This window comes from Carcharodon carcharias, chromosome 8 (assembly GCF_017639515.1).
Source record: "Carcharodon carcharias isolate sCarCar2 chromosome 8, sCarCar2.pri, whole genome shotgun sequence".
Classification (NCBI taxonomy): Eukaryota; Metazoa; Chordata; class Chondrichthyes; order Lamniformes; family Lamnidae; genus Carcharodon; species Carcharodon carcharias.
In genome coordinates, this window is record NC_054474.1 from 126,547,596 (window position 1) to 126,691,774 (window position 144,179).

The 144,179-nt window shown below is 44.6% G+C and overlaps 1 protein-coding gene across 3 annotated transcripts; it reads left to right on the forward strand.

Annotated features, from left to right (window-relative positions):
* The first annotated feature begins 33,957 nt into the window (after positions 1-33,957).
* nsmfb (NMDA receptor synaptonuclear signaling and neuronal migration factor b) lies at positions 33,958-98,060 on the forward strand. 3 transcript variants are annotated; one of them, XM_041194533.1, is made up of 16 exons: positions 33,958-34,168; positions 35,570-35,637; positions 47,574-48,035; positions 51,983-52,058; positions 61,914-61,919; positions 62,030-62,098; positions 63,102-63,154; positions 69,463-69,552; positions 71,245-71,369; positions 73,208-73,291; positions 75,088-75,121; positions 80,188-80,258; positions 81,040-81,119; positions 83,874-83,976; positions 94,412-94,487; positions 97,523-98,060. In XM_041194533.1, the coding sequence occupies exons 1-16, from the start codon at positions 34,098-34,100 to the stop codon at positions 97,618-97,620; spliced, it is 1,566 nt and encodes a 521-aa protein (XP_041050467.1). In that variant the 5' UTR covers positions 33,958-34,097; the 3' UTR covers positions 97,621-98,060. The 3 variants fall into 3 exon arrangements, with proteins under 3 accessions (XP_041050467.1, XP_041050468.1, XP_041050470.1); XM_041194534.1 differs by having other exon boundaries at positions 33,958-34,163; XM_041194536.1 differs by lacking the exon at positions 35,570-35,637.
* Positions 98,061-144,179: the final 46,119 nt, after the last annotated feature.

Genomic DNA, 144,179 nt, shown 5'->3' on the forward strand with positions numbered 1-144,179 from the left:
AATGAGTTGAAGATTTAAACTATCATATTTCAAGAAGGAATCGACTAGTGTGGTATAACTAAGTAAAATAACTAAGCAGTTGATTAAAACACGTAAGTATGGCAGGACAGGTGATGTGCCATGGCTGTAGCATGTGGGAGCTCGTGGATACCAGTGTTATCCGGGGCAAACACGCCTGCAGTAAGTATCTGCAGCTCGAGGAGCTTCGGCTCAGAGTCATTGAGCTGGAGGCTGAGCTGCAGACTCTGCAACACATCAGGGATGGGGAAAGTTCCCTGGATGCTTCGTACCAGAAGGTAGTCACACCTATTAGAATAGGGACTTCAGATTTGGAAGGTGGTCAAGGACAGGAGTGTGTCCCTGTAGCTGAGGCAGTTAAGGGGACCCAGAGGGCAGAAGTGCAGGAGGGTCAGCTTCTGCAATTGTCTAACAGGTTTGAGATTCTTTCAGCTTGTTTGGATGAGAGTGGGGGCTGCAGGGTGACTGAGCTGACTGACCATGGCACTGTGGTACAGGAAGACATTTAAGTCAGGAGAGCACAAAGGAATGTAGTGATAGCAGGGCACAGTATAGTGAGGGGGATTGACACTGTTCTCTGTAGCAAGGAGCGAGAGTCCAGACGACTACATTGCTTACCCAGTGCCAGGGTTTGGGACATCTGCTCAGGGATGGAGAGGATCTTGCAGGTAGAAGGGAAAGATCCAGTGGTCATGGTCCATGTAGGTACCAATGACTTAGGCAGGATGAGGATCTAGGCACCAAATTAAGAAGCAGAACCTCAAAGGTAATAATTTCTGGATTATTGCATGAGCCACATGCAAATTGGCAAAAGAATAGAGAAATTAATCTGTGGCTCAAAGACTGGTGAGGGAGAAGTGGGTTCTGGTTTGCGGGGCACTGGCACCAGTATTGGGAAAAGTGGGATCTGTACCATTGGGATGGTCTACACCTGAACTGTGCTGGGCTGGTGTCCTCGCAAGCTGCCTAACTAGGGAAGTAGAGAGTGTTTTAAACTGAATAGTAGGGCAGGGAATCAAATTTGGGATCAAATAAACCAAAGAGTAGAGACCAAGCAAGAGAGAAAGGTACTAATATGGGAAATGATAAACAGACTGTGGCAAGAAGGGACACAGAGTACAAACCTAAGTGCAAATCAGCAAATAAGATTAGATACTACAAAAGTAATAAAACAACAAAACTAAAGGCTCTGTACCTAAATTCATATAGCATTCAAAACAAAACAGATGAACTGATAGCGCAAATAGAAATAAATAAATATGATCTGATAGCCATTACAGAGACATGGCTACAAGATGACATAGATTAGGACCTGAATATTGAAGTGTATGTGACAATTACGAAGGAAAGAAAGTTAGGAAAAGGTGGAGGGGTGGCTCTGTTAATTAATGATGGTATGACACATTAGAGAGGGATGACCTAAGTTCAGGAAACTAGGATGTAGAAGCAGTTTGGGTTGAGATAAGGAATGATAAAGGGAAGAAGTCACTTGTGGGAGTGGTGTACAGGTCCTCTAACAGTAACTACATAGTAGGACACAGTATAAAAGAAGAGATAATGGGAGCTTGTCAGAAAGGTGCAACAATAAACATGGGGGATTTTAATTGACATATAAGTCAGGATTTTACGTCCCACGGGTGGGCATACACCCGACCCAATCGGGTATAAAATAACGCGTGATGATGTTAGGCAGGCGTCCCGATGTCCTCGTGCACTCACGCGATTTTTTGCTCAGTGGGCGCGAGCAGGTGCCAGGACCACATCCGCCATTAATTATCAAGCCACTTAAGGCCATTGACAGACCAACTGACAGGGATTTTTCATTGCCTGTGCTCATTGCATGGGTAAAATGGGTAGGCAGCCAGCCGACGTTTTCAAAAACCTCATCCAAGGGTAGGATAAAAAGGGTCAGCAGCATTACCAGTGGGAGTAGTGAGGAGTTTGGTAGATAGTTTGCTGCTGGTGAATTATTGGTACTTGTCAACTTCATTTCTATTTGGGGCTTCATTCTTAGCATTTCCAGGCTTCATTTCAGGACTCATTGGTATCTGCAAGGCCCCCAGATGATTCAATCTGTGTGGACCCTTCCAAGTATCAGACAGCCTTCTGTTACCCTTGTATTGGGGATTATGGTCTCCGCTGGTGGCACCTCCTCTGCTGAGGAGGAAGGGAGGGCCAGAAGGGAGTGGGGGCCAGGTGTCTCAATGCAGCTTTCAGGGGAGGGCTCTGTTGGAGGAGAGGCGCAGGCACAAGGGTTGCAGGGCCAGCAGGTAGTTAAAGGTGGAAAGGGACACAGAAGATGCCACTATCCTGTTTCCAGGGTTTACAGGCGATGCAGCTACCTCAATAACTCAAAGGTGCAATGACAAAGGAGGCTCTGCCTCTCAAGGAAGACCGTGGCCTCCATTTGTCAGATGATTGGGCCTGAGATCAGCTCCAACTGTGTGGGTGAACACCCCATGCCAGAGACTCTGAATGTCACAGTGGCCCTCAACTTCCATGCCTCTGACTCTTTCTGGGGTTCAGTGGGGGATCTTTGTGGAATCGCCCAATCAGCTGTCCACAGTTGTGTCAAGCTGGTGACAGAAGCTCTGTTCAGGTGGGTACTGACCTTTATTCTTTACCATATGGACGAGGCCAGCCAGGCTGAGTGAGCCAGAGGATTTGCAGCGATTGCTGAGTTTCCCCGTGTCCAGGGTGCCACCTACTGCACACATGTGGACGTCAAGGTGCCAGAGGGTGAGCCAGGTGCCTTGGTCAACAGGAAGGGATTTCACTCCATGAACGTGCAGATAGTGTGTGATCACGATGCAAATTCTGCAAGTCTGTGCAAGGAACCCAGGCAGCTCCCATGACGCTTACATCCTGAGACATTCCTAGATGCCGAAGCTCTTCAGTCCTCCAGACCAACTGGATGGATGTCTCCTGGGTGACAAGGGCTATCCGTTGAAGAGGTGGCTCATGGCGCCTCTCCATCGCCCAAGAACAGAGGCAGAGAAGTGTTACAATTTAAGACATGTCTCCACAAAGGTGGTGATAGAGAGGACAATTTGTCTTCTCAAGGTGTGCTTCCGATACCTGGATTGTTCATAGGGTGCACTATAATTCCCTCCAGAGCAGGTGTCACTGATAGTGGTTGCATGCTGCGCTCTCCACAATCTGGCACTGACAAGGGGGGGGACCCACTGGAGGAAGAGGATCTTGACACAGCTGCACAGGCCACAGATGATGAGTCCATTAGTGAGTCAGAAGATGAGCACAGTGAGGAGAACATTGCGGCTGTGCAGCCAGACCTCGGTAACCTCCAGGGAGGCAGGGACACCAGGGAAGATTTGATCCAACCCTCCTTCAGCTAGGCTGCTAAAGATCAGCTTCAACCACATGCCAGGGTTGCCGCTTCCATCCTGGATGTCTGAAAGGACCCTTTTATTTGAACACAAAGAACACTCAGTACCTATACAATAAAGTTCAGAGCCACATACGTCCAGCATTACATGTTGGCATACCCTGCGCCAATGAAATAAAAAGGTGAAACATACTCAGGCCATGATGACAAAAACAAAATTTATCTCATTTTGACAATTCCAAACTTCTTACATAAACTTCTCTGGTCTTTATTCCCAGACCAGTATAGATAAAGTAACCATAAATGAACATATAATCACTTGTGACTTGTCGCTCTTGTGCTCATGGTGCCTTTAACTTACATTTGTGAGTGCTAAGTCTTGGTGCTCCCCCCTCACTAGCACCAGCATTGGAGATAGCCTGCTGACCCTGCTGTCTTGTTGGCCTTGATGACTTTGGCGGTCGTCCTATGGCCAGTGAAACCTGTGCTGGCCCCCCCTGAGAGGGAGTGGCCAGTGCCACAGCTGGCATCTCCCCAGCAATCACAGCCTGAACAAATACCATGGTCACTGGCAGAGGGGCAGAGGAGCTGGTGCCGTCATCCAGAGTGCCCTGAGAGGAGCCTGCAGAGAGCAGCTCGTGCACCAATGTGAGGTCGCTCTGGACCTCCCTGCTCACCAGTGGTGGATGGGCACCAAGCTGGGATACTAGGTGCCTCATCCATCTCCCACACTGACAATGACCACCTGAGGTCAGTGCCTGCGTGAGGGCTCGCCGGTCCGAATGCAACCTCAGGAACCGCTCATTCTCGTGGAGCAGCCTCTCCATGAGAGTTGCCATTCTCTCAATAGAGGAGACAATGCCCTCAGTCATGAGGGTCAATGTAGTGCTCATTCTCCACATGGACTCCTCCATAACAGAGGCCACAGCACACAGGCCCTCATGGATCTCCACAAGATCCTCCTGCACATCTCACTGGACATCCAGCATCTGCCGCCTAATGGATGACTCCAGAGGCTCATCACCAGCCCTCGATTGAGCATCATCCTGGTCCCCAGCAGTCCTCGGACTGCCTGCGCGCAGGGCACTCTCTGTCTCTGCCTGCTCCTTAAGCGAATGTGAAGTGCCCTCACTATTGTGCACCAAGATACTAGCTGCTGAACTAATGCCCACCAACGTGCTGGTATCTGCGCTGGTGCCTACTTCAGAGAGCAGGTGTGACGCGGGTGCAATAGAAGTACGGTGGTCCTCCGATGTCAGGGGTGGCCTGTTGGGGTCCACAGAGCGAACACCTGCTGGTGGATTTAAAAGGGAGAACAAGGACATGTCATTAGTTGAAGTCATCACACTATCACTGTGCATGCCAGGCACTCTGGTGAGGCAATGGAGATTTGCATCACGGTACCATCGTCTTCCAATGATCAATGGGCATTATAGGCATGCGGCTCACATCAATGAAGAGACCAAATTAGAATGGTTGCACAATCCAAAACTTTCACCTCTGTGCTCTGCACTCTCACCTTCATCTAGCACCCTCGCCTGTCCATGCCCCATTGCTCAGGGAGTATGCCGGCTCTCCAGCTCAAGGGCATCCTGCTCAAACCTGCTGTGCAGCAACAGGTTGGTGGTCCTCCACCTGTACATGCCCTCTCTGCCTGGCTATGGCTCATCTTCTCCTGAAAGAAGAGAGGAGCATTGATTAGTCCACTCTCTACCTGCAACGCCATTGCAGCCTTATCAACCCCACCTGAGGAACACCACGCAGGGCACATCTGAATTATGGCCTTTGAGCTGCATGGCACCACCCCCTTGGCCAGCTCTGGCATCATTGACAGTTGGCACTCAGGCTCTAGCGCCCCGAGGTCCATGGGGGAACAGCTACACCTTAACACTTCTGCACACTGACACATACCAACACAGTGCTCACCCTTCCTAAGTGCAGCAGGTCATTGATACACTTCCAGCACTGCACCCATGTGCACGGCACCATATCATGGCTGCTCACCATTGCTGCCACCTCCTCCCATGCCATCTTGCTGAAGTGCAGTGGCCTCCTCCTCCCATTTCTGGGGACAAGGGTGTCCCTCCTGGCAGCCACCTCCTTCAGGAGATGGTGAAGCACTCGTCGGAAAAGCTGGGTGGCCGAATACTCACCCGACTTGCCCTCCCACCTGCCATGTACAGCCACACTGGACTCCATTGGGAATGCTGAACACACATCCTTCCGTGGCAGCTTTCCAGGGGCAGCCTGGGCCACTTTTAAACCATCCACTGGGTCACCATTTGACCCTGCGGTCGACAGGCCCTGCCCCTTCCCAGCCAGTGCAAAGCTGCTTTTCACACTGGGAGGGCCTTGATTGGCCCATCAGCATGAAATCGCAGTCAGGGCTGATCACCGGGGGTGGGGGGGCAGACCGTTTCCTGGCCGCTCTGGGGCCTGCCCACCACACATGCCCTCAAAATCCTGCCTGGAGATACAGAGGCACACACAGAGACACAGAGACACAGAGACAGGGACAGAGACCTAGAGACAGACCCAGAGACATGGAGGCAGAGTTAGGGACACAGACATGGGGACATATATACAGACACAGAGGCAGAGAGGCAGAGAGACACAGAGATAGAGAGACAGAGACAGAGATAGTGAAACAGAGACATAGAGGCACAGACACAGCGTAGTAATTATGGTTTTATTTAGTGTGTAATATACCTCTAAGAATAATGCTTGTCAAGGAAGATCACATGATCTTCAGTACCCAACAGGAGAGTAGTGAGGGCTATCTCAGCAGTTAGTAGTGCAGAGATAGAGTTTGAGTTGAAAGCACTCATGTAGTTGCAGCTGAGTACCTGATAAATAAATTTTAAGTTTCCACCCAAAAAGTGTCTGCTGATGATCTCTATCAATAGTACCAACTTGGCCACCACTCACAGCAAACTGGCAATGAGGATAAAATAAGTTTAACATAGGAATTCAAGTGAAAAGAAATGGGCACTGTACCTCGCCCAGCGATTGTAAGTAGAAAGCATTCATTCGAATTCAAGAAGATATTCCTTCTCAAAATGCTGCAATTCAGAAGAATTGATCCTTTCAATCCAGCCATAGATGATTGGTCTCATTACATAGTACACCTTATGTTCTTTTTTCAAGCCAGCGAGATTACAGGGGAAGAGAAGAGGCAAGCATTTTTCTTAGATACATGTGGGAGTATGGTTTGATTCAAAGTTTGATGGCACCAGTGCCCCAGATTCAAAAAATTTTGATGAATTGGTGGACCTTTTGAATGGTCATTGTAAACCAAAGCCCTCAGTAATGGTGCAAATGTTCAAGTTTAATTCGACAAATAGAACCCTGAGTGAGACAGTTGCATGCTATGTGGTAAATTTGAAGCAGTTAACAGAACATTGTGAGTTTGGTACATTGCTAAGCAATATGCTCAGAGATCCTTTAGTGTGTGGTGTGAATGAAGACACTATTCAGAAGAGATTATTGTCTGAAACGAATTTTGATTTCAAGAAGGCACTGGAGATAGCGCTGGCCATGGAAAGTGCAGTAAGAGATTCAAAAGCCATACAGGGCATGCAAAATGGCACCGTCCTCCACATTGAGCAGGAGACTTCAGCTGAAAAGGGTGCGAAAATGCAAGACTCTGCCAAGAAGTGGGAACCAGCCCCCGCTAGCCAAAGATTAAAAATAAATAACTTAGCAGCAAAATCAAAGAATAATTTCAATAGATTTGGAAACAAGCAGTCTTTTAACAATTAGCAGTTTAAAAAAATTGAACGCTATTATTGTCACAGAAATGGACATATAATGAGACAGTGCAAGGAAAGATACCAGCAGGCTTTTAAACAAAAGAAAAAAACCTGTGAAATCTACAACATAGAAGAGCCTGAAACAACAAATTCAGACACTTACCCATTCTTTAATCCGAAAGTTGGAAAGACAGAGCCAATATTCGTCCCAGTGAAAGTAAATGGCAAACCTGTTAGAATGGAATTGGACACAAGAGTTTCAACTACAGTAATTGGGGAACATACCTTCAGATATCTGAATAATAGTGAACATCAATTAAAGTTAGAAGAAACTGCTGCCAAACTAAAAACATACATTGATGAAGATATTCAAATCAAAGGCATAAGCAGAGTAACTGTTCATTATGGAAGCCAATCGGTAAAACTACCCGTGTTGTTATTGAGATGCAGAGGACCCAGCCTTCTAGAGTGAAATTGGCTGAGGAAAATCAACCTTGATTGGCCACTGAGGTTCCAAAAGGAAGCTAGAATCGTTCCTGTTTTGAAAAAGGAGTGTGTAAGGACTCAACAACCTGAAGAAATGCAGACTGTCTTAAACCAAAACCTGAGAGAACAGCAGAAGAAATATGAAGAGACCCTGCTTGATAACAGAGTTCGAGACGAGATGAGCAACCTTCGCAGGGAAAAAGAAAACCTATTGAAAGACCTTCACACTCTACAAGATTATCTCAGGTCAAAGCTTGTACCACTGGAAAAGTATGAAGAGAAACAGAAAGAATTCAGCACTGCTCTGAACAAACCAGGAGGCAGCAAGCAAATACAAAAAAGAGACAGAAGAGCTGAAGAATCAGCTAAATGAAGTCAAAGAGGCTTTGGAAGTGAAAGTCGCAGAATTTTCCAAGAAGCAGGCAGATAATGAAATTTTGAGAGACTCAACCACTGAGCTCAGACAAGTTGAGCTCGCATCTGAAAGACGTCTGGCCAATATTGAAATTGAAAAGAAGGCTGAGATTAAAGTCTGTGCTAGAAAAAAGAGGCCACTTAGAAAGAAGATACAGAAATACTAACAGGACCTTAATTCTGGCAGCATTGAATACACTTTCGTAAATAGGCCTGGCAATCAAATCGCAAACGCCGATGCCCTTAGTCGTTTGCCTTTACAAGAAAATGGTGAGCATGTCCCAGTTCCACAGGAGCTTGTTTTACTATTAAATTTTAGGTTCCTTGCTGGTATGTGCCCAAGATATCAGAGAATGGATAAGTCCAGACCCAGTCCTATCTCAAGCTTGGTTGGCCACAAGAGCCCGTATCTAATGAAATGAAACGGTACTTCAACAGAAATCATGAAATAACCAGTCAGGATGGCATCATATTGTGGTGAACACAAGTGATAGTTCCTCCAAAGGGAAGGGGGCCACTTTTAATTGAACTACACAGTGCACACCCAGGAATTTCCCAAATGAAGACCATAGCACACAGCTACCTATGGTGGCCTGGGATGGATGGCATAGACACAGGCAGAGACAGGGACATAGACAGAGACACTGGGTTGAATTTTACACCGGTAGGATTTTACAGTCCCATCGAGGTCAATGGACTTTTGAATGGCTCACCATATTTTACCGCCCTGCCCCTGTTGCGATGGGACTGTAATGTTCCACCCCCAGAGATAGAGACACCCAGTAATACCTGTAGAAAATTGGGCATTTTACTTTTAAAAACAGAAAGGAAATGGACGATTGATTTTGAAACAAGATGAAGTCAGAGGTCAGACCCTTTCTCTCTTTATGTCTGCCAAATACACATACAAATAACCAAGGCTGACATTTAGACTGCTTGTCTGGCCAGGACCGTAAAATGTAAATGACAGTTTCAGGACATTTAGTTGAGATGATATTAAAAGGCAACAGATCTTTCCTGTGGAATTAGCAGCTGCTATTGTCCAAATACCCATAGAAACTTGTGCACAATACGCCCACAGACTTAGTGGCTGCAGAATGAAATTCCGCAGAATAGGTTTGAGGAGAACCCATTCTATCACAAGGAGATGCAATTGGTTGAAATTCAAACCCCATTGTGTGTCAATGCTCACATTTTTGGGGCCATTTGTATGGACAATAGGAATGCTGATTGTTATGATCCTAGACCCCAAGTTTTTGTTAAGGGACCAATAATGTTTTTTTTAAAGTAGACAAAGTTTGAGATTCAAGACTATTATTAAGTGAATAAAGCCAAAAGATTCTATGGGTTTTGAACAAACAAAAATACATATTATTATACAAGGTCAGAAAGATAAAACCATTTACAATATCTATCTTATACTCTAATATTCAGGGTAAATATGAGGTACATGTGAATTAACAGGCAAACTGTGGTCAAGCATACCACACTGTACAATAAATGGCAGATGCAACCAAGAGAGAGTCCATGGATTTCTCAACCAGATGTCAGTAAATACTGTGAGTCAACCAACCTCCCTGAAACTCTATTTCTTTCACAAGGGATTCCAGTCTTTGCCTCCAAGGGTCTATCCTGGGAATTTTCTCCAAAAGTCACTCCAACTCGAACAGCATCAACAATGATCCACCTCGCAGGGTTTCAATCTCGTCCCCTGAGATTCCCTGGATACCCGAGCATACACTCAAACACCAACTCACAAGCACAATTCCAGATCTTCGGCTATGCCGAGCAGAACACTGCTGCTTCAAAGGGGCCCCTTTGTCCTAATGGCCTGCAGCATGGAGTCACCAACATTCAGCTGCCTTCCTGGATCTTCAGGGCCTCTCCTGAGCCCTCTTCAATTACCAGGGTTTCTATTGAGCTCTCTTCGCTTGAAGTCTACTCCCCGTTGCCCTTTTCGTATATGGAGCCTTTTTTCTCTGCTCCTCTCTTTCTAAATGAACTGGGATCCCTGTCCCCTCTCTGGGACTCTTCTTTTGGGACCTTTCCCTGTCCCCTCTCCCTTTGGGACCTCTCCCTATCACCTCTCCCTTGACTCTTGCCTGGGACACTTATTTTCGATGGCACACTGCTCCTGGTCACCTGACTTGGGTTTTCACACTTTTTTTTCTTTTCGTTTCTCTCTTTATGCACAGATGTGCTGGGCCTATCCTGGGCCTGAAGAACTTAAAGATCCAAAGCTTCTGAATTGCATTTATGCAGCCAGCTCCCAGTCTGTGCATGCATGGGAGGTATGAGGTTTGTTGGGACTTGGAGTTCCTGACCTCCGCGCTCAGCATTAAGGTAAGTTTGGGTTTCAATACTATGGTCACCTGACAGAAACCAGCTTATGATAAGAAACTTGTATTGACATTTTTTTGAGAGCAGTTTCAATTATCAGTCTGGGAGACAAGGAGACTTGGAACAATTGTCATAACCTATATTTTTAGGTGAAATTTTTGAGATGCAGCTTTAAATTCAGGAATCAGACCATCAGTCCTTGAGAGGTTTTTATATCAAACTACATGAGATATTTATTAATGTATATAAGTTAAATATATACACATGGCTACAAATTACTATTATCATAACTTTTAACAAATTCTCAGACTAATCTCCACTAAGACAACAGCAATCCATATACTTAACCAGACACCAGGCAAAGCATTTTCACCTTACAAATTCAAAATGAGGTTCCTTTGCAGACACAGTAGTAGGCTTACAGGCTTTGATCTTACATTGCTTCTGCCCTGCACACACAAAATTGCTATCTGTTATACCTAGCACATCTCATTGAATGTAAGTTCTCATTGTATCACCAGCCCCTTTGAACTCCACTTCTTCTAACAATAAAACCCCTTTCATTGTACCAATTTTATTAGTAATATAAACATTACTTGGTTTCTGTTAGCTAGGTGCCAGATTTCATTCCCCTTCTTGAATGCTCTATTCAACAAAATGCAAATACACTCTACCTCTCTTACATTTCAATACTAATATACATCAAAACACCTAGGGCTAGCTGGCTTTAATCCAATTAAGACATGCACACAGATTAAACCTCTATTTTAAAAAAAAATTTCCAACATTATATACTTTAATAGCTTCATGACAAGAGTAATAGTGACTTTGGGACTTTTAAAAAAAAAAACTAAATGCATGCTACCTCTTTCATAATTACCTTCTTTTGTGTGCGTGTCTTGTGTGTATGAGTGAGTAGGTACTGTTGCAAATACATTTGGGTGTTGAAAAATAAATATTTATTCTTTCTTTTTCCAAACTTACAAGAAAGTTTGTCTTGTCTCAGTTCTTGAGAGTGACAGCACCCAAGGGGTCAAAATATTTCTTCTTTAAAGCACAGCTTGTTGTGGTCAGTAGAGGGGTGGAAAAGGGGGGAAATCATCCTACCATCTCTGCCCTGTCTGGAACAAGACACAGACACAGTTAGAAACATAGATATAGACACCGACACAGATGGAGACACAGACACGGAGACAGGTAGAGACCCAGGCATGGAGACACAGACATAGGCACGGATAAACACTGATAGAGACACAGACACAAATACAGATAGAAGCACACACACATACTGATACAGAGACTCAAATGCAGATAGAGACACAGACACAGAGATGGATAGAAACATTGATACAGATACAGAAACTCAGACATAGATAGAGACACAGACACGGAGACAGACACAGAGACACAGGCACAGATACAGACAGAGATACAGAAACAGAGATTCAGGCACAGTGACAACAGGAATGTCTTCAAGGCCTCCATGCTCCGCTGGTGTAACTTCAGAGGAAGTGCCATGGAAACCCAAGGAGATTCTCCAAATAATGCACTTCCACAAGGTATAACATTGAGCGATCCTGAGTGAATCCCTGTCAATATGGAAACTTCCGCATTGATACATGCCCTCAGAGAGACCAAGTGAGAGGGATACAGACACATACCCCCACATGCACAGATACACAGACAAAGACACACCTACACAAATAAATGCAAAGAGAGACATCTTACACTGAGGGACAGAGTGCGCCTGTACACATTTTGAACAGACAGGAGAGCAGAAAGAGAGACACAGAAGTAAAGTCAAAGTGAGGGAGACATGCAGAGACAATGAGGGAGAATTTTGCATAGGCTATACAATGAAGCTGATTGTAGAGGAATGAATGAGTATAGGTTTGGGGAGCTGACATTTTTGATTTAACCTGTCTTAAAGATCTCCCCCAGGCTTCACTGGCATTACGTCAACCCAATAATTACATAATGTAATAAACCTTTATCAAGCACTCACTCTTTAACAAGCTGAGGTCATGAGGTGCTCACTACCTGCAGCACTGTTAACAGCACCATACTTGCACATCAAAGCAAATATTGGGGGCCACTTTACTTGCTATGTGAATACAGTTCACGATTCAATAAATAAATAGACTGTAGCCTGATGTCATGTAGCAAAACAAAGCAGACCCTATCACAGAGTGTCAGCCCAGGAATAAATGGCTTTAGCCTGTCAGGCTAGGTATACAGGAAAGCCTTCACTTCTCTACATTTAGAGGCTACTTGGAATTTAGCAACTGTTCATTACTGTCTGAGCTTTTATGATTACAAAGATTCCTGTAAAGGGTAACATTCTCAAGCTCACCTTTCAGGGTGGGATTCACAAGATCATAACATTAACACATGGACTAATCTACCATCTGGAATAACATACTTGCATTCTCCATTATGCCAATTTAATATCAAATTAGGTAAAGGAAAGAAATAAAGAGAAAGGGAAAGAAAGGTTACATTAAGAGCGAGAGAAAAGAGACAGAAAGGAAAAGTAAAAAAATGTTGTTTAAATCTCAAATAACAATCAAAACCTGAAGGAATGAGCTTCCACACTTGCAATAGTTAATTTTCAGTGCCAAAGCAGCAGTTTGGTAGCAAGTAATACTCATCATATCACTAAGTGGAGTACTCAGACTGAAGTGGACAAGAATTAACTATCTGCGGGGAGTTTAGTAAGTTTCTACCAGTCAAATACAGCAAGTTCAAATCATCCAATGCATTTCAATAGCGAATCATAGCTGATGAATCCCAACAGAGAGAGTCAACAGAGCAGCAGAACCCAGATACAATCAAGCCCATGCTAATACCTGAATTACTGTAGGTGCAAATCAGAGAGAAGCAACTATTTCATAGTTTGGGCCACTTGGGTCCTGATTTACTTTACAGTCCAGACAAAGTCTCAAAGATCATCATCGTCCACTATAGTTGTGCTGTGCAGAGAGGAGTGCGAGGTTATCAGGAGGCCCATAATTATGAGGCCCAGGAAGAAAGTTGAGGAAGATGGGGACAGCAATAGGGATGAGGTTTTGGAAGATTGCAGTGGGGCTCTTTTATCATGAACTACTGCTAGTAATAGAGTCCTCCTACCACTGACCAGGTCTAACTGGAACGATCTCCTGAAATCTCTCAGATCTTGGTTGACAGAGCTGGATCAATCATGAGCTGCATGAGGGTCTGCCTGTAGAGTACCAAGATCTCAATGGCATCAGTCACACTGTTCTTCACTTGTTCCCTCATTAATCCAGGACTCTGCTGTAAATAGCCATGAATATGCCACTCATTCCTTAATGGCTTGAATTTGAGTAATTCACTCATGCATGGCTCATGATATCAAGCTTGCTACTCCGGCATCATCTCTCTTTGAAAGCAGCCCCAAAAGGACACCAAGCTCTTGCCCTTACAGTTATAATGGCAATTTTGTATGTAAACAGCTGTCAGTCACAGGCTTCTTGCCACTAGGTAGTGTGATAGTGCATCTCCTGGTCCCATTGCAGGGCATCTGGGAAAATAGCAGGGTAATAGCAAAGAACAAAGAAAAGTACAGCAAAGGAACAGGCCCTTCGGCCCTCCAAGCCTGTGCCGATCATATTGCCCGTCAACTAAAACATTCCGGGTCTGTATCCTTCTATTCCCATCCTATTCATGTATTTGTCAAGCTGCCTCTTAAACACCACTATCGTATTTGCTTCCACCACCTCCTCTGACAGCGAATTCCAGACACTCACTACCCTCTGCATAAAAAACTTGCCCCGCACACCTCCTCTATAGTTTTCTCCTCTCACCTTAAATCTATGGCCCCTAGTAATTGACTCTTCCACCCTGGGAAAAAGCTTCTGACAATCTATTCTATCCATGTCACTCATAATTTTGTAAAATTCTATCAAGTGGCCCCTCAATCTCTGTCGCTCTAGTGAGAACAATCTGAGTTTCTCCAACCACTCCTCATAGCTAATAACCTTCAGACCAGGCAGCATCCTGGTAAACATCCTCTGCACCCTCTCCAATGCCTCCATATCCTTCTGGTAATGTGGTGACCAGAATTGCATGCAGTATTCCAAGTGTGGCCTAACCAAGGTTCTATACAGCTGCAGCATGACTTCCCAGCTTTTATACTCAGTACCCCTGCCAATGAAAGCAAGCATGCCATATGCCTTCCTGATTACCTTATCCACCTGCGTTGCCACTTTCAGTGACCTGTGGACCACCCAGATCCCTCTGCCCTTCAATGCACTTAAGGGTTCTGCCATTTACTGTATAATTCCTGCCTTTATTAGACCTTCCAAAATGCATTACCTCGCATTTGTCCAGATTAAACTCCATCTGCCATTTCTCCGCCCAAGTCTCCAACCGATCTATATCTTGTTGTATCCTTTGACAATCCTCTTCACTATCTGCAACTCCTCCAACCTTAGTGTCGACTGCAAACTTACTAATTAGCCCAATTACATTTTCCTCCAAATCGTTAATGTATACTGCAAACAGCAAAGATCCCAGCACTGATCCCTGCGGCACTCCACTAGTCACAGCTTTCCATTCAGAAAAGCACCCTTCCACAGCTACCCTCTGTCTTCTATGACCAAGCCAATTCTGTATCCATCTTGCCAGCTCACCTCTGATCCCATGTGACTTTACCTTCTGTACCAGTCTGCCATGAGGGACCTTGTCAAAGGCCTTACTGAAATCCATGTATATAACATCCACTGCCCTTCCATCATCGATCATCATTGTCACTTCCTCGAAAAACTCGATCAAGCTAGTGAGACACGACCTCCCCTTCACAAAACCGTGCTGCCTCTCACTAATATGCCCATTTGCTTCCAAATGGTAGTAAATCCTGTCACGAAGAATCTTCTCCAATAATTTCCCTACCACTGATGTAAGGCTCACTGGCCTGTAATTTCCTGGATTATCCCTGCTATCCTTCTTATACAATGGAACAACATTGGCCATTCTCCAGACCTCTGGGACCTCACCCACAGCCAGTAAGGATACAAAGATTTCTGTCAAGGCCCCTGCAATCTCCTCCCTTACCTCCCTCAGTACTCTGGGGTAGATCCCATCTGGCCCTGGGGACTTATCCACCTTAATATTCTTCAAGACGCCTAACACCTCCTCTTTTTTGATCTCAACATGATCCAGGCTATCTACACACTCTTCCCTAGACAAATTGACCGCTAAGTCCTTCTCTTTGGTGAATACTGATGAGAAGTATTCGTTTAGTATCTCTCCCATTCCTTCTGGCTCCACACACAGATTCCCACCTCTTTCCCTGGCTACCCTCTTGCTTTTTACATATGTATAAACGGCCTTGTGATTTTACTTAATCCTGGCTGCCAGTGACTTTTCATGACCACTTTTAGCCCTCCTGACTCCTTGCTTAAGTTTCTTCCTACTTTCTTTATATTCTCCACGGGCTTCATCTGTTTCCAGCATTCTAGCCCTTACGAATGCTTCCCTTTTCTTTTTGACTAATCTCACAATATCCTTCGTTATCCAATGTTCCTGAAACCTGCCATGCTTATCCTTCATCCTAGCAGGAACATGCCGGTCCTGAATTCTTATCAACTGACGTTTGAAAGCCCCTCACATGTCAGTTGTTGATTTGCCCTCAAACATCTGCCTCCGGTCTAGATTCCTCAGTTCTGGCCTAATATTGTTATAATTAGCCTTCCTAATGACTGAATCTTGTGAAGATACGGCTAATGTAGTGAACACGGGAATGCCCATGGATGTTTATATGGACTTCCAGAAAGTATTTGAAAAAGTCCCTCATAAGAGATTATGAACTAAAGTTGAAGCCCATGGAATTGAAGGCAAGTTATTGAGCTGGTTAGGAAATTGGCTGAGCAGCAGGAGTAAGGATAATGGACAGGTACTCTAATTGGCGGGATGTGACTGCGGTATCCCTCAAGGATCTATGTTAGGTCCTCAATTATTCACTATATTTAAAAACAGAAAGCCATATATCCAAGTTAGCTATTGAAACAGATAGAAGATAAGAAATGGGAGCAGGAGTAGACCACAAGGCCCAGTGAGCCTGCTCTGTCTTTCAACATGATCATGGCTGATCTTTGGCTTCAACTCCACTTTCCCACCTACTCCCCATATTCCTTAATTCCCAAAAAGACCAAAAATCTGTTCTATCTCAGCCTTAAATATATTCAATGATGGAGCATCCACTATCTTCTGGGATAGGGAATTCCAAAGGGAACCTTTGAAACCCTAAAACCATGTACAAAACCAAAACCCTGTACAATTGCAGCATGACTTCTCCATTCTTGTACTCCAATCCCTTGCAATAAAAGCTAACATGCCATTTGCCTTCCCAATTGCTTGCCGGACCTGCATGCTAACTTCTTGTGTTTTTTCAACAAGTACACCCATGATAGACAGCACTGTAAACTATACAGATGGAAGCAAAATATTCCAAAGTGATATTAGTAGAGTAAATGAATGGGCAAAATTGGATTTTAACATAAGCAAGTGTGAGGTCATCCACTTCGAGCCTGAAAAGGATAGAACAAGGCATATTCTAGACAGTGAATAGCTAGAATCTGTGAAGGCCTAAAGAAACTTAGGGGTCCAGGTATGTAGATCATCAAAATGTCATGAACAGGTAGAGGACATCATGGTGAAGCCTCCACTGCATCCAAAAGGATGGATGCGTCATTGAACGGGGGGGTTGCTGCAGTCCCCTTGCCTTTTGGGGCCATGTCTTCCTCACAGCAGTCCTGAGCTGGAAGCACTGAGAGGTGTTCATGCAGCTGCATTTTAAATATGGCGCCCAGCATGACGAAGAGGCAAGGTGATGTCATGAGGGTGAATGCGAGCCCACCCACCATCAAACTGGTGTGTTTCCTGGAAATGCATAATTAATGTGATGGGTGAGAAGTCACCATTGCGGCCGCCGGGTAAAACATTGTTTTACCTGCCCACTGCCTCACTTAGTGCAAATTCGGGACGATTTCATCCCTCGACTCTAAGGGTTACGTTACAAAGAGAGATTACACAAAATATGATGTATTCCTTGGAATTTAGACTTTAAGCAGTGATTTATTCAAGCTTTCAAGATATTGTAGGCAACAGAAAGGATTGATAGATGGAAACTATTTTGGCTGATTGGGGAATCTAGGGCTAGGGGACAAAAGGTTAGAACCAGGCCTTTCAGGAGCGAAATTAAGAAACACTTCCACACATGGAGTGGTAGAAGTTTGGAACTTTATCAGCAAATGGCAATTGATGTTTGATCAATGGTTAATTTTAAATCTGAGATGAATGGATTTTTGTTTACCAAATATAATAAGGGATATGGGATAAAGATGGGTATACTGAGGTAGGCTGCAGATCAGCCATTGTCTCTCTGAATGACGGAACAGACTTGAGAAGCTAAATGGACTACCACAGTTTCTATGTTCCTGTGAGTGTGACTCATTGGACAACTATTTCAAGGGCTGGCATATGATGGACCGATTGGATCTCACAGAATCACAGAATCACAGAGTACAGAAGAGGCCCTTTGGCTCATCGAGTCTGCACCAACACGTGAGAAACACCTGACCTACCTAATCCCATTTACCAGCACTTGGCCCATAGCCTTGAATGTTATGATGTGCCAAGTGCTCATCCAGGTACTTTTCAAAGGATGTGAGGCAACCTACCTCCACCTCCCAGGCAGCACATTCCAGACAGTCACCACCTTCTGGGTAAAAATGTTTTGCCTCACATCCCCCCTAAACCTCCTGCCCCTCACCTTGAACTTAAGTCCCCTCATGACTGACCCTTCAACTAAGGGGAACAGCTGCTCCCTATCCACCCTGTCCATGCCCTCATAAACTTGTACACCTCGATCAGGTCGCCCTTCAGTCTTCTCTACTCCAATGAAAACAATCCAAGTCTATCCAATCTCTCTTCATAACTTAAGTGTTTCATCCCAGGAAACATCCTGGTGAATCTCCTCTGCACCTCCTCCAGTGCAATCACATCCTTCCTATAATGTGGCAACCAGAACTGCACACAATACTCTAGCTGTGGCCTCACCAAGGTTCTATACAACTCCAACATGACCTCCCTACCTTTGTAATCTATGCCTCGATTGATAAAGGCAAGTGTCCCATTTGCCTTTTCCACCACCCCACTAACATGCCCCTCCGCCTTCAGAGATGTATGGACACACATGCCAAGGTCCCTTTTTTCCTCAGAACTTCCTAGTGTCATGCCGTTCATTGAATACTCCCTTGTCAATACTCCATCTGCTATAAAAGATATTATGGCCTGAATTTCATGCTTGACTGCAGTCACATGGCAAATGCGATTTCACGTTGGATGTCTAATTGAGGTCTATCCAGCGTGAAACACGTCTTCTCAATGGTCGGAAAGGGCCAGGCAGGGGCTGGGAGCCTGTCAGGTGCCAGGTCCAATGGCGATCCAACAGGTGCTTTAAAACCAGCAGAGGCAGCTCCCTGAAGGCTGCCAGAGGAGAATCTTTGGAATCTGACCAGGAAACCATTTCATTCAAACAATGGCCTCACCAGCGGCTGGAGATGTCAGGAGGGAGGGCAAGTTGGGTGGGCACTCACTCCCTGCCTCTTGGACGAGTGCCTCGTGGTCCTTGTGGAGGAGGCCAGTGTCAGGCGGGACGCTCTAGTACCCAGGGATGGCAGGAGGAGACCACCGCACCTGACTAAAAAAAGTCTGGGAGGACGTAGCAGTCGAGGTCAGTGGCCACATAGTTGTGCAGTGCACATTGGTGCAGTGCCGTAAAAGGTTCAATGATCTGCTGCACTTGGCAAGGGCAAGTACCGAGTTGGCATGGATTACTGTGGAGAAGTATTAAGTGTTGGCCATCCCCCCGGGAGCTCAGAGGTGTTAGAATTTGAGTGCCAACCTTCACTGACACTGGCGCTGGTCAAAGAGGGTGAGCCCTGGCTGCTTAGCCTGAGTGCCTTGCAGGTCGAGGGCCATGACTCGGAAGTGCCCTGCAAAGTGTCCCAGAGGGGATGGTTGGCCAGGCTGCAATGGCGCTGCAGGTAGAGAGTGGACTAATCAATGATCCTCTGTCACTTCAGGAGAAGAGAAGCCATAACACCAACGGAAGAACTAAGACAGGCAGAGGCCACCACAAATCTCCTAATTTTGAAGAGATGGATGCCTTGAAGCTGGAGAGCCGCCACCCAACTTGGTCAGCCAGCCATGGAGAGGCAGGGATCTCTGACGAAGGTAAAAGTGCAGTGCACAGAGATGAGAGTGTCGGATTGTGCAAACATTCTCGTGTAGTCTCATCATTAATGGGAGCCCCAAACCACTGATCGTTGAAAGACGATGGCACCATGGTGCAGATCTCCGTTGTCTCACCAGGGTGCCTGGTATGCACAGTGACAGTGTGATGACTTAAACTGAGGACATGTCATTGTTCTCCCCTAGAATCTCCAGCTCACCCACAGGAGCCTGAAGAGCCACCCTTGATGCCAGAGGACCACTGGGCTTTAGATGCACCTTCGCCACATCCTCTCACTCCAGGAGGGGATGTACGTATACCAACATCTTGGTGGGCATTAGATTGTTGGCTAGAATGTCAGTGCGTAACAGTGAGGGAAATTCACACATGCTTGAGGTGCAGGCGGAGGCAGAGAGTGCCCAGGGTGCTGGCTGTTGGAGGACTGCTGGGGACCAGGACAATGCTGAGTCGAAGGCAGATGATGAGCCTCTGGAGCCGTCCATTAGGCAGCAGCTTCTGGATGTTGAGCGAGATGTGCGGGAGGATCTGGCAGAGATCCATGAGGGTATGTGTGCCATGGTCTCTGTTGTGGCAGAATCCATGTGGAGCATGAACACTGCGTTGACCCAGATCGCCAAGTGCATTGTTTCCTCCATTGGGAAAATGGCAACTCTCATGGAGAGGCAACTCCAGGGACAGAACCTGGTGTTCCTGGGGTTGTGCTTGGACTTGCAAGCCCTCACACAGGCAATGACCTCAGGAGGTCAGTGCCAGTGTGGGAGATGGATGAGGCACCCAGTATCCCAGCTTGGTGCCCATCTATCAGTGGTGAGCAGGGAGGTCCAGAGTGACCTCATGTTAGCACACGAGCTGCTTGTCATCCCTGCAGCTCCTCTCAGGGTGCTCTGGATGATGGCAGAAGCTCCTCCACCCCATGCCAATGACAGTGGCATTTGATAAGGCTGCGATGACTGGGGTGATGCCAGCAATGGCACTGGCCGCTCCCTCCTAGCTGGGGCCAGCACAGGCTCCACTGGCCAGAGGATGACCGCTAAGGTCTTGAATGCCAACAGGATGACACAGTCAGCAGGCTGCCTCCAATGCCGCTGCCAGCGAGGTGGGGAGCAACAAGACGCAGCACTCGCAAACGTAAATTTAAGGCACCGCGAGCACAAGAAGGACTGTTCATGGGTGATCTTCTGTTCTGCCATGTTCTATTAATAGGTTTACAGGTGTGGCCATTAACACCATGTATAGTTCTGTTCATTCGATCTGAGTGCCGACATGATATATATATGTTGCTTTTGTCTTAATGGCCTGAGCTTGCTTCACATGTTTTGTAGGTGCAGGGCATGCCAATGTGTAATGCTGGACGTGAGTGGCTATAAGCTTTATTGCACAGGCACTGAGTGGATTTTGTGTTCAAAGGAAAGGGTCATTTCAAATTCCTGGGATGGAGGCAGCAGCCCTGGTATGAGGTGGAATCAGACCTTTGGCAGTCTAGCTGAAGGAGCATTGAATCAAGACCTCCCTGATGTCCCTGCCTCCCTGAAGGTTTCAGAGTCTGCCTTCATATCCTCACCGTGTTCTTCCCCGGGCTCATCTTCTGATCCACCACTGGAGTCATCACCTGTAGCCTATGGAGCTGTGTCAAGATCCTCTTCCTCCAGTGGGTCCCCCCTTGCCAGTGCCAGATTGTGGAGAGTGCAGCATGCAACCACTATCAGCAACACTCGCTCTGGGGGATATTGTAGTGTTACCCCTGAACGGTCCACGCATCTTCAGAAGACCTATGGTCCTCTCTGTCATCGCCCTTGTGGAGGCATGACGCTCCTTTGCCTCTGTTCTTGGGTGCTGGAGAGGTGTCATAAGCCACCTTTTCAATGGATAGTCCTTGTCACTCAGCAGCCATCCATCCAGTCGATCTGGAACACTGAACAGCCCTGGCACCTGGAAGTTTCTCGGGATATACGCATCACTGGAGTTGCCAGGGTACATTGCACAGACTTGCAGAATCTGCGTCTTGTGGTCACAAACTATCTGGACATTCATCGGATGGAATCTCTTCTTACTGACAAAGGCACCTGGCTGACCCGCTGGCGCCTTGATGGCCATCTGTGCAGTCGATGGCACCCTGAAAGCGGGGAAACCCAGCAATCGCTGCAAAGCCTCTGGCTCACTCAGCCTGGCTGGCCTCATCCCTACAGAAATAAATAAATGTCATTATCCACCTGAACAGAGCATCAGTCACCAGCTTTACGCAACTGTGTACAGCTGATTGTGAGACTCCACAAAGATCCCCCACTAACCCCTGGAAAGAGCCAGAGGCATAGAAGTTGAGGGCCACTGTGACCTTCAGTGCCACTGGCATGGGGTATCCACCCACACAGTCGGAAATGATCTTAGGCCCAATCATCTGACAAATGAAGGTCACGGTCTCCCTTGAGAGGCGAAGCCTCCTTCGGCATTGCACCTCGGACATATTGAGGTAGCTGCATTGTTGCCTGTATAGACTGGCAGCAGGATAGTGGCGTCTTCTGCAGCCCCTAACGCCTAGGACTTCCAGCTGGCCCTGCCCCCCTTGTGACTGTGCCTCTCCTCCCACAGGTCGCTCCCCTGGCAGCTGCATTGGGACACGTGGCTTCCTCTCCGTCCTGCAACTTCTTCCTCCACGGAGGAGATGCCACCAGTGGAGACCACAATCCCTATTACCAGGGTAACAGCCTGGAAGGGTCCACGCGGTCAAAATCCTCCGGGGGCCGTAGAGACACCAATGAGTCCTGAAATGAAGCCTGGAAATGCTAAGACTGAAGCTCAGAACAGAGATGGATCTGTTAAGTTCAAATAAGCAACGAGCAGCAAATTATCTCCTAAACTCCTCACTACTCACAACAGCAATGCTGCTGACCCTTTTTATCCCGCCCTTGGATGAGGTTTCATTAAAAGCCTGCCCATTTTGCCCATGCGACAAGCGCAAAATCACATGGACACCATAAAATCGCGAACAATTGTCTTTTTAATGGCCCTTTATTTGTTGGTGGGCACGACTGCGACACACCCGCGCTGACCTGAAGATCGCTCACATGCGAGATGACATTGGGATGCTCGCCTGACATCATCTTGTGCTATTTCAGGTCTGTTCAGTTCAGGCGCATGCCCACCCACGAGATGTAACATTATGACCCATGACTTGATAGATGGATAGCAGGCAGAGAGTAATGATGAGTGGATCTTTATCTGGCCGGACAGAAGTACGCAGTGTGGTCCTCAATTACTGCCCCATCAGTCTTAATCATCAGCATACTGATGGAAGATGTCATTGACAGTGCTCTAAAAGTAGCACTTACTCACCATTAAACTGCTCACAGTTGTTCAGCTTTCCATCAGGAACGCCCAGGTCCTGTAATCATTGGTGCAAAAATGATCAAAAGAACTAAATGCCAAAAGATGAGAGTGACATTAAGGTAGCACTTGACAGACTGTCACTAAGGAGCTGTTATGGTACAGCTGATGGTTAATGCTGAGCTGCTCAAATCCCAAAGGGAAACTCAAAACAACCGCTGCAACTGATTTGCAATTTAGATATATTTTGAGATGTGTGCTTTGAATGCAGTAGTAATAAGACCAGCGAGTCTTATAGGTTTCTTACAAAACTAAATTAAACCTTATTAAATAGGAAAAAAATGAAAAAATGATTTTAAGCACATACATAAGTTTACAAATTACTACTGTGGTAACTCCTAGCTCACCTAGTTAATCTAACTGTTAGTTACACCTTCATTAAGGCAGCAGTAAAACAACATAAGCCAGAGTTTTTACTTTGTTGGGCGGGCTGGGCAGGGGCGGGCAGGAGCGGTAGGGAGCAGTCAGGAAGTTGACTGCCACCCGTAATCGGGGCCAGACAAATATTTCACGATGGTGGGCCAATTAAGGCCACCCAGCGTGAAACATGCACGGCAGCACTCAGCGCTGCCTGTGTGGTGGGGCTGGGGGGGTGTGGGGAGGAGCGTAAGTGCACAGAGCTGTCTCAGGAAACTGAAGATATAAAAAATGAAAATTAAAGAATTGTAAAATGGTAAAAAAACACGTCCCCTTGTGTGACTCTGTCACAAGAGCAGGGACATGTTCTTAATGAAATGTTAAAATTTTTATTTTACTTTTATTTGCTGTTGGAAACTTCATCCCGCCCGTGGATAAGATTTCCTAAAAAGTGCAAAGGCCGCTTGGCCTTTTCGCCTACGCACCAGCCGTAATGTTGGACAGGCAGTGAAAATAATATTCAATTGGGACTTTAATGGCCTTAATAGGCCTTTTCATTGTCTGCTGGCGTGCAGCCGACTCCCATGCACTGACCAAAATATCACTTGAGCGTGCAATGACGTCGGGGCGCTTGTCCGACATCATCATACATCATTTTATGCTCGTTCGGTCGGGTGCACACTCACCTGACGAGCATAATATTCTGGCCATAGCTTTAAAAGACTCAGGCAAAGTAATACAATACACCAAACAGTCAAATTCAAAGTGAGTTTTCTTAACTTCAGTTCCTTGTAGACAGCAGATTGAGGCTTAGATGCTGAAGGCTTTTCACGCTTATGTTAGTTCTTAAAAATGCCTTCCCTTACACACAGCCTTCTCTCCTCTATACATATTTTCCTTTTGAATGCAAATTCTCATTGTTTCGCTATGTCTTTAGGCTTTACCTCTCTAATAATAACATCTATCATAGCGCCAATTTTACCAGTAATATTTGGGAAAAATAAACACACCGTTTCTGAACTTCTCCTCGCTAGGTAAAACATTTCACCCCCTCTTTTGAATTCAAGCTAGTCACACCTCATTCTAAAACTCCTCCCATGTTTACCTACTAACATTTCAAACCTAGCTTATCTTCTGATACATCAAAGCCTTCAGTCCAGCTGTCTATAGTTCAATTAAGTTCCACACACACACACACACACACACACACACACACACACACACACACACACACACACACACGTATATACAGACCCATAGACACAGACCCCACTATTACTGAACAATAAATTCCAATAACATTATGAAAATTATTATATCTTCCAGGAGCCCTAGCAAAACTGAAGTCAACTGACCTACCCTGCTTCTCTGGGCCCGCCCTGATCATCCATCCCCTCTGACCCTCTGTGAACTTCCCCCTCTCTCTGATCCCTAATCCCTATCTTCCCCTACCTTCCTGGCCCTTCCTAGCCTGCAGTGCTGGGTCTAGCCCCTCTGAGCTGCCCCTCTCTGGCTTGCCACTCCCTATTTACCCCTATCATTCTATCATCTCCTCTCCCTCTTTATCTATCCTCCCTCTCTATTTACCCCATCTCTATATTTGCCCCTCTCTCTCTGCCCCTTTCCCTCAATCTTCTCTATCTGACCCCTCTTTTATTTTGTCTCTCTCTCTTTCTTTCTGCTCTCTATCTTTCCACCTCTTTCCATCTAAACCTCTCTATCTACATTCTCCCTGTCTCTATGTGCTCTGTCTCTTTATCTGCCCCCTCTATCTATCTTCCCCTCACATTCTCTCCATTGCCCACACTCTCTATCTGTCCCCTGCACCCTCTATCTCCCTCACAATCTGTCCCTCAGACAATCTGCCTTTCTATCTGCCGCTTTCTTTCTATCTGCCCCTCTCTATCTTCCCAATCTATGTAGCTTCCCTTCTCTCCCTCTACTGCCCTCTCTCTCTATCTGCCCCCTCTCTCTGTTCTACCCCTCCATCTGCCCCATCTCCATTTGACCCTCCCTCTTTATCTGCCCCTCTATCTGCGCACCCCTCTCTCTATCTGGCCCTCTCTCCATCTGCCCTTCTCTCTTTACCTGGTTCCCTATCTACCCCTTGGTCTCTCTATTTGCCCCTCTCTATGACTCTATAAAGAGAGGGGCACAGAGAGAGAGGGAGGGATAGATAGACAGAGGGTGGGGTAGATAGAGAGGCAGATAGAGTGGAGAGGGGAAGATAGAGAGGGGGAGGTGCAGATACAGAGGGGGAGGGACAGATAGAGAACGGGATGCTTAGAGGGAGGGATAGATAGAAGGTGGGACATGTAGAGAGAGGGGCATATAGAGAGAAGGGCAGACAGTGAGGGTATGGGTAAATAGAGAGGGGGAAGATAGATGTGACAAATAGAGAGAGGAGGTAGATAGGGAGAGGGTCATATGGGGAGAAAGAGAGGCAAATGGAAAGAATGGCAGATAGAGTGGGTCAGATAGAGAGATGGAGGGGCCAAGAGAGTGAGAGGTGCAGATAGAGAGTGGGAAGGGCAAATAGCTAATGGGGGGCAGATAGTAAGAGAGAGAGGGGCATATTATGAGACAGGGGCAGATAGAGAGGGGGAGGAGCAGATAATGAGAGGGGCAGATAAAGAATAGAGATAGGGAGGGGAAGGGGCAGATAGAGAGAGGGGTAGAATGAGAGAGTGGCAAATGGAGAGAGAGGGGTAGATAGAGAGGGGGTAGCTACTGAGAGAGGGGCAGCTAGAGATAGGGAGAGGCAGATAGAGAAAGGGACTGATAAAGAACGGGCAGATGGAGGAGCTGATGAAGGGCAGATTCCCCCTCTCTACTTACCCATACCCTCACTATCTGCCCTTCTCTCTATATGCCCGTCTCTCTATATGTCCCGTCTTCTATCTATCCCTCCCTCTAAGCATCCCATTCTCTATCTGCCCCTCCCCCTCTGTATCTGCACCTCCCCCTCTCTATCTGCCCCTCTCCACTCTATCTGCCTCTCTATCTACCCCACCCTCTGTCTATCTACCCCTCCCTCTCTCTCTGTGCCCCTCTCTTTATAGAGTCATAGAGATATACAGCACAGAAACATGCTCTTCGACCCATTGTATCTGTGCAGGCCATCAAGCACCTATCTATTCTAATCTCATTTTCCGCACATGGCCTGTAGCCTTGTATGCTATGGGCCAAGTCTTTATCTGCCCCTCTAACTGCCTCTCTCTACTTGCCCTTCCCCTATCTCTCTGCTCCTCCCTCTCACTCTCTGTCCCTCCCTCTATCTGTCCAACTCTCTCACTATCTGCCCCCTCTCTTCTATCTACCCCTCCTCCTCCCTATCTGCCCCTCACTCCTCCTATCTGCCCCTCCCTCTCTCCATCTGCCCCTCCCCATCTGCCTCTCTCCTTCTCCATCTGCTCCTCCCTCTCTTTCTGCCCCTCTCTCCCTATCTGCCCCTCTCTTTGTCTGCCCCCTCTTTCTCTATCCACCCCTCACTCTTTCTGTCTGCTCCCCTCCATCTACCTCTCTCTCTATCTGCCCCTCTCTCTCTATCCACCCCACCCTCTCTCTATCTGCCCCTTCCACTCTCTATCCACCCCTCTCTCTCCCTCTGCCACTCCCACTCTCTCTGACCCTTTTTCACTTATCTGATCTTCCCTCTCTGTCTTTTGGCCCTCTCTCTCTATCTGGCACCACCCCCCCCCTCCCAACCAACTCTCTCTCTCTATCTATATCTCCCCCTCACTATCTTCCCTTTCTCTCTCTCTCTGCCTGTGCTCTTGCTATCTGCTCTCTCTCCATCTACCCCTCGCCAGCTCTGTCTGCCCCCTCTCTCTCTATATGCCCATTTCTTTCTCTATCTGCCCTTTCTCACTTCTGCTGCCCCCTCTCTATCTGCCTCCCTTTCTGTGTCTTCCCCCTCTCTATCTACATCTCTCTCTCTCTCTGCCCTCTCTCTCTATTTGCCCCCTCTTTCTCGATCTGCTCCCCTTCTCTGTCTGCTCCTCCCTCTCTCCATCTGCCTCCTCTCTCCATCTGCCTCTCTCTTTCCATCTGTTCCCTTTCTATGTCTGACCTTCCTTGTCTCTATCTGCCCCCTCTATCCATCTCCCCCTCTCTCTATCTGCCCCTTCTCTATCTTCTCCCTCTCTACTGCCCCCATCCCTGCACCATTTCTCCATCTGCCCCCACTCTCCCTCTGCCCCCACTTCATCTGCCCCTCCCTCTCTATTTGGCCCCTCTCTCTATCTGCTCCTTTCTCTCTCCATCTGCCCCCTCTTTATATCGGTCTCTCCTTCTCTCTCCCTGCTCCTCTCTCTCTATCTGCCTCTTTTAATCGGCCTCTATCTCTCCATTGCCCCTCTCTCTCCATCTGCCCTCCGTGGCTATCTGCCTATCTTTCTATCTTCCCCTTCCCTCTCTATCTTCCACCACCACTCTATCAACCTCCCTCTCTCTATCTGTCCCTCCCTCTTTCCAGTTGCCCCCCTATCTGCCCTTTTCTCTCTAATTGATCCTCCTCTCTCTATCTACACTTCTCTCCAACTGCTCCTCCCTCTCTCTATCTGCCTGCACTCTCTATTTGCCCCATTTTCACTTTTTGCCCCCTTCTCTCCCTATCTACCACTCCCTCTATCTTTCTGCTGCCTTTCTCTCTATCTGCCTATCTCACTTTCTTCCCCTTCTCTCTCCATCTGCCTCCCTCTCTCCATCTGCCCCTCCCTCTCTTTATCTGCCCCCTCTCTTTATCTTCCCCTCTCTCTTTATCTTCCCCTGTCTCTTTATCTGCCCCTTTCTCTTCATCTGCCTGTTTCTCTCCATCGCCCCTCTCTCCATCTGCCCTCCCTCGCTATCTGCCTATTTTTCTATTTTCCCCTTCCCTCTCTATCTTCCACCACCACTCTATCAACCTCCATCTCTCCATCTGCCCCTCCCTCTCTTTATCTGCCCCCTCTCTTTATCTTCCCCTCTCTCTTTATCTGCCCCTTTCTCTTCATCTGCCTCTTTCTCTACATCGGCCTCTCTCTCTCCATCTGCCTCTCCCTCTCGCCATCTGCCTCTCTGTCAATCTATCCCCTCTGTCTATCCGCCTTCCCTTTATCTGCCCCTTCCTTCCATTATCTGCCCCTCTCTATTTGCCCCTCTCTATCTGCCCCTCTTTCTATCTGCCCCCTCCCTCGCTCCAGTTGACCCCTCTTTCTTTCTGCCCTTTTCTCTCTATCTATCCCCTCTGTCTATCTACCCCTCTCTAACTGCCCCTCCCTCTCTCTATCTGCCCGGTCTCTATCTTTATCATTCTCAATATCTGCTCTCTCTCTCCCTATCTACCACTCCCTCTATCTTTCTGCCGCCTTTCTCTTTATCTGCCTATCTCACTATCTTCCCCTTCTCTCTCCATCTACCACTACCACTCCATCTGCCTCCCTCTCTCCATCCGCCCCTCCCTCTCTTTATCTGCCCCCTCTCTTTATCTTCTCCTCTCTCTTTATCTGCCCCTCTCTCTTCGTCTGCCTCTTTCTCTCCATCAGCCTCTCTCTCTCCATCTGCCCCTTTCTCGATCTACTTCCTCTCTTTATCTTCCCCTCTCTCTTCATCTGCCTCTTTCTTTCCATCGGCCTTTCTCTCTCCATCTGCCCCTCCCTCTCTCCATCTCCCTCTCTCTCGATCTACCCCCTCTGTCAATCCGCCCCTCCTTTTATCTGCTCCTTCCTTCTGTTATCCGCCCTCTCTGTTTGCCCCTCTCTATCTGCCCTTCTTTCTATCTACCCCCTCCCTTTCTCCAGTTGACCCCTCTCTTTCTGCCCCTTTCTCTCTATCTATCCCCTCTGTCTATCTACTCCTTTCTCTAACTGCCCCTCCCTCTTTCTATCTGCCCACTCTATCTGCATCATTTTCACTATCTGCTCTCTCTCTCCCTATCTACCACTCCCTCTATCTTTCTGCCGCCTTTCCCTCTATCTGCCTATCTCACTATCTTCCCCTTCTCTCTCTATCTGCCACTACCACTCTATCTGCCTCCCTCTCTCTATCCACCCCTCCCTCTCTCTATCTGCTTCCCTCTCTTTATCTGCCCCATTTCTTTATCCGTCCCTCTCCTAATTTGCCCCTTCTCTATTTGTCCCTCCCTCTCTATCTGAGCCCACCTCTCTATCTGCCCTTGTCTCTCTATCTGGCCACCTCTCTCTATCTACTCCTCCCTCTCTCTATCTGTCCCCTGTCACTATCTGCCCCTCGCCTTATGTGTCCCTCCCACTCTCTATCTGCCCCTCTCTCCATTCACCCCTGCTTCTCTCTATCTACCCCTCCCTCTATATCTTTCCTTTTTCTCTCTCTATCTGCCCCCTCTCTATCTACCCCTCCCTCTCACTATCTGCCCCATGCTCCCTCTCACTATCTGCCTCTCTCTCTCTACCTGCCTGCCTCTCTCTATCTGCAGCCCCCATCTACCCCTCCCCTCTTTCTGTGCCCTCTCTCTCTTTGCCCACCTCTCTCTCTCTCTATCTCTATCTGCCCTCCTCTCTATCTTTTCCTCCTCTCTCTATATTGCCCCCTCTCAATATATCTGCCCCCTCTCTATATCTACACCCCTCTCTATCTGCGCCTCTCTCCCTCTCTCTCTATCTGTCCTCTCTCTATCTACCCCCCGTCTATCTGCCCCTTTTCCTCTATCTGCCCCCCTCTCTCTACTTGACCACCCCAGTCTTTATCTGCTTCTCCCCCTCTAACTGCCCTCTCTCTCTATCTGCCCCTCCTTTCTCTCCAACCCGTCCCTCTCTAACTGCCTTTCTCTCCCTACCTACTCCTTTCTCTATCTATCACTCCCTCTATCTGCCCCCTCTCTCTCTACCCCTCTCTCTATCTGCCCGTCCCTCATTCTGCCCCTTCTCTCTCTCCATCTGCCCCCTCCCTCTCTCTATCTGCCTCTCTCTATCTGCCCAACCCTCTTTATCTGTCTCTCTCACTTTATCTGAACCCCGTCTTTATCTGCCCGTGAGTCTCTTTATCTCACCCTCCTTCACTCTATCTGCCCTTCACTCTCTATCTGACCCCCCCTCTCTCTAGATTTGGCCCTCTCTCAACCTGCCCCTTCTCTCTATCTGCATTATCTCTCTAACCACTGCCATCTCTCTCTTTTTGCCCATCTCTTTCTATCTGCCTCTTCTCTGTCTAATTATCTTTATCTCTCTCTCTGCCCCTCTCTCTCTCTACCCGTGCCCCCTCTCTCTAGCTATCCTCTCTTTTCTCTATCTGTCCTTGTCTCCCTATTTGCCCCTCTCCGACCTATCTCTTTCTCTTTACCTGCCCCTCTCTCTATCTGCCCGCTCTGTCTCTTTATCTGCCCCCCATCTGCCCCCTCACTATCTGCCCCATCTCTCTATCTATCTGCCCCCTCTCTCTATTTGCCCCTCTCCCCCTCTATTTTCCCCTCTCTCTCAATCTGCCCCTTCTTTTCTCTATTTGCCCATCTCAGCACCCTCTCTCTCTCCATCTGCCCCATTTCTCTATCTGCTCCCCCCTCTGTCCATCTCTCCATCCACTCCTCCCTCTCTCTATTTGCCTCTCCCTCTATATCTGCCCCTCTCTCTCTATCTGCCCCTCTCTATCTGTCCCCCTCTTTATCTGTCCCCCTTTCTCTATATCTACCCCATGCCTCTGTCTATCTGCCCCTCTCTATCTACCCCCTCTATCTGCCCCTCCCTCTCTATCTGCCCCCTTTCTATCTGTCCCCTCACTCTATTTATCTGACCCTTCTCTGTCTCTATTGGCCCCCTTCTCTCTCTATCTGCCCCCCTCTCTCCCTATCTGTCCCTCTCTCACTATCTGCTCCTCACCTTATCTGGCCCTCTCTCTCAATCTGCTCCCCCTCTCTCTATCTATCCTTCCCTCATTCTGTGTCCTCTCTCTGTATCTGGCCATCTCTCTCTCTGTATCTGCCCCTCTCTCTAGATCTACACCCCTTCTATCTGCCCCTCTCTCTCTCTCGCTATCTGCCCTCTCTATCTGACCACTCCACCCTTTATCTGCCTCTCCCTCTGTAACTGCTCTCTCTCTCTATCTGCCCCTCCTCTCCCTCTAGTAGCCCTCCGTCTCTAACTGCCTATCTCTCGCTACCTACCCCTTTCTCTCTCTATCTATTGCCCCCTCTCTATCTGCCCTTCCCTCGACTTGCCCCCTCTACCTCCCCATCTGCCGCTTCCCTCTCTCCATCTGCTCCTCTCTGTCTACCTGCCACTCTCGCTCTATCTGACCCCTCTCTCCATCCACTCATCTCTCTTTATCTGCCCTCTCTCACTTAATCTGAAGCCCCCTCTCTATCTGCCTGTGTGTGTCTCTCTATCTACCCCACCCTCTCACTATCTGCCCCTATCTCTCTACCTGCCCTTCCCCCTCTATCTGCCCTTTGGTCTACCTGCCCCTCCCTCTATGTACCCCTCTCCTTCCCTCTCTACCCCCTCTCTATCTGTCCTCTTTCTCTCAATCTGCCCCACTCCCTCTATCTGCCCCGCTCCCTCTTTATTGGCTGCTGTGGCTCTCTTTCTCACTATCTACCCTTCTCTCACTCTCTATCTGCCCTCTCTCCCTATCTGCTATTGTCCGCCTCTATTTGCCCCTCTCTCCCAATCTGCCCCTCCTTTTCTCTATCCACCCCATCTCTGCACCCTTCCTCTCTCCATCTGTCCCATCTCTCTATCTGCTCCCCCCTCTGCCGCTCTCTACATCCCGCTCCCTCTATATCTATCCCTCTCCCTGTATTTGTCCCTCTCCCTCTATCTGCCCCTCTCCCTCTATCTGCCCCCTCCCTCTCTATCTGCCCTTCTCTCCATCTGTTCCTCTCTCTCCATCTGTCCCTCTCTCTATCTGCCCCTCTCTCTACCTACACCTCCCTTTCTCTATCTGGCCCTCTCTCTACCTACCCCACCCTCTTTCTCTCTCTATCTTCCCCCCACTCTATCTGGCTCTTTCCTATCTCTCTTGCTATTTGCCCCTCTCTCCATCTCCTCCCTCTCTCCATATGCTCCTCCCTCTCTTTATCTGCCCCTCCCTCTATATCTTCCCCTCTCTCTCTATCTGCCCTCTCTTTCAGTTCCCCTCTCTCTATCTGTCCCCTCTCTCTATCTGCACCTTCCATCTCTCCATCTGTCCCTCCCTCTCTTTATCTGCACCCTCTCTCTATCAGCATCTCTTTCAATGTACCCCCGTCTATCTGCCCCTCTCTATCTGCCCTCTCTCTCTATCCACAACCCATGTCTTTTTATCTGCCCCTTCTCTCTATCTATCTGCCCTTCTCTCTCTGTTTTGCCCTCTCTCTCTCAATCTGCCTCCTTCTCTCTCTATCGGCTCCCCGCTATCTGCCCCTCTACCTCTATTTGTCTCTATTCATCTGCCCCCCTCTCTATTTACCTGTCTCTATCTGCCCACCCCCTTTCCTTCTGCACATCTCTATGTACACTTTCCCCTCTCTCACTATCTGCCCCACACTCTTTTGGCCCCTTTCTATCTATCCCCCCCCCCTCTCTCTATCTGCCCCTCTATCTTTCCCCTCTCTATCTTCCTCCTCTCTATCTGCCCACTTTCTATCTGCCCCCTATCTCTCTCACTCTTTCTCTCTCTATCTGTCCTCTCTATATCTGCCCCTTCTCTCTATCTCTCTATCTGCCCTCCCTCTCTATCTGCTCTCTCTATCTGCTCCTCTCTCTGCCCGCGCTCTCTCTTTCCCTATCTTCCCTCTCTCTCTATCTGCCCCCTCTCTCTCTGCCCTCTCTCTATCTGCCCTCTCTCTCTATCTGCACCCCCCCCCCTTTCTCTCTATCTGCCTAGGCACTCTCACTCTCCATCTGCCCTCTCTCTCTATCTTTCCTCTCTCTGTCTGCCCCCTCTCTCCATTTGCCCTCTCTCTCTCTCTTTGCCTCTCTCTCTCTATCTGCCCTCTCTTTATCTGCTCCTCTCTCTAACTGCCCACACACTCTCTCTCTCTCCCCATCTGCCCTCTCTCTCTATCTGCCCCCACCTCTTTCTCTCTATCTGTCCAGGTGCTCTCTCTATTTCTATCTGCCCTCTCTCTCTATCTTTCCTCTCTCTATCTGCACCCTCTCCGTCTATCTGCCCCCCCCTCTATCTTTCCTCTCTCTATCTACCCTCTCTCTCTCCACTTGCCCTCTCTCTATCTGCCCTCTTTCTTTATATCTGCCCCCTCTCTCCCTATCTACCCTCTCTCTTTATCTGCCCCCCTGTCTCTCTCTCTATCTCCCCACTCCCTCTCTCTCTCTCTCTCACTGCCCTCTCTCTCTATCTGCCCCTTCTCTCTCTATCTGCCTTCTCTCTCTATCTGCCCCCCTCTCTCTCTATCTGCCCTCTCTATCTGCCCCCCTCTTCTCTCTATCTGCCCCCCTCTCTCTCTATCTGCCCCCCCCCCCCCCCCCCCCCCCCGTCTCTCTCTGCCCTCTCTGCTGCTGTCACCTCCCCTGCTGTCTCTCTGTCAGTGCGTCAGTGACTCTCTCCCCTCCCCTGCCCATATTCGGTTCTTTCTGCCCACACTCTCCACCAGGTGACACGGGAGATCCAGGCGGAGCCGCAGAGTCCGGCAGCAGCCGAGCAGAGTATGGGAGGTGGCTGGGAGCTGCAGGCGGTACACAGCTCCCTGACACTGGCACTGCCTGGCATGGGCCAGGGGTTCACCCCGGCCGCCCTGTGACTGCGATGTCTCCCATTCCCCAGCTTTCCATCCAGGATGGGAAGCGCTGTTTCCAAACGCAAAACCCCGCGGAGCAATGCCATCTGCTCGGCTGATTCCAAGGTTAGGTAAGTGGCAGCTGGGTCCGGAGCTGGGCACGGTAGTCTCACGCCCAGTCTGCAGATTATATATCTATTAATGTGCACTGTTGCTGCCGATTCTACTGCAATGCTATTGCCAAGTTACATCTTGTTTCTAAGTTCCCTTTAAGCGGCTCCTTGATTTGCTGCTGGGGTCTATTAATGCGACTAATGTCCCTTACTTGCGAAAGTTGATGCTATGAAAGTTTGCTCGCTTCTGTTCGGAACAAAAATAAATTCCATTCACTTGGTGCCAGAGCCCTTGCCCTGGGAAGCGATGCTGCAGTGGGTGACTGCCCATTCATTCAGTTTATTGTAAGCTCTGTGCGGTTCATTGTGAAGATGTAAGGCTGATTGCCTCTCAAGAGCTTATCCCAGCTCCGACTGGTTCCACCGGGATCCTTCAGTTCTTGTGACTGTCTCTCGGCTTGTCTCTCTGTCTCTCCCCCAGTGTTTGTATTGCATCTTTTTCCCGTTACCGTTTTCTCACTATCTACATCTCCATATTTACATGAAGAGTGGCTCCTTGCCGTTTCCCTTAATGTATTCTGTGTGTTCTGTATTTATTCATATTTTTGCTTTGTATTGTCTCCGTGTAGTTTCTCCGGTCTCTCTCTCTCGTCCTTCTGGCTTCCTCTTCCTCTATAAATCTCTTTTATCTCCTCTGTCTCTCTCATCTGTTTCTCTCTATCTAAATGCCAAAGCACACTGTCACTATGCCTGCTCCTCTCTCCACCCCTATACAATTTGCACTATTAGCCAGCAAGTACATAAGGGCTTGTACAACATTCCTGTATCCACGGTTTTAATGGAGTTGTTAGTCTATTTAAAATTACAGGGGCGTGTGCTCTATACTGTGCTAAGCATTTGTCCCCTAATATCATAGTTCTTTCAAGCTTTCTGCTTTTTTTTCTTTATCCTACTATTCTGCTCTGGTTACGTTGCCTTTCTGCATTGGCTCTTTCTGCCCCTTGTCCCTCTCTGTTCCTCTGTCTTGTCTCTTTGACACACATCACACTGTTAGGTTTACCCTACCCAGCAAGTGAGGAGGCCTTTATCTATCACTTTCTGGATTGCTTCTGTGTTTTTTTTTAATGGAACACTTCATGATTCAGCTGTTGGAAATATCAAAATATTGAATGTGCTTTACTGCCTGCTCTGTGATGGGCTGTTGAATTTTATTGGATCATATTTACAATGCTGGTTGTACTGGAACTGTTTCTGAAACATTCATTCACTTGTAGCTGCAGGGCAAGGCGTACCTCCTTGTACTTCAATGTCAGTTCATCATCCCACCCCTTTGGTGTAGTTTTGTGAGGTTTGCATCCCTCTGACATTCTTTTCCTTCTCTCCCTGCCCTGTTGCTGCGTTGTGGATTCAAACATGAAGAGCAGCACGAGCTTTTGGAGAGTGCCTGTCGCAGAGTGAGAATAGCACCAACAGTACCAAGGAGCCAGGTAAGAGAGCAGCTCTCATTTACTGTGTATCAGGGAGACACTCCCACCCCTCTCACCTTGCTCTTCCCAAACTCCACGGGCTCCCTTGTGTAAGGTAATAATAGGTGTAAGGGTGGCTTAGACGACAACCTGGCGATATATTTTCTGCTTGGTGTGGTTTGTCTTGAAGGTGCTGATACTCTCTCTCTCTTGGGAAGCTCCCTGGCTCTTACGTTCAGACTGCTGTTGATCTCCCAGAGGTTCCTGTCATGCACAGGACTCATGGACATTTTTGGAGTGGGATGCATCTCCGTGAAGTTCTGTGCGTGTGCTTGAGTGTGCCTGAGAGATACAGGAAGATAAGAACAGGGGTAGGCCATTTAGCCTCTCACTTCTGTTCTGCCATTCCATTCAATGGCCTATCTGTGTCTCAACTCTATTGATCTGCCTTATTTCCATACCCCTTAACACCCTTACTCAGTAATCTGTGTTTCTCAGTTTTAAAATTTTGAATTGACTGTTTCTTGAGGGAGAGAGGTTCTGATTTCCAGCAACTTTTGTGCCAACAAGTGCTTTCTGATGTCACCCTGAAAAGGTCTAGCTCTAATATAAAGATTATGCCTCCTTGTTCTGGACTCCCTCACAAGAGGAAACAGTTTCTCTCTATCTACTTTTATCTATCTTTACCCTTCGTAAACACCACAATTATATCGTCCCTTCATCTTCTACACTCAAGTGAATGCAATCTTACATAGAATTTAATCATTTTAACCCTGGCACAATTCTAGTGAATCTGCATTGTATCTGCCTTCAAGGTCAATATATCCTTCCTAAGGTGTGGTGCCCAGGACATAGCGCTCCAGATGAGGTGTAAATGGAGCTTTATATAGCTATAGCATAAATTCTACCCCTTTAAGTTCCATCCTTCTTGAGATAAAGACTAACAGTCCATCAGCCTTTTAAATTAATTTTTGTGCTTGCCCACCAGCTTTTAGTGCTTTTTGTACATGGGCCCCTAAATCTCCCTGCTCCTCAAGACTGAATAGGATTGTAGATCTGAGAGATTGTATTGTGTGTGTGAGATAGAGGGAGATCATAGAATCATAAGAATTTACAGCATGAAATGTGGCCATTTGGCCCATTGTTCCTGTCTTGTTTCCTTGAAAGAACAGCACACTCCCACTTTTTGTCTGTAAGTCTATAAATTCCTTATTTTCATGTACCTGTCCAACTTGCTTTTAAAATTGTGTTTTAGATCCTAAAAACTCTGAGTGAACACATTTCTCCTCATCTCCCTTCTGATATGAACTGTATGTCAGCCAGATTGTATGAGTGTGTGTGTGATTGTGACTGTGTGTGCATGATGGTACGTGATGGTGTGTGTGAGACTGTATGTGTGGCTGTGTTTGTGTGTGCATGACTGTGTGTGTGACTGGGACTCTGTGTATGTATATATGTATGTGTGTGCGTGTGTGAGACTGTGTGTGTGTGTGTGTGTATGAGAGATACTGTAACTGTGTGTGTTTGTGTGTGTGAGAGAGAGACTGTGACTGTGTGTGTGACTGTGTGTGTGAGACTGTTTGTGTGTGTGTGTGCATGCGTGTGACTGTGACTTGATGACTGTGTGTGTGTGTGTGTGTGTGTGTGTGTGTGTGTGTGGGTGGGTGTGTTTTGTGTGTGTGACAGATTGAGTAGAATTGTATGTCTATGAGATTGTGTGTGAAAGAAGTATTTGGGACTGTATGCTTGAAAGTTTCTCTGTAGGAATGGTTGGTTATAGCCCCTGAATTCTGTTATCCATGACACAATGTTGATTTCTTTAGGTATTTTTACGTTAAGTGTGTATCCGAGATTAAATTGTGGGTCTTCTTGAGTCAGCTGCACTTTGCGGTATATACGCCCCAACATTCAAAGTCCCAATGATAGCAAAAGCACATGGTTATGTAGCTGTTGGATTCAATTTTCTGGATCCATAGACACAGAACCAGCTCCGTGCACAACAACTGGCTCTCTTCATTATTCCTCAAAGTTTGGATCAGCAAGAATCTGGCTGGCGAGTGGAAGTGGGAGAATAATGCACAACTGTGTTAATTTGTGAACAGGAGCAGAGCGAGACAGTCAGACAAAGCTTCAATCCTTTACAAGAGAGGAATTTACCCATGTCATCTTATACTTTTGTAGTGCTGACAAGCAAAAGAAATAAATATGTGCATTTATATAGCGCTTTCCATGACATTAGGATGTCCCAAAGTGCTCCCACAAAGAACATCACAATAATGAGCGGATAATCTGGTTTTTATTGATGTTGGTTGAGGGATAAATATGGGCCAGGACATTGGAAGGCCTCTCCTGATTGTCTTTAAAATGGTGTCATGGGATCTTAACATCCACCTTAAGAGGACAGAGGTGGCCTCAGTTTGTCTTATCCAATGGACAGCATCTTTGATGGTGCAGCACTCCCTCAGTACTGCAGGATTATTTGCTTGAGTTGCTGGAGGAGGATTCGAACCAGCAGTCTTCTATCTCATGTTGGGAGCACCACCACTGAGCCACTGGCAGACGCCAGCCTGAATCCAGGCACTTTTTTGGGATTGTCATAGTAGCTGGTTACACAGCAGTGAGAAAGATTGGGGAACCAGTCACCTCTCAATCTGAACATTCAGAACTTGGAGAAAATACAACCTTACTGACAGCCCCTGAAAACTCGGTTTGTGTTGAGCTCAGCTCATGATTGTTCTGCCCAATTTAGTCTTTCCTCAAGAGATGCAGCAGGGGCAAATTATTTAGCTAGATGTAAATGACAGATAAATGCTACACACCTATAATGAGCTTAGCCATCAGAAGCAATCCAGCGAATGTCCTTAAGTATAATCTGTTACCCTTCCGTCAAGCACTTAGCTTAATGAAAAGTGACCTTAGTATCTGAACATTGCTGTGTGGAAATCACACAGCCTGGAACTGTAGATGGAGACAGAGACAGATAGAGAGAAACAGATAGAGAGAGAGAGAGAGACAACCAGAGGCAGAGAGGGGGGAATGAGAGGGAGAGAGGGAAAAAGAGAAGGAAAGGAAGTGAGAGAAAGAAAATCAGTGAGACAAGGATTTTAGGAAGAGATAGAAATAGAGCGAGAAAGAGGTGGAGCATGAAAGAAAGACCAAGTGAATGAGAGGTATAAAAAAAGAGAGATAGAGATACAGCTGTGTTGAGCTCTGGTATATCTTCAATGCTACCTCCTCCCTTGAGGAGAGTGCCCAATCAAAATAAATGAGAGCAGAAAAAAATCAGGAGGGCCATACCCACACATCTCACCGTATTGTTTTTTTAATATATAAAATCCAAAGTGAGCAGGATTTCTCGTGAGAGTACAGCCAGTAATAGGTATGTGCACACTTGCCCACTGTCCCAGTTTTAATCAGAATTTCCCAACATTAATCAATCTCACTAGGACAAGCACAATGTCCCCAGAATCAGCTGATTTGCTGTTTTCATAGAACACTGCATCTCTCAACATATAACCCCTTCCCCAACACCACTAGATTCCACTGATTCAGCAAACGGCATGTCAGGTAATGTGGGATTGTGTGTTAACAGGTATTTGTTGAAGGGATGTAGACATCACTGGCTAGGCCAGCATTTATTTCCCATCGCTGATTGCCCTTGAGAAGGTGGTGGTGAGCTACCTTCTTGAATCGCTGCAGTCCATGTGGTGAGTGCTGTTAGGGAGAGAGCTCCAGGATTTTGACCCAGCGATAATGAAGCAATGGCGATATAGTTCTAAGTTAGGATGGTGTGTGACTTGGAGGGGAACTTGCAAGTGCTGCCGTTCCCATGTATCTGCTGCCCTTTGTCTTTTAAGTGGTAGAGGTGGTGGGTTTGGAAGGTGCTGTCAAGGGAGCCTTGGTGGGTGCTTGCAGTGTATCTTGTACACAGTGCATCATTGGTGGAAGGAGTGAATGTTTAAGGTGATGAATGGGGTGACAATCAAGCAGGCTGTTTTGTCCTGGGTGGTGTCACACTCTATGAGCGTAGTTACAGTTGCACTCATCCAATGAATTGGAGAATATACCATCACACTCCTGACTTGAGCCTCAGAGATGGTGGACAAGCTTTGGGGAGTCAGGAGGTGAATTACTCATCGCAGAATTCCCCGCCTCTGACCTGCTGTTGTAGCAACAATTTATTTAGCTGGTACAGTTAAGTTCCTGGTCAATGTTAACCCCCAGGATGTTGATAGTGGGGGATTCAGTGATGATAATGCTGTTGAATGTCCAAGGGCGAAGATTCGATTCTATCTTATTGGAAATGGTCATTGCCTGGCACTTGTATGGTGTGAAATTTACTTGCCGCTTACTGGCCCAGGCTTAAATATTGTCAAGGTCTTGATGCACTGCTTCATTACTTGAGGAGTTGTGAGTGGAGCTGAATGTTGTGCAATCATCAGCGAACATCCTCACTTCTGACTTTATGATGGAGGGAAGGTCACTGATGAAGCAGCTGAAGATGGTTGGACCTAGGACATTGCCCTGAGGAACTCCTGCAACGATGTCCTGGGACTGAGATGATTGACCTCCAATAACACAACCATCTTCCTTTGTGCTAGGTATGACTCCAACCAGTGGAGAGACTTCTTGCTGATTCCCATTGAGCCCAGTTTTGCTAGGGCTCCTTGATGCCACGCTTGGTCAAATGCTGCCTTGATGTCAACAGCAGTCACTCTCACCTCACCTTGAGTTCAGCTCTTTTGTCCATGTTTGGACCAAGGCTATAGTGAAATCTGGAGCTGAGTGGCCTGAGCGGAACCAAACTGAGCGTCAGTGAGCAGCTTATTGCTGAGTATTTGGCTCTTGATAGCGCTGTCGATGACATTTTCCATCACTTTGCTTATGATTGAGAGTAGACTGATGAGGTGGCAATTGACCCAGTTGGATTTGTTCTGGTTTTTGTGGACAGGACAGATCTGAGCAATTTTCTTTTTGTCGGGTAGCTGCCAGCATTGTAGGTGTATTGAAGCAGCTTGACTAAGAGTGTGGATAGTTCTGGTGCACAAGTCTTCAGTGCTATTGTCAGAATATTGTCAGGGCTTGTAGCCTTTGCAGTATCCAGTGCCTTCAGCTGTTTCTTGATATCACATAGAGTGAATCCAGTTGGCTGAAGATTGGCACCTATGATGCTGGGGACCTCAGGAGGAGGCCAAGATGGATCATCCACTCAGCACTTCTGGCTGAAGATGGTTGCAAATGCATCAGCCTTGTCTTTTGCTCTGATGTACTGGGCTCTACCATCGTTAAGGATGTGGATATTTGTGGAGCCTTCTCCTCCATTTAGAGATTTTATTGTCCACCACTGTTCACTACTGGTTGTGGTAGGGCTGTAGAAGCTTGACTTCATCTGTTATTTGTGGGATCGCTTACATGGTGTTTCCACTATTTAGCAAGCAAATAGTCCTGCATTGCAGCTTCACCAGATTGACACCGTGTTTTTATCAGGGCTAGCTCCTCTGGCTTGATGATAATGTCAGAGTGAGGGACGTGATGGATCCTGAGTTTACAGATTACAATTCTGCTGCTGCTGATGGCCCACAGTGCCTCATGTGTGCCCAGTTTTGAATTACTAGATCTATTCTAAATCCACCTCAATAGCAAGGTGGTGGTGCCACACTGCACGATGGAGGGTGTTCTCAATATGAAGATGGGACTTAGTCTCCACAAGGTCCACATGATGATTCCTCTTACCAATACTGTCATTGACAGATGCATCAGCGACAGGTAGGTTGGTGAGGTTGCAATCAAGTAGGTTTATTCACCACTTGCTGCGGTCCCGGACATGCAAATATGTCCTTTAAGACTCAGCCAGCTCGGTCAGTAGCAGTGCTCCTGAGCCACTCTTGGTGATAGACATTGAAGCTCCCCACCCAGAGTACATTGTGTGTCCATGCAACTGTCGGTGCTTCCTCTGAGTAGTGTTCAATATGGAAGAGTATTGATTCATAAGCTGAAGTGGGGTGGAAGAGGGGTGCAGTGGTGTGGGGCGTGGTAGGTGGTAACCATCAGGAGGTTTCCTTGCCCATCTTTGACTTAATGCCATGAGACTTCATGGGGTCCAGAGTCGATGTTGAGAACTTCCAGGCCAATTCCCTCCCAACTGTATACCACTGTGCCACCACCTCTGCCGGGTCTGTCTTGGTGGTGGGACAGGACATACCCAGGGATGGTGATGGAGCTGTCTGAGACATATACTGTAAGGTACATTTCAGTGAGTATGACAGTGTCAGGCTGTTTGACTAGTCTGTGGCACAGCTGTCCCAATTTTGGTACAAATCCCCAGATGTTCTTGTGGCGGATCGACTGGGCTGGGTGTGCCTTTGCTGTGTCCAGTGTTTACGTCAATGCCAAGTGGTTTGACGTTTTACTGTTATTCGACTTTTTTGTAGCGGTTTGATACAACTGAGTGGCTTAGTAGGCCATTTCAGAGGGCAGTTAAGAGTCAACCACAATACATGTAGGCCAGACCAGGTAAGGTTGGCAGATTTCCTTCCCTGAAGGACATTCGTGAATCAGTAATTTTATGCCCACCTTTATTGAGACTAGCCTTTTATTCCAGGTTTCTACAATTAATTGAATTTAAATTGCCTTACTGCTATGGTGGGATTCAAATTCATGTTTCTGAAGCATTTGTCTGAACCTCTGGGTTACTAGTCCAGGAACATAACGGCTGTGTTACTGTTGCCTGAGGAATGCGATTTTTTGTGATGATATGTGTATGGGAATTGTGTGTCAATATTTAGGTTCTGGGATATACCCGCCTCAAACCTTGCCTCTCTTTCACATACTCCTTTTTTCCTATTCTGCTGTACTGTGTTTTGCATGTAGTGCACTGTAGCTTTGTGTAAGAACCAGGCAAAGCTCTTAACATATTGAAATCTAGAGGAAAAATGCTGGTTACAGGCAGGAGATTGAATAAGTTATGAAAGGTGAAAGTAGGTTAATATTTTTGATTCTGACCCTTGATTGCCACCCGAACAAACTTAATGAACCTTCCTGCATTCAGAATTTAACTGACGTTCCCTATCATCTCCTGATTTCCAGCATTTTTGATTTTTCTTAATTGTTTGTTTCCCTGAATCTATCTGTCTTGTCCCTCATAGCTTCAGTCATTTTTAATTCACTCGTAGGATGTGGGCATCGCTGGCTAGGCCAGTATTTATTGCCCATCCCCAATTGACCTTGAGAAAGTAGTGGTGAGCTGCCTTTTTGAACTGTTGCAGTCCATGTGACATAGGTTATTTTGACTCAGTGACAGTGAAGGAATGGCAATATAGTTCCAAGTCAGGATGGTGTGTGGCTTGGAGGGGAACTTGTAGGTGGCGGTGTGCCCAAATATCTGCAACACCTGTCCTTCTAGGTGGTAGAGGCCGCAAGTTTGGAAGGTGTTGCCTAAGGAGCCTTGGTGATTTGATGCAGTGCATCTTGTAGATGGTACACACTGCTACCATGGTGCATTAGTAGTGGAGGGAATGAATGCTTAAATTGATGGATGGTGTGCCAATCAAGTGGGCTGCTTTGTCCTGGATGGTCTTGAACTTCTTGAGTGTTGTTGGATCTGCACTCATGCAGGCAAGTGGGGAGGATTCCATCACACTCCTGACTTGTGCCTTGTAGATGGCGGACAAGCTTTGGGGAGTCAGGAGGTGAGTTATTCTCTACAGGGTTCCTAGCCTCTGACCTGCTCATAGTAGCCATATTATTTGTATGGCTGGTCCAGTTCAGTTTCTGGTCAATGGTAAACCCCAGATTTTGATATTGGGGGATTCAGCAATGGTAATGCCATTGAATGTCAAAGGGAGATAATGCAGATTCTCTCTGGTTGGAGGTGGTCATTGCCTGGCAATTGTGTGGTGCAAATGTTACTTGTCACTTATCATTCCAAGTCTAAATGTTGTCCAGGTCTTGTTGCATATGGGCACTGACTGCTTCAGTATCTGAAGAGTCACAAATGGTGCTGAACATTGTGCAATCATTAGAGAACATCCCCACTTCTGACCTTATGATGGAAGAAAGGTCATTGATGAAGCAGCTGAAGATGGTTGTGCCTTGGACAGTAGCCTGAGGAACTCCTGCAGTGATGTCCTGGAGCTGAGATGATTGACCGCCAACAACCACATGCGTCTTCATTCGTGTTAGGTATGACTCCAACCAGGGTAGTGTTTCCTCCCGATTCTGGTGACGAGAGTTGAATATGAGCTGATGCTCTCTGAGGCTGGCCTGGAACTACCCTGTAATGTATCCTAGGAAAAGCCTGTGTCTGTCCTGATTCCTTGAGCCCTGTAGGACCAACCCCCTTTCTGTAACCACACAGAAACCTATGCTAGATTGACACACAGTACATTTTAAGTACTTGACAAGTCCCTGAGCTAAAGCCTGGCCACTTTTGCTTCTCATCTTTAACCTATTGTTTTTCTGTGAGCACTGTGTGCATTGAAAAGGATATTTTGCAATGGAGGGTGATGTGCTGATGCTTGTGAATTATTCTGTATCTCAGCCACTTGCTCTGTTTCACTGTCTGAGTGTGTATTGTGTAAGGGCTGGAGGGAGGGGTCAGGGGAGCAGAAGATTAATACAGTTTTATATATGCTGTAGGCAAAGAAGGGTTATATGCATCCATTTCTGAATTCAATACTATCCCAGCAGATTTTTTTACAGCCAATGATTAATTGTAATTACAATGAAGCAACTAATTGCTGCTGTTAACCTGGAGTGAGTTGGCCCAGAGCCTAGTGTCTGCAGTCACACAGCTTGTGTGTCCTGATTCAATCCAAGTCAAAAACAAACTTCAGCCACTTGTGCCTGTAGGTCTTTCTCGGTGTTTGTGTAGATACATTTCTGTAATTCTCCCTGTGTTTGTGCCTATCTGTGGTTGTGAATCTGTATTTTGCCTATTGTCGGTGTGCATCTGTCAGAATATATATGTGACTGACTATCAGTCTATGTGTTTATGGATTTATATCTCTGGACTTGTATATGTGCTTGGTAGTGTATATATTTGCATCTGTGTTCATGTGCTTTAACATAATTATGGAGAATACTTGTTTGCATGTATTTTCGTGTGTACAGGTATGTAGCATATGGGTGTATATATGTGTATATTTGTATATATGTTTGTTCATATATTGTGTTTGTTTAGATGTGTTTCTTTGTGCATGTTTGTATGTGTGCATGTGCACACATTTGTGTGTAGAAATATGTGTGCATGTTTACGTGTTTGAGGGTGTGCGTGTTTACGTGTTTGAGTGTGCATGTGTTTGCATGTTTGTATTTCTGTGTTTATGTGTGTCTGTGCCTCATTGCTGTGTACCTCTACATGTTTGTATATGCGTGTGTGCATGCACGCTTATTTGTGTGCACATACATACCTGTGTTTGCGTGTGTTTATGTTTGTGTGTGTGTTTGTGTCTTTGTGTGCATGTTTATGTCTATGAACCTGTGCGCTCACCATTCTTCATCTCTACCTGTGTATATTTTTGTTCATTGCACCTAGAAGAGTGTTATCACTCAACCTCTGGGACTGTCAATCAAACCTCACTGAAAATTGCACATGCCTTTGTATTAATGACTCTTCCTGGGCAGCTCCCATTTCATTCACAGTATAGGAAATAGTTCTCATTAGTTAATGGACAACACTAACATCCAGTGAAGCCAGGAATAGGGAGGAGGGGGGTGGGTGGGGGGCAACAACAGTGAGGAGGGCTTAGCGGAGAAAGGGTTAATGATGAGTTCTCGCTTTGAAATGCATCTTTATATTTTCTCCTGTAGCACGAACCATGGCTTCAACTGATTATTGGCCCCAAAGACTGCCAGTGAATCAGTTGCTTGCCAGAGTGTGTGAATATTGAAAAATGGCAGTGATGTGTTTCCAGGTTTTACTGGTGTTCACATTGACATCGGGGGGATTAGTGGGGGCTGGAGCCATTGACTTGTAGCAGAAATAGTTTGTGGGTGGGGTTGGGAGGGGGCAGTAGTGGTAGAGATGCTTTGGATGATTAAAATAGGTCTCAGTTGTTAACAAAGGATTTTTTGAAGCATTTCCAGTGTACAGATATTTGATATTTTAGGTCATTGTTCTTCTCAATTTGTTTCTCCTGAGTTGTTAGCTTACCTCTGAGTTAAAAGTTCATGTGTTCAAGACCCACTTCAAAGATTCAAGCACAAAATCTTGGCTGGCATTTTAATGTGGTACCAAGGGAGTGCTGCATTGCTGGAGATACTGCCTTGCAGGTGTGACTTTAAACTAAGACCTCATTTGCTCTTTCAGGTGGCTGTAAAAGATCCTATAACACTATGTTGAAGGCGAATTCTCCTTGATGCCCTGCCCATCAGAGAAATACTGAGATCACAAAGACTGTTAGCTAATACACTGTTCAGTGCATCAGCTCCGTACTGAACAAGTGCACTGGTGCAAGTTAGTGGGACCATTTGATGAGCAACCTGTCAGGATTATACAGTGAACAGATTTAAGTTTATTAGGATTATACACTGAGCAGGTAAATGATACCAGACATACACTGAATAGCTACAAGTAATTAGGTTGATACACTGAGCTGGTCAGTATTATCAGCAGTGTACACTGAATAGATGAGATTATCTGCTTAGGTATTTATGTATTTAAACAGATTCAGATTTCCCTCTGTCATTTGCTTTACTGACTCCAGAAAAGGAAAGATTTGTTCTTGCTGTGCGTTATGTAATGTAAAGATAACTGAGGATCTGTTGCTGCCATTAGTTATGAGAGCTGCTAGCCCTGTGTCAGTGACAGTGTGACAGAATCGTGCATTGGGTGAGTGCTGGCATGATATTCCATGTGACGTGAGTCTCCCACCCAGCTGGAATCAATGCTCTCTGACCAGCTGAGGGATGAAAGAGCAAGAAATCTTTCAGCTTCGTTCCATCCTCTCTGAATTGGGATTTGTTATTATGAAAAAAACAAAGGAAATTTAGATCAAAGTGGGATAGTGACTATCAGGATTGAGTTATAGCTTTAAATCTATTTTATAATTCTGTCTGTTGAAATTATTGATGAGCAGAACTTGTTGGACCAGAGATGTATCGATGGGTGTTGTATAAACTCAGGAAACTGACTGTCACCATCCAGAACCTTAATTTACAAGCTCACTGGACACCAGCAGTGTGTTCACATCTAAAATCATGTCCTGGATTTCTGAACTGAGCTGCTCGCCACAGTTCACGTTGCCCTGTGCACTGCAAACATTGACTACTTCAAACAAGCAGATTAAACACCGTCCCCTCCTCCCTTGTCGCACTGAACTCCGGCTGGGACTTCCACATAAGGGAGGCAGATGTCCCCATCACCCAAGTGGCCCATTCTTTGTGTGGGAGCCTGGATGCCATTGCGGCCAAGTCTTGTTCTTGGTCTCTGCCAATATAGACACAGATGCCATCCATCGGAGATCAGTGAACTGTGATGAACAGGACATCCCAAAGTGTTTCACAGCCTATGGTGTACTCATTGTGGTAACAGAGGAAGCACAGCAGCTAATCTCTCCCACAATCAGCAATGAGATAAAAGATAGATAATCTGTTTCACTGATGTTAGTTATGGGATAAGTATTGGTCAGAACACCAGGGAAATTTTCTTTTTGTTCTTCAAAATAATGCCATGGGATCTTTTACCAAGGGCAGACCTTGGTTTAACATCTCAGCTGAAAGACTGCACCTATAACAGTGCGACACTCCCTCAGTAATGGAGTGTGAGCCTCGATTTTTGTGTTCCAGATTTCGAAGTGAGGCTTGAACCTACAGCCTTCTGATTCAGAGATGCCAACAACTGAGCCACGGCTGAGGTAGTTCACAGAAAGTTAGGCAAGAGGATAGCAGGGGAGAACTTTGCAAAAGAGAAGTTCTGGCAGCCAGAGGTAAAAACTGCCCCTCTCCTTGCCTTACAGATCACCTGGTGGCTGAGACATTGATGGGCCCGGAGGAGCCCTCCCAGACCCAGCAGCCCACACAGAACAAGCGACGGCTGTCCATGATCTCTCAGGGGAGGTTCGACCGGAGCTTCTCCGAAGAAGGGGCGGAGAAGCCGGCCGAGGGCCAGAAGTCTCGAGTGTACACCATCTCCGGCGAGGGCCAGCTGTTGTCCGAGAGGGAGAACGGGGGCGGGACGCTGATGCCGGCCAAGGGCACGCGGCCCGCCAAGGCGGGAGCAGCGGCGGCGGCTGCGCACGGCCCCGGCGCGCGCTGCAGGAGCTGGGCGGGCAGCCGGCAGAGCTCCAAGGAATGCCCGAGCTGCGCCAAGGCCCCCGTCTCCTCACAGTCGTCCGTCGACATGGAGCACGTGCAGTCCCGCGAGGCCGCTCGCCATCGCAAGAAGCTGGAGCGGATGTACAGTGTCGACAGAGTGTCTGGTGAGTCGCTGTACGAGCGGGTCGGGGGGGGAGGGGGGAGGAGGGAAAACAGGTAGTTGACATTTTGAGACGTTTGTCATGAAATTTGAAGATGGACCCTTCTCTGCGTCGTTAAATTGGCCCCGGTGCTGATTCCGGGGAACCACTGAAAAAAAAGAGAATTGACATGTCGGCAGCCCATGTGGATCTGGTGCCCAGAAACTGGTACCTGCGGCAACTCTAAAACGGGCGAAAATGTACTAACCTCAACCCCACTGGGAGAGAGGCAGAGAGAGTTTGTTTTAGTTCCGGTCACATTGTACTTACAGCACAAGACAGGCCATTGGGCCCAACCAGTCTATGCTCCACACAAGCCTCCTCTCACCCTCCTTCATTGAACCTCCATCTCCGTCTCTCTCTGTCCGTCCTGCTATTCCCTTCTCCCTCACGTGCTTATCTAAACACACTTATAATACTAAATGGAAGCAAGTTTCACATTCCCGCCACTCTGAGTAAAGACGTTTCTCCTGAATGTTCTATTAGATTTGTTAGTGACTAGTTACCATTTCTGGTCCTTCGTTTTGAACTGTGTCACAAGCGCATAAAAATGACAGATTTTACTACAATAGGGGAAAAAAGGAGATTGATGTTTTGAGACGGTGGTGAACGCATGGGAAGAACTGTCTTGAGGAGATAGTGGGGCAGCCCATGTTGGCAAAGCCAAGAAGGGATTGGACAGACAACATCTGAGAGATATTGGAGCTGATTTTTAAACCCCACCCACACCCCCTACCCTCGTCAAGGCAGGAACAGGGATGAAGCATGTTGAAAATGGCTGCTTAATAGTTATTGCCCCATTCCTGTTGACATTTAAGTCTCCACCATAATAGGTGTTGTAAAATGGCTGAACTAAGCCCTCAGCGATAAGAGGCTAGTATTTCATCAGTTCAGGTACGTTAGCTCGTGAGACACCAGTAGGACCATGGAGAAATTTCCTAAGCACCCATTGATGGTCAGTTGACACAACCTCCGAGTGACTCTCCAAATAATTGAGAATAAAAGTCTTTGGAACAGTTCTTTGGGACATTACCCCCTTTTAAAGTTTTATGGTCCTTCTTCACCATGTTACAGCGAGTGATCAACACCTTATCATTTCCCTGGCCACCATGCCGGGCTCTGTTTTGGTGGAAGGAGACCTTGTCAGGACCTGTCTGCTCCATGCCTCATAGGTTTGATTGGGGGAAGGGTAGGTGAAAGGCCTGCCCTGGACCTGCCTCTGTTGGCAAACCCATTCTGGAGGCAAATTCCAGCCCTAGGTATTCAGAGGCAATTGTAACTCCTCCCCACATCCAAATCAAGTTCAAAACAATTGCATTACCATTCTGGCATGAAAACTGCAATCCTATTGAGAAATAATTTTCAGTTGGTTGCTAGGAAACTGCTGTCTGCATATACGATGTAGTAACATACTCTGGGTTACTGGGTTACAATATTCCTGTATAAAAACAACAAAATGATTATACTTGCTATGCTAAATGACCTGAGTGGGCAATGCAGATATGACCTGATATTCTTCAACCTTGGGTAGTTGTGAATAGAATCAACTATTAACCATGATGGAATTTTCTACCAGTTCTGCCCTCCTGAAACAAATAGGGATGTGGGCGTCACTGGCAGGGCCAGTGTTTGTTGTGAATCCCTAATTGCCCTAGAACTAAATGGCTTGCTAGGTCATTTCAGAGGGCAGTTAAGAGTCAGCCACATTGCTCTGGGTCTGGAATCTGGAAGGGCAGCATATTTCCTCTCCAGAAGGACATGTTTTTACAACAATCAGTGATAGTTTTATGGTTACCATTACTGAGACTAGGTTTCAATTCCAGATTTTATTAATTAAATTCAAATTCCACCAGCTGCCATGGTGGGATTTGAACCCATCTCCCCAGAGCATTGGCCTGATGAGCATATGGATTACTAGTCCAGTGACATTACCACTACATCACTGTCTCCTACTAAAGCTGTTGTTCAGTCTGCCTGTTAATAGAGATGGAGAATTGCAAGCTGTTGCTTTGCAGTGGAATCTACTGACTGGAAACCACCTATATCTATCTGATGACAGATCTGACTGGATTATGACCAGGTGTTTTACAATCCAGAAATAAAGCCTGAGAGTTTCTGGAGACAAGACTGCTGGAATCTGGAAACCTCTCTTTGGAATCAAGGCACATGAAATCTGGGAACAGGCTCTGAGGATCTGGCCATGGGTCTCCCAGAGTAGTGATATCCAACCTGAGACCCAAGGACCATGTGCAGCTCCTGAGCCCTGGTAATCTGGCCCTCAGACCTCGAGCAGCTGTGGATGCTGCTACCTCATTGATGGGTTAATCAAGTTTCCCATCTCCCCCAGAACCGGCCCCAATGTCCTAGGAATCTAAATCCCTCCCTCTTATACCTGCTGTCCAGCCACACATTCATTTGCTGAATCTGTTTCTATACTCACTAGTGTGTGGCAATGGGAGTAATGCAGAAGACACAAACTTGGAAGTGTTATGAACTGTGAAGAGGATATTGATAGACTTCAAGAGGACATAAACAGACTGATGGAATGGGCAAACACGTGGCAGATGAAATTTAATGCAGAGAAATGTGAAATGATACATTTTGATAGGAAGAACAAAGAGACGCAATATAAAATAAAAGTACAATCCTAAAGTGGATGCAGGAGCAGACAGATCTGAGGGTATATGTGCAAAAATCATTGAAGGTGACAGGACAGGGTTAAATGTTTAAAAAGGCATACAGGATCCTGGGCTTTATAGATAGGGGCATAGAGTACAAAGGCAGGAAATTATGTCAAACCTGTATAAAGCACTGGTTCACCCACAACTATAGCATTGCATCCAGTTCTGCGCACCGCACGTGGGGAAAGATGTGAAGACATTGGAGAAGGTGCAGAAAAGATTTACCAGAATGGTTCCAGGAACGAGGGACTTCAGTCACGAGGATAGATTGGAGAAGTTGGGGCTGTTGTCTTTAGAGAAGAGAAGGTTGAGAAGAGGGTGTTCAAAAATTATGAAGGGCCTAGACAGAGTAAATAGAGAAAAACTGTTGGTGGAGGGATCGAGAACCAGAGGACATCGACTTAAGGTGATTGGCAAGAGAACCAGAGGCAACACGAGAAAAATCTTTCTCTCACAGCGAGTGGTTAGGATCTGGAATGCAGTGCCTGAGAGTGTGGTGGAGGCGGATTCTATCGAGGTCTTCCAAAGAGAATTGGATAATCATCTGTATTGAAAATATTTGCAGGGCTACAGGGAAAAGGCAGGAGACTGTGACTAATGAGTAACTCTTACAGAGAACGGGCATAGACACGATGCACCAAATGGCCAGCTTCTGCTTCCGCTTTAGTTGTGTCAGCATCATGGACTAACATCCATATTACACCAACATTTATATGGTTAGCGCTAGCTTCTGTGCTGAAATCATTCTATGCTTCTAAATTCTGTTACATTCAACAGCTTGGGATGTATGTAAATCAATGGGACTGTGGCCAATGAGCTTGCATTGTACGTATTTGGGTAGCCCACAAGCTTGGCCACTTTTAAGCAGTAGGAAGAGGCCACTGAGGTAAAAGTGCCTCTGTATATTTGCTACTTCTCTAGTTTGGGACATGGGATACACATTGCTGCCTGTGTTCACATATAAAACCTGTTCCCTTATCCTGGATCTGGGGAAGAAAGCTAGGTTGTTGATCTGGATAATTTCCAAGCGTCCTCACCCACTGACCTGGCTATTGGACTCTGGCCTCTTTGCGTCATCAGGTCCAACATTGGCTCCTGTAGTTGCCACATTTGGTGTCCAAGCAGCAGTGGTAGCTGCAGTTCACAGATGTCCATTTTAGAGTGACCTTTACTGAATGACTCTTCGAATCCCTCTCTGGATGATCTTGAGTGAAATGCATTTTTTTCCAGATGATGTTCCAATTCGGACTTGGTTCCCAAAGGAAAACCTCTTCAACTTCCAGACGGCAACCACCACAATGCAGGCGTGAGTATGATAACACATTTTCGTTGTTTCATATTAATCTGCTGCATTCATGTGGGAAAGCATACAGCATGTTTGGTAATTGTTGGACCAGTGTCATTAAGAAAAAAAAGTCACGCCTGCTTTTAAATATGACACTATTCAACTGATCAAAAAAGGATTGTAGCTTAATCTGTATACAAGTTTTTAGCAAGACATGTGTTTATTGGTTGTGGCACTGTTGGATCTTCTATCTTTTAAATAATCTGTCCTTTCAGATGGGAAAAAAGATCCCATAGCACTGTTTCGAAGAAGAACAGGCATGTTCTCTTCAGTGTCTTGGCCAATATTTGCCCCTTAGCTCAGAAAGACATTTATCTGCTTGCTGTTTGTGGGAACTTGCTGTGCACCTATTGGCTGCCACATGCCTGCGTAACAACAGTGACTCAACTTCAAAGAGTAATTAATTAGCTCTGAAGTGCTTTGGGAAGTCACGAACATATGAAATGTGCAATATAAATGCTAATTATTTGTTTAATTGAGCACCATTGGTTGGAAGGTCCAATAATTTAGACTGTGCTGAAAGTCTCCTTTGGTTCAGTAACGTTGTTCGATGATTGTGTGGCAGTCTCACAAGAGTCTTAACAAGCTAAAAATTCCCTGCCGTGGGAATTTCGCACAAACGCATCTGCCTTTCAGAGCTAAGCTTTTCTGACTCAAAGTGGAGATAATGTTCCCAGGTTTGAAATTCAAACACAAGAGAGACGCATCAGTTGTATTGCACCAGGCAGCATTGATTCTCTTTTCACTACTGTGCACTGTATTAATATTAATACACAAACACGTGAGATGTGGAACTCCTGCAAAGCTGCTTGGCATGTTTTACTACAAAAGGTGCTAAATATATATAATATATATGTGCAAGTTGTTGTATAGTAATGAATGGGAGTGAGGTGTCCCCTTTTCAAACTGTTTTTGCGCAGGAGTTGACACCAAGACATAAACAAGCTGTACAGTATCACAATAGGAATGAATCATTGCCTTTAAAAATCCACAGTCTATTTGGTGGACCTGACACTAAGACTGTACAATACCTTTTTTTTATTCATTCACGGGATGTGGGCTTCGTTGGCTAGATCAGCATTTATTGCCCATCTCTAGTTGCCCTTGAGAAGGTAGTGGTGAGCTGACTTCTTTTAACTGCTGCAGTACATGTGGTGTAGTTATACTCACAGTGCTGTTCGTGGGGGGAGTTCTTGGATTTTGACCCAGCGACAGTGAAGGAATGGTGATATAGTTCCAAGGCAGGATGGTGTGTGGCTTGGAGGGGAACTTCCAGATGGTGGTGTTCCCATCTATCTGCTGCCCTTGTCCTTCTACATGGTAGTGGTCATGGGTTTGGATGGTGCTGTCGAAGGAGCCTAGGTGAATTCCTGAAGTGCATCTTGTAGATGGTACACACTGCTGCTACTGTGCGTCAGTGGTGGAGGGAGTGAATGTTTGTGGATGTGGTGCCAATCAAGAGGACTCCTTTGTCCTGGATGGTGTCAAGTTTCTTGAGTGTTGTGGGGGTTGCACTCATTCAGGCAAGTTGGGAGTATTCCACCACACTCCTGACTTGTGCCTTGTAGATGGTGGACAGGCATTGGGGAGTCAGGAGGTGAGTTACCCGTCGCACGATTCCTAGCCTCTGACCTGCTCTTGTAGCTACAGTATTTATATGGCTAGTCCAGTTTAGTTTCTGGTCATTAGTAACCCCCAGGATGTTGCAAGTGGGGGATTCAATGATGGTAATGCCATTGAACATAAAGAGGCAATGGTTAGATTCTCTTTTGTTGGAGATGTCATTGCCTGGCACTTTTCTGGCACAAATGTTACTTGCCATTTGTGAGCCCAAGCCTGGATATTGTCCAAGTCTTGCTGCATTTGGACATGGACTGCTTCAGTATCTGAGGAGTCATGAACGGTGCTGAACAGTGTGCAATCATCGGCGAACATTCCCACTTCTGACCTTATGATGGATGGAAGGTCATTGATGAAGTAGCTGAAGATGGTTAGGCCGAGGACGCTACCCTGAGGAACTCCTGCAGTGATGGCCTGGAGCTGAGATGACTGATCTCCCACAACCACAACCATCTTCCTTTGTGCTAGGTATGACTCCAACCAGTGGAGCATTTTCCCCCTGATTCCCATTGACCCATTTACTGGGGCTCCTTGATGCCACACTCAGTCAAATGTGGCCTTGTTGTCAAGGGCAGTGACTCTCACCTCATCTCGGGAATTCAGCTCTTTTATCCATGTTTGAACCAAGGCTGCAATGAGGTCAGGAGCTGAGTGGCCCATACAGAACCCAAGCTGTGCATCAGTGAGCAGGATCACTAAGCAAGTGCCACAGGATAGCACTGTTGATGACCCCTTCATTATTTTACTGATGATCGAGAGTAGATTGCTGGGGCGGTAATTAGCCAGGATGGATTTGTACTGTTTTTTTGTGTACAGGACATACCTGGGCAATTTTCCACATAGCTGGGTAGATGCTAGCTTTGTAGCTGTACTGGAACAGTTTGGCTAGGGGTGTGGCAAGTTCTGAAGCACAAGTCTTCAGTACTATTTACTGAATATTGTCATGTCCCATAGCCTTTGCAGTATCCAGTACCTTCAGCTGTTTCTTGATATCACGTGGGATGAATCGAATTGGCTGGAGACTGGCATCTATGATGCAGGGAACTGTCGGCGGAGGCCGAGATGGATCATCCACTCAGCACTTCTGGATGAAGATTGCAGCAAGCCTTATCTTTTGCACCAATGTTCTGGGCTCCCCCATCACTGAGGATGGGGATATTTGTGGAGCCTCCCCCTCCAGCGAGTTGTTTAATTGTCCACCACCATTCACAACTGGATTTGGTAGGACCGCAGAGTTTAGATCTGATCTGTTGGTTGTGGGATTGCTTAGCTCTGTCTGTCACTTGCTGCTTATGAAGTTTGGCATGCAAGTAGTGATGTGTTACAGCTTCACCAGGTTGACACCTCATTTTTAAATATGCCTGCTGCTGCTCCTGGTATGCCCTCCTGCACTCTTCATTGAACCAGGGTTGACCCCCTGGCCTGATGGTAATGTAGAGTGGGGGATATGCTGGGCCATGAGGTTACAAATTGTGTTGGAGTACAATTCTGCTGCTGCTGATAGCCCACAGTGCCTCATGAATGCCCAGCCTTGAGTTGTTAGATCTGTTTGAAATCTATCCCATTTAGCGGTAGTGTCACACAGCACCATAGAGGGTATACTCAATGTGAAGGCAGAACTTGGTCTCCACAATGACTGTGCGGTGGTCCCTCCTGCCCATACTGTCCTGGATAGATGCATCTGCGGTAGGCAGGTTGGTGAGGATGAGGTCAAGTATGTTTTTCCCTCTTGTTGGTTCCCTCACCACCCACTGCAGACCCAGTCTAGCAGCTATGTCCTCGACCAGCTCAGTCAGTAGTGGTGCTACTGAGCCACTCTTGGTGATGGATATTGAAGTACCCCAACCCAGAGTACATTCTGTGTCCTTGCCACCCTCGGTGTTTCCTCCAAATGATGTTCAACTGGAGGAGCGATAATTCATCAGCTGAGGGACAGCGGTGCATGGGAATCAGCAGGTTTCCTTCCCATGTTTGACTTGATGCCATGAGACTTCATGGGGTCCAGAGTCAATGTTAAGGACTCCCAGGGCAACTCCCTCCTGACTCTACACCACTGTGCCACCCCTTCTGCTGGGTCTGTCCTGCCGTTGGGATAGGACATAGCCAGGGATGGTGATGGTGGCTTCTCGGTATGATTCTGTGAAGATGGCTATGAGCTCATCTAATTTTGGCACTAGTTACTCAGGAGGACTTTGCAGGATCGACAGGGCTGAGTTTGCCGTTGTCATTTTCAGTTCCTAGGTCGATGCCGGGTGGCCCATCTGCTTTCATTCCTTTTTTGAAACTTAGTACCGGATTGATATAACTGAATGGCTTGCTAGGCCGTTTGAGCTATTGCTGTGGGTCTGGAGTCACATATAGGCCAGATTAGATAAGGACGGCAGATTTCCTTCCCTTAGTGAACTACATGGATTTTTTTTTACAACAATTGACAATGATTTCATGGTCATCAGTAGATTTTTAATTCCAGATTTTTATTAAATTCAGATTCCACCATCTGCTGTGGCTGGATTCAAACCCAGGTCCCCAGAGCATGACCCTGGGTCTCTGGATTACAAGTCCAGTGGCAATACCACTACACCATCTCCCTTTCACCTGAGGGTGTAGATCAGGCTCTTTGGCCCTATATATACTGTATATGAATACAGATGACACAGACATACACAAAGCCACACAGCACCAGCACCAACAGCCTGCATTGATATAACCAGTGTTAAAAAATCCCAATGCACTTCACAGTAGCGTAATCTGATAAAAATTGACATCAAGACTGAAAAGATTGAACAAAAGCTTAATCAAAGCGATTAGTTTTAAGGAGCATCTTAAAAGAGGAGATAATATTAAAACACAAGAAGTAGGAGCAAGAGTGGACCATATGGCCCATCGAGCCTGCTCTGATATTGAGTATGATCATGGCTGATCTTGGGCTTCAACTCCATTTTTCCCACCTGCTCCCCATATCCCTTGGTTCCCTAAGAGAGCAAAGGTCTGTCTATACCAACCTTAAATATAGTCAGCAGTGGGGCATCCATAATCCTTTGCGTTTGAGAATTCCAAAGATTGACAACCCTTTGAGTGAAGAAATTTCTCCTCATTTTAGTCCTAAATGGGGCTCTCCTTATCGTGAGATTGTGCCCCTGTGTTTTAGATTCCCTGACCAGCGGAATTGATCTCTCAGCATCCATCCTATCAAACCCCTTCAGAATTTTGCAGGCTTCAATGAGATTACCTCTCATTCTTCTAAACTCCAGAGAATATATGTCCAAGTTACTCAGCCCCTCATCATAGGACAACCCCTTCATCCCACATACCAATTTAGTAAGTGGAGAGATTTAGAGAGGGAATTTCAGAACTTAGGGCAAAGATGGCGCATTGTCAGTGATGGGGTGAAGGAAGTGGGGGATGCATAAGAGGCTGGATTGAAGAGTGCAGATATCTTGTAAGGTTGTAGGGCTGGAGGAGGTTAGGAAGATAGGGAAAGTCGAGACCATGGAGAGTTTGAGCATGAGCAAAATTTTAAAATCGAGGCGTTCAGGGTCCGAGAGCCATGTAGGTAGTAGGCACAGGTGAAGGGTGAACGAGACTTGGTGAGAGTTATGATATGGGAAACAAAAAATGAATGATTCCCTGTATACATATACAGGAGCTAACACTGAGACGTGCATAAGCTGTAAAGTACCAGATGGAATGTACCTTTTTCTTCTTTCTGTAAAGCTAATGTACAGAAGCTGATAGGGAGCCACGCACGAGTTGCACACTTTCTCATGTGAGGATTTGTTCTTTTTTATCCAGTGTGTACAGTACATGAAAGGAAACTGCACCTGAATTCAGTAATAACAGAAACAGTGTGTACTTATTGGGGCTTAAGCATTGGTCCTCATACTTCCTAGACCCTAAATAGCATTCCAGTAATTTGGAACTAATTGGGTGTCACCCAACATTGAAGCCTTTGCTGAAGCACTTCTGACCTATTATTCCTATCAGTGGTTTTTTGTTGAACGTGTGAGATATGCCAGCGCTTGAGAGTTCAGTTTGGTGTTTAATGAGCTTACGCTGAATATTGAATAGCAGTAGGTTCAGACAGCTAGCATGTACAGCGAGCGCTCTATTTGTGAATTTACAACTGAATATAAATTTAATGTACCAGCTGTGCTCCATGCATTATGTAATAACTGCAGGCTTTCAACCCATTGCTTTCTTGATGATAATCTGCCATGGCAGTGAACAGATTAAGTAATGAAAGGGATCCATGATTACTCTGATCTTGAATCCAGAGAGGTTTCAAAGCCCTGATATCATCACTTGTATTTCACGTGCCCCAGAATTTCTCATTCCTCTGTGTTACCTAGGCGATGGGTTAAACAAAAAAAAATCTCATCCTTACCGCCATCTTCACAACCAATTGGGAGATGCTGTTGACATTATCTCGAGTTTAATGATGACAGTCACTCCTTTATGGACTCTGATGTCTTGAGTATTGCTGAAAAAAGACATTTTGTCAAGCTTTTTGTCTTGCATTCATCAGGACAATTCGCAAGAACACCTATGTAAGGGGAAGCAACAACTTTATGCTGTATGAGAAGAGAGTGTTGATTGATTGGCAAGTGGACTCTGATTGGTAGAGGCATTGCCATGTCAAATGCACCAGTTAATGGAAATGCTTGGCTATTAACTGTCAGTCACCAAAAACTCAAGCTTGTACAAAGGAAAAAACTCATAAGGTGTTCCATTTCCTGTTAGCCTCAGAAACCTGGACAATAAATAAAGATCAGGGGCGGGGCGGGGAGAGAGAGAGAAGAGGCCTTTGAAATGTGAGTCCTAAGACGTGTGCTGAAAATTCCACATATAGACCATAAGACCAATAAGAGGCACTTGAAATTACAAGAACAAAAAGAATTCTAAAAAGTCATATTCAGAAAAGAAAATATCAGTATTTCGATCATTTGATCAGTGCTGAAAAACTACAGAGATCTCTTCTGGAGGACAAAGTGGAGGGCAGCAGAAATTGGGTGTTGACCTAGGCATGGCTGATGACAGACGTGGTTGCAGACAAGCTACAGTGGATGTGTGAGGATGTTGCAAGACAGACGAGTGTGACGTACCATGAGAGCAGATCACCTGGCAGAAGTAGCTACAAGCGGCGGCAGTAGCAAATATAAAACCAATTTTGTATACAGCAAGATCTCACAAATGGCGAATGAGATACACGGCCAATTAATCTGTCTTGGTGGTATTGGCAGAGGGAAGAATAGAAAGAAAGAATCAAAGAAAGCTTTGAAGGCCTTAAGACATCCCAGAAGACTGTACAACCATTTAGATACTTCTGAAATGTAGTCACTATAGGAAACACGGCAGCCAATTTGCATTCAGCAAGATTCCACAAACAGTGAAGTAGATGAATGACCAGTTAATCTGTTTTGCTGGTATTAGCAGAGGAAGAGAAATCACATTTTTATAGTAACTTTCAATAACCTCCGATTACCCCAAAATGCCAGTGAAGTACTCTTGAAGTGTCATCACTGTCAGAGTGTAGGAAACAGGACAGCAATCTTCACCGGAAACTCCTACAAATTGTGAATGGGGTAAAAGTCCAGTTATTCTGTTCATCTGGTTTAGGGAGAGGCTGGAATGGAAAGAGAGAAAGATAGACGTATTTGGGCAACTGAAATCCCACTCTATAGTATAAGCATGCTATGTGTTTAAACAAACATGTGTTTGAGGTGTTGCATGATGAATTGATATTGGCCAGGAAACATCCTCGGTTTAACGTCCTATCTGAAAGATGGCACCTCTGACCATGCAGCACTCAAAAGTCAGTCCAAGATATGTACTCAAGTCCTGAATCCACAATCTCCTGACAGAGGCGAGAGGGCAAATGCTCTGGAATCACTAAAGGGAATGTTAAATGAGCTAAGCCAGCCAGAGTGGCCTTTGCCTCGATGATGTGGGCCAGTTGTTGCTGATGGGGAAGGGATAGTTTGTTTTGTGAGACTTTAATTCACTTAGGAACTGAGTGGACGGGTTGGAGATTAAATCACCTTTTTTTATTCATTCATGGGATGTGGACATCGCTGGCTAGGCCAGCATTTATTGCCCATCTCTAATTGCCCTTGTGGTGAGCTGCCTCCTTGAACTGTTGCAGTCCATGTGCTGTAGGTGCACCCACAGTGCTGTTAAGGAGGGAATTCCACTTGGGGTACAGGGGCCATTGTGTTCACTGTCTGTTTAAAGACTTGATGATGGCCCTTTGTTTCCCGTCAGTCTCCCAGGGATATTTGCACAGCTGCACTGATGTTGGCCATTTCACACTGCAGCCTGCGCTAACCCTACACTAGGATTTGTGCAAGAGGGGTTAATTTCATGACCCATTTAAGGGTTATAGTCTGGCCTGTGAAATTAAGCTGTGTTATAGGAATGTATCAATTTGCCAAGTGAGGGATGTCATCTAAACAGTTTAACACTTTGTATTCTGATATTTCACAGTGGGGCTCAGTTGCCCATATACATCAGTGGCTGTTGTCTATTGTTCTATATGCAAACTGGATGTAAAAATTCCACGGCACTGTTCAAAGAAGAATGGGGGAGTTCTCCCAGTGTCCTGGTCAACACTTAGCCCTCAACCAGCACCAGAAAACAGATTATCTGGTTATCTGGTGGTTCCTTACTGTGTACAGTTGGCTGTTGCATTTCCTACATTACAGCGTGACTACACTTCAAAAGTGCTTCATTGGCCATGAAGCACTTTGAGATTCTATAAGGTTGTGAATGGTGCTATATAAAGGCAATTTCTCTTTCGTTAATAACTACCAGTCAGTCCCTCCTTGGTGTGGAACATGGGGAGTCAGAACCAGACTAGGCTTTCAAATTGAGAAGGGAAATGATTTGACCCAGGCAGGGAGGAGGAATGGAGAAGAGTGGGAAGTAGAGGGAATGACATGGAGGAGATAAGACAAGGAGATGGAAAGGGTTGCCTTAGGGTTTGCCATTTCACTTTAGGATATAGACAGTTCACTTTGTTGCAGAATTGCTTTCAAACATTCTATAATACAATTAGGGTGGAAGAGTCAATATCACATGGGTTACCGGGGCTTTTTCTCGCAAACTGATAGACAGATGCCATGATTCCTGTCAGCGCTGGTCTATCTGCTTGTGCCAAAGTACTTGCTAAACATGTAATGGGAAAAATATAAATTATCAAAGACTCATTCATTAAAGGAACACCATTGCACACAGGACCAGGGACCCGCCTCTTACGTAGTACCCATTCAGACACAACAAATGTCAATAAGTTGCCTCTGAATCACCTCACTGATGTACAGGACGCAGCCAAGACCCTACCTGATATGGAGCCCCATTATTCCCTGGATACAATAGCTCACATCTTCTGTATGTAGACAGCAATCAGATTAAATAAAATCATTGAAAGTGCAGCACATGTTCAGGTGGTTCTGCTGCTCTCAAGCTGGGCTCTGTAAACAAAGACTTTCATTTGCAATCCAACTACAGAGCTACAGTGGCACAATGTGCAATATAAGTGACAAGCATTCAACCAGTTTTATAACCTTGGAGAATTAAGCTTTTGAGCAAGCTTTCCCAGTTAACCTTTTAACCTGATTAAGGTATCAGCTTACATAGTTCACGAAGAAATTATATCTGAATGTGTTAAAATATTCCCATTATGTCTTAGGGTAGGAAATCTTCCATCCTTATCTAGTCTGTTGCATATGTGACTCCAATCCCCCACCACGTGGCTGTTATTTACCTGTTCTCTGAAATGCCAGCAAGTACTCCGTTCTATCAAAATGCAATCAATGGTTCAAGAGGAAATCTTACTGCCACATTCACTAGGCAACTTGGCATGGCCAATAAATGCCAACCTGGCACATCCCTAGAATGAACATTTGACACCATAATGCAAGGCATCATTTCAGTTCTAATGTCTCTTCAACCTCCTAGTAAAGGAGGAGGTTATAAAACAGGGCCAAATTGAAATGCATTCTCTAACATTACTTGAGAAATGAAGACTTATTGTCTGGGTTGTGTAGGGGGTGGTGGGCTAGTGGGTAGCATGGATTTGTTGGTTTCTTTGTTGAGGTATTTGACAGTCTCTCTGTGTGTTACTGGATATCTGACTCAGAATCATTAATAATATCTTTTCTTTCTCTCTTACTGCCAATCAACCTTTCTGTCATAAAGGATATCGTGAGTACTTCTATTTTCCTATTTCCATAGCAACTCTTTTCTCTTTGTCTAGCAAACCAGTACTTGATTTTCAATATACAACTCAGCTAGAGGTGAATGTTTTCCCTCAGGGCATTCCGAGGCTGCATGGAAAGGAAGAGGAGAAAGCGGGAGAATGAGTGTGCCACTGTGATCCAGAGGTATGTGGCTTTTTGCACTGTTAAACCCCTCTGGCTCCTCTTATCGAAGACTTGACAGGCTGTCACATAACCCAAAAGATGTCTTGCCATGTGACTGGTTTTGCTGTGGTTTACACAATGTCCCACTGCCTTAGCCCAAGGTGATTGTCTCCTCTCTCCACTATAAGGGTCCTATTGGAACATGCTTGGGTCACTCTCAGTCCAACTCTCTGTGGCTGTGGACTAGCAGCACAAAATGACCCCTAGCTCAGCACTAATTGACACACAAAGGAGTAAATATTCCACACTCACACCGGTGGGAGCATGAACGGTGAATTTGCAGACTTCTGGCTGTTAATTATACTGGATGGAAAGCCGACTGCAGGTGGACACTCACTCCACACACCAGGACAACGGAGCTAGGATCTTAACCCCCTCAGTGAGGACTGTAGAAGTGTCAGATTGGTGTAGTGATAGGCACCATTCCTGAGCTGATGCTGAGGAACAATGTGGCAGCAGAGCAAAGGAATGTGCACTCTGTGTCTGGCTGTGCTTGCAACTGAAAGTGAGTGACTGAATGAGAGTGTGTTCCATTCACAGATATTGACATCTCTTTGTCTGTGGAAAACTGTGATGTAATTGTGATGTTCCCATGTGAGGCGCTGTCATTGGGTGAAGGGTGACCAGGTGATGCATTGCCAGACCTCCATTGGCAACTGGAAAACACCATCTGGTGTGGGGGAAAGGAGGTTGACAACAAATTCTCCCACCCTTTACAAAGGTTTGTGGGCCAATGTGTTGCAATGGGGACTTCAAAATATGCGGTACTACATGCGCTTAGACACAACCCATTTGCAGTGCAGTCTGTTTGCTGCTCCAGTACATTGTGGTTGTGCATGGCTATTATTTTCACTGTAGTAAATAGATATAAATGGAGTCACAGTGGCAACATTACCCAGTTGTGCTCCTTAAGGTGCTCATATTAATTATCGATGATTTTAATTATCCTGTTATTTGCCTGCAGAAATTTCCGTAAACATCTTCGAATGGTTGGGAGTCGAAGAATCAGAGTTCAAAGTAAGTCGGGAGTGGTCCGACTGTCACTCTGCCTTGCCAGCCTATCAGTCCATCTGTCTCATTCTGCCCGTCTTTCTTCTTGCTTGTGTGCTAAGCTGTCCGCCATTGTGCCTGTTTCTGCGCCAGGCTGTCATTTTTCCTGTTTCTGTGTCAGTCTGCCTGTCTTCCAGTTTGTGTATCAGGCCTAATATGAAAGATGCCCATTTCAGTTTTTCAAAGGGCCGGGGGCTTTCCTGGTGTCCTGGGCAACATTTCTTCCTCAAGGCAACATCACCAAAACAGATTAACGAATTATTCATCCCATTGCTTTTGTGGGAATTCACTGTGTGCAACTTGTCTGCTACATGGGCCTCCAGAATAATTAACGTCAGTGAAGCACTTTATGGTGACATGAGGATAGGAGAGGTTTTATGTAAATGCAAATCTTTCTTACTTGGTATCTAGCCCGTGCTGTTCCTGACTGGGCTGGATTAACAGTGCAGAGGGAGCATTTCTGTTTGATGAGTTAAGAAGAAACATCTTAAGGAGATTCCATTGTGTAAATCAGTGGCAGTGATTGGCCTCTGCCATGTTGGACAGTGTTTTTAACCAAGCTGTTTGAAAGTATTCCCATGATCCTCCTCCAGTGTTCGCTATTGATCAGTTCCGTGATCATGCTACAGTCTAAGCTGCAGGAGTGAGAGGCGTGCTTTATTGAGAAGATAATTCCCACTGCAGTGGAGCAGGAACCTGAGCTTGTCCGAGCTGTGTTGTTGACAGCGTGTCAGTTCTCCCTTTCACATTTGGATTCTTCCTGCTATCTGCTGGTTTAAGTGCTGTGTGGAAGCAAGTGGATTGATTTTGCCTGTTTGCACTCTCAGTTTGTCTCCTGCCTCTGACTGTATCAGTGGTGTTTGGCTGTGTTTGGTGAAGTTTTTAAGGCAGAGTGAATGCCTCAAGCTCATGTAATGCTCCCAACCAAGACGATGATAACTTAACTAGCGGCAATTTGATTAGGAGAGAGTAACGATCGGTCGACAGATGCAGTGCCACTCAGTGGTGAAGCCAGCCTGCTGAGTGACGTTATTCACTAACTCAGTGTTAGGGCACACAATCACAAGGACAATCCTGAGAAACATGGTGTTGGGACACCAGGCGGTGTTGCACCTACAATACCCACTCAGAGCTCCAGATTACAAATTGGGCACCAATTGCCCAAATGGTGTCCTGTGACAAGGAGGAGGAAGCTTAATTAAATCCCAAGAATGGTCATGGTACTGGACTAATTCAAGGGCCTGGACTAATAAACCAGAGAAAATTAGTTCAAACCCCACCATGGCATTTTGAGAATTTATATCCCAGATTTAAATAAAAACTGAAATTAATAAACTGGCATTAGTGTGTCAGAAAATCCCTATGAAAGAACTAATGTCCTTTAGGGAAGGAAGCCCTCCATCCTTACCCAGTATAGTCTATATCTGACTCCAGTCCCATGGCAATGTAGTTGTCTTTGAACTACTCCCTGATGTGGCCTAGCAAACCACTAGGAATACCTTCATCACATTGACTGCAGCGGTTCAAGAAGTAACCCTTCTGACATCTTCTAAGGGTAACTATAGGGGTGGACAATAAATGCTGCCCTTAGCTGCAACATCCAAGACTGAAGGAAACAAAAAAAATTGGCACTTATATTGAAACGACAAATTCCATAGTTTTGATTGGGCTCTTCCACTTCCCTTAAGGATGCTGCGATTGTATCACCTTCCAAAAGCATTCCCTTGATTCGCTTCCTTTCATTGGACGATATGAGCAAGATCGAGAGCAGTGTGTCAGTCTGACAACATCCCACCTCTAGGAGGCCAGTGATTGGTGAGTCAACACGCATTTACTTTTAGCTCAGATCTCAGGACAGCAATGGGAAACTGCTCTGTATGCACTGGTGTGCCATCTTCTGATTATTTTTGAGTGACTGTAAAATGGGAAACTCGCTACTTCCTGAATCCACACTGGGGTTTCCTGCAACTGACAGCAGGTGAGCTATGCAATGACCATCAGCTGGTGCCATGCATCCTGTGTTATAATGTCCATCTTAATCACATTGTAACAAGTGCCAGCTATCAGGGCTGTTCATACTCGCAATGGTGCAAAAGTTGCACATTTGCAGTTGACAAGGGTTGCCAAAGAATAGAAGAAAGATTGGATTCAGATAACACCCATTCTCGATCTCCAGACATCGTAAAGCACTTTACAGCCCATGAAATGCTTCTCGAGTGAAGTCACTCTTGTAATGTAGGAAATGTGGCAGCCAATTTGTGCGCAGCAAGCTCCCAAAAAGAGCAGTGAGATAAATGAACAGATAATCTGTTTTAGTGACGCTAGCTAAGGGATTGGGCAGGACGTTCAGTGGAACTCCCCAGCTTTTATTTGAAATAGTGCCATGGGATCATTCGCATTCACCTGAAAGGGCAGACAAGACCTCAGTTTAATGCCTTATTTGACAGTTGGCACCACTGGCAGTGCAGGACTTCCTCAGTACTGAACTGGAGTGTCAGCTTAGACTTCAACCCATGACCTATTGATTCATGGGCATGAGTGGTACCAACTGAGCCAAGTCTGACACGCCACACTGGAACCTGCTGGAGTGGGGCATATTATCGTGTATGCCATTAGAGAGAACTTTCCAACACTGTCCAACTTGAAAAATATTTATCTGCTGGGAGTGGGAGTACTGCAAGGCCAATAGAGCATCTGGGACTTTAGTGAAGGATGAGATCAAATGTCTATCTCCTTAGCAATGAGAGTTAAGGTTTAGGAAAGAAACAGAATCAACAGAGAAAGAACCAGGATGACTTAGAGTCAAATGAGGTAAAGAAATAGAAATAAAGGCCCAAAACTTCCAATCAGAGTAGGAACCCCTGTTTCCGACACTACTCAGACAGAAAACCCACCACTTACCTGGATACATTGGAAAGGTTCTGACTTCTGATCCATGATACAGAAGAACTCCCTCAGTACAGGAATCCTCACAGTGAGCAGTGAAGAGAATCAGCGCAGAAAACACACCCTCCTTTTTACAGCACTAGCTGCCTGAAGGTAAGTTTAAATGCCCAGTGTGAATGTTAGTGAATGAGTGAATTGGTAGGGTGGGTGACGTAAGTGGGTAGGTGGGTGAGGTGGCAGGATGGCAGGTGGGTAGAGTTCCAGGTGAGTGAGGTGGTAGGTCAGGGGGTAGTTGGGTCTGGTCGGGAGGTTTACTCAGGTCGGGGAGTAGTCGGGGGCTCGGGGAGGAGTCAGGCGTTGGAGGCGAGAGTTGGGTGGTGGGGGCTGGTCAGGTTGAATCAGGGGGTGGGGGATTTGGGTGGTGAAAGCTAGTCAGGTAGGGTCAGGGTTGGAGGAGTCGGATGGTGGGGACTAGCCAGGGCAGGTCGGGGGTGTGGTAGTAAGGGTCTCAGGGGGTTCAGGAGGTTGTTGGGGGCTTCAGTGTGAGTGATTGGGAGATCAGCTATGTAGTTACCCAAAGTTAGACTAGGATTTTTCTGCCTAACATTTCCTGGGCAACTGTCTAGGTAAGTACTGCGGAACTGTCCAAAATCTCTGACTCTAACTCATAGTTGGAGACTTTTGGAGGGCCCCAGGGAGCAGGGGAATTGCCCATCCGGAGCTCAAATGGAGAATCACGGAGAGGCTACAGGTGAGTTGCTGTTTATTTGAAGCAAGAGGTGCATAAAGTCTGGAGATTTGCGACTAACAGCGTATCTCTGAATTCCCTGAAGTTGCTGGATGATTTGCACAATAATAACGGCTTGTGTTGTTAAGATGCCATAATTTATCCAGCGAGGTCCAGTTCAATGTTCATGGTGTATAACAACAGGATCTGTACAGAATGATTCAATACAGAGACATTCTTGAGAGAGAAAGTGCTGCATAAATGCAAGTTCTTTCTTCAGTTTGGGAAGCCATCCCAGGCTAGAGAGGGGACATTGTTCACAGTTTCTAGTTAGGGTCTTATCCCAGAACCTGCATGTGTTGGGTGTGGATGGGATGACACCACCCCATAGTGTAATAGTGCTGCTCCCAGTGAAAAATAGCCACTACAACACAAGGACAACTGGCACCTGCAAAATCCAAGAGGAGGTGCCAAATTCAGGAAAGGAAGCAGCTGAGAGAAGGGGACTAAAAATAGCCTCTGAGTTATGATAGAGGACAGGCCAGCAGTTCCCATTCCAGGGTATGTGTATAATTGTTTATTAAATTCTCCAGTAGATTCATCACCCATTCCCAGCTTAGTCCTTTCATGCATTATTTAATGGTGATCTGCACTTTAAGTACCTTATTGCCTTGCTTATGTTAAAGACTAATTAAAGACACCCCCTCAGGTGCCAGTGTCAGAATTGCTTAAGAGCACTGAGCAGCTTACTCATGATGAGACTCAACACTAATGACAGCCAGCACACAAGGGAAATTAATAAGATGGACCTGGGTGGTGAGCGGTCAGCTGTGCGATTAGATTCTAGAGCTTCCTGATGCTGGCAGAGTGTTGCTGTGTCTCAGGAGCATAAGGAGTGCGCATGCTGACCCCTCCACTTGGCATGCTGACCCTTCCCCTCCCCACATTAACCCCTCCCTTCACCATGCTGACCCCACCCAACACTGACCCCTCCTCACGCTGACCCCTCCTCACGCTGACCCCTCCTCATGCTGACCTTTCCTTATGCTGACCTTTCCTCACGCTGGCCCTTCCTCACACACTGACCCCTCCCCTCCCCATGCCCACCCCTCCCCTCCCTATGCTGACCCCTCCCCTTGGCATGCTGTGTCCTATCCAAGTGTATCGAACTGTGTAGGTGACTCGGAAAGGGCACTGTGTGAGTTCAATGCTAGTGAGCATGAGGAATGCCATTGCTTCTGTGATTGATTCCTGTGGGGGAGGGTGGTTTACAGAAAGCCTCATGTTTCACACCCTTCTTTTGGTCAGGCAGTAGGACTCACAATTACATCGCAGATATCCCATTGGGATCCTCATGGATTTGGACAGAGGGCACGTTTACTTCTTCCATTGTTGCTGGTAAGCAGCAATCAGCTCCTTCCTGGTTCACTTACTCGGCCTAAGAACAAACTTTCACCTCAACATCAGCAATGACCTGAATTTATATAGCACCTTTAACATAGGGAAACATCCCAAGACGCTTCACAGGCTCATAATCAGATAAAAGTTGATGCTAAACCAAAACAGGAAACATGAGGCCTGGTGAACAAATGCTTGGTCAAGGAGGTAAATTTTAAAGAGCGTTTTAAAGGAGAAGAGAGAGGTGAACAGCGAATCAGAAAACTGACCTATAACTCAATCTAAATAATAGCAGGAGAAACTATTATTTGGGTTTTAAGCATGATACATGTGTGTTATACGTGTTTACGCTGCATATTGGTTATATACATGGGTTAGATCTTGCATACATGTGCACCAGACATGTTATTTACTTTTCTATTTGCGTATAAACATTAGATATGTTTATATGTTCTGTAAATTATCTCTATGCTATATATACATATACATTGTATACATGTTTAGATATGTGTTTATTTATGTATTGTATATGTTTATGTCACCTGTAGAAAATACATAAATACATTTAAATTGTACATACATTGTATAGGTTATTTATATTCACATATACACTGTTATATACAGTATACCCATGTGTGTGTGTGTATATATATATCAGACACGTGTGGAACATGTATGACTATGTATAGATATGTACAGTATAATGTTATATGCACATACTATCTTTCCTTCCTTCCTCTTTCAGCTTTTCCCGTATTACACTGGGTCGCCAGAATGCTGGTTGATCACCTTTATATCAACCAATATTTTGGGTTTGGCAAGTGGTTTTACAGCCAGATGCCCTTCCTGCCACTGACCCTCCCCATGTATCTGGCATTAATGCATGTGGGCTTGTTACATGTATGTACTATGTTTACATTATATAAAATGAAAGGATGAGAAAATTGGGGGCAGTGCATTCACAATTTCACAACATGCTTTCCAAGCAAATGACACTCTACACCAGGACTGCATAGTTTTATATATATTTTTGTGTGTGTCTGTGTGTGTACCTTTGTGTATACACAGTCATTATAGGTGTTTGTTTTGTACATGAGATCTGTTTGTTTGTGTGTGCGCGCTTTTGTGTCTGTGCATGTTTGTTTCTCTTTGTGTGTGTGAGAGAATGTGTGTTTGTGTTTCTGTGTGTGTGTCCTTGTGTGTTACAATGTATGTGGTGTGTGTGTGTACATGTTTGCATATTTAATTTTTTTCCAATTTTCAGGTCTTTCTGAGCGACAAGAAAAGAGTTTCGGTCGCTCCTGGAGTGACCCCACGCCAGTGAAGTCTGACTTGATGTGCGACCCTCGAGACAGTAAGTTCATTTATTAATTTGCATGTCATTTTATTTGCCTCACCTTTCACTCAGTAGGTCGTGGGTTCAAGCCACAACTGGGGCTTGAGCACAGAATTCAGGCTGGCAGCATTGAGGGCTTGCTGCATTGTTGGCGATGCTGTCTTTAGGTGAGGCTTAAACTGAGCAGCCACCTGTCTGTTCATGGGATGGGGCCTTCGCTGGTTAGGCCAGCATTTGTTGTCCATCCCTAATTGCCCTTGAGAACTGAGTGACTTGTTAGGCCATTTCAGGAGGTATTTAATAGTCAGCTACATTGCTATGGACTCACATGTAGGCCAGACCAGGTAAGGACAGCAGATTTCCTTTGCTAAAGAAATATTGTTTTTACAACAATTGGCAATGGCTTCATGGCCATCGTTAGACTTGTAATCCCAGATTTTTTAAAAATTAAATTCAAATTTCACCATTTTCCATGGTGGGATTTGAACCTAGTTCCCCAGAGCATCAACCTAGGTCTCTGGATTACAATACCACTACGCCACCACCTCCCTATACCACACATTCAAGAACGCAGCTTACCACCACCTTCTCAAGGGCAATTAGGGATGGACAATAAATGCTGGCCTAGCTAGTGCCACCCACACCCCATGAAAGAATAAATTTTTAAAAAACAGCAACCAAAGCACAGTCTAAAGGAATCACTAGGGAAGAGTATTTAGGGGAATTGAAATGTTGGCTTCAAAGCTCTTGGAAGAGTCCTGAAACATAGATGAAACAGTTTAAATGGAATTTAACCCATGTTTTGCCAGATCTTAGTGCTTGATGGGACAGTGTAAATTAAATCTACCCTTTATCAAGCATATGCTGGGACTGACCTAGGTCAGAGTGTGTATTAAGACACTGAAAATGAGCCTACCCTATGTCTAGCCCATAATCATAGCTGACCTCGGAGTGAGTGACATGACACTACACGTGAAACCCTCACTATATCTAGCCCAAGTTCTATGTAACCTGGAAGCATGATAGGACAATGTAAAGGAAACCTCTCCTATATACAAGCTGTGCTCTACTTGATTAGGAAGTATTTGATGATGTCATAACTGAAAGATATTCTGTATTTCTACAGACTGATGAGTGAAAGGATACTGTGTTGTCTGTGTGTTAGTTACTAATGTGGAAAATGGCTGAGGCTTCACTTAGACTGGGGCTAGCTGAAATATAAAACAACTAAACTGAATCATCCAAACTGGACCAAAATCGAGTTCAACTCCGCTTTATTTAAACATGTTCCAAATTCTGGCTCTTGAGTTTGCCCCTGTTTTATAGCAAGATGTTGAATCACCATTGGCTTTCAGTGACTGAAAAGAATCATGAAGGTGGGATAGTTGTGTTGTGTTTTATTGTGTGCATAGTGTGATCTGTGCTTTTTGATTGTCAGTCCCTGAAGTGATATGATAACCCACATCCCATTTATTTCACTGGCCCTGCTATCCTAGTTCCCAGGAGTGACTGTAACCACCTCTCCTTGTGAGAGATGCTCATTGCCTTGCATAATAAAGCCACACAACATTGAAGCAACAGATGGGGCACCTTCCCAGCCCAGCCCCGATTGTTTCTTTATGAAACAGTTATTCAAAAGACGGCACAGCCATAACCAAGCCCATATCTCCATGGTAACCCTTGTCGGATCTCCTTTTTGCTTCACATCAGGTCAGGAGTTGGAGACCTCATGTGGTGCTTTAGATGATGACTTTGACGATCTCAGCTGGGAGGCAGAGAAGGAGTTGGAGCTGCTGTCATGTGACGGTGAAGACTTTGTCCCACCCAAGATTATGGTAAGATTTTCACTGTAAAGTTCTGGGTTCAAAGTGCAAATCTTTCAACTTAAAACATTTCTGAGGTCACTGAACAAGCCAAGTGAACTGATTCATAGCTAGCACTCCTGTTCTCCAGCAGTAGTCCAATAATGGCCAGATTCAGTTGTCAGAAATGTTTCTGTAGGTGCGATGTAAGAGGAATAAGGGTGCTTTGAATTGAACGATCACATCAAGTTTGGCTCACCCATCTTCCCTGTGCTTGCTAACCTACATTGGCTCTCACCTTTCAATGCTTCAAGTTCAACATTTTTATCCCGGGGAGAATTTTCATGTCATTGTGCATGGGTGGGCCCCGCACGCCAGCGCGTAAAATGATGTGTGGTGATGTCGGGCATGCGTCCCAATATGACCGTGCGTCATTCCGATCTTTCGTTCGGTGGGTGCGCACCAGAGGCGAAAAGTCCAAGTGGCCTTCGCGTTTTTCATGAAACCTCATCCCGCCCGTGGATTTTATTAAATTAATAAATATTTTTCAAACATTTCATAAACGCATCCCAGCTCATGTGACACTGTCACATGAGGGGACATGTCTAAATAATTTTAATCTGTCTTTATTTTAAACTTTCAATTCGAACTTAATTTCCACCCCCCCCGCCACACACACACACACACACACACACACACACACACACAGACAGGTAGCGCTGAGTGCTACCAGACGCCTGTCACGCTGGGTGGGCCTTAATTGGCCCGCCCACGTAAACTGGCTGTGCACAGCCATTTGTGGGTGGCGATCGGCTCTACGCCTGCTCCCAACTGGCCCAGCCGACAGACAGAAGATTTTTCTCCTAGTGTTCAAATCCCTTCATGGCCTCACCACTTTCCTTAACTTTGCAACCTCCACCAGTCCCACAAGCACCTGAGATCTCTGCATTCCTCCAGTTCTGGCCTCTTGCCCTCTCTTGATGGCGCTGCCTTCAGCTGTCTGGGCCCCAAGCTCTGGAATTCCCTCCCTAAATTTTCTGCACCCCTCTCTCTCTCCTCCTTTAAGATGTTCCTTGAAACCTAATTCTTTGATCAAACTCTTGGAATAGATTGTTACGTGACTTGCTGCTAAACTGTGTCTGATAGTACACCAGTGGAATGCCTTGGGATGTTTTCCTACGTTAAAGGTGCTATACAAATTTAACTTGTTGAACTTAGGTAGTGCCGCAGAAGATTTAGAACTGTAGTGGTGGCGTAATCTGGGCTGTCCATGGAGCTGGAGGTCAAGCTAAGAGCAGGCTTAGTTGTGGCTGTAACAGGGCCAGGCAGCCATTGCTATACATGGAGAAGCCTCCTCCTTCCATTGGCCAACCTTTACTGGCATTGGTTCAGATCCCTGCCAATCTGACAGTGAGTTCAGACCTTATCAGCAGCCTGTGAGATTACTAGAAAGCAATACAAACAGATCAGTCACATGACACTGTTGGCCAACAAGGGTTGTTTAAAAGTGTCACTAAGAACTGTGAAATCACATGATTACAATTGGGCAATAAGACATCCGAAAAGCAGTATGCCTTCAAATTTTGGAATTGTTGCAAACACATTGGTACTTCTCAAAAACAGTGCAGTTTTAAACAAAGCTACTGTGTTATATTATAAACTGAGGGATTACAACTGTATGTTTACCCTTGTACTTTCCAAATTGCACCTTAGTCAAATGTGCTGTTTCATGATATAAAGCAAGTGTCAGAGCACAGTTTGCTTATTTAATTGGCTTAATTCTCATGACCTTGAGTGGTCGCAGCAGTCTCAGATCAGACTCCCTCACACAGTAACCATCGATTCAGATAATTGCATTGCTTCATTTGCAGCTCATTTCATCCAAGGTCCCCAAGGCGGAATACATCCCAACCATCATTCGCAGAGACGAACCCTCTGTCATCCCCATCCTCTACGTGAGTACAACAGTTTTGGATGTTGGGTTTCAGGTTTCTTGACTCCTTTACTGCTTGACGAATCACGCACAGCATCGGGAAGGTTTCCAACCTTCCAGGATCGCCCTGCAGTCTCCAGGGATTAAAGGTGAATCTTCAGAACCCAACTGCAAGCAACACCCAGGAACAACAATATAGAGGCATTAAAAACAGATTCTGTGTATTTTTCATTTTTGTCTATTTGTTATAAAAGTATCTCAGAAGGCTAAGACAAAATACTTTTTGAAAGAGCTATCTGAAGAGCCCTGATCCTTCCCCATAGCCCTGAAATTTTTTTCCATTTCAAGTTTATATCCAATTCCCCTTTGAAAATTATTATTGAATCACTTTCCACATCTCTTCAGGTAGTGCAAACCAGAGCATAATAACTTGCAGTGTTACGAAATTAAATCATGAATATTTCTACCCAGAGCACTGATTTATTTCTCTCTCTCTCTCTCAAGTTGATTGACATGCTGGTTTTGTTTTTAATTTCAATTTTTGTGATACTGGCCAATGAACCCAGTACATTTAACACATTTTTGAATGGAGACCATTCATCTTCAGAGGGGGGGTCCTGATGGTAAGAAGTGCAACTTTAAAATGGGGTGAAACTCCCTTCCAAGAGATCCACACTCTGATGAGAAACTAATCTTCATTCAGAACACGCTGCAGTGGGAGCTGGGAGTAAATTGCTGTCCCACCATTGCTACAATGATGGTGCTGGAACTGCATTTAAACATACAGTATTAACCTGCTTAACGTTGATTCATTCGATTTTTTTTTTTGTTTTGGCGTTGCCAATGTAATAGGGATAATTTATCCTGTTAAAGTCACTAAATTTGCTGTTTCGTCACTCCTGACCCCCTCAGAGACCACAACACTGCTCCGCTTGCTGTCTCGCTTCCTCCCTGCTCATTGCCCTGATCACCTCTCTGCTTTTGCCCAGTACCGTCACATTCGGGACCTCCCACCAAATGCATAGAGCCTGGTGAGAGACTCTCCGGGGATCGGGGAAAAGAGTTGCGAGAGATCGGGTGAGACTGGTCAGGCATCGGGAGAAAGATTGGCCGGGCATCGCGGGAGAGACTGGCCAGGGATCAGGGGACAGACTTGTTGGGAACCTAAGTCCAGTATATACATTAATCTTATGGGCAAATCGCTCAGCGTTGTTTCACTTAAAGTTGCATTTTTTAAAAAGGCAACAGGGACGTAATATATTTGGTGAATTGGCAGAACTGTAGGGAAAGAGATGTGGTAGAACGACTTGGGTGTACATGGGCTTGCCACAGACTTACGCCAGGGGGCACAGATCGCACCTTGTGCGTAAAGTTCAGCCAGTGACTTCAGCCCCACACTGCATGGTGACACTGAATGACCTTGGGGAAATGAAGACTGGGCAGTAAATACTTTCCGCATCCCAAGAACAAATTGAATTTTCTGTCCCAGTGGTAAGAATTGATTTAAGAATGCCCAACTCACTTTAATGGGGCTCTTGCAGAGTTGTATTGGTCAGAGCTGGATTTGAACCATTGTTACAGAAGTGAAAGAACAGTCTCAAATCCACTGCACACTCATCTTCCAGAGTATTTTGTTTTTGTTCGCTTTTTCTGTAGGTTCAGGAACAAGAGAGTTCAGAGCTTTAATCTGACACCTCACCCTGTTTGGTCATACCTACAGAAAAGTAAAAATCCAAATCAAGAAATAGAGTGGGCCGAGGGTCACTTGAAAGAACTAAACATTTAAAGGGTTAACAAGAGCTCTCATTTCCCCTACAGGACCATGAACATGCCACGTTCGATGACATCTTGGGTGAGTGGATTTCCAAGGGTTTCACTGGTTGGTGCTATCACATGGTGGCTAGAAGCCAATGAAAAAGCAGCGTTTAAACGTTTCACCTTGCCTTAAGTTGCAGATCCAAAACTAAACCAAGAGAAAATCCTGAAGGATGACCAACAAAGTTAAGCGTCAGCCATAGTTCAGTGGAAGCACTCTCACTTCTGAACCAAAGGGTCGAGGGCTCAAGTCCCCTCAAGTGAATTAAGCACAGAATTTAGGCTGGCGCTCCATCACAGTACTGAAGGAGTCCTGCACTGTCAGAGGTGCTGTCTTTCAGATGAAGCATCAATTGAGGCTCTGTCTATCCTCTCAGGCGCACATAAAAGATTCCGTGGCATTATTTTGAAGGAGAGCTGGGGGGGGGGGTCATTTTCCCAGTGCCCTGGCCTATATTTATACTTAACCAATATTGTAAAAACATTATCTGATCATTCATCTCATTGCTGTTTATGGGATTTTACTGTGCTCAAAATGTCTATCATGTTTCCTAAATTCAAAGAGTGACGACAGTTCATTGGCTGTAAAGCACTTTGGAATGACTTGAAGTGATGAAAGGCACTATATAAGTGCAGAACTTTATTAACCAAGTCAGAGTGACTGGTCAATGACCACTTCCTCAGGCAAAGCATTTTATAAAAGTCCATGCGATGTTTGTACCATGGGTCTATTTATAGGCCACCTTCCAAAATTGGACAAAGGAGTGTTGACCCTGAGGCCTATCATTCATCAGACCCTCAGATTGAGCGTATGCTCATTACTGCCTGTGAGTCATGAAGAGATGTCTTCCCTCTTGTTTGTAGACAAACGCAGCAGCTGGTTGCTCACTGTAAAGTTGCTCAAACAGCAAGAAGATAAACCAGCAATCCAGCTGTGTTTGGATTTGCTGACTGAGGGAGAAATATTGGCCAGGACTTTGGGAGAATGTTGTGATCTTCAAATTAAATGCCATGGACTCTTTTGCACAGGAAGCCATGACCTCAGTTTACCACCTTATCTTAAAAGTAGAAGCTCCAACAGTGGAGCCCTCCTCAGCATAGATTTTGCATTCGAACCTGGAATCCATGATGTTTTGACTCTCAGATGACAGTATTATCAATAAGCCAAGGTCTCCTAATATAGAGTTGTTTATAATATATTTTAGCAAATTCAGAGGGATTGTTATGAAGCACTGGCTTAAGGTACCAGCCTGAGTTCAGTGGTCACCCTCTTGCCTCTGATTTTGAAGGGTGTGGGTTCAAGTTCGACTCCTAGTGGAGACTGCTTTTTGGCTTTCTGCATGGCTATATCTGCACGCTGATTGCAGGAAACACTGCTGATGCAATGCTGCACTGTTGGAGGTGCCATCTTTCAGGTGAGATGTCAAACCAAGTCCCTGCCTGCCCCCTCAGGTGGAGTAAGAGACTCCATGGCACTATTTCAAAGAAGACTAGGGGAGTTCTCCACAGCATCCTGGCCAATATTTTTCTCTCAATCTATATCAGTAAAAGAAATGATCAGCTCATTCTCACAGTGTTGTTTGTCAGACCCTGCTGAGTGCAGATTGGCTTCTGAGTTTCCTACATTACAACAGTGACGATCAGTACTAATTAACTGTTTTGAAAGGCACTTTATAATGCACAACTTGATTTTTTTAACAGTGTTTGCACTGCTCTTGATTCATTTAGTCTTAGAGTCTGTTAAATTAGGATGTTAACTGCAAAATTATGATTATTATGATCAATAATGCATCCTCTCAAGGGGCTGCTTCCAATTCTGATCAGGGTCCCTAGGCACTGGAGAGAATGTTATCATAAAATAAACTGCAATCAAACAGTCGGGGAGGCTGCAAGAGTTCACTCGCAGGCTGTGATTGCTGTAGAATAACCAGGATCTTCACATTCTGATTACTTCCTCAGCCGTGCATGGTCTGTGGCCTGCCCCTGTGCTCTCCTAGGTCCACAGTTTCTCAAATCCAATCAATATCACAGCTTCTCCCCAATTTGAAATTGTTATGTAATGTGTTGGAGGCCCCCAGTGATGGAATGAATCCTAAAATGAGAGGGCCATCCTTTGAGGAGAGATTGAGTAGAATTGGCCGACATTCTCAAAAGTTTAAAAGAATGAGAGTTGATCTCGTTGAAATATATAAAGTTCTGAGAGGGTTAGACAGGGTAGGTCTGAGAGGATGTTTTCCCCTGCCTGGAGAGTTTAGCACCAGGTGTCACAGTCTAAGAATAAGGAGTTAGCCATTTAGGACTGAGGTGAGGACAAATTTCTTCACTTGGAGGGTTGTGATCCTTCTGAATGCTCTACCCTACAGGGTTGTGGATGTTCAGTCATTGACTATATTCAAGACTGAGATCAATAGGTTTTTCGGCGCTAAGGGGACCAATGGATATGGAGATCAGGAGCCGGGAGGGAAAGTAGAGTTGATGTAGAACTTCAGCCATGATCTTATTGAATGGCAGAGTAGGCTTCAGGGACCATATGCCCACTTCCTGCTCTGTTTCCTTATGTTCTTCTGGTGGTTTGTGAAGAATACTGCTTCAAACACCATGAAGTAGTCTTCGTAGCCTTGAGTATATTAACAGCAAGTCTTCATTAACAACTTGTAACTATGTACATGTATACGGTAGAGGGTACAGATATGGAGCTGACGCCAACCTAGGTCTCTGTCCATCTCTTGATTGACCCTGGTTCTAGATCATGTGCTTTCTTACATCACTGTGTGGGCAGTACTGTACTCAGTCTCACATTAACCCTATATGTACCAGACTGAAGACTTGTGTCCCAGAACTTGCTGCGTCCCTAGCCAAACTGTTCCAGTACAGCTGCAACACTGGCATCTACCCAGCTATATGGAAAATTTCCCAGTTATGTCCTGTACACAAAAAGCAGGACAGATCCAACCTGGCCAATTAACAACACATAGTCTACTCTCGACCATCAGTAAAGTAGGATGAGGCCATCAACAGTACTATCAAGCAGCACTTGCTTAGCGATAACCTGCTCACTGAATTTGAGTTCCGCCAGTGCAACTCAGCTCCTAACCTCATTACAGCCTTGGTTCAAACACGGACAAAAGAGCTGAATTCCTGAGGTGAGGTGAGAGTGACTGCACTTGACATCAAGGCTACATTTGACCGAGTGTGACATCAAGGAGCCCTAACAAAAGGAGTCGGTGGGAATCAGCGGGAAAAGTGTCCACTGGTTGGAGTCATACCTAGCACAAAGGAAGATAGTTGTGGTTGTTGGAGGTCGGTCATCTCAGTTCCAGGACATCACTGCAGGAGTTCCCCATGATAGTGTCCTTGGCCCCACCATCTTCAGCTGCTTCATCAATGACCTTCCTTCCATCAGAAGGTCAGAAGTGGGGATGCTCGCTGATTATTGCACAATGTTCAGCACCATTCGCGACTCCTCAGATACAGAAGCAGTCCATGTCCAAATGCAGCAAGACCTGGACAATATCCAGGCTTGAGCTGACAAGCGACAAGTAACATTCATGTCAAACAAGTGTCAGGCAATGACCATCTCCAACAAAAGAGAATCTAACCATCTCCCCTTGACATTCAATGGCATTACCATCACCAAATCTCCTAATATCAATATCCTGGGGGTTACCATTGACCAGAAACTGAATTGGACTAGCCATATAAATGCTGTGGCTACAAGAGCAGGTCAGAGGCTAGGAATTGTGCGACGAGTAACTCAGCTCCTCACTCCCCAAAGCCTGTCCACCATCTACAAGGCACAAGTCAGGAGTGTGATGGAATACTCCCCACGTGGTTGGATGAGCGCAGCTCCCACATCACTCAAGAAGCTCAATACCATCCGGAACAAAGCAGCCCGCTTAATTGGCATCACATCTTCAAACATTCACTCTTTCCACCACTGACACACGGTAGCAGCAGTGTGTACCATCTACAAGATGCATTGTAGAAACCCACCAAGGCTCCTTCGACAGGACCTTCCAAATCCACGACCACTACCATCTAGAAGAACTAGGGCAGCAGATTGATGGGAACATCACCCCCTGGAAGTTCCCCTCCAAGTCACTCATCATCCTGACTTGGAAATATATCGCCATTCCTTTGCTGTCACTGGGTCAAAATCCTGGAGCTCCCTAACAGCACTGTGGGTGCACCTACACCACTTGGACTGCAGCGGTTCAAGAAGGCAGCTCACCACCACCTTCTCAAGGATAACTGGGATGGGCAATAAATGCTTGCCAGCCAACGAAGCCCACATCCCATGAATGAATGAAAAAAAACCCTACTACTACAGTTTGGAACCTGCAACAATTGGTTCATTGAAAAAAGAACAGAACACAGGGCATTGGAGAGCATTTAGGCCACTCAGCCCACAAGCCTTGGCCCCCTTTCGTTAGTCATGGCTCATCTGTATCTTAACTCCATCTAGCCATATTGGTTCTGCAACGGTTCATACCTATGCTAACAAAAATCTATCAATGCCAGTTTTCAAATTTTCAATTCCTCTCCCCCGCCCCCAACAGTCTCAACAGCTTTTTGGGAGCGAGAGTTCCGGATTTCCACTACCATTTTGTGACATCATCCCTGAATAGTCTAGCTCTAATTTTAAGGTCATGCCCCTTTGTACTGGACTGCCCCCCAACTCAGGAAATGGAAATTATCTACCCTGCCAAGCCCTTTGATCGTCATAAACACCTTGATCAGATCAACCCTTCCTCATCTATATCCAAGGGAATATGAGGCTAGCTTATGTAACCTGCCTTTTATAATTTAGCCCTTATAGCTTCAGTTGTTGGAAGTTGTCATTGCGATTTGAATTTTCTGATGTTGACGCTCTGTGTGGTTGGGTTGAGACCTCAAACTAACTCCCGGTTGAACAATGGCCGTAAGATTTCCACCGATCCTGCTGGAGGAGAGTCACAATGTTACCAGGGCCCTTTTGTGCTGGGAAATTACCTGTGATACTGTAATGTAAATGAGCTATTAAATCATGCTGCGGTGTTGTTGCTTGTATTGTTTTTTGGTAAAGTGTGTGGAATATAATGTGACCAGTCTGTGTCCCCATAGAGGAGATTGAGAAAAAGCTGACCACCTATCGAAGGGGTTGCAAGATCTGGAAGTTGCTGATCTTCTGTCAGGTGAGTCTGACGATGATCCCTCACCAGCGATCGCTGATACTGCCATATGCCATTTGGCCACCACTTGGTGTCTCACACTTCAATGCAAAAAGACCCAGTCTGACGTACACACTGGGTGGTGTCATCAGACAAGACCTTTTAGTTGTTAATGAGTTGAGTGTGAGCTCAACACTATTCCTGCTTCCTTGTCCTCATGATCAAATGGTGCCCCATCAGCCACTATTCGTTCTGCATTGTGGGTGCAGTTAGACGGGGGATAGACTTGTGCTCGGGCACACCACATTTGATGCTATCGTGGCATCACTAACAGCTCCACTGCTACATGGGTGTTTGCTGAAGGTTAAAATGGATCTTCCTGGAATGTCCACAGGGTGCTCCTTACCTGATTATTTCAGGGATTGTGCAGCTCAAGGCCCTCCGACTCAATCTGCAGCCCTGGCTTCTAACCCACAGCCCTGACACCTGACCCACGTTGTCTCGCTCACCCCAGCTGCATTCTTTGCCTGGGCTTACTCCAAGACAAAGAGATCTGAGTCTCAATATCAGTGGTGTTTTGGATTTCACCATTTTAATAGGATATTTACCCAGCATCTTACTCCCTAGAAGCACCCCTCGTCCCTAACTAGGATAATCCAAAATTGGGCACACCCAAATTTTCCAGATAAATGCATCCTGGGAAATTGTCTTCTTGACGATGTGTTGTGTCAGCGTTGTCAGGATAATGTTAATGTGATCTTGCCATGTCTGTGTTTTATTGATGGCTCCTGTGTTTTGATTATAGGGGGGACCTGGCCATTTGTACCTACTCAAAAACAAGGTTGCTACCTTTGCAAAAGTGGAGAAAGAGGAAGACCTGATCATGTAAGCCAATCACAGTTCATATGCAATTTGAGTCTGGCATGCCCAAGGCTTTCCTGCAAGGCCCAAATTCAGAGCAGTAGTTAATGGCACAGAAAGAGGCCATTTGGCCCATTGAGCCCATGTCAATTCCTCGCAAAGCAATCCAGTCAGAGTCACTCCCCTGTTTGATCTGTAGCCCTGCAGGTTTATTTCATTCACGTGCCCATCCAATTTTCTTTTGAAATCATTGATTGTCTGTGCTTCCCTTGTGGGCAGCAATTTCAGGTCATTACCACTTGCTGACTGAAAAAAGTTCTTCCTCACATGCCCCCTGCCTCTCTTGCCCAAGACCTTAAATCCTTGTCCTCTAGACCTTATACCATCAGCTAATAGTTATTTTTTGTCTACCTTATCTAATCCTGTCATCATCTTGTGCACCACTTTCAAATCTCTCTATTTCCTTTGCTCCAAGAGGGACAACTTCAGTTTTTCCAACCAAACCGTCCCATCCCTAGAACTATTCTAGTAAATCTTAGCGCCTTCTCAAGGATCCTCACTAAAGTATTGTGTCCAGAACTGGATGCAGTGCTCTAGTTCTGGCTAACCAGAGCTTTATAAAGGTTCAGCATAACTTTCCTGCTTTTGTATTCAATGCCTCTATTGATTTATGCTTTGCTGATTGCTCTCTCAATATTTCCTGCCACCATCAAAGGTCTACGAACCTGCACCCCCAGGTCCCTCTGTTCCTTAATACTCTTTAGGATTGTGCCATTAAGTCTGAATTGCTTCTCCTCATCTCTATCCCTGTGCCAAAATGCATCACCTCATAATTATTTAATAAAAGTTTAATTAGCATATTGGTACCAGCACACTCAGAAAAATCACCCTTGGACCAATCCCCCTCTTTTATGCAGCTCCCAATTCGTCATATCAATTTGCTCCTAACACAGGGACAGTTCAGTGTTCACCAGTATAAGATAGCTCATAATGCTCTCTCTGGATTAAGCCCAAGTTTGGAAGGGCTCAAATCTCCTCTTGTAATGAGTGGTGTTCTTCACAACTCGAGTGGGCACAGCATGTAAATTCCATTGGCCTGCAATTCGATTCGATGAATGTCCCCCTGACAGTTCTGAGTCTGGCTACTCTTTAAAGGGGCAGACCCAAAACACAAACGAATCTGCTAAAGGAAACTATCCATTAAAATTTAAACTGCAGTAGAAGGCAGGGAGTTATCAGGAAATAAAGCACAGCCAGGACACCAGCCTTTGTTGACAGACTTCCATTCTGTGTCTATGGAGTTAAAATAACAAGATCTCTTTGAGTTATTATTTAGTGAATGCACAGCTCGCTATAAAACTGAGTCACACAGTGCAGAAAGCCCATTGTCTAGCTTTCATGGAGTCAGCTGATCATGCCTGGGAGGCTGGTAAGGACATTCCAATTGCTAATAGCACTCCAAAACCCATGAAGAGAAAAATCAGAGCCGGTCTTCCTGCTCCTGGTTGTCAACCAGTGACTCTTGCTGTAAGTTGCAGGGTGTGTGGATGTCAGGTGAGGGTACAGTGAAGCCACAGTCTCCTCCAGGTTGGCACATGCTGCCAACACTCAGTTTCATGGCTCTGAATTGAAGCACAGGCAAGATGCTGCAGGGTATGCTGTCTATCTAATCACTTGCACACACCTTAAAATACTACGGCACAGAAGGCCCTTCAGTCTATTGTGCTGATGGCAGCTTCTTGAAAGAACCGTCTAATTTGTCCTGCTCCCTCTCTCCTTTCCCCACTGGCCCTACAAATTTAACCTTTATCCAGTTATCTTTTGAAAGTTACTGTAGAATCTGTTTCTGCCACCTTTTCAGGCAGAACATTCCAGATCACGGTGTTTAAAAAAAAAATCTCCTCATTTCACCTCTTTTTGCCCATTACCTACTGCTGATCTTCTTGCCAATGGAAACATATTTGCTTTATCGAAGATATACAGCAAACTACAAAGTGTGACCTGCTGCTGCTATGTAGTTGCTGCATTTGTGGAAGTGCCATGATTAACATTAAACACCTAATGTGCTTTAGGATATACTGAGGCTGTGATAGGAACTATATCAATGCAATTTTGTCCTTTCTTCCACCTTGGATGAAGTTGGTATCCCAACAGCAGGGACTCTGTCACCCAGCAGCACATTCACAGGGGCTGATTTTCCAAATACAGTTCTAGGGGTGGAGCATTTGCCTGTTGGAAGTGGGTATTTGGAAATGGCTGGCATGCTCACACACATATAATTTTTCACAATTGAGGAAAGCGACCCTGATATCTGTTGTATTATACCTTTAATGATAGCATCATGCCATCACTAGAAGGGAAATGTATCAAGTAATCCAGTCTCCATTTCACTTTGGCCCGTGAATAGAATAGAACACAGCACACACAGCCCTGCTGCTGATGTCTTCAAGCTTTCTATCCATGTATATCTGTTCTCATTTGTCTAGTTTAAATAAATGAACTCACAACGTGTTTACCCAATCCCTAATGCGTGATTGGTGCCTTTATATCATGATAAAAACATAACAATTTCTCGAGCAATGGCAACAGATGAGGCTGCAGAGATTGGCTGATTTATGTCAAGAGGTTTTCATTCCTCTGTATCCCAGAAGGAAATGGGGAAACCGCCTGATGCTATAATCCTGCCATGGTCATGGTGCTCTTGTGAGGTTGGGATTCCGATTTCCCCATCAACAGCAGAGACGGCTGATTACAGTTTTGCGTTCACGTTTTTTGCAGGTTTTGGAAACGACTGAGCAGACTGATGAGTAAAATCAACCCAGAGCCAAATGTGATCCATGTAATGGGCTGCTACATCCTGGGAAATCCCAACGGAGAAAAGGTAAAGGGCATTCCTCGCAGCATCTTCATAGAAAAGACATGGGGGGGAATTCAGCCTCTTCAGGTAGGGCGGATTTCCTCAACATTTCTCTGCAGTGGTACCCAAGAATATGCCAAGTCCACCATCTGGATTCTGTCACTTACTGCACTTTCTAAGGAACGGTCAGCAGAAGAAAATGATTTGGTAACAAGTGATTTTTTTTTTGGGAAGGTAATTTGTATGGAATGCTGAAAATGCCTCTCATCACAGACCCAGAGAGTATTCTACTCTGTGCAGTTGACGTTTCTCATCATGAAAAATCCCAAATAGACACAGAAGGATTAATGGATTTCTCCCTAAGGAGAATGGATCTCAAGTTCCCTGATAGGTCAAGGGTTGAAGGCTACACCGAACAGTACAAACCAGAAAAGCCCCAAGTTGATATTACAATTCTTGATAAATTTGTCTGATTTCAGCTGGGGCAGCAGACCTCAGTGCCTCTGCGTATAGAGAGGAGAACATTAGGCTATATGCACCCTGATGTGAGATTAGGATTCACTCCCCTATCTTGGTAGCTTCGTCCACTCTCCGAGATGTTGGTACTCCTGCAGTCCTGGCCTCTTGTCCATATTTGATTTTCAATGCAGGTCAGATCAGCTGCCTAGGTGCAAGCTCTGGAATTCCCTCCCTAAACCTCTCAACTACTATTTATATTTATAAAGCGCCTTTAACATAATGAAATGTCCCAAGGCACTTCACAGGAGCATTATAGAGAAAGTGTGACACCAAGCTGCATAAGCTTGGCCAACGAACTCGTTTTTAAGGAGTGTCTTAAAGGAGGGTAGCGAGTGGAGAGGTGTGGCGAGGGTGTTCCAGAGTTTCGAGCCCAGGCAACTGAAGATGGAGCCACCAATGATGAAATGATTAAAATTGGTGATGCACTAGAGGGCAGAATTAGAGCAGTGCAGATATCTCGGAGGGTTGTGGGTTTGGAGGAGATTACAGAAATAGGGAGGGGAGAGACCATGGAGCAATTTGAAAACAAGGATGGGAATTTTAAACAAAAACAGAATTACCTGGAAAAACTCAGCAGGTCTGGCAGCATCGGCGGAGAAGAAAAGAGTTGACGTTTCGAGTCCTCATGACCCTTCGACAGAACTTGAGTTCGAGTCCAAGAAAGAGTTGAAATATAAGCTGGTTTAAGGTGTGTGTGTGGGGGGCAGAGAGATAGAGAGACAGAGAGGTGGAGGGGGGGTGGGTGTGGTTGTAGGGACAAACAAGCAGTGATAGAAGCAGATCATCAAAAGATGTCAACGACAATAGTACAATAGAACACATAGGTGTTAAAGTTAAAGTTGGTGATATTATCTAAACGAATGTGCTAATTAAGAATGGATGGTAGGGCACTCAAGGTATAGCTCTAGTGGGGTTTTTTTTTATATAATGGAAATATGTGGGAAAAGGAAAATCTTTATAATTTATTGGGAAAAAAAAGGAAGGGGGAAACAGAAAGGGGGTGGGGATGGGGGAGGGAGCTCACGACCTAAAGTTGTTGAATTCAATATTCAGTCCGGAAGGCTGTAAAGTCCCTAGTCGGAAGATGAGGTGTTGTTCCTCCAGTTTGCGTTGGGCTTCACTGGAACAATGCAGCAAGCCAAGGACAGACATGTGGGCAAGAGAGCAGGGTGGAGTGTTAAAATGGCAAGCAACAGGGAGGTTTGGGTCATTCTTGCGGACAGACCGCAGGTGTTCTGCAAAGCGGTCGCCCAGTTTACGTTTGGTCTCTCCAATGTAGAGGAGACCACATTGGGAGCAACGAATGCAGTAGACTAAGTTGGGGGAAATGCAAGTGAAATGCTGCTTCACTTGAAAGGAGTGTTTGGGTCCTTGGACGGTGAGGAGAGAGGAAGTGAAGGGGCAGGTGGGAATTTTAAAATCAGCGTGTTGCTTGATCAACAGCCTGTGTAGTTCAGTGAGTACAGGGGTGGTAGGGTGAACGGGACTTGTGCGCGTTAAGAGACAGGCAGCAGAGTTTTGGATGACCTCAAGTTAATGGAGAGTAGAATGGAGGCCAGTCAGGAGCGCGTTGGACTACTTTCTGCCTCTCTCCCTTCCTTTCAGTTGCTCCTTAAAACCAACCTTCCTGATCAAGCTTTGGTTCTCCTGTCCTAATATCTCCTTCTGTAGCTTGGTGTCAGATTTTGTCTGATTATACTCCTGTCAAGGGCCTCAGGATCTTTTAGCGCATTAAAGCTGCTATATAAATGCAAGTTGTAGTTGATGTGTTTCTCAGGTTCCTGATTAATAAAGTAAAGGGCCCAAGCCTTGTCCTTTCAGAGCCTGCCACAATCTCCCCATTTTGCCCGAAAAATGTTCAACCTGTCCTCTGACTCCTTGTGTTCTGCTACAAAATTAGATATCAAAATGTGAGTCACTGCGGCCCTCCTCTATGCAACCATTCTGAAACTACTTTACCTCAGCATTTCTTTTTTAAAATTCGTTAATGGGATGTGGATCTCACTGACAAGGCCAGCAGTTACTGCCCACCCTAAATGCCCTTGAAAAGATGGTGGTGAGCTGCCTTCTTGAACGGCTCCAGTCATGTGGTGTACACCCACAGTACTGTTAGGGAGGGAGTTCCAGGACTTTGATCCAACGACAGTGAAGCAACAGTGATATATTTCCAAGTCAGGATAGTGAGTGGCTTGGAGGGGAATTTGCAAGTGGTGGTGTTCCCATCTATCTGCTGCCTTTGTCCTTCTAGGTGGTAGAGGTCGTGGATTGGAAGATGCTGTCGAAGAAGCCTTAGAGAGTTGCTTCAGTGCATCCTGTAAATTGTACACACTGCTGCCACTGTACATCGGTCGTGGAGGAAGTGAATGTTTGTGGATGGGGTGCCAATCAAGTGTGCTGCTTTGCCTTGGATGGTGTCAAGCTTCTTGAGTGTTGTTGGAGCTGCACTCATCCAGGCAAGGGAAGAGTATTCCATCACACTCCTGACTGTGCCTTATAGATGATGGACAGGATTTGAGGAGCCAAGAGTGAGTTACTCGTCACAGGAGTCCTAGCCTCTGACCTGCTCTTGTAGCCACAGTATTTATATGGCTAGTCCAGTTCAGTTTCTGGTCAATGGTAACCCCCAGAATGTTGATAGTTGGGGATTCAGCGATGGAATGCCATTGAACTTTCCCTTTAAAAGTCCCTTACAAAGCAACCTCTTTGACTTTATGTTCAACCATTCTTTTTAATATTTTTTCTGTCTTTCTCAGTGCTCTCCTCTCCCTTCACCTTGCAAAAACATTCTGTGATGTTCCCATACATGAGGTTGATGCCTGCTTTCAAGTTGTTGTGTCTTTAAATAAGTAACATTGCAGTTGGAGCTGGCTTGGTGGATAATATTTGGTTAGGATCAGCATATTCTGAATATCTAAGCTGTTACATTCAGTGATGAGGGCCAAGTAACAGGAAAGAATTTACATCTAGTAAGCATTGTATCACAGCAATTTGTCTTTATCTATTACCTTGTAATATATAACAGGGGCATTATCAGTGAAAATTTGATGCTGGATCACATAGGAAAATACTAGCATGGATGACCAAAGGCTTGGTCAAAGGGGTAGGTTATAAGGAGCCACATAAAGTGCATAGAGGGATGGCGAGGCTTTGGGAAGGAATTCCAGAGCTTGGGGACTTAGCAGCAGAAGACAAGACCCCCAGTGGTGGAACTAAGGAAATCAAGAATGCACAGGAGACCAGAATGGCAGGAGTGCAGAAAGTTATAAAGGTAGTGAGATAGAATGAATGCAAGGCCATGGGGGGATTTGAATCTCAATCTCGGGATGCCCCAGAGTGCTTCATAGTCACACAATTCCTCATTTTTAAGCGTATTCATAGTTTAGTGGGCAAATGTGGCAGACAAATTGTGCAGAGTAAGATCTAATAAACAACAAATGAGCAGTTTAGTGTTGTCAGTTAAGGGATTAATGTTGGCCAGAATATTTGGAAAACTCCTTGTTATTCTTCAGTAAAGTGCAACAGAGAAAGGAGGCTTATGACAAATGTCAGGTTCATAGTATGGGAGAAAAACAAACTGAATACAAGTGCAGAGGAAAACAGAAAAAGGAAGTAAGCAGAGCAAAAAGAGTATGGGAAAAGATTAGTGGGTAACATAAAAGGGAACAGTGGCGTTTTTCATTAAGATATAAAAAGCCTAGTCAAAGGAAGATTGGAGCCGATTAGAGACTGAAATGTAAATCTTGCGTTGACAAAGGGTATGTCTGAGGTACGAAATGAAGATTTTGCATCGGTCTTCACTGGAGAAAAGGATGTCGCCAATGCAGGAGGCACTCAAAAGGTTGGCAGCACCAAAAGTAGAAAAGTCAACCACTCTGGAGGGGTTTCATCCTAGATCGCTGAGGGAAGCGAAAATGGAAATAGTGGAGAATCTGGGGATAAGGGGTGGCGCCAGAGGACAGGAGGATTGCAAATGTTACATTCCTATTCAAATCAGGGAGGTGGGATAAACCCAGTAACTAAGCCAATCAGTTTAACATCAGTCATGTGGAAACGTCTAAGGCATCATAATCTGGGAAAGAATTAATTTTTACTTGTAAAACCGTGGATTAATTCATGACGGCAACACAAGTTTGTTCATAGCAATTCATGTTTGACAAACTTGGTTATGTTCTTAGAAGAAATAACAAAGAGTTTGAAGAGGGTAGTGTAGTTGATGTATATATGGATTTTCAGAAGGTGTTTGATAAAGTGCTACACCATTGATTTATTAGCAAAATTGAAGCCTGTGGGATTAAAGGGACAGCAGTGTGGATACAAAATTGGCTGAGACTAGAGGGAAGTATACAGCAGTGTCTCCCAGCGGTCAGAATTGGGCTCATTGCTTTTTTTGATATAAATTAATGACCTGGATTTGGGAATGCAGAGCGTCATTTCAAGCCTTGAGGTTAAGATAAAACTTGTAAGTGTAGTAAGTAGTGAGGATGATAGTAGCAAACTTCAGAAGGACACAGATGGACTGATGAAATGAGTGGACACATAGATCAAATTTAATGCAGAAAAATGTGGTAATGTGTTTTTGAGGGGGACTGAAGGGAGGCAATATAAACTAAATAGTACAATTTTATAGGGTGTGCAGGAACAGAAGGACCTGGACTCCATATAAATAAAGCTTTGAAGGTGGTGGGACACATTGAGAAGGGCTGTTCAAAAGCTGACAGGATCCTTGGTTTTAAAGTTAGACGCACAAAGCCAGCCTGTCATGGAAAACCTTTATAAAACACAGGTTAGGCCTCAACTGGGGAATCATCCTTTAGGAAGAATGTCAAGGTCTCGGAGACTTACCAGAATTATACATGAAATGATGGATTTCACTAAGAGAACTAGAAAAGCTGGAACAGAAAAGATTAAGGGCACATCTAATAGACATGTTCAGAATTATGAGCAACTTTGATAGAAACTGTTTCCACTGGAAAGAGGGTTGGAAATAAAATTAAGATAATTGGTAAAAGAGTCGGGGAGGTTGGGGTGGAAAGAATTTGTTTTGATGTAGAGCTGTTATAATCTGAAATGCACTGCCTGAAGGCAGTGGTGAAGACAGATTCAGTAGCGGTTTCTAGAAGGGAATTAGATATAGACTTTAAAACTAAAATAAAATGCACGGCTATGGGGAATGAGCGATGAAATGGCTTTTTCAGAGAATTGGCATTGGCATAGGCATGATGGGTGGAATGGCCTCAATTTGTGTTGTATTGCAATGGAATGCTATATGGAGATTGACAGCATTGGTAGCAATCTCCAAGCAGCTACTCTCCTTATTTGAACTACCAATCTGCTGAATATCTGAGGTTATTCCATTTCTGTTGCCATGTGATGTATTATTCATCATTGATCAGCAACGCTTGATAAACTGACAAAGTGACCTACTTTGTGAAGATCATACATGTGATCAATAAATCTGTGCTGTTAATGTTAATGACGTGACTCCTTTTCTAAATCTGTATTTGATATTTGTTTATTTAGAATTACCTGAAAGAAAGGTGATTGTAATAGCTGATTTGGTTTTGTTTAGATCACCCTGAAGATAAAGTTATTTTGTTCCCTTCAAGCCTTGGACACGTGCCATTTGTACAATTGTGAAGATATTTATGAAGCAAATATAAACACAATTTTATTTTTTGAACAACATACTTTTAACCTTTAATCTTTCAGGTGGTATTATTAATCAATTAAAAGGATCTGATCAGTCACTTAATTTACTATCAGATTCCTATCCCTCTGATGTACTCTACCTTGTCTACCATCCCTTTTTTTGACTACCTAACCCTCTCTTCAGCTTGCCCACTGTGACTTCAGCCGTTCTGTTTTTGTCACTCTGCCTCTCTATTTCTACTTTATTTGATCTTTCTGACTCTCTCACACACACTCTCTGCATCATTATGTATGCTTATCTCTCTCTGTTGATCTCTCTCGTTGTTCCACTTCTCTCTGGAATTTTTGTTCTGGAGAGTAAGTCCGGCGGCAGGAGCAGAAATCGGAATGACTTCATTTGGAGAGCAGGGCAGCTGAGCACACAAGAACTTGCACTGTTCAGCTCATTAATTATGCATCCGTGAACAGCATGATGAATCTTGTGGCGGAGTGGGCAGGAGGCGACCTGCCCCGCAGTTTCTTCATAGGCTTCAAAGCCAGGTGCCATATTTAAATGGCACCCGGACAGCCATTCACTCTTCTTCTCTGCTTCTTGACTCCCACCCACCCGTCAGTCCTGCCTTGGTCTCACCCCTTTCCCTGTGCCTTGGTGCTGCTGGCGGGAGTGGAAGATTCCACCCTCGGTCTTTGTGTGTGTGTGAGTCTCTCTTTCTGCCTCTCTCTCTCTTTCTGCCTCTCTCTGTCTTTCTGCCTCTCTCTGTCTTTCTGCCTCTCTCTCTGTCTGTCTCTCTCTTTCTGCCTCTCTCTCTCTCTTTCTGTCTGTCTCTCTCACATTCTGTCGTGCTCTCTCTCTCTCTGTCTGTTTATTCTGTCTCTGCCTCTTTCTCAGTCTGTTTATTCTGTGTCTGTCTTCTCTGGCTATGTTTCTCCCTCCAACTCTGTCCCTCTTTTTATTTCTCTGAGTTGTTATCCTCTGTCATTCTATATCTCTCTGGCAATCTGTTTCTATTGTTCTGTCTATCTCTCTCTATATATCCCTCTGTGTTTTTCTAGCTGTCTCTATATCTCCCTGTATCTCCCGCTGAATATCTGTGTCTGCCTGTTTCTCTGTATCTGCCTGTTTCCCCTTCGCTGCCTAATCTTTCTCTGCCTATCTCTCTGTGTCCCCCTTTTATCTCTGTTTAACCCCTTCTCTCTAACTGTCTGTTTCTGTCTATCTCTGAAACATAAAGTAGGAAGAGTAAAAGCTACTCAGAGCCTCGTTTAGTTCTCTGTATCTTAACTCCATCTGTCCACCTTGGTTCCATAACCTTTAGTACCCTTTCCCAACAAAGATTTATTAATCTCAGTTTTGAAATTTTGAATTGAAATACCCTCAACTTTTGCAGGAACAACGATCTAGATTCCCACGACTCTTTATGTGAAGAAGTGCTTCATGATATTACTCTTTGGTCTCGTTCTAATTTTAATGTGAGGCCACTTATTCTTGATTCTTTCATCTGAGGAAATATTTTCTTTCCACCTACCTTATCAAATCCTTTAATCATTTTAAGCACCTCAATTAGATTACTATTTAATTTTCTATACTCAAGAGAATACAAGCCTAGTTTATGCAAGCTGCCCTCATAATTTAACCCTTTAAGCCACGGTATAATTTTGGTAAATCTACACTATACTACACTGCAAAGCCATTATATCCTTCCAGAGTTGTAATGCTCAAAACTGAACACATTACACTAGTCAGAGCCTTCTGTAACTGTAGCATTACTTTCACCCTTTAGATTCCATCCCTCTTGAGGTAAAGATCAGTAAGCTTTTTTACTTTTTATACCTAGTCATCAGCTTTGTGATTTCTGTACTTGGACTCCTAAATCTCCCTGTTGCTCCACAGTTGCTAGATTCACATCATTTTGAAAATATTTTGATCTATATTTCTTGGGTCCAAAGTGAATGACTGCACTCTCTCTCTATCTCTGTTAATGTTTCTGTTCAGCTCTTTGACTGTACCTATTGATCCAGTGCTATGGCAGGAGCTGCATGATTGGTTGTATTTTACTCAATGGTGTGGAGGGGCGGGTTCTCATCATCAAACATCAAAATAAAGTTTGAAAAAGAAACACTAACAATACACAAATCCAATCATATCCTTGATTCTGTCAAGGGTACAAATCAATCCTGTCACCTGCTTTTTGGCAGACTCTGATTCTCCTCAACTTCCCTGTCAATTTCTTGTAGATTTTTCAAATCATTGTCATTTGAATTAGAAAGAAAACGTACATTTGAATGATGTTAATGCTGCAGGATGTAAAAGCTCTTTTCCAGAGAAATCTAATCCTTTGTATTCCAGGAACTCAGCCTGAAATCCCTGCTACTCACAATATGGCTAAACTGTTACTCGGCATGTTGCCTCAGACTGATCTCTTTCAGAGAGTTCCACCCAGTTCACACTTTCTGTGAAAGTCTGTCTGTCCCTTCTCTTGCTTTCTCTCTGTCTCTCTCTCTCTCTTTCTCTGTCTCTGTTTCTCCCTCTCTCATTCGCTCTTTCTTACTTCATTGGCTGGTTCAACCTCCGCTGGAGTATTGTGTCCAGTTCTAGGCACCACACGATAGGATGTGAAGCATTAGTGAGGGCGCAGAAAAGATTCACAAGAATGATTCAGGGATAAGGAACTTCAGTTATATAGGTAGATTAGAAAAGCTGGAGTTGTTTTCCTTGGAGAAGAGAAGATTTGACAGAAATATTCAAAATCATGAGGGACCTGGACACATTAGATAGGGAGAAACTGTTCCCATTAACAGAAGGATGGCTATTCAAAGGCCACTGATTTAAGGTGATGAGCAAAAGAAGCAACATTGGCATGAGGAAAAGGTTTTACGCAGCGAGGAATTAGGATCTGGAATGCACTGAGAGTGTGGTGGAGTCAGATTCAGTGGAGGTCTTCAAAAGAGAGTTGAATAATTACCTGAGAGAAAAACTTGGCAGGGCTACTGGGGAAAGATGAGGGAGTATGACTAGATGATTCAGTCTTGCATAGAGCCAGGATGGACTGTAACCATTCTATGATCTTAAGAATGTTGTCCATCTAACTCTCAGAAAGAGTCCTGTCCATCTCTCTCAATGAGAATGTTGCCTCTTGTTCTCTCTCTCCAGGAGTCCTGTTCTTTCCCTCTCCTTCTGAGTTATGTCCATCTCTTTCACTGTGAGAATGCTGTCTCTCTCTCTCTCTTTCTCTCTCTTTCTCTCTGAGTTCTCTCATCTCTCTTTCTGTGGGAATGTTGTCTTCCCTGTGCCCCTCTGTTTTTATGAAATTGCTGTTTATCTCTGCTTCTCTTTCTGCACCCCCAAATGCTACCCATCATCTTCATTCATCAACCCACTAAACAAAGCTGTTGCACATGAGTGCATCTAATCAACAACTTTGATGAGGAGAGGGCTGAAAATCTCAGTCAGCAGATAAATATCTCATTAAGCGAGGCAATGAGAGACCTCAGTGAGGTGACTAGCTCGCATAGTAACATTTAGGGTTGTATATTACTGAAAAGAGAGACATGTTGCCCAATTGCAGAATCACCTAGTAGTAGATAGGCAGAGTGCAGACCGCATTCAACTAGCAAAACTCAAAACAAAACGTCCACTGTTAGATGTGATACCGCAATTAGGCCACATGTGCCAAACAATCCTGGGTGTGCTACAGCCACATTAACAACCAATTTAAGATCATCAGTTGAGCTCACAACATGGCTCATTTACATTTGCTAGAAGTGACATACATTCATACGCAGGGACCTGTTCCCTGTAAACAAAAGGAATATGTTCAAGCCTTGAGCCATTTCTGATTTACCCAAGCATTTGGGAAGCCTGTAGTTTCTCCATGGCAATGCCTAGGCTAATCAGGGTCGACTTGCCAACCAATCAGCACCCTTTTCTCCTGTGATCATTTGAAATTTGGCATTCTTGCATTTGTCCAAATCAGTGCAAAACGAAAATCTTCAGCAATATGTCTCTCTTTTCAGCAATATTTAGGATTATGCTGCAATTCAGGGCAATGAGCTTGCACTGGGGTATGAACTCTTTATGAGCCAGTTGTGGGGGTGGGAGGTTGCCTGCCTATAAAGGCAACTGTTTCACAGGACTGTGTGCAATAATTATTTTAATTGGGTTACTATAGATCCATAGGGACTATAGACTTAAAAAAATGATTTGTGAACTGGTCGACCCAGATTTTAAGTAACATTGGACTCGAGCACTCCATATGCTTCACATATTTGAGCCTTTGCTTGTTGCTTTCAGCTTTTTCGGAGCCTGACCGCCTTGATGACTCCTCACCGAATATCCTTTGAGTCTCCATTGGAGCTTTCAGCGCAAGGTATGTCGAGGTTTCCCTGTTCTCTTAAAAGGGTCGTTAATTTTTCAGTATTCATCATAGAAAATGTTGGGAAGATTGCGGCTCTTCAACACATATCTGATACCAATTGTGAGATTAGAGAAGTTCATACCAATGGCCTAATGTGTAGCAGGTTTGTTCTCTTTTTAAGGTTACTGTCAACAGGTTCATTTCAACACCCAAGGAAATATTGTTGAAAAATCTTACTTAGGTTTGTGTCCTTTTCTTATATTATGAAACTTGAACATGGGCTGAAGGCACCAATGCAAAATCCCTACCACTGTGATGCCAAACAAACACATGCAACCAGATTTTTGCAGAGACCTTTAAATTGGCGGGTGAACCCGGATGCAGAAGTTCTGCCCCCCTTTCAGATAGGTCCAATTTTTGCTGGTGGGGAAAGGGGGTGTGAATCACACAGGAGGGAAACCAAACTCAGCAGAGCCATTTTAACTTGGTGCTGGGTTTAACAGACTTCATTTTGGTGGCCCAAAAGCCTTAACCCACAGTGTGGGAGTCACAAACTGGTGTAGATGTAAACGCACTTGAAGGGCAGATAAGGTCTGTATAACTGTCATGATGTGAAATATTTTTAAATTCCCCACTCTTTAAACTTGGGGATAAAAAACAGGATGCAGCTGTTTGTGAGAATTAAAGAAAGTCTGCTGGACTGATTTAATTGAGGGCCCATCTGGTGTAGGTTATAAAAAGGTTATCATCTGTTTGTGCAGTTTCAATAGAGTTCTTTCCTGACATTTCCCAAGTTATCATTATGTTGTTGTGAATGCTTGGCTGAGTTTCAAAAGATAAAATTCTAACAGGAGGGGCTCTGAGTTCATTGATTGACTATTTAAAGAGGCTATTTAAGGATTAGCTGGTTTTAATGTGGGGTCTGCATAGAAGTTTGTTTTTATAAGCGATTGAACATTTGAGAAGATTTTTAAAATTTGAATGGATTTCATGAATTGGAATTTTTTTCACTATTGTGTATGAATGGGAGCTATATTAGATTGTTAGTTTTTTTTCATGTTCACAAGGCTGCTGAGGTCTGCCTGTGGTAGATACTGGGTGAGTAGCTATGGAGGTGGCATGGGGGGGGTAGATGCAGGGCATAAGTTGGCATTAGAGGGATCATAGTGGTAAGAGGAGGTATGGGGGTTTGGGTGGGGGGCAAAGTTGGTATGGAGAGGCCATAGGAGTATGAAGGGGCATGGGGGTAGATGGAGGCACGGGTTGGCATGGGGCAGGGAAGGGCTGTGAGGGTGAGGGCTTGAGGGTCTAAGAGCTTCTGAAACAACTAGGACCTAAGTTCCAGAGAACTGGGACCGGTCTTCCAACCAGCGCTCCTTGGCACACACCTGTCCCCGCGACCAGCCAGGATGTTCTTCTGGAGTTGGTGGGCCCAACTCGATCCCATGCCTGCCTCACTCCCCAAAGCAAGAATTGGGTCTAGCCGGGCTCTTTAAAGTGAGACGGATCTGCTGAGTCGGGAAACTTCCCAACTCGAGCTATTTAAGACGGAGATAAGGAGGAACTCCTTTTCCCAGTAGGTCGTTAGTCTTTAGAACTTTCTACCCGAGAAAGCAGTGGAGGCTGGGTCATTGAATAAACTCAAGGCTGAGTTAGATAGATTCTTGATCAACAATGGAGATAACGGTAATGGGAGGTGGGGGGAGGGGGTAGGAAAGTAATGCAAGTATATGCCTCCTTAAGTAAGGAGATCAAAATTCTACTCCATAATCGAGGTGTGTTCTCACCAACGCCTAGCCCTGTGAAGGACTTGGCTTTGTCAGTCTGCACCATCTATTAGCCTGTCAGTGCTAACTGTCGAGGCCCACACTTTCAGATTACTCACTTAGATGAGGCACAGGAGATGTTACCATAGAACCTATGGGGTAGGACTTGCAGGAAAGGAGAGAAGAAAAGTGGGGAAAAATATTATGCCTAAAATTGCAATGCCAGTTAGAAAAGTATGTCTTCTACGCTCGGTGTGACATGGCTCAATTCTTGCCTTCATCTTTTATAGTTAGAAACAGTGGCCCACATTTTATGGTGGGGGCGAGGGATGCGGCCCACTTGACCCTCTCACCACTACCCCGAAGGAAAGTCAGCTGGAAGCCAACTCACTCCGTGCAAGCACACCCCACAGCCATAATACACTGTGGGCTGGTTAAATTGGCTAACAGAGGGACTTCGCCTCTCATTGGGGGAGATGTCATGCTCTCTAGAGCTGCTGACCAATCCGATTGGCCGGCAGATCCAGCAGTCCTAGCAGCCCCAAGAGCTCAGTAGCGGGCACTCCCAGGACTGTAAGTCTGAATAAGAAGGCCCAATGGATCCCAGAGTGAGGCAAGTCTGGGGTAGTGGGAGGGGAGGGTTTGGCGAGCTTAGGGAGGTGGTGGGGTATGGGTTTTGGAGAGGAGTGGATTGGAAGGAAGGGGGGGGTACTACCTTAGGCGGGGGCTACCCCCGATATGCAAAGGACACCCCCCCCACCCCCGCCAAGATAGTACACGTCCCTCCTTCCCGCTCTTTTAAAAACTTCCTTAAAAAGCAGGCTGTCCATTCCTGTCCATGACAACCGTATTATAGCATAGGCAGTGTATTATTGGGGTTAATTGGCTTGTTAACAAACTCAATTGACCCTTAAGTATATATTTAAATATGGCAGGCGGGTTGCTGATTTTGGTGCCTTCCCACTTACCGTGTTATGGGGATGAGCTCGGGGGTGGGTGGGAAGGTGTTGGGCTGGGCACCCACCCTATTTTTTATGCTCCCCTGCCAAAAACAGGCCTGGCAGGGGCACATAAAGTCCAGCCTGGTATTTAGAAGAGTCTCCAAAGGTTCTAAAATGCTTGAGCCTTGAGTGAAAAATTCACAAAGTTCAGATCTCCTGGGTGCGAAGTAATAAGGAATGTCACGATCAGGGAATAAATTGGCCATGTTTTAGTCATCTGATTCAATGACCATTATTGTTGATGAGCCCATTTAATGAACGTTGTCACATTGAATTTCAGGAAAGCGGATGATAGAGACATACTTTGACTTTCGTCTCTATAGACTCTGGAAATCCAGGCAGCACTCAAAGCTGCTGGACTACGATGACATCTTGTGAGGCAGAGGAAAATTCAGATTTGGAATAATTACTTGTAGCCGCTCTTATTGAGAACAACGTCTCCTCAATGCTGGAGACAAAACGGAGGGTCTCCGAAGGGATTGAGAAGAGGCAGAAGACACTTCTGTTATATCTTGTTCGGATGAAGAAAGACTTAATGGAAGTCGTGGAAAGAATGGCAAAGAGAGGTTAGGGCCTTTGTCTCTTTGAGTAGAAGGAGTAGGAATCAGAATTTTTCTTTCTGCTGAATGCGGCCAGTCCAGGTCAAGACAGGAGAGCTCGGGTATTTTTTTCATCCTAAAGTCCTTAGGCAAAAGGCAAGGCCGAATAGGTCAGCTGTTGGAATCGTGGTAAAACCAGACTGTGCTAAACAAGGTTCTTTGAAGGTTCTAATGATGGAAAATTCTAAATTCCCCATGGGCCCAGCTTGAAATACATACGTGGCGTGGGATGTCCATGAGATGTCCTTAAGAACCTCGATGTGAAGGCAGGTTTCATGAAGGAGAAAGCTAAATATTTTGTTATTGAATATAAGTACATTGGATTTTTAATTGAATAGTGCTAATTATGAGTTATTTGGTAAGAGTGTCTCAGTAGTTAGGAGGATATTTCATCTATTTGAGAGTATAATGTAGTGGATTCCATTAACATTGCCTTCAGTTTGCCACTCAAGCAATGACAACAAGCATGAAAGGAACCAATTCCTTTGTTCACAATGTTCAAAGGTTGATTCTCCAGATAGAAGCATCAAGGGATATCTTTCTGTGATGAAGTAACTTCATAGTCTTTGTGAATTACAGTTCTAATATTTGTGTGTCAAACAGGCGTGGCAGAGTAGTGGTAAAATCTATATGGGTTTTATTGTGTTTTAAGCAAAAGTGGCTGAAGGTCTGACTTAATAACCAGGAGGAGCCAAAAATGACTTTATTAAGTAAAATGCTGAATCAGAGTGTATTGACAGTGAGAGGAGCTGGGTGCCATCTAGATCCATTATGAACACCAGCAACATTGCTTTCATCTGATTGGAGACACCATGTTGGTCTTTGTTGTCAATTCTGGATTTATCTAAACTTGAGGATAGATCTGTTGCATTAGCAAAGGACTGAATGTGAGCTACTGATTTTATTGATAGACACACAGGCATGATTGCATTTAAAGATTATTTATACTCCATAGTATTGTCATGGAAAATAGCATTCTTAAAATGACTGCTTGGCATCATCATGGAGACCTTTTATTGTTCTGATATAGGTTAGGTTGTCTAGGTTAGAAGCTGCCCCTTTATTAAGATATTACTGTAGTCCAAGCCTTTAAAGAATATTCTAGCATGTGTTGCATTGTAGTCTACAAGGGGAAAAACTCAAACTCTTTTCTATCAATTACGTTTCAGGTAACTTCTTTAATTCATCTGAAGGTATGTCAGCCGGTTTTAAACAGTAAGGTTTCACTCTATTTCAGTAAAATATTCCAACAATTAGGTTAATTTCAACAGCCATACTGTAACCTTTGTATTCACGGGTGTGGGGAGACGATACACCAATGGCTTTAACCTTCCGAGGCCTGAAGAGTTCGGCATGCAGATTAATAAGCACCAAATAGTTTTTCAATCTCAATTTTCTCGACATGCACCCTTTATCAGTGTGATAGTGTCGTGCAAGCACTTAGTGATCGTGTCAGATGATCTTTGTCACTATTTTAATGGAGAGTTAGTCCCTTTAAAGATAGACATGTCAAGTGTTTATACACTAATAAAGTTCAGCATAAACCCTCACCAGTAATCAGTGAACCTACGTGTAACTGAGTGCAGTGAGAGCAATATATTAACACGAGAATTACAAATTAATTACAGATGAGGAAGGCCATTCAGCACCTCTTAATTATTCCCTCCAGAAACACCCGATCATGCCCCATTTCTGTGTCTGGTTGATTGACTAATTTATGGGTTTACTGCTGTGTGTGGCAGGCCCATTCTAAGTGTTGATCACTCTGCGTCACGAAGAACATCCTAATAATCAGTCTCGGGAATTGAACTTCCTCACGGATCCCTTGTTCTGCTTCAGTCTAAGACCTGTGAATACCCTGGAGAAATGGAATAAATGCTCCTTGTGCTTCTTCTCCAGAGTTTAGCATGGATCTTCCACGAGAATTCGAGCAGACAGTCCGGAGACATCCTCACGCCTGGAAATTCAGTTTTTAAAATTTATCTTTTACTAGTTTCAACCTGTGACCACCTGTCACTTTTATGAATTTAACTTCATGTAAGATTGCAAATTTAACTTGTTAACCTTTACAATCCCCTCTGTCACCACTTCCAGTAGATGTTGAGAATTGGGCCATTACCACCTGTATAGGACCAGTCCAGTTATGAGAAGCCCAGTAGTAGCATGGTTTTTAAAATTATTAAACTTTTCCCATCTATTAGCATGTACTAAGAGTTATTGATGATTTTTACCATCGTTGAAGCGGATGGCCTTGCACCCTTTCCATCATGCCCTCATCCAATCTTAATCTTGGCAAAGGTAGTGACCCTACCTAAGAGAAAGGAGTAATGTAAACCTTTTGTAAGTGATCTAAGATTGTGGTCCTGAGTTCTCTCATTCCATTACTACCTGCGTCGAATACAAAATAACTCACGGTCTACTGCTGCTCAATATTGAGGCCTGCGCGGTTGCCAAACTAATATCTTAATTAATCCATCCTTAATGTTGATGCTGAGACAATGGTCTGAAGATTGATTAAAACCTACATCAAACCTTTCAAGATTGAGTTAGACTGCTTTTGAAAAATTGTAATTTTATTTATTTAACTTAATCGCCAAAATAAAGCCAATTTTCATGTCAGTTAAGTGCAGGATATTAGTTGAGTAGAATCTTTTAATTAAATGAAGATATAAGACATAAGAACCCATCTGAAATCAGGAAGGAGGTCCCTCAGGGTCACTCCCACCCAGTAATAGTTGTGGCCGTGTTATTCGGAAAGATTACAGCCTATGTTTGGTTGGAGGGGGGGCAGTTTTTATGGCAAACTTCACAACATCCTCACTGAACGATTGAATTGTGATGAGTGCAGCAGGATTTGCTGGATAGTGGATCAGTAGGAGATTATGTACTTTTATGTCTAGATATTATAACAATTATATCATATAAAATACATGTACTTATACCAAGAATAGATGTGAACATTCACAGGCAAAATCTGAGAGTATATGTTTGGATTAATGTTTGGCTGTTTGACTAATTGTTGGGACAGATTTTTTTTTGAACTAAATTGGCAAGGATGGAAACCCTTAAACTCTCCTTTTGAAGATGTATTTGTTAAAGTACCAGCATGAGAGCTATTGCATTGAGTGACGGTCTGTTGCTTATAACCCACCCACCTTGAGTTGCTCCTGATAGCCTGAGATATCACACAACCATTAAGAATTCCTGTGGGTTACATTGAAAATTTTTACACATTTAATAAATATGGCCACCATTTGAGGAGCTAAACATTGACCATAGGGTTATGGAAGAGGGAAATGGAGTTTATTTTTAAAAGATTTTGTCACCAGGGGCCAACAGACTGGAGATGGCTGTCAGTGCTGGATTCTCAATATACCCACTGCATCTTATTCACTTCACGAAGCTCAACCAAGAAAAGATGTGAGCATGGCAGAAGGATCAAAAGTGAAGATCCTGCATGTCTTGCTCCCTCAATGTGGGAAAATAGTATCCAAGATGAAGCTCTGCTCATTCTCCTGGATGCCAGTGTACATTCAGTGCACAATGGTTCTCAGAGCTCAAGTACCTCACAAAAAATTCCCATCTCCCCTCTGTGGTGCAGATTGTCCTTTACAGTGACAGTTGGTAAGAGCATCTGTCCTGCTGCCTACTGGGCGATGCTCATTGATGACAGTCACATTGATGGCAGCAAATGGATAGAACCATGTTCTCCCTCACACGTGATGGTTCCTCAACTGATTCCAAGGCTACTATGTACTGTAAAAGCATTACAGTTGACTGCTGTTGTCAGTGGCCCTTAGTGTTGTATTGAAATTTATTTAAGTGTATTGGTGACCGTGAAATATCTCTTAATTGCACTTAATTGGTCACCTGTAACTGCTTTCATGACTGACAGCATCAGTGAATACAGCTCAAGGTGCTCCCTTGTGGGACAACCCAGTTTCGAAAGAATAAAACTGTATCATTGTACTGCTCACTGCTGCTCACTGTTCAAATAAAAAAAGCTCAGCACCTCTCCTTCACACCCCCTCCAGGAGGATTAGATTGTTTATACCATGACATGGGAAAGTAAGGATGGCAACATACCACATCTGTATTTGGGCTGATGGTACAAGAGACCCATCAACTCTTCTGTCAGTTGTCTCGGCTGCAACCCCTTGGTTAGTTCTGTTTGTTGTATCTCTATTGTGCAATCTCAGGCCACCCGTAACTTATTAACAATGCTAATTAATAGAATCATTCATAGGCAATAGGAGTGTTAACTATTGTAGAGAAAATTGAATAATTTTTGATATGGTGACATATTACAGACTGTTTATTGTACAAGCATCAAGTTTTATAATCTAGGCAAAACAACTTCAAGTTGTTTTGAAGTTTAACAAATTCAAAATGTATTCAATCAGCTCATTAAAAAAGGCATTAAACCTCTGACCTTTGCCTCATCCTAGATAAAGAAGCTAACATGAGCCTGATGTTGTAAAGCTAGGTTGTCATTCAGTAGCTGAGTTGATGCAATATAACAGCCCCAATCACTGAAAAGAAGACCCTAAATAACAAGGAAAAAAAGGACTTTATATAGCTCATTTCATGACCTTGGGACATTCCAAAGTGCCTTACAGCAGTACTTTTTGAAGAGTAGCCACTGTTGTAATGTTGCAAATGTGTCAGTCAATTTGAACATAGCAATCTTCCACAAACAGCAATGAAATAAATGACCAGACCATTTGGTTTTAGTGTTGGTTAAGGGATAAATATTGGTCAAGAATCCCCTGCTATTCTTCAAATAATGCCATGGGATCTTTTGCTTTCGTCTGAGAGGGCAGACAGGGCCTTGGTTTATCATCTCATCTGAAACAAAGCACTGCCAATAGTGCAGCACTCCCTCAGAACAGCCTAGATTACATGATTACGGTTCTGGAGTGGGACTTGAATCCACAAGCTTCTGATTCAGAGGCAAGAGCGCTAGCCACTGAGTCACAGCGAATGTCACTGAACACTCCATTACTGAAGCAGTGACTCATCCTGGGAAGTATTTCTTGGCTGTTGATATTATCCTGGTCTCAGCATCGAGGTGAAAACAAATAGCTTGCTTGGAATTTTAGCAGTCCTTGTGTTTCTAGCCCTTGCTTTCCCATATGCTGTTAATTTACTCTCAATGCTGTGGAGATCTGTCTATGTCACTCCGAGAGGATGGAAGAAGTTGAGCCTCAGCAGACTGGCATTGCCTTTGCACTTATGGCAGAGACTGGAGACTGCAATATTAGCACTGGCATGAATTGGCAGGTAGAAGTAATTATCAGCTTTGTGACAAAACAGTACAAACACCTAAAAACACCTCTTAACAAAAAAACACAAGAACAAGTGAGCTCAGAGTCAATTGGCAGAATCATTCATTTGGTGTGATAATGTTGTCACGCCTACAACTGCCCCTTTAAAATCCCTTTTGGCTTCATATACAACAGCGACCTAATCCCTTTAATTTTGCCTAAATGTCACCCTGCCCCATTAAATTCTCACCCTCACCCCCTGGTATTGTCAGAGGGACAGTTACTGGGATTGGCATTGCTGAATTGCTACTGCTTTTCAATCTTGGGGCTACGCTAGTGCCCATCATTTGCTGGATAAATGGCTAACCTCACACATCATACAGGATGATGGAGGCTGACACCAAGGTTCAGTACTTATTTAAATAAGTATAAAATGATTGTTTGGTCAAGTTGCAGTTCTGGTGTACAACGTATAATTATCACGAGTGAGATGGTGATAATTTGAGTTTTAAGTTATTGTTTAGCAGGTGTTTAATTCTCGATACTTTTAAAACTTGCTGCCAACAACTGTGCTGTCCGTTACTCTGTGCAATGTGAGGCTGGGCAATTTGCTGGTTGCTTCAGGTAAACAGGCTGGGCTGAATTTACTAACTTTAAGAGGTCATGTCTTGTGTCAGAGGCTAAGTTATGTTTTAAATTGCAGTTGATATTAGTAACAGTTTCAATATATTGCAAAAAAAATCTTCCATTCGTTAATTGCCCTTTGTCCCAAGTCCCCTGTTCCCTTTTTCTGAATCTCCTTTCTCCTGCCCCTGAACCCCCTTTTCCCTATCCCTGATTATATTTGGATCTGACCCATGGATATGCAGTGTGATGATCTGCGGTAAATCCCACTAGTTTCTGCACTCACTGCTTGCAATGTAATTCGCTCGAATATTGTGACTTCACATAGAGGTTGCAGAGGTGGTGGGAATGCTGGTTCTGCGTTAGAACAAACCACACGTTAATATATGTTCTAAAACAGTAATGCTAAGCACTCAAACTCTAAACAGCGCAGCAGGAGGCTACCTCTCTCAGACACCCTGAGATTCCTCACAATCACACTCTGTGCCTTGGAACCGTGAGTTATGAGTAAATCGCCTGGGATCAGCCCCATTGGAAAAAATTTACATGTGGTTGGAGCAGCGTGTGAACTGACTCAGTTTGACAATGTACACCTTCAGCCGATCATAAACTGTGGTGGGTAACACAAAACTTCCAAAGGCAGCCGGGCAGAAAGTATTTTAAAAGGTCAGTCAGTAACCAGCTCTGTAGTGGCTTTGATTTCAACAGTCACAAGGCAGATCATAGGGAAAAGCAGCTTTGTAGACTAAAGCAAAACATCCCATCTGAATCGCTGCTCTCTGCACAGACATCAACTCCACTCCAAGATACTGCTTTTTCAGTGTACAGTGACAGAGCCACGGACTGAGTGCTTTTAGAGTCCAGGACATATACGCAGTAACCTAGGAACACAATCATTGATGTTCTATTATAAATTCTATTGAGTGGTTAGATCTGGTTGCTTCAGGCTAAAGTATTCAGCATGGTAAGGATTCTGAGGTTTTGATATTTGGTGCATTGCTAACCAGAAGTTTGATGTGCAATACCAAATACAACTGGTTAGGATTGTGTGGCATCATAGTTACCGTACATTGATGTGGCACAGTACCAGGTAGGAAAATGTGAAAGATGACACAATACTCCGTAGAAAAGTTTATTATTTGGCATTGCCTTTGTTAAGTGTTTGAGATTTGGCATAATACTGGTTAGGAGAGTTTGGTGGTTGGCTTTGTGCTGGCTAACAATGGTTTGGTGTTGCTGCTATGCTATCTAAGAATAGTTTTTAATATTTGGGATTGGTAGGCATTTGATATTCGACTCAGTACTGGTTAAGATAATTTGATTGGTGTGGTGCTGTTTAGAAGAGTTTGGAGTTTGCCATGGTGTTGATTACAATAGTTTGATGTTTGGTGTATTGCCGGTTAGGCAAGGTTGATTAGCGTGGAGTTGGTTAAGATGGTTTGATATTTGGTGTGAAGCTGGTTGAATAGTTTGATGTTTGGTGTGAAGCTGGTTAAGATGGTTTGATATTTGGCGCAATGTTTGTTAAGATAATTTGATGTTTGGCGTGATGCTGGATAAGATAGTTTGATGTTGGTTAGCACAATTTGACTTGGTCTGCCTTTGGTTGGTCCTTTGCCACATGATATATCTGAGCTTGTTTAAATTTGCCTTTATATAGTTAATACAGTTTATTTAAAGCACAGATTTTTCTATTTTATCACAGTGAAATAACTGTGTTGAACACTTGGAGCAATAAAGTCACAGTGCAGTGTTGGTGTTATGAGAGATGGCTCCCTCACTCCCCCTGTATGGGCTGTTCTCACACCAGTCCCAACATTTTCTTCATTTATGCTACAGTTGCAAAGGGAATGAGGCCAACCTGGCTGGTCAAGAAGGAGAGCCAGCGTAACTGGTGACAAAGAGGCCCCAACTGGGTGGCTATTGGTTGGCTAGACCCTCTTTCAAATCTTAGTCCTAGATTGTGTTGGGTTTTTCAGCTCTTTCCCAGTGAAAGGTGCACAGGCTTGGGGGTGAGGAGAACATTCTGACTCATGGGGAGGCAAATAGGCAACAAAGCAGATTGTCCCATTGAATTGGCACCAAGGTGTTGGCCAAACCCTACAGTGGATTCATTTTGTAATTGTAGTAGATATTTGTCTTTTTCAGCATCCTCCTTATTAACAGTAATTGTGTCTTAAAGCACCTCCAGAATAGGGTTGGTTATATTTTATATCCTGATAATTCCAGTTTCAGCCACCTCTTCCCACTCTGCCCTTTCTTGTCCTCAATGTCGATTGTTCTAGTTTGCTCCCTGGTGTCAGCCTGCTCTGAGCTGCTTCTAAACAACTTAATTTTATTAACTAACCTGCTTCCAGCCCTATCCTTCCCTGATTTTCAGGAACACAGTTGGTTTTATTCTATTCTTCCCACCCCTGGAACTTTGTTATTCTGCCCATCCCCCACACACTTGTTCCTCCTCCCCTTTTCCCTGCTGTTTAGCATGTACTGTTGTTTGCTCCCCCAATTGCCCTGCACTCATGTCCTCCTTTCACCCTCTGTGTTAGCCAGTTTATTCTTCTCCTGATGCTGGTTGATGCAGGCAATGTTGCTTCTCTACTCAATGTTTTTCTCATAAAGGGTGGAATTTTACGACAGCGGGATATTCTGGTCCAGCCGAAGTCAGTGGAGTTTAGAATGGCCTGCTGCCATGACGGGGCTGTAAAATTCTTGCCTAAATATGTGGAACCAACCAACGTGCCTCCCTGTTTGGAAAGCTGATGCCAAATAGGTGTTCCACTATTCACACCTCACCCTGGCTTCTCACCAAGTTTAAGAATGCACAGGTGAGTCCAGAAAAACCCAGTACAACCTGGCGAGAGATGAGTGATCAGCCCCTCCCCCATTGAACTGCCACCTCATATAGCCTAGTCTTCCAAAATAGTCCAACCGGTGCCATTTTTACAAGATTGGCCTTAAGATAAAAGTGTGGCCAAACCAGAATGTTCTTTGGCAAAAATAAAGTACTGCAGGTGCTGGAAATCGGAAATAAAAACAAAATGCTGGAAACAGCAGGTCTAGCACAGCATCTATGGAGAGAGAAACAGAGTTCACGTTTCAGGTCTGTGACCTTTCATCCTTTCGCAAAGTGTGAGCGTGTTGTGGAGCAATGAGTTACAATGCAGCCTGGCCAGACCCAGGTCTAGGGACACCATCTCTTTCAACTCTGTGTGTTTTACCCACCACTTGCTGATTAATATGTAAATGTACAGATCGCGGTTTCTTTCTTGAGCTGTAAAGCTCTGCACTTTCTGTATTCTGTACCAATTTGAATAATCTTTAACGTTTTACAGTTTCAAGATGTTATTTAATAAACTGTTTTACAGAAAAAAGCCGCACAGGGTTCTGCTGGGTTTTATTTATTGCTTGTCTCAGACGGCTGTGAAATGATGAAGGTTTGAGCAATTCAGTGAGTCAGAGGCTAGGCTTCCTTCCTGACAACAACACCACTGAAGCAACCTACTAGTTGTGAAGTGCTTTGAGACATCCTGAAGCCATCATTACAGTAAAACATGCACTTTCGTTTTCTCCACTTATCATCATGGGTTAGACTCACATAAGAGGAAAAACGCAGGCAAACACTGCAGATAATTTACACTTGGTAAGGTCCCACAAACACAATGTTAATCTGTTATGGTGGGGTTAGTTGAATGAGAAACATTGGACTAATTTGCTAGAGTTCTTTGAAGATGTGACAAGCAAAGTAGATAATGGAGATCCTGTAGATGTAGTATATCTGGACTTCCAGAAGGCCTTTGATAAGGTGCCGTACAAAAGATTAATACACAAGATCAGATCACACGGAGTTAGGGGTAATATATTAGCTTGGATAGAGGATTAGCTAACCAACTGAAAGCAGAGAGTCGGGATAAATGGGTTTTTTTCTGGATGGCATGCTGTAACTAGTGGGGTGCCACAGGGTTTGGTCCTTGGGCCCCAACTATTTATAATCTATATTAATGACTTGGATTCAGGGATAGAAGGCACTATAGCTAAATTTGCAGATGACACCAAAATAAGTGGGAAAGTAAGTTGCAATGAAGAAATAAGAAATTTACAAATGGATATGAACAGGTTAGGTGATTGGGCCAAAATTTAACAGATGGAGTTTAACGTGGGTAAGTGTGACGTTATCCATTTTGGTCGGAAGAATAAAAAGGCGATTTATTATTTAAATGGAGAGAAACTTCAGAATGCTTCAGTGCAGAGGGATCTGGGTGTCCTTGTGCATGAATCGCTGAAAGCTAGTATGTAGGTAATAAGGAAGACAAATGGAATTTTGGCATTTATTGCTAAAGGAAGAGAGTATAAAAATAGAGAAGTGTTATAAGGCATTGGTGAGACTGCACCTAGAGTAACGTGCACAGTTTTGGTCCTCTTACTTAAGAAAGGTTGTAGTTGCATTAGAGGCAGTTCAGAGGAGGTTCACTAGATTGATTCCAGAGATGCAGGGCTTGTCTAATGAGGAGAGATTGAGCAGTTTAGGCCTATACTCACTAGAGTTTAGAAGGATGAGAGGGGATCTAATTGAGGTATATAAGATGCTAAAGGGGATAGACAAAGTAGACATGGAGTGGATGTTTCCCCTTCTGGGGCATTCTAGAAAGAGACCATAGTTTTAGGCTAAGGGTTGGTAGATTTAAATGAGAGATGAGGAATTACTTCTGTCAAAGGGTGAATCTGTGGAATTCACTACCTCAGAGTGCAGTGGATGCCAAGACGCTGAATAAATTTGAGGTGGAGATAGACAGATTTTAAATTAGTAACGGGTTGAAAGGTTATGGGGAGGGGGTGGGAAATTGGAGTTGAGGCAGACATGAGATCAGCCATGATCTTATTGAATGGCGGGGCAGGCTTGACGGGCTGAATTATCTACTCCTGCTCCTAGTTCTTAAGTTGGTTGGGATGCTGGGAGAACTCTAATCTTCAAATAGTTCCATTTTTACCTAGTGTCTTATCTTGCCCAAAAGACAGTTAAAAGAAAGTGAGAACTTTGATTTATATAATGCCTTTTTATGTATTCAGGACATTCCAAAATGATTTAAAACCAATGAAGCAGATTTGAAATGTAGTCACTGTTGTAAAGTAGGAAATGTGACAGCCAATTTCTTTTTATTATTTATGGGATGTGAGCATTGCTGGCTCGGCCAGCATTTATTGCCCATCGCTAATTGCTTTTGAGGAGGAGGTGGTGGTGAGCTGCCTTCTTGACCCGCTGCATTCCATGTGGTGTAGGTACACCCACAGTTCAGTTAGGAAGGGCGATCCAGGATTTTGACCCAGTGACAGTGATATATTTCCAAGTCAGGATGGTGAGTTGCTTGGAGTGGAACTTGCAGGTGGTGGTGTTCCCATGTCACTGCTGCCCCTGTCCTGGGCAGTAAAGATTTGAAGGCACTGTCGAAAGAGCCTTGTCAAGTTGCATCTTGTAGATGATGCACTCTGTTGCCACTATGCGTGGGTGGTGGAGGGAGTGAATGTTTAAGGTGGTGGATGGGGTGCCAATCAAGTGGGCTGCTTTGTACTGAAGGGTGTCAAGCTTCTCAAGTGTTGTTAGAGCCACACTCATCCAGGCAAATGGAGAATATTCCATCACACTCCTGACTTGTGCCCTGTGGATGGTGGAGAAGCTTTCAGGAGTCAGGAGTCAGGAGTTGAGTTACTCTCCACAGAATTCCCAGCACCTGGCCTACTCTTGTCACCACGGTATTTATATGGCTCAGTTTTAGTTTCTGGTCAATGGTAACCCACAAGATGTTGATGGTGGGGGATTCAGCGAAGGTAATGCCATTGAATGTCAGAGGTGATGGTTAGATTCTCATTTGTTGGACTTAATCATTGCCTGGCACTTGTGTGGCATGAATGTTACTTGCCACTTATCAGCTCAAGCCTAAATGTTGTCCAGGTCTTACAGCACACAGACATGAATGCTTCATTATCTGAGGAACTGTGAATGGAGCTGAATACTGCAATCATCCTTATAATGGAGGGGAAGTCATTGATGAAGCAGCTGAAGATGCTTGGACCTAGGACACTAACTGAGGAGCTTCTGCAGAAACATCTTTGCACACAGCTAGTGCCCATAAACAGCAATGTGATAATAAGCAGATAGTCTGTTTTAGTGAGTTATTGAGATCTGAATATTAACTAGGAGAACTCCTTTGCTACTTTTTGAGAGGCAGTGGCATAGTGATATTGTCACTGGACGAGTATTCCAGAGACCCAGGGTAATCCTCTGGGGACATGGGTTCAAATCCCACCATGGCAGATGGTGAAATTTGAATCCAAGAAAAACCTGGAGTTGAAGAAAGTCTAATGATGACCATGAAACCATTGCTGAATGTTGTAAAAACCCATCTGGTTCACCAATGTCCTTGAGGGTAGGAAATCTGCAGTCATTACCTGGTCTGGCTTATACCTGACTCCAAAGCCACAGCACTGTGGTTGATTCTTATATGCCCTCTGAACAAGGGCAATCAGGGATGGGCAATAAATGCTGACATAGCCAGCGACGCCCATATCGCACGAGTGAATAAAAAGAACATGGGATCTTATATGTCCACTTGAGAGAGCAGATGAGGCCTTGGTTTAACATTCTCATCCAAAGGTCAGCACCTCCAACAGTGCAGCATTCCCAGTACTTCACTGGAGCATCAGCCTGGATTTTCTCCTTGGACATAAGAATCAAGCTGGCACTTAAGTGGAATAATTATGTCAGTTTTGTGTAACAGGCAATGTGAACCTGTTTATAAGGATGTCTCACTAGACAGCACAGAGAGGAAATCGTCTACTGTAATGAGATACAGGAAGGTGGGGTGCAAATCAAACAGGCAGAAATGCTGTACCAAAAGCCCATCTCCTATTGCTAGCATTTCCTACATAACATGATGCAGGTAAAGATAATTGCAAAGAGAATTCAAGTGGGGGTTTCAAAAAGCTCTGGAGATATTTCACTTGTGCAATTCTCTACAGGAAATGAATAAATGAAAGGGTCACCTGTAAAAGAGGAAAGAAGCATGTGGGGAGCGAGCAGGAGTTCGGGGGAAATTAGATGGTTGATGTAGAGAAAAAACAGACTGCTGCAGTGTGGATTTTGTAACATCATTCTGCCAGGAGGCAGATATACTCACTGAAAACCCCTCTCAGGCCAGAAAACTGGCCACAGCGAGAGCCTGCATCTGATATGCTCTCAGCCAGAAAGACTCCCCTCTGTGAGGCCAGATATTGGGCTGGGGGGGTGCAGGGGGTGTGGGTGTTTGTTGTAAGATTCTACAATTCCTTATCGTTGACAGAGAGAGAGAGAAAAGTTCCTTCCAGTCAAGGCTGAAATGTAACTTCAGCTGCAGAAGTGAAAGGACAGTATGTAAACTGTTGACATCATCTCCCACCTCCCAGTCCCTCTTCTATAGCAATCAATAGAGTATTGATCCATAAAGACACCTAATCTGATCATGACATTAGTTCATCTCAAAAGTATTTGATTACAGTGCTAAAATAGGCCATTTAGTTAGCGAGGGGCCACATTCAGAACTTGAGTTCTGACCTTTAAAACAATATTGATGAATTGGATAAAAGACACATTGCAGAATTTATAAGCTAATTACAGACTTGGCTTAGTTTTCATCAGAGAGAACTGGACTGAAGGCAGAGCTTATACTATTCTTCAAACAGCCAAGTGTGTGGGATCCCAGAACTAGAGGGTAAGATACCAAAAAAGATTGTTCAAAATCTCACAATGAAGCGTAGCGGAAAATAATATGTACAAATATTTGCAGACCCTCAAGTCAGACAGACGTTGTGACATTCATACACCCTTCCACACTCACTCATACACAACCACAGAGAGGAATAATGTTTGTACACTCACATACTCCATGGCCAATTGCACATTGAGCTATTGAAAACCCTCAGGGACATAATGTCTGGCATTGATGATATAGGGTCGCAAACCCAATCTGATCTGATCCAATCAAAACCCAGGTCGATAAACAATAATACGGTGGCTGGACGGACTCCGAAATTGGGAGCCTATCATTTGATAAAAGCAATTAACAACCATTTAAGCCCATTAGTAGTCTAATCGACTGCAATAATATGTCCCCAGTGGAATAAAATGTTCCCAGCACATGAAACGCACCAAGTGAGAACCTCGATTTTTTTCATTATTGGTTGTAAGGACAGATATAAAGGCTAGAGGTGGGTCTATGCCTGACTTCAACAGGAGAGGCTGACGAAAGGCTTTTAAGTGTCTAACCTTTGATGTGCATTAATCCCTGGACAGTATCAAGGGTACTCAGCATAACACTGTCTACTAACTGGTGGACTCTGTAATCTAACGTCACTTCAGCATTGCTACTGTGTCCATTATGGGCATAGTTACTGTTGGAGATACATCCTGCAATGAGGAGGAGAAAGGGAGAGGGTGGAGGCCAGATTAACAGAAGCCACAGGGAACGCAACAAGGAGCAAGGGGTGCTGAGGGCAGATTGCAGCATCCGCAGAGGCACAGGCAGAGACCATACCCAACCAACTGTGTGTACAGTGTGTACAGAAAGACTTACCTGCAGATGACAGAGAGACAGTGCCTGAGGAGACTGAGCCTTTCCAGAGCGACTGTGACTTCGCTGTGTGACATGGTTATTAGAGAGATGGCATCCAACTGTGTGAGGGTGCCATCCAGTGCCAGTGGCAGTGAAAGTCACCGTGGCTTTGAACTTTTTGCCTCCGTCATTTCAGGTCAGCACGTGGAGACCTGAATGGCATTATCCAGTCTTCAGTTCACCACTATATTAACGTGTTTACAGATGCCATATTTAGATGTGCTGATCAATTCATAGCCTTCGCCATTGCCCATAATAATCAGATGGAAGGAGCCAGAGGCTTTGCAGCCATGGCAGGTTTTCCAAGGGTGCAAGGTGTAATCGACTGCACCCATGCCACCATCAAAGCACGAGCAGGCCAGCCAGGGGTCATTAACAGGAAGGGCTATCATTCATTCAATGTGCAGATAGTATGCAACCACCAGCAACACATAATGCAGGTGTGTGCAAGATGCCCAGGGAGCAGCCATGATCCCTATATCTCCTGGAACTCCCATGCAAAGTGCCCTATATTCTTATTCCCATATCCTCCAAACTCCCAGGTGCCAGTCATGTTTAGTGGACCTGATGCATTGGAAAGATGGCTGCTGGGTGACAAAGGGTACCTATTGAAGAAGTGACTCATGCCACTGGTTTGAGGTCCCAGGACTGAACCTGAGTGCCGTTACAATGAAAGCCAAGGCACAACCAGGTTCATCATCGAGCAGACAATTGATGTCCTCAAAATGACGCTCAGATGCCTTGACGGATCTGGGGATCTCTTCAGTACCTGCCTTCCAGATTGTCCCTCATGGCGGGTGTTTGCTGTATCTCTACAAACTGACGCTCCAGAGAGGGGATCCCCTACTGGAAGAAGACCGATGGGAGACCAGCCATTCCTCTGATGAGGAGACAGAGGAAGAGGAGGGGTAACTGGCATAGCCCCAGCGAGACCCTGCCAGGGAGCATCTGGATGGTTGTGAGACATGGGAGGTCTTCATCCTGAGGAATTTCCAGTAGCTCAGTCCATCAAAACATCTTCTAATCTTGGCTACTCCCTCCATCTTCTCTCTCCATCATCACAGGGAAACCAGTTTGTTATCTCCTACAATCACAAACACCCAAACCATATTCACCTCTGTCTGGAATTTATGACACATTCAAATAAAACACTCATGGAATCTATCTCAACGGATTATTACACACAGTAAATAAACCAGTGATCTTCTCCAGGATGTTCAAACAACACATCATTTCTTTACACAAAATCCTATAGTCATTTACAAATAATACAAATTATAAACTCACCAATGTGCACCAAATTGTAACTACTGTGAGAATTTTAAAAATCTTTTCTGGGTGCTGCAGTGTGGTGCTCCCCCAGTGCTGACAGCTGCAGTGGAGACAGGCTGCTCTCCCTTGTTCCCTCTTGTCTGGGATGACCTTTGCGGCTGTCCTCTGGTTGTCTGAGGCCATAAGGGCCTTGGCATGGTGGGTATCTCCTTCACAGTATCAGGAGACCCTTATGGCACATTGGCACTCAAAGGGATCTGTGCCATTGGCAGAGGTGCAGATGAGAGGCTTTCGCCATCAGAAGCACCCTGAAAGGTGCCCCCCACCCCCTGACAATGGTGTCAGCTGCTGCTCACCCTCCGCCATGAGATCCATTTGGGCCTCCCTGCCCCTGAGGGCGACCAGGAGCTGGATGTGAATCCAGGCTCCTCGTCCCTAGCTCACACAGGCTCTGGTGCCTTAAGCACAGAGACAGGGCAAGCGAGCGCAGGTCAGAATGCATACACATGATTGCTTCATTAATTTGCTGGGCTTGGCCCTTCTTGAAAGTTGCCAGTCTGTCCATGAAGGAAGCTGTACATTCTGTTGAGTGGGTGACCACAGCACTCAGGGCCTGATGGACACCTCCAAAGTTTGTGCTAGAACCTGCAACACCTTTGGTATCTCCACCATATTTCCATGCACCTCGCGCTGGATGTCCAGCATCTGCCACCTTACAAACGACTCCAGAGGCTCATGATCAGACTGAGACTCAGCACCTGTCTCTCCTCCAGCACTCCTCCGACTGCCAGAGGCCTACTCCATTTCAGTCTCTGGCAGCTGCATGTGCGAATGTGATGTGCCCTCACCAGTTCCTGTTTCCCTTACTGCCAAGGTATGAATACAGTGAGGTGTGTGTATCTGCACTGGTGCTGGGTGCAGAGCAAGGATATGATGCTGCAACCTCTGAGGCTTCCTCTTCCTCCTCAGGTGTTATTATGGGACCCTTGAGGGTGGCGGAGCAGCAGTCGATGGTGCACCTGTGCAGGAGATAAAGATAGGGAAGGTTAAAGCTGTCTTCAACCTTAGAGTTGAGGGCACTGAGAGATACTTCCACATTGGCACCATTACAAGCATAGTGAGATGTTAGTTTTTGCATTTTAAAACTTCCAGCATGTATTCACTCGCTCCTTCCTGATGCATGACAGAGTTTTCAATCTGATACCATCAATGCCTCATTCATAACAACATACCAGACATCATGCACCCTTCCCTTAGCCCCCTTAGCACATATCTCTCTCAATAGCAAACAATGTCCCTTGCATTCTCACCACCCTGGGGCTTTCCTCCTATCTTGCCTCTGCCAATGGACTGGCTCCGCTCATCCACAGTGAGCTGGATCAACTCTTTCTTGATGGGTGTGAGGATGATCAAGTTCGCCACACCATCTTGCTTCTTTCTCGGGCATTGTGAGCCCTCTTCTTCTGCAGATACAATGCAACGTTACAGTGATTTAGAAACTCCTACGCAATCATTCCTTCACATGTATGGCCTATGAGAACTCCACAGGCTGAACAATCTGCACAATGATTAGTTCCCGATAATCAGTGTGCCTCTTGCACTTCTTCCCACCGCCCCCCAACACCAATAGGCTTTGGTGCCATGTACAGTGGCATTTGTGTATCATGCCTCCTCACACTTGTGGGCTTATCTCAGGATTCATTGGCTTCTTACTCTAGAAGAGACCTTGTTAGAGGCAATGATCTTCTGTTGAAAACACATTTATTTACATGTTAACTATTTACAAAAGTTAAGTCAGACCAAGACATAGCTGGAGCTACTCTCTGAGATGCTTCATGCTCATCTTCTTTCAGTGAGTGACCTCACTATGACATAGCTCCTTAAGCACATGTTCAGTAGCTATCATTAGAATTGACCCTTTACATCTCCCCTCAAGTCTTTATCTCCATACTGTGATACACACATTCCTTCACACCTGCCCCCAAAATCTCTTCTCTTAAAGGGAAAGTCTCTGGTGGTTTCACTAGTCTTCCTAAACGGGTGCGAAGCTCCTTCTGAGGTAGGTGGGAATTCTGTTGCTCTGAGGTCAGTTCGTAGGGGTTGTAACTCCTGGTTTCCCTCATTTGTGGTTTTGTAGGTATTACACTGTCTTGAGGTTCAGGGTGCCCTGCCCATACTGTTAGTGGTTTTCTGTCCATTGAAACCAGGGTAGATCTGTTCCTTCGAATGATGCCTGACTGTGTCTTGACCAGAAACGACCTCAGTTGCTGTAGCTTCTCAATTACTGTGCCAACACGGTTCTGGTCGCTGATCCATACTCACTCTCCCCTTCCAAGAATTGGAAGGTCTTAATCCCTATGCCTCTGGTTAAACATATGAGTTTGACTTCCTTCTTTCTAGTTCAATCATGGTCTTCCACCATGACATTTGGAGACAAGCTGTAGGGGAGGAAAGGGATTTAAGTCGTTAGCCTGCAGCCCATCAAAAGCTTGCATGGGGCAAACCCATGATGTAATGGTGCCAAAAGATAACTAAGCAGAGCAAGCTCCAAGTCTTCATCTTCAGTAGGCCTTTTATAGTGCATACTCTTCGCTCAGCTTCTCTGTTAAACTGGGGGTATTTTGGGGAACTTGTGGCATACACAAATCCATACCACTTTTGCGAAGGATTAGAAACACTCGTTGGTGAATTGTGGTCCATTATCAGAGATGAAAATGTCTGGAATATCACGTGTAGAGAAAATTTTCTTCAAGGATGTAATAATGTAGCTTTGGCGCCTCCATCCAGCAAGAATTATAGTCTATTACAATAAGAAATATTTCCCCTTTATAGTCAATCAAATCCATGCCAAGGTGTTCCCAATGCCTGGGAAGGAGGAGGGCAGAAGTGGCTCGTTCTATTCCTGTCTGTGAATAGCACAGGTGACTCAGTTGGAGATCATCTCTTCAATGTGTGAAATTCAGTGTGAAATTCCTGGCCATAATACCGACTGCTGTGCTTTGGCTCAATAACTGGTTATACAAAGATGTTCTTTGTGGATCCTCTGAGGAACTTCCAGACAGAAAGCTCATTGTATAACCACCCCTGCATTTTATACAGGGGATCCTCTGTGACCCTGAAGTGGCGACGCTGTTCGAAATATTGCCTCAAGATGGGGTTGCTTGGAATGTACTGTGGCCATCTGTTCAGTCGGTACATGTGAATATGGATGCAGTCTTCATCTTGGCATTGAGCTGCTTGAAATTCACGCAACTTCTGGTCTGTTGCTGTCAAGTATTTGGTAGTCAAGGCTATGAAGGTTTCAACTTCCACTATGAAGATTTATCTTCCTCTACTTGGTAAGTGGCAGGTATCCTGGACAGTGTATCAGCCATAATCTGATATATACTGTTATGATCCCTGCCAGGCCCAGAGATCTATTTAGGGACCAATAACATTTTGTTTAAAGTAGATAAATGTTGAGATTCAAGAAGCTGCTTTTGGAACAAAGCCACAAGATTCCACGGATTTTGGACAAAAAAATCAAACTTTACTGTACAAGTTCAGAAAGATAAAACAATTTACACTACCGCGAATACCATCAGAAGGAACCAAATAAGAGGATTTACACTTCATCAAGGAGGTTGAAGCATATACATCACTAAACACTCAGCATTTACCAGCTACTGCAAAAAAATTTGTGGGAAATAAAACGGCAGCAAGATGAAGAATGTCTCCAAATCCGAGAATATTGTCTGGAAAGATAGCCAATAACCCCCTGTAACCTGATACTCCGGCAGTACTTTGAACAGCCAAGCACTTCACTGTCATTCACAACCTATTAGTTTTCAATGAGAGAATAGTCATGCCAAGAGCAAGACTTCACCAAGGTCATCTAGGAATAGCAAAATATCATTCATGAGCACAGCAATAATCTGGTGGCCTGGAATTACTCGTGCTATAGAAGATATGATTTCTAACAGCCTTACTTGTGCCATAACCAGCCAGGAGCAAGAACTCAAACCCAATATCACCATGAACGGCCACAAAAGAGGGTAAAGCAGTGTGAGGAAGAACGGTGAAACATCCAGTCTCGCAACTTTAATCACAGACATAAAATATGGGAGTTACCAGTTCTGAAGTGTGAGGAGAAAGTATGGGTCTGAGACCAACAGTAGGAAGACACAACCATTGAAAAATCTCCACAACCAAGATCATACACAATGGAGACACACCAGGGTATCATAGGAAGAGACTGTAGCACCTTAATATCCTTGGGCAGAAAGCCAATAGAAACTTAGCTTACCAATCAGATCCTGATGAAGAAGAAGCATGGCTTACTACAAACTCTACAGCCACCCAGGAGAAGAACACTCACACCGAGAGAAGGGAGAATGTGGAATATCCTTGACCTCAATAGGAGATCAGAATGAGATCAGGGAGACTGGTCAAGGCACCTCAGAGTCTAATCCTGTGAAGTCTGAGAATTTGGGGGGGAGATATAGGAAGATGTAAATATGAAAGGGATAAAGATTTGAGGGGAGATGTAGAGTAAAGGGTTAACATCAGAAGCATATATGATGCTGATGTAATAATGATGTCAGATCATGTGACTGAGAAGTAAGTGAGATCTGGAAGGAGGAGAAGCTCCAACCTCATGTAGAGGTCCAAATGGGTAAATGCTTGCTGTAAATAAAGAGTAATGGTTTTGAGAAACTATACACTTGAGCAGCATACTCTGGGAAAACAGATAGCCCCCAAAACCCCCGTCTAGACCCCAGCCACAAAACAAAACAAGATGTTCCTATTTATCTTGTGGGAATTATTTTGAGAAGTTTATGTTTTATATTTATGTTTTTGTGGAGCGGTTTAACTTGGAGGCTTCTTATTAAACCATAACATGAAACTATGGTCTCCAAGGTGTTTAATGCCCCAGGGCAGCGTTAGAAATCTTGTGTTTGAAGTGGATTGGATGTGGTCCCAGGACAGGGTGACATTACTCTTGGGACTCATAGTCTCTCTGATTGGCTGGCAGCACATGAAAATGGACTGATCCCTATCCCGTGGGCTCTACTGGGAGTACCCCTTTGGATAGTGAGGGTGGCGGCGGATTGGTGGGCAGGCAGGGTGCGAATGACCTATGACACTGGCAAGACTTGGATGTGAAAAGGGCAACTGGCACACGACAGTCTCAACCCATCAATTGGATACTGGGGGGAGGAAAGGAACAATTAGACAAGGAGGAGGAAAAGAAACAGAATTGCATTTTCAGAATGCATTGAAACAAATGGCACTGTACATTGCCGGTCTGGCTTTTCAATCTCATCCCTTAAAGAAGGGTTGTTAGTTCCACCAGAGGGACAAGGCAGTTGTGACTGTTTTGTGCTATACAAGAAACTCCCAATCCAAATAGTTACTCTGGGAAATCAGGAGAAGGTAAATGGCAGCTGATTGGGAAGTAGAACAAATTGGTTTTAAATTGGCCCAATTTGAAGCAGAGTGATTTTAAACCCTGATCATTATCCACCATCGTCAACGTCTGCCATAGCAACAAAGGTTCAGCTGAGGACGGTGGTTAACTTGAAAGTCAGTATGGTGACCTCCAATAAAACAGGCCCGGAGGACTCAGCTTCCGCTCACTCAGTGATCACCACAACTGCTCCCATAGATAAACCAGCTCTCACAGTTTAAATTTAATGTGTTGCAACGATTGCAAGGGATGCTGGGAACTGGGCTAAGAGAGGATTAGACAGGTTTAAAGACACATCAAAGAAAAAACTCAAACAAGTACCAGGAAAACGAATAAATATTTAAAACAGAAAAATTTGAATGGGTTAGGGAAATGGAATGCGACTAAGTGCAGTAAGGTCTATGTGAACTAACATTTTCATCCTTCTTGACCTGTCTGCAGCCTTTGACATGGTTATGCATACCATCCTACTCCAACACCTCTCCACTGTTGCCCAGCTGGGTAGGGCTGCTTTCGCCTGGTTCCATTCTTATCTATCTAATCATAGATAGAGCATCACTTACAATGGCTTTTCTTCTCATTTCTGTGCAGTTGCCTCTGGTGTTCCTCAAGGACTGACCCGTGACCTCCTCCTATTTCTCATCTACTAACTGCTCCTCAGTGACTTCACCCAAAAGCACAGTGTCAGTATCTACATGTACACTGACGACACCCAGCTTTACCCTGCTCCTCCTAATTGTTAAATTATCCAATGCTTACCTGACATCCAGTACTGGATGACAAGAAATTCCATCCATTTGTATATTAGGAAGACTGGAGCCATTATCAGAGGAGGATGGTGTGACCCTAGTGCGTCAAAGGCTGCAGACAGGTTGAGAAGGATGAGAGTGGATAGCTTGCCTCAGTCACAGTCACAGGGAATGTCATTGATGACCTTGATAAAAACTGTTTCAGTACAGGATATCTAAGGAGGATATTTAATTGGAAAGAATCAAACATGGAGTTCTGTGAAAGATTTGGAAGATAACATATTCAAAGACTTTGGACTCGGAAGGAAGGATGGAGGTGGGATAGTAGTTTGCAAGGTCAGAGAATCCAAGGTTGTTTTTTTGAGAAGAGATGTGATGACAGCAGATTTGAAGGAGAAAGGGACGGAACATGAGGAGAGAGAGCTGTTAATACTACTAGCTAACATGCGAGCTGGGAGGGGAAATTGGATGATCAGCAATTTAGTGGGAATAGGGTTGAGTGAGCAGGAGGTGGGTCTCTTCGACAAGATGAGCTCAGAGACAGCATAAGAGGAGATAGCAGAGAAACTAAAGAGTGACATAACTTCAAAGTTAAGGCATGGGGGAGCCTTAAAGGAGGTTTATCCCAGTGGGAATGGAGAGAAGAGGCAGGGGCAGCTGATCAAATGATCTTAGCCTTAATAACAAAGAAATCAATGAGTTTCTCACATTTCTTGTTGGTGATGAGGGTGGAGGAGACAGGAGAGGAGGCAGCTTACTGTTATGAATAGAAGCCAGGAGTTAACATTGCATTGCAGTATGACGCTGTAATGATGAGCAGCTTTAACAGATGAAAAGAGGACCCAATAGTGCCTTATGTGGTCCGGCCAGATCTGACTTTGGTCATTGGCAAGCCAGTCCCATGAGCACTCGATGACTTCTTGCTATGCTGTACTACGGCTCAGAGGTTGAACGGAAACTATTGTATTACTGACTTTGGCTCACTGGATGTGACATGATCTTTACTTGGACAGTTGTTTCTTTTGTAGCATTAGCTTATATATAGAAGCAATCTATTTGAAGGGGATGTCTATATACAGGGACAGCTTATATGGAGGATTGGCCTATACACAGGAGTATATACAGGGACCAAATGTATATTGGAGTGGTCTATACACAGGGGTGGTCTATATGTGGGTATGTCTTTACATGCACATGAGCATAGCATTCCACTTGCTATCTAGTTACAATATATTGCCACATAAGATAAGAACACAAGAAATGGGAGCAGGAGTAGACTATCCACCCCACTCCACGATTCTGTACAATCATGGTTGATCCTTCAACCTCAGATCCACTTTCTGTCTGTTTCCCATATCCCTTGATTCCCTGAGAGACCAATAATCAATCACAAGCTTAAATATTTTAAACAATGGTGAATCAACAACCCTCTGTGATAGAGAATTCTATCATGAGTGAAGAATTTCTTTTTATCTCAGTCCTAAATGATTGACAGCTTTTCCTGAGACAGTGCCCCCATGTTTAAATTCCCCAAGATAAAAATAAAATACCGCAGATCCTGGAAATCTGAAACAAAAACAGAAAATGCCGGAAAAACTCAGCAGGTCTAACAACATCTGTGGAGAGAGAAACAGAGTTAATGTTTCGAGTCTGTATGAACCTTCTTCAGAGTGAAGAGGAAGAGTCATATGGACTTGAAACGTTAACTCTGCTTCTCTCTCCACAGATGCTACCAGACCTGCTGAGTTTTTCCAGCATTTTCTGTTTTTGTTCTAAATTCCCCAGCCAGGGGAAACAGTCTTTCTGTATCTATCCTATCAGACCCCTTTATAATCTTATACATTTCAATGAGATCATCTCTCATCCTTCTGAACTCCAGAGAATATAGGTCAAATTTACTCAGCCTCTCATTATAGGACAATCCCCTCATCTCAGAAACTAACCTAGTGAACCTTTGCTGTGCTGAAACAGTGCACATGTATCTGGAGACCAAAACAGCGCAGTTTGCAGTGTGGTCTCACCAAAGCTCTGTACAATTGTAGCAAGACTTCCTTATTCTTGTACTCCAATCCTCTTGTAATAAAGGTCAACATGCCTTTTTGCCTTCCTAAATGCTAACTCTCTGAGTTTCTTGTACGAGCACACCCACGGTCCTCTGAATGTCAACGTTCATAAGTTTTACAATTTTTTAAAAATATTCTGCTTTTCTTTTATTATGATCAAAATAAATAACCCCACACTTCTCTACACATTATACTCCATCTGGCACCTTGTTGCCCACCCACTTAATCTGTCTCTACCTCTTTTACAAGCCTCTTTGTGTCCTCCTTACAGTTTACTTTCCCACCTGGCTTTGTATCACCAGCAAACTTAGATATCTTACTTTCTGTTTCTTTGTCTAAGTTATTAATATTGATTATACATAGCTGAGGCCCCAGCACTGATCATTAGTCACAGTCTAATGACTTGAAAATAAGCTGTTTATTCCTATTCTTTGCTTCCTGTTCATTAACCATTCCTCTATCCATGCTTTTATGTTATCTTCAACTCAGTGAGCCCTTACCTTGCCTATTAACCTTTTGTGTAACACCTTATCAAACGCTTTTTGGAAATTCAAGTATACTCCAACTCCTGGTTTTCCCTCTATCTAACCTACTAGTTACATCCTCAAAAACGCTAATAAATTTATCAAACATGATTTCACTTTTGTAAACCCATGTTGACTATGTCTGATTATACTATGATTTTCTAAGGGCCTCTTAAAAACTTCCTTAATGATAAATTCCAGCACTTTCCCAATGACTGATGTCAGGTTAACTGGTCTGTAGTTCCCTGTTTACTCTCTCCCTCCTTTCTTGAATAGTGGTGTTACTTTTGCTAACTTCCAATCTGCTGGAACTGGTCTAGAATCTAGGGAACTTTGGAAAATTATAATTAGCACATGCACTATCTCTGCAGCTCTCCCTAAGATGTAGACCATCAGATCCTGGAAATTTCTGGATTTTGGACCCTTGAGTTTCTCCAATATATTTTTTTCTGCTGATATGAATTATCTTTATTTCCTTACTCTCGTTAGCTCCTTGGTTACCCTCTATTTCTGGTATGTAATTTGTGTCTTCTACTGTGAAGCCAGATACAAAATACTTCTTCAATGTTTCTGCTATTTCCTCATTCCCCAGGATAATTTCTCCTGCCTCTGCATCTCAGGGACCAACAGTTTCTTCAGTTACTGTCCTTTTTATATATTTGTAAAACACTATTACAGTGACCATTTCACAAAGATTGCAAGTCACAATGTGATATTGAGTGAGTCCTGCAGGATAGTTTGTCTTATGACAATAGTGCTGGGAGTAAATGTTGAAGGTGGTGAATGGGGTGCTCTTCAAGTGGCTGCTTTTTCTTGGATGGTGGTGAGCTTCATGACTGTTGTTGGGGCTGCACTCATCCAAACAAGTGGGGAGTATTCCATCACACTCCTGACTTGTGCATTGTAGATGATGGACAGACTTTGGGGAATCAGGAGGTGAGTTGCTCATCATAGCATTCCCAGCTTCTGACCTGCTCTTGTAGCCACATTATTTATATGGCTAGTCCAGTTAGGTTTCTGCTCAATGGTTACCTCCAGGATGTTGATAGTGGGGGACTCTGCAATGGTAATACCATTGAGTGTCAAGGGGCAATGGTTAGATTCTCTCTTGTTGGAAATGGTTATTGCCTGGCACTTGTGTGGCACAAATGTTACTTGCCACTTCTCAGCCCAAGCCTGAATGTTGTCCAGGTCTTGTTGTGTTTGGACATGGACTGCTTCTGTATCTGAGGAGTCATGAATGGTGCTGAACATGGTGCAATCATCAGCGAACATCTACACTTCTGACCATATGATGGAAGGAAGGTCATTGATGAAACAGCTGAAGGTGATTGAGCATAGGATACTACCCTGAGGAGCTCCTGCAGTGATGTCTTAGGACTGAGATGATTGGCCTCCAATAACCACAATGATCTTCCTTTGTGCTAGATATGACTCCAACCAGTGTAGGGTTTTTCCACTGATTTCCATTGACATCAATTTTGCTGCGGCTCCTTGATGCCATTCTTGGTCAAGTTCTGCCTTGATGTCAAGGGCAGTCAATCTCATCTCACCTCCCACTTCTGGGTGAGTTGTGGGAGCTTGCTGTTGTTAGGGAATAAAGATAGTTTAATTAAGTTACATTGGTATTTGTAGGTGTTATGAATGAGTTTTAGCTTTAATGTTTAAATTTGATTTGTATTTCTGTATTGTATATTAAGAAAAGGTCAAGTTGAGTTTTAGTTTCACTTTAAAAGGTGCTTGCATTTCTAATGAGAGTTTTACGATTGTTACAGCTATGGTAAACAATCAAAAGTAAAAACAATTGGGCTGTTGCCTAGCAACAGGGGTCCAGAGAGGGAGGCCCCTCTCACAGACACACACAGAAAAACTGAAGAAACAACAATTTTAAGTTCAGTTTAAAGCCAGGACTCCAGAGAGACTGGACACTGGGAAAGGGAACTGCAGAGTGAGAGCAGATTTCCCAAAAAAACCACAAGGTCCCATGGCCAAAGGAGTGGATCAGAAATGGGGAAAGTTCCAAGCAGACTTTCTAGTCAAAGGAAGGACAGGAATCTAGAAAAGGTCCTGTTAATGACGTTAAGAGTGAGGGGCAGAAAGAAAGGCTCCAAGCTCCAGATTTATGGAGACAAAAGCTGCAGAAAACATATTTAAAGTGAGAACAGCTTCCAAGAGGCAAGAAGGTCCGAAGAGGTGGCTGAAGGGCTGTAACTGTTTGTTACGGGCATGTGAATCGGTGTACTGTTGACAGCTGAGTCAGTGAGAGAGTGTGTGGAAGAAAGCTTGACTTATGTGGTGACCCAGGGCAGAGGAACATGGGAAGTAGAGTTTGAAACCCTGGAGTTGAACCCTTGCAGAAGGCATCTGAGAGAAAGTGTCGGTTTGGAAGAAGATTCCAAAGTGAGATCTTGGAGAATGGAGATTGGAAACCCTCATGTGAAAGACGGAGTTCAGTGAGACTGGTTGGCTCATGATGTGACAAGTGCCTGGGGGGAGTTGATAAGAGACCCATGCATCTGGTTGAGGTGGCAGCTGTCACTTGGTTTCAGAATGTGGTGTGTCTGACCACAGGTCGCCTTACTTACAATGTACTTACTGTGAACATTAGAGTAGAAGATCCTTACACATCTATATATACCTGTAAAGGTATAGTTGTGGGTGAAGGAGTATTGTAATATAGTTAATCTTTTCTTGTTGAATAAATGTTTTATTCTTCTGTTAAAATTTCATCAGCTGACTCCTGTGACTCTGTTCAGTAGCTACTCTCCACACATCTAAAGAGACAAAAATAAATGTTAGGACCTACCAAGCTGGGTTCCACCATGGGATCAGGCTTGTCCAGGGTAATCTCAGCTGGGGATCATAATACTGTGCACAATTTCCTACATTACAACAGTGACTACACTTCAAAAATTACTTCTTTGGCTGTAATGCACTCTAGGATGCTTGAGGTCATGAAAGGTGCTAAATAAATGCAAGCGTACTTTTTCTTTTAGGTTTTCTGCTGTTCTTGCAGTTTTTTTTTCCTCTGAGCTGGAGTACAGAGTCTTTCCACGATTCAGGTGAATGGATCTTACAAGGGTCACAGATATAAACTTTGAAAAATTGTTTTCAACAGAAATCCAAACTAACTCCTCCAACAGGTGAGCAATGTTAAAGCTAAACTCGTACCATGCCATCCCCATCCTCATTTTAACAAGAGACATGAAGCATTTAAAATAAACCAGTCAATTCCTCTGTTTTAATAGCAAAGAAAGACTTACATTTAGACGGCACCCTTCACATCCTCAGGATATCCCAAGCGCACTTCGCAGCCAATGCACTATTTTGAAGTATGGACTCTATTTAAATGTAGGGAGTTTCATATTTGCACATTAATCCTTCAGCCATGGTTATCACTACTTAAACCAGTTAACATTTGTATTTAGATTTCTTTTCATTTTCAGCCTTCATCGAGATGATGGGTGCCTGTTCTGGAAAAGCAAACAATCTTTTATTTTTGGAAAAATGAGTGCTCCCAGGCCACAGAATTACAGAATTGTTACGGTGCAGAAGGAGGCCATTTGGCCCATCGTATCTGCACCAGCTCTGTGAATGAGCGATATGACTCAGTGCCATTCTCCTGCCTTTCCCTGTAACCCTGCACATTGTTTTTATTTAAATAATCATCCAATGCCCTCTTGAGTGCCAAGGTTGAACTTGCCTCCTCCACACTTCCAGGCAATGCAAACCACTCGCTGTGTGAATTTTTTTCTTACATCACATTTGCTTTTTTTGAAAATCACTTTAAATCTATACCATCTCGTTCTTGATCCTTTTATCAGCAGGAACAGTTTACCCCTATCCGCTCTATCCAGCCCCCTCATGATTTTGAACACCTCTATCAAATCTCCTCTTAGCCTTCTCCTCTTTAAGGAGAACAGTCCCAGCTTCTCCAATTTATCTTCATAACTCAAGTTTCTTATCCCTGGAACCATTCTTGTAAACCTCGTCTGCATTCTCTCCAATGCGTTCATACCCTTCCTCTCGAGTGATGCCTGTACACAATACTCCAGCTGAAGTCTAACTCATGTCCTATACGAGTTCAGGATAGCCTCCTTGCCCATGTACACTATGCCCCTTAATGAAGCCCAGGATACTATATGCTTTATTAACTGCTCTCTCCACCTGTCCTGCCACCTTCAATGACTAATGCACATATATACACAGGTCCTTCTGCTCCTTTAGAGTTGTACCCCTTATTTTATATAATCTCTTCATGTTTTTCCTACCAAATGGAATCACCTCAACCTTCTTTGCATTGAACTTCATCTGCCACCTATCTGCCCACTCCACCAACCTGTCCATGTTTTTTTTGAAGTTCTGTATTGTCCTCCTCACAGTCTAAAATGCTTCCAAGTTTTGTATTATCCACAAACTTTGAAAATTGTTCCCTGCACACCAAGATCTAGATCATTAATGTACATAATATAGCTCAGCTGCAGCACAGGTTAGATGCAAGGTGTAGCTCATATCGCCCGGCCTCTTCAAGCGTGCCTAGATCAGGAATGCCTTGTGTAAGGAAACTACATGGCAACATGGGTAGGCCATTTAGTCCCTTGAGCCTGTTCAACAATTCAACAAAATCATGGCAGAATGCATGCGTTGAAAGTGTCCTGAATCTGTGCATGGAATATAGGCATTTCATTTCATTTAAACCTTGAAACTAGAAATATCTTTAATAAGGGGTACAAGGTTTTTTGCACCTTACTGACCTGTTAAAAGTCAACCACATTTATACCCAATGGAGATTACACACTAAAAGGAGCAATCAGTAGCAACAACTACACTGAGAGGGCTTCAGTTGTGAATAACAATGAATATGAAGGACATGCTGAAGTGGTAAAAATGCCAGTGATGCCACTAACTTACAGAGTCACTGCTCAGCTTGTATTGTTCAGTGGTAATGTAAATTGCTGCTGTACTAGCTAGCGAGCTGTGTATTTTGTATGAGATTCAATTATTAATAAGTATAATTGGCAATATCTATGAGAATTTGTTAACAATAGCAATGACTAACATTGCATCTTATTAACTGCTTTAGTCAGGCCAACTAAAATATTCATCCTTCCACCCTGGCTAATTACAGGACAATCCTACTGATGTAACCTTTTTGAAGAATTGGATGACCATCTCTCTGCTCAATTCTGTTTATTTATAAAAGGGGTGAGTACAGGTATGAACAAGCCTAGTCATACCATCATGAAATAAGGCTGCTTTGTTTAAACAAATATTTGTGCTGCGCTTTGACTACCCAAATCATTAAAAAAAAATTTAAAATTCATTTAGGGGATGTGGGCATTGCTGGATGGGCCAGCATTTATTGCCCATCCCTAGTTGCCCTTGAGAAGGTGGTGGTGAGCTGCCTTCTTGAACCGCTGCAGCCCATGTGGTGTAGGTACATCCACAGTGCTATTAGGGAGGGAGTTCCAGGATTTTGACCCAGTGATAGTGAAGGAACGGTGATATATTTCCAAGTCAGGATGGTGAGTGGCCTGGAGGGGAACTTCCAAGTGGTGGCATTCCCATCTGTCTGCTGCCCTTGTCCTTCTAGATGGTAGCAGTCGTGGGTTTGGAAGGTGCTGCCTAAGGTACCTTGGTGAGTTCCTGCAGTGCATCTTGTAAATGGTACACATTGCTGCTAGTGTGCGTCGGTGGTGGAGGGAGTGAATGTTTGTGGATGTGGTGCCAATCAAGCGGGCTGCTTTGTCCTGGATGGTGTCAAGCTTCTTGACAGTTGTTGGAGTCGCACTCATCCAGGCAAGTGGAGAGTATTCCATCACACTCCTGACTTGTGCCTTGTAGATGATGAACAAGCTTTGGGGAGTCAGGAGATGAGTCACTCATTGCAGGATTCCCAGCCTCTGACTTGCTCTTGTAGCCACAGTGTTTATATGGCTAGTCCAGTTCAGTTTCTGGTCAATGGTAACCCACAGGATGTTGATAGTGGGGGATTCAGTGATGGTAATGGCACTGAATGTCAAGGGGCGATGGTTAGGTCCTCTCTTGATGGAAATAGTCATTGTCTGGCACTTGTCTGGTGCAAACGTTACTTGCCACTTTTCAGCCCAAGCCCAAAACTGACATATTAACGGGTGCAGTAATAAATGGGCAGTAACCATTAAAAGCTGTATTAAACCTATCAAAAATGTGTTGTAATTTTGAGAGAGGTGAAGTTCTCATACTGTCTGATGACAGTGTATGTAAGATTCCCCAGTTACCATATATTCCTCCTACTTGTCCGACTGACTTTTGCTAGGCTACCTTCACACTGACCTGGAGTGCTTTGCATTACTTTGCTGGAATATCCATTGTTCACAACTGGACCATGGGAATGGGGGTAAGGGTGAGGGTAGGGATGTCACAGTGAAGACCATTCTCATCCATTCATATGTACTTTCTATCAGGAGTCACTGGAGAGTGACCAGGAGTTGCGTGACTTGGAGCTGATGGTGTTGCTATGTACCTGCTGTCCTTGACTTCTAGCTGGTGGAGGTCACAGGTTTATGAGGTATTGTTTACATGGGGCAGGTAGCATGTTTACACAGAGCTGGGAGGAAAAGGAAAAGTGTCTGTAGCTGGTATGGTCAAAAATGGGGGGCTTAAGGTCTTTTTAAAGGCAAGGTGGAGACACTGAGTGAGGGAGTTGCAGAGAGCAGGAGTAGGTGGTGGGGTAGATGGAACTGGGTAAAGGAGTAGGCCAGTGCTGGAGAATGGAGAATATACCCAGGGGCATTGGTCCAGCAGGGATTACTGAGGGAGGGAAAGCAAGGGATTTAATCTTAATGATGTTTCACTGGGACACAGAAATCCCATGCATCTCGGTCAGGATAGATGTGATGCAGATGTAGATTTCCATAAGATCTGCCTTCAGTGCAAAATGGCACATGGTGTGGGGTACTAAAAAGACAGGGGGAAGAGAGTCTGATAAACTCTTCAAACTAAACCATGCATTGTTTATCTTCAAATGTAAATAATGAAGGCAATCTCCTCATATAGCTGTGAAAATAGCAAAATTGGGTTTATGATGATCTCCTCAGCTTTGGCACAGTAGTAATTCTTTCAACACTGAGTCAGAAGGCCGTGAGTTCAAGTCCCACCCCAGAGGCTTGACTACATATTTTCGTCTGTGTAGTGTAGTACTAAGAAGTGCTGCACTGTCAGAAATTCTGTGTTTGGGATGAAATGTTAAACTGAGGTCCTGTCTGCCCTCACTTGTGGACATAAAAAAAAAATCCCACAGCGCTATTCGAAGAAGAGGAAGGGAGTTCTCTTTTATGTCCCGGTCAATATATACCCGTAAATCCAAATGTTGCTCCATACAGTGACCAGGGGAACTCTCTCCTTTAGTTCTTACAAGAACTGGAAGTCAAAGACTGACATCTCCCCGCCAGCTCCAGATGTTCTAATTTAAAAATTGATAAAAATTGTTTGATCAAATTGCAGAGACACGGTTACACTGTGTTGTCCTTCTAACAACACCATAAAGAGTAAAGATGCAATATATTGGCTCAGGTTTTAATGTTATTGCACAGATGTGAGCACTCAATTTATGAGCAGGACACCTGTCTTTAAGCACAGTTTCAGATGATTGCAGATCTTCCAAAGACCTTGGAGTTTTTAAGCAAGATTGATCTTGGTATCTTTGTACCATCAGGGTATTTGGAATTAACATGGAGACTTGACTGGTTGGATTGGATTTACTTGATCTTTCTGCACGCAGTCCCAGCAGCTCCCCAGAGGGCAGCTACACGTAATCTACAGGCTCAGCTGTTTCTGTAGTTATTATTGCAAAGCTGCTGAAACTAATGATCTCTGCGTTGTCTTCTAACTTAACACCATAAAGAGTAAAGATGCAATACATTGGCTCAGATTTTAATGTTGTTGCACAGATGTGAGTACTCAATTTATGAGCGGGACACCTGTCTTTAAGCAAAGTTTCAGGATGATTGCATCAGTCCATCATCCGACAGCACAGACTGTACAGCACATGGAGCAAATCAGCAAACAAGGCAGGCGTGAACAGCACTGCTCATAAAGCAAGGTTACCTGAATCAGCCAGACGAGACAGTGTTATCCTTAGCTGGTCAGTAATCCCCAGGCTAATAATGCCACGCCCATCAATGATCTGGTCCCTTTAAGAGATGGTTTCACCATCAGGATATGATATAAGGAGAAGGGGCCCAGAAATGCAGTAAGGCTTTTAGGGGGTAGCAGTGGCACAACTGCTGACTTTCCCTGCCCCTCACTCTGTGCCAAATCCTTGGGTCAGATGTATTTCCCTATTGCACCTGTCCCATGTATCACTGGGCACCACAGATTGAAACCAATCACTAGCCCAACGTTGCTTGAGCATGAATGGCAGAAGATTCATCACAATATTATAGTTCCTGTAGTGTTCAATGGTTCAATTGTTCTGTGTTTGACGATGTGAATCTGGTAACTGATCTATGCTCACTATGCTTGATTGATTAAGCCTGGGTGTTGACTCAGAGTAAAGGAGAAGCTAGAAGCATGAGATGGCAGACATTTTAAAGCTTTATATAAAATGCTGTAAATAGCATTCCTGCACACTTCGAAACTAGTGTCATCTCAGCATTGCTTTGAGACAAATCAAATATATAAAATATACAAGAGTTCCCTTGTTCATATGGCTCTGGAATACATCCACCCATTTGTAGGAAGATATACTAGGTAACTGCTCCCAGTTGAAAGATGTGGGGGGTGGGTGTAATTTCTTGATATAGTCATAATTCCACAGCTGACCTGTACACTTGACAGTCCATGCTATTTGGGACTTGAAGCCTCACATTCCTGGGGATTCTTGCCATCAAATTCCCTTTATGGAGAGATTTGTATTGCTATATCCTTTTTCAGACGTGATTCCCAGTATCAGATCTCTTTTAAGGAGATGAGGTACAATTGGAATTTTGATTCTCATTCTGTTCTGTTACCAGTCTGATCTGCGCCAGGCAAGAGGGAGCTGAACAGAGGATTCCTGTCTCCCACTGATGTGGAGCTGTAAGGAACCTGAGTGCAGTGAGTCGGGATTAAAGGGTCTCTGGTGTCCAGCTACATGGAGTAGACAATGTTGCCCTCCTCCAAACTCTAGTGAACACATCTAGTCACAAGAGGCAGGTACAGCAATCCCAAGAGTGATTTTCAACCTCTGGACACCCATCTCTCACCTAAAACATGGACAGCTGTTACTTGAAAATTGAGAGTTGGGGGACACAAAATGCAATGTAATTTGCGTTACAATTGCCATAGTGACCAATAACTTTTGAAAAGCTATTTGAATTCCCAGTGACCAACTTAAAAGGAATAGCATGACAAGATTAAGTGTTTTCAAGACTTTTATTGTAACAAACAAACTAAAAGCAATATCAACAAAACCCTTATTTAGTAGGCAACTAGAACTCTAAACTACAGAAATGATATCCCCATGTTAACTTTTTAACAAGACTGAAAACTCCCTATTACACTTCACTGCCTGCTATCTACAGAGTTGCAGGTTTTACAGAAACCAGTCCAACATCACTCCCAGCTTCCAACAGGTTCACTTCTCATTGCTTCATCCAGTCATAATGTAAAGTGACCGTCAAAAGGTGCTTCCCTCAGTTTTCAGAGGAGCTCCAAACCCTGGCGATACTTCATCCCACCCCCACCCCAACCCCAACTCCCCACAACAACCCCCCACAACCCCTACCAGTCACAATAATTCTTCAGGATTCCTTAGATTGCCACAGAATTCATCTCTTCAAACAGAGACCATCTTCCTTCCACATTCTACCTGGTAGTCTGCAGAAAAGCCACACTCTCCTCTTTGCTGACCACGCTGTCCTCCATCTTTCCGTGAGACCTCTCTCTCTCTCTCTTTCTGTCCGAAATCTCAGAGACAGAAAGCCTGCCCAAGGTCAGGTGTGGAGCTGTGAGGAATCTCAGTGGAGTGTCAGGATTAAGGGGTGTTCAGCTACCTGGAGCAGGAAGTGTTGCCTTCCTCTCAGTGCTAGTGGACACAGCTGCTCCAGCCAGGTGCAGCAATCCCAGCTGCATTTGCATTTGTTTCAGGTGTAAACATTTTGCACCTTGATCTAAGTAACTCTTGACCTGGGCCCCCCTGTACCAATGGTAACCAAGTCACCTTGCCTGTGTTAAAGTTGGAATCATGCTACAATAAAGTGCATGCTTTAAGTTGGTAATTATGAGCAATTACCCCTCAATTGGGGAAAGATTAGGGAATCATTACAAGAGCGTAAAAACCAATTCACACTGGGTGTTGGGGGGAACAAGAGGAATCTGTGCCATTATTCTGTAGCCTTGAAAACAAACCTGGTTTAAGGAAAAGTCTAGCCTCAGAATCATCCTTATGATTAATGAAATTAACAGCCTGTGGCTGGGCAGAACTCATAACAGGTCACATGAATCTCTTCATTGCCCCATTTTACCTTAAGATAGTTTAAAACATAACAATCTTATCAACGTTACATCTGTAACATTTGGCAATAGTACATTGGCCTGTTTAGGAGGGAGAATGCTTACATATTTGAATTGGGGTCCCATACCTGTTTTCAGACCCTGAATGCAGTTCACAGGTGCCAATAGGCATATAGTGAGTCCCACATGTGCTTCTCTCATTTGTACCAGTCACTGCATAGGCCTGACCAGTGGCTCTTCAGAAGGCCCAATAATTATTTTTTTGTTGATAGGTTTGCAGGATGGCTGTTCTGTGGGACCAGGAGAGCAGGAGCACTCTTCTTGCCTCTACAAAAAGACTGTTGCCTCAACTGACCCCCACCCCCAACTCCCATCACTCCCTTTTTCCAGGTCAGTCATGCCCCCTGACCCAAGGCTGACCCACCATCCAGCTCAAGGTAGGAACCATCTGATTTTCTGTCCTACAACAATCCTCGGACTGCAGTGGAATGCCCATTTGGTGCCCGGCCACAGGTGAATGTTTACATTCAAACCTGAAAAATGAACCGGATCCCCCACTGCCAACACTAGACAGCAGCTTAACTGCTCCACCAACCTTACAACGCTTTCAAAAGGTGAAAAATTCCACCCCCCAACCCCCAACCCCCAACCCAATGTGGTTCGAGAGTTAGATGGCATTGAATCTTAAAGCTCAATTGACAACCTATTGCAATAAATTTCATTAACAAATTAGATTCCCATTTGTTGTCAATTATATTCAGCTTCCAATTAAAATTATGGCTCTGCAAAAGAACAGAAATTGGATCAAATAATGAGCAACATCTCTTTGAGACTGCCCTGGATTCTTTTTAACCAATTCCTGCCAACAGCTAATAGGAAGCAAACCTGTGGCACTTCATAGAAAGCGGCAGGGAATTAATGGTGCACAGCTCCATAATTGATGCAATTATTTTTCTTTTTGATAATGATACAGAGGTGGCCTTTTGGGATATTCTTTCTATAAATCAATTTTTGTGCTGACAAGGTGAGAGGTTTGATCAGAGCCACTTAGTCTCTGTCAAAAAAAATCCCTGTTGATTATTTCATCTGGAATTTCTGAAAAGCTTCTCCCAATTTCCCATCATACCTTTGACAGAATCCCTAACGCCTCCCTCCTCTGCCTCCACTTTGCTGTCCAGGCACTTTGATGACTGGGCAACGAGCCTGCAAACTCCAAGGAAGTATGGTTCCCACATTGGAAACAGTTGCAGGAGCAGAGAAGTAAAGGGAGTCAACTGGAGTAAAGCAGGCTTTGTGCAATAAAGTGGAGTTGAGGTCAAGATCAAATTAGCCCTGACCTTATCAAATGGTGGAGCAGGCTGGGGCTGAATGGCCTACTTCTGTTCTGATTACTAATGTTCTCATGCTCTCTGTGCTGATTTCTATTGTGCCATGGAGGTTAATATGAGGTGTGTGCAGTCCATTTGTCCTTTGCCCTTTTGGAGGGGTAGTCACAAATGTGAACGCAAAGTGCAAGCCAAAGATCAGCACAACAAATGCAGAAGCTATGAACTCATTGATCTGATTTCCAGTGCAAATACTTGAATGTCATCCCAGGTTTTAGAGAGTTATAGAGTAATTTACGATACAGAAGGGGCCACTCAGTCCAACAAGTCCAAGCTGACTCTCCACGTAGCAATCCAGTCAATCCTATTTCCTCACCCTATCCACAAGTGTGTCAGTACAAGCTCCAACACACCTTCCCCAGGACATGAACAATTTGAGCTGGGTATATGGGAAGAAACATAGAATAGAAGAACAGGAATAGGCCACTTAACTCCTCAAGCCTAGTTTGTGTTATTTAACCCAATCAGGACCAACCGGAGGCAGGACCAGAAAAAAAAATGGCCACTGAACAGGACGGACAGACATCCCATCTCCATTTCCACCCTTGGCCATTTTCACGAGGACGAGGAAGGGATTTGGCCCTGGAGCCCATCTGCTCCTATTAAGGAGGCAACTGGGCTCATTGATAGCCTGCCTATGTCAGACTATGTTTTTTTGATTTTCATGGAGATGGCCGGACTTTAGCAGATATCAGGTTTTACACCAGTTGCAGGGAGAAGTCAACCTTGGATTGGAGACAGGAAGAGTTTAAAAAATGGCTTTGCCTACTTTACAACTCATCATTAAATACTGTGGCATAAGTTATATGACAAGAAGATATAATAATGTCTATAATGTTATTGGAAATTATTTTAAAATAGAGTTTAGTGGTGTCTGTGCCTATGGCCAGGATTTTGCCTTTGTCGGGCAGGATCGGCAGGGGCGAGTGGGAGCAGTTGGGAAGCCGACTGCAACCCGCGATCAGGGCCCGATTGCGATTTCACGTTGGCGGGCAAACTAAGACCCGCCCAGCATGAAATGCGTGCTGCAGCGCTGCCTGTGTTGGGGGGAGAAGGGCAAGCATGCAATGAAATCTCCCTGAGGCACAGGGCTGCCTCAAGGAGCTGAAGGTTTAGACAATGAAAAATAAAGACTTTTAAAATGTTAAATAACATGTCCCCTCATGTGACTCTGTCACATGAGCTGGGACATGTTATTAATGAACTGCTAAAATTTTTATTTAATTTTTAATTGCTGTTTGAAATCTCATCCTGCCCGTGGATGAGGTTTTCTAAAAAATCCAAAGGCCACTTGGCCTTTTTGCCTGCCCAACAACCGTAAGGTTGGATGGGCAGTGAAAATTTTCATTTAATTGGTACTTTAATGGCCTTCATAGGCCTGTTGATTGTCGGCGGGCGCACTGCCAACTCCCGCGCACGGCCGCCAACCAAAATATCACATGAGTGCATGATGACGTCGGGACGCTCATCCGATGCCATCGCGTGTCATTTTACGCTCATTTGGGTCGGGCACACGCCCGTCTGACGAGCGAAAAATCTTGCCTTTTTGTGTGCGTGTGTGTGCGTGTGTGTGTGTATGTGTATGTATGTGTGTGTGTCTTAATTTGATTTAAGACAGTTGATCTAGAGGCTTTGACGTATAGAAGAGAACTAGGTTTCAAATGTTAATTAGGTAAACATGGGGACAATTTGCATTTTTTCTTTAAACAAGCTAGTGGAACTTCGATTCAAAGAGAGGGAGTGAAATATTACATCTAATCAGGTGAAGCTCAGAAAGAGTGTGTTAGTTTATTTTTCCCAAGGATTGCTAATAAAGTGGGTACTATGAAAGAGTCTTACTATTAGAAGAGGTAATGTTCAAAAGACATAATGATACAATGAAAATTTGCATTCAAAGAGGAAAATATGAATAAAGGAAGAGAAGACTGTTGGTAAAAAGAAAAGGGATTCTAAGATCTAAAGCCTCCAGCCTGTAAGCCTCAAGTCAGTGTCTGCAAGGACCCAGAACTAAAGGAAACTCATTTTGAATGTGATTGCCCAGAGTGTGCTATGCCAGGGGTCTGTTTAAATTTATGTGTTTTACTGTTACCTTATGGAGGTCATAGAATCATAGAGTCATAGAGTTATATATCACAGAAACAGGCCCTTTGGCCCATCATGTCTGTGCTGGCCATCAAACATCAATCTATTTCAATCCCATTTTCCAGCATTTAGCCCATAGTCCTGTATGCTAAAGAGTAGTGTAACTAGGAGTCAGACTAATTAGGGGATTTTTGTAGTTATTATAGTAGTAATTTTGTAGACATATGTATGTGCTTACAATGTTTCTTGGATTAATAAATGTTTAATTTAGTTTTATTAAAAAACCTCTTGAGACTCAGTGGTCTTATTACTACTGAATTTAAAGCCTGCATCTCGAAACATACAAATTGCAAAATTGGTTATGACAGATGTTTCAAATTTCCCTCTGGGATTTGAACAGCTCAGCATTTACTATCACTTTGTCATAATATGTATATGTGTTCATTGTGAGTTATGCCAGTACTGTGGTTGGAGGCTATAACTACCCATTAAACAATGTGTTTGCCAGATTGTTACTTCTGCCACCAGTTAAGCCGTCAAGTAAAAGATCAACATTGTAAATGTGGAAATGAGTTTTTAAAAAGTTCATCTGATGGTTAAAAAGGTAGGGTATATTTCACACAATTGAAACAGTAGCTTAGCATGATAACAGTGTGTAAATGTTTAATCCTGTCCCATTGATTTTATGAATTCAGTGCAGATATCCGATGAGATAGCGGTTCTGAAGCCTGTTTGTTAACTTGGAGTTTATGGGCTCTTGGCTGCAAAGCAGCTGCCTAATTATTTTACACATGGTTGACTTTGTTTACAAGATTGGTTGAAGAGTCTGTTTGTTTAATCAGGGAGTTTTATGGGCTATTCATTAGTTTCCAACTGTTATAATAGGCCTTCTGAATTCTCTTCACAAATTGGATAATGGGTGAGGGGCGTGAGGATTGGGGGGAGGGGTATGGTTTGAGGGAGGTAGGGGCGAAGGTGAGGAGGTGATGGTGGGGGGGTGAGGAGGTGAGAGGTGAGGGGTAGGGTGGGGGTGGGCTTAGTGGTCAGAAGGCTCAACTGTATTGAGATGAGCTGCTGATTGCAAAGGGGGCACCGGGCCGAGGTTTATTCTGGAATGGAAGCAGGCCTTTTAACCTGCCGATGGTTAATTTGGATTTTCCTATTCGATTAAGTACTCGGTCGCCCTTCCTGATACCTCCTTCCTTGCCCAATGTAAAGCACCTTGAGGTATTTTCTGTACAGTAACACAGCTACACAAATGCATTGTTGTTTTTGTTGATGATGGCATTTGAAGAAATGCAGTCATTGTTGCTTTGACGACAAACAGCAGCCACTGTGCGCAATAAGGTTCTACAAGCAGCAACAAAATAAATGACCATACAACCTGGGGTTATTTGGCAATATTGGTTAAGGGATATGTGCTCAAGTCCTGGACTGTGGGTTGGACCGTAATCAACAAAAACAACTTGCATTTATATAGCACGATTAAGATAGAAAAATGTCCCTAAGGAATCAAACATAAATGGACACCAAAAGAGAGACTAATGAGGGATGACCCAATGCTTAGTCAAAGAACTAAGTTTTAAGGAGGATCTTAGAAGGAGAGGGAATTGATGTGGCAGGGTGGGCTTCAGTGGAAAATTCCAGTCAAGAGAGCCATGGCCGACAGTGGGCAAGGGGACAGAATCTGAGGAACAGAACCTTCTGTCTCAGAGGTGAGAGAGCTACCCCTGAGCTAAGGCTGTCACTGAGAGTCTTTATGTGTTCCCTCAGGATGTGCCTTCTGCTGTGTGAACCCAATACTGCTGAAGACACCGTCATTGCAAAGGGAAACAGCTTCCCATGCCCTGCATTCCTGGTGACACTGATGGAGTACTACTGCTGAGGAATGTTCACTTATCTAAATAATTAAAAAGCATCAGAAGGGCCAGTGAACAAGTGTGTGACAGGTCTGACAAGAAGTGATTGACCAGGCCAATTAAGCGGCTGCATCAAGTCTGATTAGTTTGACCATCCTTGATTTGCTCTGCATTTGCTGTATAAACTATTTTGCTCAGAAGTTTTAACTCCTGCACGAACAGATATATACAATGATGCACAAAGACACACAAAGTCATATGCAGATTTGTATAGGCATAAACTTGCATTTCCATAGCACCTTTCATGACCTCAGTGTGTCCCAAGGTGTTTTACAGCGGATTAAAATGTAGTCACTGTTGTAACGTAGGAAACTTGGTAGCCAATTTGCACACAACAAGCTCCCACTAATAGCACCATGGCATCTTTTACCTTCACCTGAGAGGGTAGTTGGGTTTTCATTTAATATGTGACCTGAATACCAGTGCCTCAACAGCCTAGATTTTGCACTCAATTCTTTGGAGTGGGACTTGAACCTACAACTTTCTAACTCAAAGGCATGAATGCTACCAACTGAACCACAACTGAGGCATATAAGTGTGAAGGCATGAAGACGTCACATACAGAGGTAAGTATGAAGACATGAAGACACCACACACACAGATAACTTTACAATATACAATAACATGTTCACACATGTACGTTCAAATGTGTACACCCAATTAGGCACAATTGGCTTAGATTTCACTTTGATCAAAAGTCAACTCAAATCAAGTATAATATTAAACCAATCCCATAGGTTACCCTGCTTCCATGAGCAGACTTATCTGTCACAATTCCAGCTCTATCGTGATCCTCTTAAATCATGTCAAGTGTTAGGAAATTGAGATAGTTTTAATGTTATATTTGTATTTGTGGGCGTTAGGAGTGAATTTTAGCTTTAAAGTTTAAGTTTAATTTGTATTTCTATACCTGTGTGTTAAGAAAGGTCAAATGGAGTTTTAGTTTCACTTTAAAAGGCTGCTTGCATTTTTAATGAGGAGTTTACAACTACTATAAGGCAAAGGTAAACACAAGAGTAGAAAAATAGTGCTGTTGCCTAGCAACAGGGGGCCAGATAGGCAGGTTCTTCCCACAAACATACACAGAGAAGAAGAAAGGCAACAGTTTGATTTGGAAGCTGTTGGAGTTCAGCTGGTTTTGGAGTTGCTGCCGGGAAAGACTGGAGCAAAGGGGACAAATAGAAGTCCCAAGCTAAAGAAAAACCCCAAAACTCCAGGAGAGTGGAAGAGGGGAAAGTACAAAGTCGACCTTGTAGTCAAAGAAAGGACAGGAACCTGGGAAAAGATCCTGTTAAGTGAAGTTAAGAGTGAGGGGCAGAGAGGAAGGCTCCAAGCTTCAGATTTAAAGTGAGAACAACTTGCAAGAGGCCGGAAAGTCCAAAGAGACAACTGAAGGTCTGTAACTCTTTGCTATGGGCATGTGAAGCAGTGGAATACTGTTGACGGCTGAGTTGGTGAGAGAGCGTGCATGGAACACAGCTTGAGTGCATGTGGTGACCCAGGGAAGAGGAACATCAGAAGGAGAGTTTGAGACCATGGAGGTGAACCCTTGTGGAAGGTGTCTGAGAGAAAGCATCAGTTTGGGAGAAGATTCCAAGGCAAGGTTCTGGAGAGTGGAGATTGGAAACCCTCGAGTGAAGAATTGAATTCAGTGAGATTGGTTGTCTCACCGTGTTTGAGGTGGTATCTGTCACTTGGTTTCAGAGTGTGGTGTGTCTGACCACAGGGTGCCATAGGTTTGCATGGACTATGTACTTACTATGAACACTAGAGTATAAGATTTTGTAACTTGTGTTATCCTTACAAATCTATATATATCTGTAAAGGTATAGTTGTGGGTGAAGGAGTTTTGTAATATAGCTCATCTTTTCTTGTTGAATAAATGTTTTATTGTTTTATTAAAAGTTCAACAGCTGACTCCTATGACTCTGTTCAATAGCTACTCTCCACGTATCTAAACAAACAAAATAAAAGTTAGGATCTATCAAGTTGGGTTCTACTCTGGAATCAGGCTTGTCCAGGGGTAACTTCAGCTGGAGATCATAACAGCAAAAAAGCAGCTTTCAAAAGTAGTTCTACAGTTCCAATTAACTGAAAGTTGCAACATGATGCACGTGCACGATTAACTACCCCCAATTCACTCGGGTGTGAAGTAGTATAGAACATGTGAGCTGCCCACCATTTACAACCATATACCTCAAAAATGAGTAAATGCCTAATTATCAGACCTAATGGACCCAGGCTACGATAGCAACACTATCTCCCCACCCCACTTGGCTCCCTTCCCCAAACCTCCCTCCCCCAAACACCACCCCTCCCCCACATTGCACCAGTTCCCAAAGATTTGTGGTTTCATAAGCATTGAGTGTTAAAGTCACTGTTCTTACATTGAGGAAAGAATGAATCTGGAGCCAGTCTTTTCCTTAATCCAGGTTTATTCACATGACTACAGAGTACAAGCACAGACTCCCTCATTCCTCCCCTACACCCAGTGTAAACTAATTTTTATACACTTGGAATAATTCCCTAATCATTCCACAATTGGTGCCAGCTGCTCTCAATTACAAACTGAAACATGCACTCCATTGTAGCATGATTCCAGCATTAACATTGTGGATGGGAGCATAAAATTAGAGAGAGACATTGATGGATTAAATGAGTGGAGAGAACTGTGACAGATGGATTTTCATGCAGGTAAGCCTGAAACCTTCCATTTTGACCAAAACAGTACAGATCCGAATATTTTTCACATGGTGAAAAGTTAGGAGCAGTGAAAGTCCAGTGAGATTTATAGCTCCATATACATAGATCACTAAAATGTAGTTGTCAGATGCAGAAAGTAATCAAAAAGGCTAATGGAATACTGGTCTTTATAACTAGAGGGTTGAATTTTAATGGAAACCTATGCAAAGCCTTGGATAGATCACATCTGGGGTACTGTGCACAGTTCTGGGTACTGCAGGTTAGGAAGGGTATATTAACATCGGAAAGGGTTCAGCACAGATTCACCAGAATGTTATCAGGGCTCCAAGGGTTAGACCATGAGAGAGATGGCACATACTAGGCTTGTATTCTCTGGGAAACAGAAGGCAATTGGGTAATTTATTGGGGTTTTTAGGGTTGATAGGATAGACAGAGACATTTCTGCTGATGGGGGAATCTAGGGCAAGGGGACAAAACCTGAAAATCAGAGCCAGGCCTTTCAGGAGAGTCGTTAGGAAATTTCTTCACTCAAGAGACTGTAGAAATGTCAACCTCCCTCCTACAAAAAACAGTGGATGTGAGCTCAATTAATAATTTAAAAACTGAGATTGATAGATTTCATCCCATCACCCCTCCTCATTCACCACCTCCCCATCATCCTGATCTTTCTTCTATCCCCTCCTCATCACCCAAGTCCCCCATCATATCGCCCCCACTAGCTCCAACACTCCTCTCCCTCATTCCCCAACTCCTCCTCATCACCTCTCTTTCCTCAATCCCGCTGCCTGATCATCCAACTCCTCCACCATGTCCCTCCCCATTAGCCCCCACCCCTTCAACCTCTTCTCCATTACTCTCCTCCCTCCTTCTACCTATCTCCTCCATCTCCCCCTCCATATCATCCCCAACCTTCCATCTCCCCCTTCCTATCAACCCACCCTTCATCTACCCCTTGCTCATCAACCCACCCCCCCCACCACCCACCATCTTCCCCTTCACCCATCCGCCCTCCCCCATCATACGTACTCTGCCTCCTCCCTATCACCTCCAATTCCCATCACTCCCACTCCCCTATCGCCAACACAATGAACCGACACAGAAAAGGCATGAGGAAAATGCCTGTGTTGGGCAGTTTTGGGAGCTATCAGTTCCCCCTGTGCATGCTGTGCCTCAGATTATTATGTCTCAGATGACTTACTGTGTCCAAAAATGTTATTTTCTGAAAAAATATCAAATTTGTATTTGAATGAGTCAGCATGAACTCTTTCCATAGCCTCCTTAGGGAGCTTGTTCCATAAATTAACCACTCGCTTACTGAAATTGTTTCTGCAGATTAGATTGAATACGAAAGCAGCTGTGTCCTCTAATTCTACTGTTCTGGACAAGGTGACACATCCAACCCCTTTAGAATCCTAAAAACAGCAACCAGAACACCTCTCAACTTTCTCTTTTCCAATGAGACTGCACCCAATTTACATAATTACACCTCATCATCTAATCCCTCTACCCTCTCAGTCATTCTGGTTCCTCTCCTCTAAATCCTTTCAGTAGCTGTAGTATCCTTTTAGCTCCGCACCAATCAGAGTTCTAATTGCGGTCACACCATCTGTTTATGAATGGGAGGATCATCTTGCTACCTTGGATCAATGTTGTTCTTTGAATGAATTCCAGTCGATCCCAATATATGATTTGCTTCACTTACAGTCGATGGGCACTGTTGTGACAGCTTCAATTTATTGTCATTCAGGACAGCCGCCCCACCCCCCACCTCCCCCCCTCCCCCCGATCTCTGTCATTTTCCCTACACATTATTAATCTTCTGAGCTCTGGAGCATCATACCTAGGGCTGGGGTTACCCCAAAGATGCGCTGAGCCCTCCTCCCACCCCCAGAAACCCCCAGGTAAGGATTGCATGGCAATTGCACAGGAAGTTCAAACTTCTGATGGGCAATTGCCCTGCTCCGGGAACCATCCGGAAATGCAATTCAAATCGTAGTCTTTAGATAGTTCTGACTGTCTTACAGTAATAGTTACCCAAAAGTTGGAAGAATTAAAACTACTTCTAACTCCTGGATAACTATAGTACTGATCCCCCTCACCATCCACGGGACTCCCCCAGCTACCCTGACCATCCACTCTCCCAAGTACCCCCCCAACTGCCCTCCCCACACACCCAACTACCACCTGAGCTCCCATGGGACCCACTGATTACCCCCCCATCCCACCTGAGTACTCCCTGACCCCCCAAGGGAGACCCCAACTACACCCCCACCCAAACTATACGCCCACCCCCAAATATACCCCCCCTGACTACCCTTCCCATTGCCCCCATACTGAGCACCTGATGCTCTCACTGACAGCCCAGCCCACTGACCATCCGACACTGCCCCATTGACCACCCAACCTCCCTCATTAACTACCTGACTCCCCACTGAAAACCCTCCCTACTGACAACCAGACCCTCCCTCACTGACCATCCCCAACTGACCACACAACCACATCCCCCACTGACCACCTCTCCACTGAACCACAGTTCCCTCCCACTGACCATCCCCCACATGACCACCCGAAACCCCCCGCCACTGACCACTCCCTACTGACCTCATGAAATCCCCACTGACCATCCCGCCACTGTTAGCCGACCACTCCCCACTGACCACCCACCCACTGTCCACCCGAACCCCCCCCACTACTGACCACCCCACATTGACCACACAACCCCTCCACTGATCACTTCCCCGCTGACCATCCAGCCCCCCTCATTGATTACCCAACAGCACCCCCTACTGAACAACACCCCACCCACTGCTCCCCTCCCCCATCCTACCTACTTACCTTACACAAATACTGTCTCCCTGGCTTCTCAAAATGGCAGGACCTTTAAACCTACCTGCTTTATGGCAGCCGGTGCTGTGAGAAAAGTGGGTGTCTCTTCCTTATTTTCGACTCTCCTGTCCTCAGCATAAGCCCACGGGAACCTGTGCACCTTTCTCACCCAGCCTGGGTTGAAAGATCAGGCAAGAAAGGTAAGGCTGCATTTCAAGGTAACTAGGAGCGGAGTGACAATCCGACTGTGATTTCATTCCATGGGAGTTACGGCCCATTGTCTTTCACATTATTTAAGTAAAAGCCCCTTCCTGAATTTCTGCCCAAATGTGAAGCATGTTGCATTTCTCTTCACTCCAT

Excerpts from the sequence above, each read along its gene's own strand:
- nsmfb (XM_041194533.1), top strand. The coding sequence starts at position 34,098 with ATGGGAAGCGCTGTTTCCAAACGCAAAACCCCGCGGAGCAATGCCATC. Across the intron at positions 62,099-63,101 it reads TGTGCCACTGTGATCCAGAG|AAATTTCCGTAAACATCTTC; the intron begins GTATGTGGCTTT and ends ATTTGCCTGCAG. Across the intron at positions 94,488-97,522 it reads ATTGGAGCTTTCAGCGCAAG|GAAAGCGGATGATAGAGACA; the intron begins GTATGTCGAGGT and ends ATTGAATTTCAG.